General features: G+C 44.9%; 1 protein-coding gene and 1 long non-coding RNA gene across 9 annotated transcripts; both read right to left on the reverse strand.

Annotated features, from left to right (window-relative positions):
* Positions 1–9,638: 9,638 nt before the first annotated feature.
* RNF182 (ring finger protein 182) lies at positions 9,639–83,370 on the reverse strand. Of its 8 annotated transcripts, none has more exons than XM_089333374.1 (2): positions 82,753–83,089; positions 9,639–13,013 (listed from the first exon to the last, which is right to left on the reverse strand). In XM_089333374.1, the coding sequence occupies exon 2, from the start codon at positions 12,801–12,803 to the stop codon at positions 12,060–12,062; it is 744 nt and encodes a 247-aa protein (XP_089189500.1). In that variant the 5' UTR covers positions 12,804–13,013; positions 82,753–83,089; the 3' UTR covers positions 9,639–12,059. The 8 variants fall into 8 exon arrangements, 5 of the variants coding, with proteins under 5 accessions (XP_089189500.1, XP_089189503.1, XP_089189502.1 ...); XM_089333377.1 differs by lacking the exon at positions 82,753–83,089 and adding an exon at positions 82,427–82,744; XM_089333376.1 differs by lacking the exon at positions 82,753–83,089 and adding an exon at positions 82,333–82,744.
* Positions 83,371–107,525: 24,155 nt separating this feature from the next.
* Positions 107,526–109,615, reverse strand: LOC149126819 (uncharacterized). Its single transcript, XR_016234278.1, has 2 exons — positions 109,118–109,615; positions 107,526–107,802 (listed from the first exon to the last, which is right to left on the reverse strand). It is a non-coding gene; the product is annotated as an uncharacterized LOC149126819 (long non-coding RNA).
* Positions 109,616–144,179: the final 34,564 nt, after the last annotated feature.

A 144,179-nucleotide genomic window follows, 5' to 3' on the forward strand; every position in this document is an offset into this window, starting at 1 on the left:
ACGTCAAGGGCATTAGGGGAAAGGCACCCAACTTCGACAATGGCGTTGTACTGGGCAATGTCAGGACACAAAGGGTGAAGAGAAGACCTGAAAGGTTTTCAAAAGGGGAAAACAGGCTGGTGTTCAGCCCCTGCTTGCAAAGCCAGCATTCCATATTGCAGCATTGGTTTGAGTCCCAGCTATTCTGCTTCCAATCCAGCTCCTTGCTAACACACCTGGGAAAGCAGCAGGTGATGGTCCAAGTCCTTGGGCCCCTGACACCCATGTGGGAGACCAGGATGAAGTTCCTGGCTCCTGGCTTCAGCCTGGCCCAGCCTTGGCCATTTCAGCTATTTGGGGAGTGAACCAGCAGATGGAAGTGTTCTCTCTTTTTCTCTCCCTCTCTCATCACTGTGCCTTTCAAATAAATAAATCTTCCTTTGAAATGAGAAAAAAAAAAGATGGCATGCAAAGCAGCAGACATTAGAAGACTATGAGATTTCTCCATAGCCAGCTGGGGGTCTACAAGAAACAAAGCAATGCGAAGTCTGATTTCTCACCAAACCATCAACCAAGACTGAGCCAAGAAGAAACAGACAGGCTTTGACATGCCAGGTCTTGACATTTTCTCTTCCATGCAACATTTTCCCAGCATGCTGCTGGAGGATGTACTTCAACAAGACACGAATAAACCACGAGAAAGATGGCAAGGCATTCCGGAAAAAGGGATCTGAAGATTGCCAGGATGGTGGGGAGCCCTGGGTGGCCCCTGAGCATGAAGGAGCAAATGTGGGTTTGTGGAGGGGGTGAAGGGTACAGGAGAACTCTTCACCAGGGCAAACTGGCAGGTGCTCCACCACATTTGATGGGAGGGAAAAAAATCTTCAGTAGTCAGAGACTCTTGGAAATGCTTCAGTACAAAGAAATCTAAGCACATTTCAAAATGAGACAATTAATTCTAAAGAAAACAAGAAGTTGTATTAAAGAAAGTATTCATAGTACACTGTAACCTCGGCTATGAGCAATATGGCACAGTCATAACAACTGAAGCACTGAATGTTAATTTGACCAAAAATTGTGATTCAACTATACTGGGAAGGCGGAAGGAGTGAAATGCGTGGTGAAGGACGGTCACAAGAAAGTTCAGTCCCCACTTTCCACAACACAATGCTACTAGATGACTAAAATTGAAAAAATAAAAACTATCACAGAAGTACAATTTCCTGAAATACAAAAGAAAAAATTTTTAAGATTTAAGAGAAGAATGTGGTTGCCCTTACAATAGGAAGGGATGGGTCAGAAAATTTGGTTTTAATTAAATGCTCTTAGTATTACTTAGCTATCAATACCACAACCACATATAAATTTGATAAAAAATAGAAGTTACTTTCCTTTAAAGTATTTATTTATTTATATAAAAGACAGAGCTCTCATCCACTGGTTCACTTCACAAATGCCCACGGCAGCCAGAGCCAGGCTCCAGCCAGGGGCCTAGAACTCAGTCTAGGTGTTCCATGTGAGTGCAGTGACCCAAGTACTTGAGCCATCACCTGTTGCCTCTCAGAAGTCTGCATTAGCCAGAAGACTGCAGGTGGGAGCCAGGCTGGAATCAAACCCAGAAACTGATGCAGGCAGTCTCAACCATTAGGCTTAGTGCCCACTCCAGAAACTCATGTCTAAAAAATATTCATCAGTCTCCTCGAGAAAGCAGTTCAGTGGCTTTGGCAGTTAAGGGAAACTGGAACGAATGAACAGGTAGCGAGAATATGAGTGGGAAGGCAGGGGCTCCAAGCACCTGCCATTGAAGTGCAGTTCCAAGCACTGCGGGAAGGAGCCGGGTGTTAGAACAGCATCTGCCTCAATGTGATAATGATTCCAGATACTGGGGAGGTTGAAACAGCACACAGCAACCCTCTACGTGATGCAGGAAACTGCCTCCAAGACTACTGCCAATATTATCCAGGGAGGGGTCTAGATTGGGCTGTCACATAAGGTAAGACAGGCATCTAAGACTCCAGACCCTGATCGTCTGTCTCATGTATACTGATTTGTCACCTCAATATTATTTTTCTTTTTGTTACTTTCATTTTACTTGAAAAGCAGACACAGAGACAGAGAAAGATCTTCTGAGATGCCTACAACAGCCAGAGCAGGGCCAGGCTGCAAACAGGAGCCAGGGACTCAATCCAGGTCTCTCTCGTGAGTGGCAGGGGAGCAGGTGCTTGAACCATCATTTGCTACTTACAGGATGCATGTTAGTGGGAAGCCAGAATGGGAAGTGGAGCCGGGACCCAAACCTAGGCTCTCCAATCTGGGATGCGGGCATCGTAACCACTGTGCCAAAAGCTGGCTCCTGTTCCTTTTCCTAAGTACTAGCTCTTAGCGTCTGTTTTATGGATAAGTTTTCTGTATTCAGTGCTTTGATCTTACTTTTCCAGAACAAAATGCAATGTTGAAAAATTCACATAATTATTTCACGTCTTTATTACATATAACCAGACTATTTGGAATAAAATACTCTGTCCGGGTGCATATTTTGTTGTCCATAATTCAATAATCCACACTGAGAAAAATAATTGACAGATATTGACTAAGAGGCAGGACAGTGTAGGGTAAAAACAGCAGACTGAACTTCAGTAACCCTGGTCAGAACCCATCTGTAGGCTTTGTGAGGTGAACTCCTCCCCTCACTTCTGAACAGCAGCATTATCAGCTGTAAAATAAGGTAGCTGGATGGTGATCCACAAAATCTTCCTGCCCTAACTCCCAGCCCTAACACTGGATGATCAAACTTTGTATCTGGTATATGTCTTCCAAAAGTTGGAATATCGGGTTCCACTCTGAGAATTAAGTGTGGAAGTTGTATAGACTCAAAAAATAACTAGCACTTAATTATCCATTTGGGACCTCCTTCTGCCTATATTTAGATTTCTCCCTGTGTATAATGATGCATGGAAGACTGATGCTGACTTGGGGACTGGAGTCATTCTGTAAATCTCTAACAAGAACATTAATTGTTTAAGTTGTAAACAAATGAAATTATGATCAAGCTTTACTCTCTGTGTACAGGCAGTCTGTTCCCTTCCCGCTTTGTCTCACACGTGGACTCACTACTTCTGACATTCTTTTTTTTTTTTTTTTTTAAAGATTTCTTTATTTGAAAGTCAGAGTTACACAGAGAGAGAAGAGGCAGAGAGAGAGAGAGAGAGGTCTTCCGTCTGCTGGTTCACTCCCCAATTGGCTGCAACAGCCAGAGCTGCGCATATCCAAAGCCAGGAGCCAGGAGCTTCTTCTGGGTCTCCCACGTGGGTGCAGAGGCCCAAAGACTTGGGCCATCTTCCACTGCTTTCCCAGGCCATAGCAGAGAGCTGAATTGGAAGTGGAGCAGCCAGGTCTTGAACTGGCACCCACATGGGATGCCAGCGCTTCAGGCCAGGGTGTTAACCCAATGCGCCATAGCGCCAGCCTTTTGACATTCTTCTTGACTGCCTTTCAAATCCACACACTGGTTCAGTGATGCGCATCTGTGATCGGATTTCACACGACTTTCTTTTTTCTTTTTTTTATTTAATAAATGTGAATTTACAAAGTGCAACTTTTGTATTGTTGTGGCTCCGCCCCAACCTCCCTCCCTCCCGCGGCCCTCCCCTCTCCCACTCCCTCTCCCATCCCGCCCTTCATCAAGTTTCATTTTCAATCACCTTCATATACAGAAGATCAACTTGGTATACACTAAGCAAGGATTTCAACAGGCTGCACTCACACAACCACACAAGGTATAGGGCATTGTTTGACTAGTAGGGTTGTCTTTAAGTTTCACAGTAAAACACATTAAGGACAGAGATCCTACGTGGGGAGCCTGTACCCAGTGACTCCCGTTATTGATTTAACAATTGGCACTCTTATTTATGACGTCAGCAATCACCCGAGACTCTTGCTATGAGCTGTCTAGGCTATGGAAGCCCCTTGAGTTCACCGACTCTGAACTTGTTAAGGCCATATCACAGTGGGGGTTCCTTCCTCCCTTCAGAGAAAAGTGCCTCCCTCCTTGATGGCCTGTTCCTTCTGCTGGGGTCTTGTTCACCAGGATCTTTCATTCAGATGGTTTTTGCCACTGTGTCATGGCTTCCCATGCCTGTGAGACTCTCATGGGCCTTTTAGCCAGATCCGAATGTCCCAAGGGTTGATTCTGAGGCAGGAGTGCTGTTTGGGGCATTTGCCATTCTATGAGTCTGCTCACACGACGACTTTTATCAACTCTCCCACGCAGATTTCACAGCATGTGCTCCAGACAACACAAATTCCACAAAATGTTAATAGATGGTTTGAGAACATGGTTAGGTTAGTTGGGGCAAACACTGGATTATAGCACTAAACAGGTTTCTCTTTCTCATCCATGAATCTCTACTAGGAAGACCAAGTCTGTGCAGCTTCTTGACCATACATGGCCAGGAGGTCCTTGTCTTGGGGACCAGCTACGTGGATGTCATGCATTTTAGAACAACAGCTTTAATGAGACACTCCTTCTAAACAGTGTAATGGTCTTCACGCTTTCCCAATGAGGTATGACATGCATGGTTATCACGCCACATGGTTAAGGGCTATTGGAATATCATGCATAGTCAATAACACAAGTTAAAATAATGAATCTTGAGTTTTATATCAAAAAATCTGGCAAGGTTCCCATCTGGGCTACAAAGCTGTAAGGAGGGAGGGTGTTAAGTAATTAGCAGTTCAGTCTTCCTCCTCCCCAGCTCCAAGAATAGAATTCAGTATTATTTTGTCTTCCACGACCATGTATATCTTCACTTCTTCCTACACTCTGGCGGCAGAACAATCCCACAAAATTAGGATATGTTGTTTATCCTCTTTTAATTGGTGATTAGAGTTGGTCAAATGATAGGCTGGAAATAATTTTGTAATTTAAAGATTTATTTTATTTTATTTAAAAGGCACAGTTTACAGAGAGAGAAGGAGACAGAGAGAGAGCTTCCATCTCTTGGTTCACTCCCCAAATGGCAGCAACAGACAAGGCTGGGCTGGTCCAAAGCCAAGAGGCAGGAGCTTTCTCCAGGTCTCTTATGTGGGGCCCAAGGACTTGGGTCATCCTCTACTACTTTCCCAGGCACACTAGCAGGGAGCTGGAACACAAGTGGAGCAGCCAGGACTCGAACTGGCACCCATACTGAATGCCAGTGCCACAGGCAGAGGCTTTACCTGCTACACCTTGATGGCTCCTGTAATTTAAATAATTTAACAACAACAACAAAACTTATAGTAACAACAAATTTAACTACAGAAGTACAGGGTTCTGGGGTGAACACTGTAGCACAGATTAAGCCACCTCTTGCTTACAACCCATATCAGAGTTGGTTCAAGTCCTAGTTACTCTGCTTCAGATCCAGCTTCCTGTTAAGGTACCCGGGAGGCAGCGGATAATGACTACAGTATTTCAGTCCCTGTGACCCACACAGGAGACTCGGATAGAGTTCTGGGCTCCTGGCTTTGGCCTGCTCCAGCCTTGGCTGTTGCAAGCATTTGGGGAGTGAACCAGCAGATGGAAGTGCTCTCTTATACTGCCTTTCAAATAAGTAAATAATTTTTTTTTTTTTAAAAAAAGCAGCACACGGACTGGCACTGTAAGCGTAACGGGTTAAGCCACTACCTACAGTGCTGGCATCCCATGTGGGTGCTGGTTCAAGTCCCAGCTCCTCCACTTCTGATCCAGCTGTCTCCTAATGCACCTGGGAAAGCAGTGGAAAATGACCCAAGTGCTTGGGCCCCTGCACCCACATGGGAGACCTAGAGGAAGCTCCTGCCTCTTGGCTTTGGACTGGCCCAGCTCCAACCACTGTGGCCATTTGGGGAGTGAACCAGCAGATGGAAGCTTTCTCTCATTTCTCCTTCTTTCTCTCTAACTCTTTCAAATAAAATAAATAAATCTAAGAGGAAGAAGAAGAACACAGTTCTAATAGTTTTAGATGAAATATTTTGAAAAGAACTACATCAAACAGAAGCAATGTCAACATCAACCCACAGTTTAGCTAGGGGTGATCTCCATCACTCAGTAATGATAAACACTGGGAAAGGGGAAATAGATACCTGCAAAACAAGTGGCTGAGTCCATTATTCTATAAGAATTCACACATGCAGTTGTAGTGGTCACAAAAGCAGTTTAAAATCGTGTTAAATGGATGATGACCAAGTGGTGGAAGACTAACATGGCTCCCTCCCACATGGTGAGGATGTGGAGTGTTTGTGTGTAACCGGGAGGTGCGGGGGAGGGCGGCACTGAGTGCTCTGGGTTCTTCCATGCACGGCATCAAAGAAACCAGAGATGAGGAAGGGAGCAGGAGGTTTTGGCAGAGAACGATCAAAAACAGATGTTTGCTTATCGGCTAATGATGCTGTTTAGCATCCAAAATAACATTTCACAGCTAGTGTGCTTTTTAAATTCATTTAAAATTCCATGTTTGAATATGAGCTTTCTTCTCTGGAGATATGGGAGAGCAAACTGCTGAGCTGATCCTAGGCTTTGAGGAGAACACGACATTGAGTCAGCTCTCAGCGTTCCGATCAATCTGGAACACAGCTATTAACAAAGACAGCGTCCATGACCAGCTCCATAGAACTGGGATCACATTGGCAATTACACTTCCTTAAGAGAAAGGAAACAAGTGAGAAAAAGTTAACCATTGACTCTAAGTGGTGAATGGATCATTAATTACACTATTCTTTATATTTGAAAATCTTCACGGAAAGAACGCTTGAAGAACCTTCTTCCATGAACAGTCTGAGGTCTGCTTCCACCTGTGTTCACCTAATAATCCTAACGCCAAGCCCTTTCTTCAGGCTCCTGTGACCACACAGTCCCCAGCTTCCACCACTTCCCCTCCATGTCCTCTGCTATCTCCACGCCACACCAGGAGTACAGGGATGTGAACACAGGAAAACTAGAATCGGAAACAACCACTGGGGTGGGCACTGTGGGGCAGAGGGTGAAGCCACCCCCTGGGACACCTGCATCCCGTATCGAGCGCCGGGGACCAAGTCGTGCCTCCACTCCCATCCACCTTCCTGTGGATGCGCATTCTGTGCAGCAGCAAGTGGTAGCTTAAGAACCTGGGCGCTTGCCACCACGTGTGAGATCCCTATGGCATCCCTGGCTCCTGGCTTCAGCTTGGCCCAGTCCCCTGCTGCTGCAGGCATTTGGGGAATGAATCAGCAGACAGAAACTCACTCTCTCTTTCTGTCTCTTCCTCTTTCTATGTCACTCTGCCTTTCAAATAAATAAAAAACTTTAAGATGACCCACTGTCATCACATTCTTTTTATGAAATTCCAACTAGCTCAAAGTAAAAGGTTAATATGTTGCAAATTTAATAAACTTTTGATTAATTAAAATGCTTTTGAGTAACTGTTCCAGTTAACTGAATGTTTTAATTAAATCAAGTCCCAAACACATTTAAAAATGTATTAGCAGAGCAGATGTTATGGTGCAGCAGATTAAGCCACCACTTGGAAGCCTGCATCTCATATTTGAGTGCCTGTGATCAAGTCCCACCTCTACCTCTAATCAGCTTCCTTCTAATGAGCACCCTGGGAGGCAGCAGATGTTGGCTCAAGTACTCGAGCCCTTGTCACCCATGTGGGAGACTAGGGTGGAGTTCTGGGCTCTGGGCTTCAGCTTGGCCCAGTCTCTGGCTGTTGCATGCATTGGGGGAAGTGAACTAGTAGATGGAATACCTCTTTCTGTCACTGCCTTTCTAATAAATTAAAACAAATTATTTATCTATTTACTTGAAAAGCAGAGTGACAGAGAGAAAGGAGACACAGAGACAGAGAGATCTTCCATCTGCTGGTTCATTGCCCACATGGCCAGGACTGGGCCAGGCCAAAGCCAGGACCCAGAAGTTTCATTCTGGGTCTCCCATATGGGTCGCAGGGGTCCAAGTACTTGGACCATCTTCCCCTGCTTTCCCAGGTGCATTAGCATGAAACTGGATCAGAAGTGGAGGAATCTGGACTCACATCAGCACTCATACGGGATGCTGATATCACAGGCAGTAGATGAACCTGCTGTGCCACAATGCCAGCCTCTAAATTTTGACATTTTAAAATACATATTAGCACATATCCCTATTTCATATATACAGCATTCAGAAAATAATTTAGTTTTTATTTTTTTATTCCTACACTTCAACCACCTTCACGTCAGACAACTATGTATACACTGAGTATAGTCAGGTTTGGCTTATCCCACAGATTTAAATGATATAAGGAATGGGCTGAATTCGTTCTGCCTCCAGGACTCGCGGTTATCCACACAAATTTCCACATTAAGTTTATTTGCATTTTTTTTCTAACAATCTCTTTTACACAAAAGGAAGCTTGTGAGGGAAGACCAAGTACTAAGCCTGTGGTTTCTCACAGAAGGGTTCCATAAGGGTACTGAAGCAGAGAGAAGCAAAGAGGCAGCAGAGAGAAGACTCCAGCGCGAGGGCGAAGAATGGGCAAACTCTCCCAGGGCTCCGACCTCCAGACAAGACGCCCCTGGCTTCCAGGAAAGCTCTGGGACGACGGTGCAGCAGGATCAGAGCGAGCAGCTGCTGTGCCCCAAGTGAGAATGCAGAAAGAGCACGTCTCAGAACACGCAGGACCCGCGGAGCCGAGGCTTCCCTCCCCGGTACTCTCTCAGGGGAGCGCCCCTCCAGCTCATCTGTGCCCCAGACTCCTCCTAAAACCCGCTTCACGGGGTGTCTGTCCATAACAGATGAAAGCCAGAGAAGCTTCATTCTGGGTCTCCCACGTGGGTAGCAGGACCATCTTCCCCTGCTCTCCATCCACGTGGCTGGCACCCCGGAAATCTCCTTGAAGGGGCTTTGCAGCTGACCCTCTTTACACCCAGCAAATGCTCATCACTTCCAGGTCTCGCGGCAGACAAGCTTGACTTGGGTTCCAGTCAGCACAGGCAACGCTGTCTTTAACTTGATCCTTTGTGTGGGGAGCAACCAGGACTAGACTGAGTTACTGGAATTAAGACTTATTCTATGCATCTGCTCTCCCACAATATGGCGCTGGGAGAGGAGAAAACAGCTTCTACCCAGCTGCCTCTAATCAACTTGACAAGCTGTAGGACTTGCTCCTGATTGGAGGAGAGCAGCGTACTCGGCGTGTGGGCAGCCGAGTTAGGATTGGCGGAGGAGGACTATAAAGGAGGAGAGAGACGGCATGCACCAGGAACATCTAAGGGGAACATCTGAAGGAACACCTGTGCAGCCCCCCAGAGAGCCGGCCGGCGGTGTGCCGCTCCCCTGCGGAAGTGGGGAGTGTGGCCAGGGGGAACTGCCCTTCCACGGAGGTGGAAGGGATAGTAGCCAACCCGGGAAGAACCAGCAGCAAACCCGGGGAGGGCCGAGCAGACGAAAGAACAGCGCAGGGTCCTGTGTCGTTCCTCCACGAAGAGGGGGAGCGACACTTTGCTCATTTATGTACAGGTTTCGGGAGCGGATGAAACTGTTACTCTTCATCAACATGTGGGGGTCAATTCACTAATCATCATTAAGCATAAAACCTTATCTATTCCCAAATTATGTCTACTTACCTAAGAGTGTCCCTATTTAGGGGCCAGGTAATTTTTTTTTTTAATTTACCCAGAGATTCCTCTAATTAAAACAAACTTTATTTTGTTGAGCAATCAGGCAAAATCTGCAGATCAAATTAAACAAATTACAATAAAAATGTATTTATAAAGACAATGTTTTTATTTCATCTTACCTAGTTTTTCCTCCCCTGATTAAAAATAAATAAATGAAAAGTCTGAAGGCCTTTTACAAGGGCAATGGGTTAAGTCAGCCCTATTGAGAAGTTCTGGTCTTCACGTGCATAATGAAGGCACTGGCTCCACCAGCGTCTGAAAGTTCGCGTTTGTAGTTTTCTCAAGTTAACAGAGGTCCCAAGTAATATCTGAATGTCAACCATCAGTAAGAGAAATCAAACTTTTGGTTTGGAAATAGTAACAATTTAATAGACAAAACATTGCCACAGTGAATACAAGACTAAAGCACTGCCCTTTGTTCATTCAACAGCATCAAGAATTTTTTGTTGTCACACATTTAAAACTCCTTAAAACCAAACTAGCTTACAGGCAACTAAGGAAAACGACTGGCACGATACACAAAGACACAAACCTAGCACTGCGGACATTATACAAAGACGCAAAACACCAAGTACTCGTGTCCAGAGCTTTCTGGAAGTCTTGTTATATAACTCATCAATTTGTTTGATGCTATATTTCAGATAAAATGAATACTTTTTAAAAAACAATATAAATATATAAATCCAAACCACAAAACATTTCCTAAACATTATATTTACCCAAAGTACAAATGGATTTCTGGAAACTGTGTCCGTAATGCTATCTAAACTAGACTTTATGGAATCATAAATGTATTTAGCTGTATCGTGGGGCTTAAATTCCTTGGACTCCATCCCACATCCACTTGCTCATCACACTTACCTTGGGCTCACATTCTCAAAGTTAATTGCTGTACAATTAAAATCAAACTGCTACTCTAGATATGCATCAACTTCACCTCCATAAGATTGAAAGTGGCCCACTGCAACTACAGCACACAACAAATATTTCATCACAAACAAGGTACAGTAGTCTTAGTAATATCCCCTTCTAAGAGTTACAAATATTTTCATGTTAATAATGCAGACTGTAGGAGCCGTAAACCTTTTTTTTTTTTTTTGCGTAGTTTCTGTGAACATTCTAACTCCCCTGAACCTAAAACCTGCTAAACAATTTCTTCTCATAAATATATACATTCAACTTCTACATCGTGAAGAGACCTATTAACTCCAGCCACATAGGTTTATGTTCTGATGTCAGAACTTGAATCCGTTCCAGGACTGACCCAAAGACAGCAGGGACAGGAGCACACTGAGCTGCACTCTGCCCCTCTGGAAGGGTAATGCAGGCCAGGGGCCCATTGGTGTCCAGACTACAACCACAACACACGGTCTTGCACACAACCCTAACTCACTGTCTTCCAGCAACACGCAGGTGCCCAGCGCTTGGAACCGTGAACCTGAGCAGCTCATTCACTGTTTCTGGGCCCTCCCTGCCAGCATCCCCCCAAAACTGTGATGGGATTCAGTTAACCAAGTCCTCATTGACTTTAAAACGTGATGGGGGAAAAAAAAAGACAATACTCCCGAACTCACAGCCGCTAATGTAAATGGAACCTCATTTGGGGTGAGGAGCGGGCTTACTCAGCAATGTGGTTCCAAAAGAAAAAAACTAAACCAAACTGTTCAAGGAAATGCTCGAAGAAGAGTTCCATGAACTAAAACTGTTCTATGGGAACTTCGTTCTGCTCACTTCTTGTGAGAAGTCAGAGGAAGAGGAAAAACCAACATGGAAGCAGCCGTGTGTCTCCAAGACAAGCGGCCATCTGTGCAGTACAGCGGACGGTGAGGCCAGTTCCTTGGTGCTCTTTCCTCTCTTTAGCAATGTGGAAAAACAGGTACTCAGCTGAAACCACCCCAGGGAACAGGCTGAGTTTCCTGTTGGCACGGGAGGGAACAGGTGTCTCCACGAGAGACGCAGAGCCCACACACAGCAACAGGGGCCCAGAAAACACTTGAAGCTGCCTCAAGGGGGCTCTCCCAGCAGGAGCACGGAGCAGCTTTCCTCTCCTGTGCACCTGCCATAGGAGACCAGCCTCCCCACCCCGCCCCGGGTGAAATGAGGCATGGACCCATCCCTAACGTCTCCCACAGCACGGCTCCCCACCCCACGTCTGTCTGGAAACACTGCCCTTGCTCTAGGCTACTCTGCATTGTTTTGCCTCTCTGCTAACCCCTGCATACAAGTGAACATTTTTACCTCCAGCATACAGGAAAGGCAATCAAGCCAACATTCTGATGGGACACAGACCACCAACATGGGCTCCAGGGCTTTGTCAAAGGTCCTGGGGCACAAAACGTAAAGAACGGAAGAGAGACTAAATCATGAACTCCCTAGCTTCAAACTCAGCAGCATGTGTCAAGTTTCTGGGTTTTGCATATCAGTTAAGAAGGAGGTGCCATGCAGTCTAGAAATTCATGGCACACGCACTGGCAGAAGCCATACACCATGAGAATGACCAGGCTCGAAGGGACCAGGCTGACAAAGACCACTCCCAGAGTGACTTTCTTGGACACCAGTAGGTAGATCCCCAGAGGCAGGGAGCTGAAGTACAGTAAGCCCAGCAGCCACACCAGCACCCGGATGCATGTCTGGAACAGCAGTGACGTGCAGTTCCACACAGTCCAGTTGTGCGACACAGTGGTGACAGAGTCGAAACTCGCGGGCCTGTAGAACTCCACCACGGGCGTGGAGCTCAGGGACGGGGAGCTCTCTCTCTGCACCTCCATGATGGTTATGACCAGGCAGTTGGAGGACGTGTGCGAGGGGCTGACCAGAGAGGCCAGCCTCTTGGGCGTCAGCAGCAGCTCGGTGGGGTTCTCTGGCAGGCACTTCTTCCCTTTGCCTCCACAAGTCAAGTTCACAAGGATGTTATTGTCGTCTGGCAGGCTGCTCACTTCATCATCCGGCAGGCAGGTCTCAAACCTGCAGAAGGGGCAGACGATGACCCCTTGTGGGGAGTCCCCGAAGTCGATGATCTTGTAGAGGCATTTGGCACAGACCCTGTGACAGCAGCCCAGCACTTTGGGTTTCCTCTGTTTGAGATTGTAGCGGTTGTAACAGATCTTGCACTCCAGCTCGTCCGACACCTGAGACTCAGCAGTGTCCTCGGGCGGCTGGCTGGCCATCTCGGATCCCGGATGCAAACCCCCTAGATGCCTCTGCTTGAGGAACGCCTTCGGTTAAGGGGTCCCTCTGAACAGCCTATCATTTGAATCAGGCAGAGAGGCAGGAAGGCTCAGGAAATGGGGAGAGGAGCCAGAAATCACTGGGCATTTCAGCTTCTTGCGTAGAACTCTCTGTCTCAAATGCAGATTTTAACTGGGCGCATGGAGGGTCTGCAAAGAAAACAAAGAGATTCTAATAGAGTGAGCAGATCTCAGAAAAGGTGTTCCTGAAAAGACTTTCATGGGATTTCCCGAGCTTCACAGATTCAAAGCAATGACAGACAGCAAAGGCTAAATCCCCTCCATCTTTTCACACATTGCCGTCCCCTGGTCAGGAGGGTGTGCTCTGTGGGCTTGGCCGTTTCACTGCACAAGCATGCTGGTGACAAAAGAAGTGAGAGTCCTAATGGGTGCAAGTGCACGGCAGGGCACCTGCTTCAGAGCTGGGGACTTCAGTGCACTGTCTGGATGTGGGAGATGTTCACTCTGCAAGTTGTAATCGACCCTGGCCTCTCTGGAAGAGAACAGGACATGCATCAGAAATAACAGACTGAGTCACAGCACCGCTGGTGTACCAGTTATCCAAATGCCCTCAACACCGCTTAAGGGCACAAAAAAGAAAGACATCTTGGGACTGGCATGGTGGAGTCTGTGATGTCAGCATCCCATATGGGTGCTGGTTTAAGTTCGGGCTGCTCCACTTCCAATTCACCTGCCAATTAGTGTGTCTGGGAAAGCAGGGGAAGATGGCCCAAGTGCTTGGGGCCCTGCCACCCATGTGGGAGACCCAGAGGAGCTCCTGGCTCCTGGCTTTAGCCTGGCCCAGCCCTGGTCATTGCAGCCCTTTGGGAAGTGAAACAGCAGATGGAAGACCTCTCTCACTGTGTGTGTGTGTGTCTCTCTCTCTCTCTCTCTCTCTCTCTCATTGTCTTTGAAATAAATAAATACATCTTTTTTAAAAAAAGAAATCTCAAGGGAAAATGCTAACAATGTGTTTTCCGAGAGTGCTTGGATAGAGGTGAGAGGCTATTTAAGCAAAGCGGGCTGCTCTCACCTTCTCAGTGTAAACACATCAATTACACAAATGACTTTACTGTTTTGACTTCAACTTCAAATTCTTGGTTTCAATACCAGTCTTGTAAACATAGTTGTACATAGTCATTTACTCAAGGAAGAAAGAAGTATATAACACCCAAATAAGCATTATTAGGAAGTCAAGTCTAATTCCTACAAAAGAAAAATAAACACAGACAACATAAGCACAGTTCTATCCCCAGACAGGCATGGCTACCAAGAAATACACATCACCTCCTCACCTACTCTATGAGTATTTCTTTTTGCTTCAAGATTTATTTATTTACACTTACTTATTTGGAAGGCAGAGTGAGAGAGAGACAGAGACAGAGACTATCTGCTAGTTCATTCCCCCAAAAGGTTGGAAGAGTTAGGGCTGGAACAGGCTGAAGTCAGGAGCCTGGGACTCCATCCAGGGCTCTACATGGGCAGCAGGAACCTGAGTACTTGGGTCATCCTCCCCTGCTTTCCCAGGTGCATTAGCACGGAGCTGGACAGGCAGTGGAGCAACAATCAGGATTCCGAGCAGTGCTCCAGCATGGGATGCTGGCACTGCACGAGGCTAGTTTAACCTACTACACCACAATGCTGGCTCCTCTATGAGTATTTCATGTAAGCTCTCTTCCTATAGCAAACACAAAGCACAATACTTGACAGTCCTCTTACTATTAGCAGTATTATCTTACTGGCTTTGGACAAATGGTGGAAGGTTGGACTTCACATGCACACTCAGTTCTCAATTAACAGTACTAACGGAAGGGAGCAGCAATATGGGGACGCTCCAAATCACTCACTTAGCTTGAATAAACATGATATTTTTGGTAGCAGATTTGTCTTAAGTTATGCTTTGCTTAAAAAAAATACCAAAATGTATTTGAATTTCTGAGCACACCCTAAGCAGAAGGCTGTCACAACAGCTCTGAGAAACAGAAAGCAACTGTGCTGGAATTTAAATTTGCTATGGATCATGCTGCATTAGCAGACATGAGGCGGTGAGGAGCTAAACTTGGGCAGTTTTAAGCATCACGAGTAGCTGACTTGTCAATACAGAGTAGCTTCCTTTTTATTTATGACTTTAATTTTTAAATTAACTGCCTATTCTATACAAATGTACAATGGAAATCCGTGGCAAGACGTATAGTTGGTGGCAAAAGGAAGTCAATCAATGGAATCTCTGGAGATGAGCCAAAAAAAAAAAAAATAGGTAAGATTTTTAAAAACAGAGTTTATCAAGGCAGGCATTTGGCACAGGGGTTAAGAGGCCCACACCCCACATCAGAGTGTCTGACTGACATGCCAGCTCCAACCCTGATTCTACTTTCCTTACTAATGCCCACCTTGGGAGGCAGCAGGGATGGCTCAAGTGGGTGGACCCTGCCACTCACGTGAGAAACCTGGATTGAGTTTCCAGCTCCTGGCTTCAGCCTGGCCTGCTGTTATTTCAAAACTGCTATCATGAACCACCTCTATGTATCCAGTCTTACACACAGACAGGGGTATCCAGACACCACCACTAACTCTTCTGTTCTATTTCCACATATTTTTCTCATTCCTGATCCTGATCCTGTGCAGGCTACACATGCCCGTGTTATTGCAAAACGTGGATGTGCTGCCCCCAGCCCCACACAGCTGGTGTTTCTCCTGCTGTGGGATGGCCCTCTGCAGGATGACAGCCAAGGAAGAGCTGGTGGTGCATCCCAGCACCACTCCAGTCCTCGCTGCCTTCACTCGTGGGCCCTAACCCAGGGAAGCTCTTCCGTGACCTGTTTCACAGAGCTGTCACTCCTCCCTGCTGAACACAGTGCTCTTCCAACAGCCTCCCTGGTAGCCACACAGAGGCCAAAGGCACACCCAAATGACACGCGTTATGTTGGCTTTGCAGTGCCTTCCCACTCAGCCATAGGGCTTCCCAAATGCAGGCATGCTGAAGCTAACAGGAAAAGTAGGAATAACCGTAGTGATTACCCCTATCACCAACAAAGGATCAAGGTATGAGTGGGGTTGCGTGAAAAGCAAAAACAAAGCCTGCAAACACACACAGAGGAAGACAGCAAAAATACAGTGAGGACAACTAAGCAAACTGGCACCTATAGGCACAGAAAGCTAGCATAGACATAAACAAATACCAGTAAAAGGTTGCTGTACAAGTGAGAAAATGCCATGGCATCAGCATTTGACAGTCAGCTGTCACACCCATCCTGTCTGTATCATGCTTCCAACAGCTAGTGGAAGAGCAGCAGGAACGCTATGTTGGGCCTGCCACAGTCTCCAGCTGGTAATTCTGTAACCTAAATTATCTGCTTGACAATACGCAGCTATTATTTAAAACAATGCTTTCCTTTGGCACAGAAAATACTCTAGCCAACCTCTGAAAATGATACAGTATAATGTGATATAAAGCTTATGTTTATAAAAAAATCACTGGGGGGGGGGGGGCTTCTTGCTAACACACAGAGAAAATACTAAAACATTCAAATACCCAATCAAAAATTGCCTACTCTAATTCCAAGGCCAACTCTAGCAAACCCGCTTGAAAGACTTCATCAAGTCCCGCCTCTAAGAGAAGCAACTTCAGGGCAGGACCAGATGACAACCCGGAGCTCTGACAGCATCCACGGAAACGCAGCCAGCACAGGAGTTTCTTCCCAGAACAGCAGCAAACAGCAGGGCGATTGTTCTCTCGTGAAATAGGCCACTGACTTCTAGAGTTCTTTTCAAAACCATTCATCTGTCTCATCGTGACTCTAAGGTCCCTCAAAGAACTTGGATAATAACCTAAGGTCTGCAGACGCTCCTTCACTTACAATGGAGTCACCTCTCGATAAACCCATCATCAGCCCAGACTATCCTAAGTGGAAAATGGAAAGTGGAATGCACCTGACTCCCACACATCCTGGCTCAACAACACAGAGCACAGCAGAGTTAGGTGGGGGTTTCCCCTTGGGGCGGTGGGGCTGGATGCCTGGCAGCACTTGCTGCCCTGGCCCAGCATTGCCAGAAAGGATCAGAGCACCTAGAGCTGGCCTGGGAAAAGATCCAAGTGCAAAATTCCAAGTTCAGTTCCTACTGAACGTGCATCTCTTTCATACCTGTGTCAAGTCAGGACATCTTAAGTAAAACCATCATAACTCAGGGACCATCTGTACAGTTTTAAGGGTTACAACTAGTAGGGGTGGTTGGTCCTGTAAAAGACACCCATTCCAGCCCATTCTCCCATTGCCTTTACTCCTGTCAAAAGCTGTGGACCACAATCAAGATGCTGGATGAAAAAAGCCAGACCCAAAAGAGTGCATACTGCATGAGTTCATTAGATAAAGGTCAAGAAGCAAGCAAAACCAAGCTGTAGGGATAAGGGGTGCAAGCTCAGATGGTAGAACTATAGAGTGAAGACAGGAAAGCAACTAGCATAAAATGACAGCAGGTGTCTCGGAGGAGAAGGGGCGGTGTGACAGCGGGCTTGTCACAGGCAGCAGAGGGGCCTCCCACCCTCTCTTTCTTGAGAAGGGCGGTGCCCAGGAGGGCATCTCTCTGTGCTGCACCACAGCACAGGACAGTTTCTGCTCACCTGTTATCATTTTTTTTTTTTTTTTTTTTTGGACAGGCAGAGTGGACAGTGAGAGAGAGAGAGAGAGAGAAAGGTCTTCCTTTGCCGTTGGCTCACCCTCCAATGGCAGCTGCAGCCGGCGCACTGCACTGATCCGAAGCCAGGAGCCAGGTGCTTCTCCTGGTCTCCCATGAAGGTGCAGGGCCCAAGGACTTGGGCCATCCTCCACTGCACTCCCGGGCCACAGCAGAAAGCTGGCCTGAAGAGGGGCAACCAGGACAGAATCCGGCACCCCGACCGGGACTAGAACCCGGTGTGCCGGCACCGCAAGGCGGAGGATTAGCCTAGTGAGCCGCGGCGCCGGCCGGCCTCCTGTTATCTTTCACAGCACCAAAGTAGAAGGAGGCGGGGGAAGAGATGGGAAAGGGAGGCGGGGCAGGGAGGAAAGATGGAAGGGAGTGGAGGAGGAAGCCTGTAACTAAATATCTTGGCTATTTTTAGAAATACAAATTTTTCTAGACACAAAATCTACAGATTTTCAGCCTGTGGCTATTTCAGACAAATACCATTTTCCCCTATATGGCTAGAAGTCTATTAATTCTTCCACAAAGCTAAAATATCAGTTACTATTGTTCACCTTCAGGTCCAGAAACAACCATACATTAATGCGATGGGTGGAATCTCCGGGATGCGCACATCTGGGGAATCCCTTGATGACAAGTGCCAAAAGGATGTCCCGCCGCCATGCACAGGCCAAGAGTCTGGCTCTAAAGGTGCCTTAAAAATAAATACAAAAGGATTTCTTTCCCTAGAAAAACACTGTCAAATATTTGAAGCTGGCATCCTTACTAACCACTCAAGTCTTTATTCTTTGATAAGTCATCTGGGGGTATGAACACACAAATAGATAATTACCCATCATAGCTTTCACATATTAACTTGAGCCGTGAGACTCCCACAAATGACCATGTTTGCTGCCCTAAAGTACACTTATTATTTGACTCAAATCCACTTATCCCAGTAACACCCTTGAGAGTGAAGATGAAACCTGGCTTGTATTTGAAGCAACGTCTCCCGAGGTGCATCCGTCGCTTCTGTCTTCCTGGGGTCTTCTTGTCTCCCTCACAGCACACCGCTGCTTGCCTGTCAGCCCCTGTTGCTGTGCACAAGTGCTCCCCACTTCTCTGCACTGTAGGGCTGTGGCTGGGTGGGGCTAATCCCAGCACCTGCCCTCCTCCAGAGGTGTAGACCTGTACACCCAGCCTGGCTGATCTCAGACTTAACTCCATTCTTGCCCTGCTCACATGGATCAGTGTGACAGGCAGGGGACTGAAGCACCTCCTGCCTAGCACTTTTTTTTTTCTTTTTTGACAGGCAGAGTGGACAGTGAGAAAGAGAGACAGAGAGAAAGGTCTTCCTTTTGCCGTTGGTTCACCCTCCAATGGCCACCGCGCTGATCCGAAGGCAGGAGCCAGGTACTTCTCCTGGTCTCCCATGGGGTGCAGGGCCCAAGCACTTGGGCCATCCTCCACTGCACTCCCTGGCCACAGCAGAGAGCTGGCCTGGAAGCGGGGCAACCAGGACAGAATCCGGCGCCCCGACCGGGACTAGAACCCGGTGTGCCGGCGCCGCAAGGTGGAGGATTAGCCTAGTGAGCCGGGATGCTGGCCACTGCCTAGCACTTTTGATGTTTGGAGCTCAGGGACCAGGGGCCAGGGTACAGAGCCAGGAGAGGAAATATCAAGAAACTGTCACATCATCAAGAGTGAGACCAAAGCCCAAAACACAGAGAAGGAAGGGAAAGCAGGAGACAGGTAAAACACAGGCACACCTGAGAGGGACTGAAGGCTCCCAGGAGCCAGCAAATCCCCTTTTTGGTTTATGCTAATTGTTGGTTGGATTACAACCCATAAGGCCTAATTCAGTTACCAAGCTGTACTTCCCACTGAGAATCTGAGTTTTTTAGATCTTGGTTCCTCCTTAGTACTACAAAAATTATAAATAAATAACTGAACGAAACAACCAGAGCCAACAGGCATTCTTTTAAAATTTATTTGCACATGTGTGTGTACACATGTCCATGTGTGTATGCATATATATATACAAACACACATGTGAGCAAAAGTCATCCTACATATTGTTTTTTATTGATTAGCAGTCTGTGTGTGTGTTTCATTTGCTTTTTTCTGCTTCATCTCTATCAGCCTAAACACCCAACTCCCATTTCGTACTCTGTGCACCCTTATTAAAGTACCTGTACATTTTCCTCTGTGTATTTCTCCACGTCCATAAAACTATAAAGACACTCCAATCTCGGCCTGTTGCTTTCTTCAAGTACTTTTCTGCATCTTGCTTTTCCTGTTCAGTAATAGCTCACAAAAGTGTCTCCAATCAGCCCAAACTTCCTTTGTAATGGCTGCCTGATATTCAGGCACTTGGATAGACTGTATTTGCTTGTCTCTGTTTCTCCCTAACATACACAGCACTGCAGAGCACAAGTTTGTAATGCATGTCCTTACACATGGGTGTCTCCTTTCTCTTAAAGGAACAAGGAATGGAATTCCTGGACCAGACTACTACTACTACTACCAGTCTCTACTTCTAACACATGTTGTTGTATTGCTCCCCAAACGTCTGTAAGTTACTTCAATCAGTAATACCACTATACTTTTCCCCTAATACTAACAGATATTATGGTACTTTTAAGCTTTTGCCAGTCTGCAATGTTTCTTTCCATTCTTCCTGATCTTGAAGTTTTTATTATCAGTGTCTATACAGGGTACTTCAAAAGTTCATGGATGGGGTGGGCATTTGGTGTAGCGATTAAGGTCCACCTTGGGATGCCTGCATTCCATATCAGAATCCCTAGGTTGCAGTCCTGGTTCTGTTCCAATTCCAGTTTCCTGCTAACACACACTCTGGGAGGCATCAGGTGATGGTTCAGGTACTTGGATTCCTGCAACTGATTTGGGAGTCTTGGATGGAGCTCCAAGCTCCTGGCTTCAGTCTGACTCAGTTTAATCTTTTGCAGGCAAGAATTTGAGGAGTGAACTAGTAGATGAGAGGTCTTGGCATTTCAAATAAATATTGTTTTAAGTTCATGGAAAATGCATATTATGAGAAAAACTATATATGGATTTCAATGCTTCTTGCATCAAAAATAAACCTTTTTAAATTCTATATTCCATGAATTTTTTAAAGTACTCTATTATACTTCATTAAATAATTTTCAGCCCTGTATGATGGGATTACATGGCTTTCTCATTTAAGCCTTACATTCTTTGAATACAGAAGACTCTTTTCTGAACTAATTATAAAAACTGATCATAGGCTGGCACCGCGGCTCACTAGGCTAATCCTCTGCCTGCGGCGCCAGCACACCGGGTTCTAGTCCCAGTCGGGGTGCTGGATTCTGTCCCGGTTGCCCCTCTTCCAGGCCAGCTCTCTGCTGGGCCAGGGAGTGCAGTGGAGGATGGCCCAAGTGCTTGGGCCCTGCACCCCATGGGAAACCAGGAGAAGCACCTGGCTCCTGGCTTCAGATCAGCGTGATGCGCCGGCCGCAGCGTACCGGCAGCGGCAGCCATTGGAGGGTGAACCAACGGCAAAGGAAGACCTTTCTCTCTGTCTCTCTCCCTCATTGTCCACTCTGCCTGTCAAAAAAAAAAAAAAAAAAAAAAAAAAAAAAAAAAAAAAAAAAAAAACCTGATCATATATTTGACCACAAAGAACATAAATACCTACAAAATCAAACTATTTTATTTATTCAATTCCTCTGTCTTCAGGGTAAGTGCAAAATGATGACAGGTTGAACCAGTTTATTGGTTCACTATAGTAACAGTATTTGCATTTCTAACATTTTGCTCTTCAGAATCAGTGGTTACGGTGTTTCATACAGGCATTTTTTACTGATGACCTTCTTCATAAATTCTGCCTTTTTATCATATGTTTTTCCTTACCCTGTTTATGATTCTTATATAACACTACCTTGTCTAAATCTAATAGTGCAATTCTATTTTCTAGCCATATTTGTCTGGGATCTTAATCCATTATCTTACTTTCAACTTCAGTCACTTTGCTTCAAGTGTTTAAGCACAGCATTTGGTTTTGTGCATCAACTCAGTCTGACAGTGTCAGGTTTTTAATGGGGAAATTCAGTTCATTCACGTTTAATGGAGAGACTTTTATTTGAATTGCTTTCCTTCTCTCTTGAGTTGATTAAACTTGAAAAATTTTGTGCCTGCTATCTTCCCTCATCTGTGTTTCTGGCTATTTTTTTTTAAAGATTTATTTATTTATTTGAAAGAGTCAGAGAGGCAGAGAGAGAGAAAGAGACAGAGAGGTCTTCCACCCGCTGGTTCACTCCCCAAATGGCCACAATGGCCAGAGCTGGGCCAATCCAAAGCCAGGAGCCAGGAGCTTCTTCCAGTCTCCCACATAGGTGCAGGGGCCCAAGGACTTGGGCCATCTTCTACTGCTTTCCCAGGCCACAGCAGAGAGCTAAATCGGAAGTAGAGCAGCTGGAACTCAAATCAGCACCCATATGGGATCCCAGCACTGCAGGCAGCAGTTTTACCTGCTATACCACTGGCCCCTCTGGCTATTTTTTTTTTTTTAAAGAAAATGCAGTATTAAAATTTTTAGGTGAAAAATTTTAACACATATAAAATTGTAGGATATATGGGGTGGCATGTGATGTTTCATGGGTAAAGCACAATCATGATAAATATATCTAGCTTCTCAAGCATTTACATTTAAAATACTATAGTTTTTTTACATAATACATTGACATCATTTTAGTCGCCCTACTGTAGAATGAAAGCCCTGATCTTCTTCTTCCTCTCACCTATAACTCAGCTCCCATTAATCAACCTTTCCCCACCTCTCCTTCTCCTCTCCCTCTCCAACCTCCAGTAACCACCATTATGCTTTTCACTTTTATGAGATCATCTCTTTTTCTTTAGACTCCACATGCATGAGATCATGTGACATTTGTCTTTCTGTGCCTGGCTTATTTCAGTTAACACGAAGAACTCCAGTTCCATCCATGCTACAAATGACCATTTGTTGCTTACTTTTTTAATTAATTAATTAGTATGTTTGACAGAGATAGCGAGACACTCCCCAAATGCCTGCAACAACATCTAGGGCTAGGGCTGGGGCTGGGGCTGGGGCTGGGCCAGGCCAAAGCCAGGAGACAAGGACTCAGTTCAGGTCTCCCACATGGGCTGCAGGGACCCAAAGTATTTGAAGCATCATCTGCTGCCTCCTAGGGGCCACATCACCAAGAAGCTGGAGTCGAGAGTGGAGCCAGGTCTTGAACGCAGTCACCCTGGTATAGGATGCAGGTGTCCCAAATTATGTGTTAACCACTATGCCAAATGCCCACCCCTGCTTGGTTACTCTTTGTTTGGTACATTTTTCTCCAGCATTTTTCTTTTTAAATCAGAAAACAGGTGATGATACTCAGAATTCCTACAGAGCAACAAGGTTCCTTCACCCTGGCACAGAAGCAGCAGCTTGGCTATGCATGGTTTGTTTACAGCACTGGCTTCTTCTCAATGTCTACGCAAGCTCTAGCTTCCTTTGTCACAGATGAGAAATCTGTTGCTAGTCTGATACTTCTTCCTACAGGTACCTTGCTCTCTCTGCCTGTCTAGAAGCCTCTAAGCTCTGTCCCCCTGTTCTTAAGAGCTCAAGAAATTTTCCAATACACACGGGTGTCTTTTTTCATACATCTTGCCTGCAACTTGATGAGTCATTTAAATTTACAGACTCAAGTCCTGACTCTTACACTGAGAAAATGCGGTTCTTATATTTATTTAGTTATTGTCTTTCCTCCATCTGTTCCTTTCTCTCCTGACTCTCCTGTTACTCTCATCATAGTTCCTAAATATATTTTTCCCTGGTGCTTTCCCTCCCTTTGTATTTTTATTCTGCACTTTCAGATTTCACCACTTGACCAACGATGCTCTCAAGTCTCAGGAATGACCTTCATCTTCTTCAGTGCATTTACCAAGATCCCTGAGCGGAAAACCAGGCATTTCATCTCTGGAAGGCCTTGGGTGCTGCCTTTCTATTTTCTGGCAGGTTGTGTCATCTGTCCCCGCCGCTGCTCTAATGCGTTGAGCATGTGATCTCTCTGTGCTTACAGTCTTCCTTCTCTGTGGTGGCACACCGTCACTTCCTGTGTTCTGTCACTGGGGTTCAGGAGTGACTTTGGAGGACCCGTATGACTAGGGTTCTGTGAGTACTGAGCGCACCATGGTCTCCTCACCTGTGATCTGGCATTGCAACACACGCAGGCTGCCAGGAGCCTGCTAAGAAAACAGACGTTCTGCTCCAAAGCCTCAACCCAACTCTCTTCTTGGTCGCTTCAGGCGGGCACACACACACACACAATGGGGCGAGGGCAATCTCCCTCCCAGGAGTCCCCTAGCTTCTGTAGGTTAAGTTCATCCAGCACTCAATACATTCAGATCCTCCCAGGGCTCGGCAGCTGCCAGACTGCAGTGCCAGCCCAGCCCAGGCGGAAAGCTCCCAAGCTTCATCCTCGCCTCCCACAGAGTGTGTGGTTCACCTGCACCTATGGGTCTTCTGGGTCCAGGACTTCTCTGGATCCAGCGAGGCAAAGTCAAGTTGAGAGGGGCAGCAGAGAGAGCCACTTGGGTTTGCAATCTCCCCAGAATCCTTCTAACTCCAGTTCCTGGGAGATGTTGCTTTCCCAAATATTTATCCAGATGGGAAACATGGGAATTTGTGTTGGAAAGTTTAATTTGTGAATACTGGCAATACTAATCATGTTTAGTGACTATCACATAAAGATGTGTATCAAATTGATATTCATCTCTAAGTTCATAACTATTTTTGGAAATCACTTTTTTGAATTCTCCTTCTGCACATCCTTCTGTTTCCTTTTCTCTACAGCAAACTGTCTGACCTCAAAAATTCACAAACGCGACACTCAAGGGTATAAAAACCCTTCTGCTTTTCCCTTGGCTTTCTCTCCTAAATAATACCTTTCTAGTTTTTCATTTTGGAGAGTTGTATTACTATATATCAGCTACACCAAAAATATCGTTCAATAAGACCTCTCTATTTGAAAAATAGTTATATGTATTTTTTAAAATTGAGTGTCTTGAGTCTTTGCTGTTTGTACCTTGGACTATTTGGGTCTTAGTCCCCAGTTTTTTATGATGTAAGTCTTTTATTTCAAACTTTATATGTATCAGTATTTCATCTGACTTGCGTCCTAACACGTGTGGCAGAATGTTCACAAATGAGGATGGACTCAGGCTCCATGGCTCTGCTCAAGTACCCTTTGCAGTGTGACCTCCTGCCACCCCATTCACAGGTGGAAGAATGTGTCTTACCACCCCTGAAATCGAGGCTGACCTCCTCACGGATGAAGGTGAAGCGAGACTGGAGAGTTCTGAACGCTGACCTCGAGGTGCCTGGCAGCTGCTGCTCTTCCACTCCCAGAACTTAGACCACCATGGAAGGAAGCCCAGGACAGTCTCCCTGAAGGGGTGGAACCAGAGGAAGAAAAAGAAGCCCAGACAAAAGCTAGCACCGACACCAGTCAAGTGAGTGCAGCCGTCAGGGACCATCCGGCCTGCCCTGAATCCCCTGTGACATCACCCATCTAAATTAGGGATCCTGAGTCAGCCAGCAGAAGCGTCACCCCCGCTGAGCCTTGAAGGAAATGCTGATCCACAGACTTGTGATCAAAGCAAACGGTTGCTGTTTTAAGCCACCACATTTGAGGTAGTTTTGTAGTAACAACTGATAACTCAAATATCAAGCTAAACTCTTTCCAAACAAATCCAAAGCCAGTCTATCTACAAAAGTTACTTCCATCACTTATCAATGGGTCTCTTTGCTACCCAGATTTTTAAAAAAGATTTAATTTACTTGAAAGGCAGAGTTACAGAAAAAGAGAGACAGAGAGAGCAAGCTTGCATGCTAGCTTCCATCCACTGGTTCACTCCCCAGATGGCTGCAACAGCCAGGGAAGGGCCAGGCCAAAGCCAGGAGCCAGGAGCTTCATCCAGGTCTTCCACACGGATGCAGAGGTCCAAGCACTTGGGCCACCTCTCGCTGCTTTCCCAGGTCATTAGCAGAGAGCCAGATCAAAAGTGGAGCAGCTGGGACACAAACCAGTGCCCAGGAGCCAGGTTTACCCACCACATCCCAGCGCCAGCCACAAAGATTTTCTTACCCAACCCTGTAGTACCTGGCATTTTTTGTATTAGAAATTATTGGTGAAAATACAGTTTCTGTATGTTATTCCATAAATAAAAATGAAATAAAACTGTAATAGTTTGTATTATTATCATTTCTATTCATCTCTATTAAAAACTCAAGAAACACTGTATAACCCCCACGATATTAATTGGCATTTACCCACCTAATAGATGAACACTCCTGAAAGTTTCCCAAGATTACGTAAGAAGTCAGAACAAAAGAAATTGAGGGGCCAGCACTGTGGCATAGCAGAAAAGCTCCATCTGCAGTGCCAGCATCCCATATGAGCTCCAGTTCAAGGCCCAGCTGCTCCACTTCCAATCCAGCTCCCTGCTAATGCACCTGGGAAAGCAGCAGACGATGGCCCCAGTGGTTGGGCCCCTGCACTCATGTGGGAGATCCAAAAGAAGCTCTTGGCTTCTGGCATTGGTTCAGCCCAGATCTGGCTGTTGTGGCCATTTGAGGAGTGAACCAGAGGATGGAAGACCTCTCCCTCCCTCCCTCTCTCTCTCTCTCTCTCTCTGCCTCTGCTTCTCTGTAACTCTTCCTTTCAAATAAATAAATAAACCTTTCTAACAAAAAAAAAAAAAAGGAATTGACAAGTGATAGATTTAAGAGACAGAGACGGGGGAGAGAGAGAGACAGTTGTCACTACGATCCTGTTGCTTGCCCGTCTAGGGCTCTTTTTCTCCATCATCCCTAAAAATCAATTTTATAGGTCTTGGAGCAAGTTTAGTTTCTTCAAAATATTTCACATACAGATTTCATTTAGCCTGAGTCATGCTCACACAGTCCATCAACCACTTCAGTTTGGCATTAGCAGGGAAGGTTATATTTTTCCCCTTATGAAACAACTGCCAAGATTCAACCTTCATTTCCTGAATACTCCTCCCACCCTGGAAAATAAATATTTTAAACACTGCTCTCAAGACAGTGAGACAATCTATTTTAAAGGGCTTTTTACAAGGAAACAGACACAAATGAAGGTACTGTCTATGTTTCTGTTTCTTATGGTGCTAAGGACTTGCTCTATGTTCAATTTCCTTTTGTGAAAAATAGAGCACACCTCTCCAAACATTTCCTTTCTGGATCATCAGTTTTTACAACCTCCTAAATTCTTTTACTAATACTACTCCCTACAACATGTGAGAGATTCTGACGCTTGTGCATCCTTCTTTTCCAATATCAAGGCAGAACACTGGGTTTTTAATCTCTGCTATTGCTAAGTTAGGCACACTTGCCATCTCTCTGATGCCAAATCTCTCATTCACAAAACCTTATGCTTCTAATCTTATTTATGGCACTTGAGCCTCAAATTAACCTTAAAAAATCATGTACATGGCATCTATCCTCAAAAAAGTACAGCTTTTCTATCTAAAGCGTGAGAAGCTGACTTCCAGTTAGAGCTTGAAAGACTCATATCACTGTTAACCATCACTAACAATAATGTGATAGTCCCAATTATCACAGTTCTCCCTTAGGGAATATTAACACTATTTGAACTCTATATAGGAGACAGTCTCAGAATCAAGGTTTCTGCTTTGTCTTCTCATTAAAAAAAAAAAAAAAGAAGAAGAAGAAGAAGAAGAAAACAGGGGCTGGTACTGTGGTGTAGCAGGTAAAGCCACCTCCTGTGGTCCTGGCATCCCATATGGGTGCCGGTTCAAGACCTGGCCACTTCTGACCCAGCTCTCTGCTATTGCCTGGGAAAGCAGTGGAAGATGGTCCAAGTGCTTGGGCTCCTGGACTCACATGGGAGACCCAGAGGACACTCCTGGCTCCAGATGGACTCAGCTCTGGCTGTTGCGTCCATTTGAGGAGTCAACCAGCAGTCAACCCGCCCCCTGCCTCTCTGTAACTCTGCCTTTCAAATAAATAAATCTTAAAAAAAAAAAAAAGAAAGAAAGAAAAAAGAAAACAACCCTTCTTGCTATAATAGAAGGTTCCAACTTAGAAAACCTAAAAGAATAGACTCAACAGACGCAAGCTCCCATCCCTGAAGGGCCGGCAGCTGACTCTAAAGGAATCCACCTGCCACAACGGTAACCTCCAATGGTTGCTTAGCAGCACAAGGAGGAATTCCAGCCTCCCTCAAAGAGTCAAACCCTTACTCACCCCTCCTCTGAGACCAAGCAATTCAATTCGATGGTGAGTCATAATTTGGATACACACACACACGCACATACACACACACGCATATGGGGGAGTGATTTGTGAACCAGTGCATTCCAGCAACTTGAAACCAATAAACATCCAGCAATGAAGGAAACGGTACTCCCACCCTGCGGCTCGGCATCCAGTCTCCCTCTCCAGGCCCCTGGGTGTGCAGCCAGCCTTTGAAGGCCATGTTGAAATGGAAGCACATAGGACCTGGGGTCAGGAAACCTACGTTTGGGACCTGGCTCTGTCTTGGCTGGCTGTGTGATCCTGGACTAAGAGAACACCATCCTGTTAAGTATAAATATTTTTGCATAAGTATTTTATGTGTGCTATTTGAAATTTGGAAATGTATTTATTGATCTGTTTCAAGGACTTCAGCATTCTAAACTTGTAGTAGACAGAATCTGCATTGAAAACAGTACCGGAGGTTACATAGGTTTCCTGATCATAAAGAAGACAGTATGTGAAGAAAATACAGTATAATCTACCAATTTTGCAACTTTCTAATAATTACCACTGCTTTTTTCAATTACCATTGAAAAGGAAGAGCCATCATTTTTCTCTTACTTGTATTATCTATATGGCCACTAACAAATAATGTGTGTCTGATAAATTTAGATTGTTTGCTGGGTACTTTACTCTTCATTTGAAAGAAGCAATGATAGAATTTAAGATCACAGGTTAATATGTAATATGACCTGAAAATTACATTATTAAAAGTGAATGAGATCTCTCCCATTAGACTAATCTTCTTTCCTATTAATTCCTCCCTCCACCATTTCCCCTGGTCAAAGTTTTTCAAAGTTCTCTAATTTTATCAGGAAAAACTGAAGAAATTATAGGTTCTTTGCACCATTTCTATATTTGCAAACTTAGGGAGAAGTAGGTTAATTATTTTGATGCCCATTTCACTCAATGAAACAAATACAGCATACACACTCACACCTGTACACCAAGTGTTTTCTCTTCTTCCCAACCAATGTATTTTCTTTTGGAATTCAGACTTAAGATTTATTAGTCAAAAATGTACACGATGACACTCCTAAGGCCATGGCTGAAAATGAGACTGTTCTTCATCACTGTATTAGTGACTGATCAGAAAGTCATCTTTGACTGCTATGGAACTCACTTAAAGAGCAACAACTAGACTCTGGACATAGTCCTCTTGACACAATTGCTTTCCTTTAATTATTCAAAAAGTATTAATGCCTCTGTGCGCCAGGCAACGGGGATGCAAAGCCAAAAAAGATATTTCTGAACACACAGGCTGGCCACAAAGACAAGTGGATCCTTCTCTACCTCACCCCACCTCCTTCTCATTGATGATCCTGCCCTTCCTCCTGAACTGTCTATTCTCATGAGCTTCTAGTTTTCCTCCTACCTCACTAACCTTTATTTCTCTATCTTCCTTGCCAGCTCCTCTTCTACCAAATCTCTAAAGTTGGAACACGCCCACTCTTGAACAATGTTCCTGGACTGTCTCTTCTACTTCAATAGTTTTACATACCACCTAATGACAATACCCCGGGTGCTGTGTCCATAGTCCACACCATTCCTCTGAGTTTACAGTACCAAGTAGACACCTACACTTGCACTCCCACAAGAATTTCAAGTCTAGTGTGTCTAAGAGCTAAGTTTTGATCCTCAGCTCTCACCTTCATTTAGTATGTTCCTTATGGCTTTCCCCATTATAATAAATGGCATCACTATTCTCTCGGTTTTTCAGGCCAAAAACTAGATCTTTGGTTCTACACCACACCTCATTCCTCATGTCCAATCCACTGGCAAGTCCAATCAATTGTACCTTCAAAGTTTATCTCCAAAGTATGTCATTCTGTCTTTACTAATATCCTAATCCAAACTTTGACTTTGTTCATTATAAAATTGCCTAATTTATGTTCATGTTTCTAGTCTTGCCCTAACACAAAGTACTTTCTTTGCAATAGCCAACATTGAGCTTGTAAAATGATACATTGGGGGATGAGCACTTAGCCTTGCAGTTAAGACCATGGTTAAGATGCCTCTGCTCCACACTGGAGTGCCTGGATTCAATTCCAGCCTCCAGTTCTTAGGCACAACTTCCTGCTAATGCAGACCTGGAAGGCAGCAGTGAGGGTTCAAATAGTTAGGTTCCTGCACACAGGAGACAGATTGAGTTCCTGGCTCCAGCCCTGGCCTAGCCCCAGCCATTGCAGGCACTTGAGGGAGTATGCATGCTGGTTGTCTGTCTCTGTCTCTCTGCCTTTCAAATAAACAAATATATAAATAATTAAAAATATAAATTTGGTCATATCTGTCTGCTTATAACACTTTAATAGTTTTTCCATTATACACAGATTAAAGTCCAAACTCTACACAGCAAGGTACTGTATGACAGGCCTCTTCTTTCCCTTGAACCACGGTCCCCATTCCTGTTAGTTCTGTGAACAGTCCTAACTCTTTCCTGCTTCCGGCTATTTCCTCAATGGGAAATGTCATGTTCATTCCTTCTAACGTCCTCAAGGTGCTCCCCCCTAATGACTTCATTTTCAAAATCTCTTGCCCTTTATTTTCTACTATATCACTTGTTTACTCTCTTGAACAAATTTTCACAAGCTCAATTAATTGTTGGCTTGCTCTCAATTTTCATTACAAGAATATAAATTCTAAGAATGTGAGAACCAATGATATGCTGCTTAGTATCGTAGCACAAACACCTGTCATAAGCCAGCACGGAATGGATACTTACTAAATACTCGCCACACAAATGAAGACATGGAGTTGTCTCCAAGACTCCTTCTACCAAGCTATGATGGCACAGCACACACTTCTGAGCCTGGCAGAACCAGCACTGCGTTTTGATAAATAATCTCGGATGCTACACAGTTTAAAATGCATGAGTCAGCTGAACTTCCCAAGAAATCTTTAGTCAAAAAATATAATATGGAAAAATAGCCCTAAGACATCGCATCAAAGAAGCCCTCGAAAATGCTGAACAAGTGAGTGAATTTCATTCTCCACCTTTAGCACTTAAAATCTCCAATTTGATAAATGTTTGTCCACAATCAGCTTCAAGTCTAATTCATCACTGGTATCTATTAGTACAATTCAGAGAATAAAATTCCCACAGGATTGCTCATCTGTAAACTTCCTGACAGCAACCTGAAAAGGTGAGCTTTGTCGTTATGGCTTTTCAATACCTCTAAATGCTTCTTTATACACTAACCACTACACTATCTCAATAGTCATAGTTTCCCCATACAGTAAAAGCTAGAGAAAGTCACCAACCAAAACATTTTCCTAAAACTCTTGAAGTTATGTTTTTACTCACCTATAATTCTAGGGAACAGATCATCTCTCTCTCCCCCACCATCAATAAAAACGGCTACAGTACCCCATGCAGAGAATACACACACTTCAGGTCCAACCATACTCTGATTCAGCAAATGTGATCAACCCAGTTATTGTAATGTTTTAATTCATAAAGGGCAAAAGGTTCTTACAGGGAGAAAAAATCATTTTCTAGATTCTACCACAGTTAATATATGCCTTAATCCAAGCTTGACATGAAGAAACAGAGATAGGGATTAAACTGCTTTGGATTTATTTGCTCTTAGTGGCTTTTCTCAACAGGCCTTTTGGAGTCACTCCTAATGAATGTGTCACTTTGCCACACAGCTACACAATGTGGCATTATTGACTGACATATATTCGACTATGATGATTAGGATAAAATAAAAAGCAGCATTGTTTTTTAATGAGATTAAAATGATATTTGTAAAAAGGAAGATCCTTAGGAAATGCCGTTTCATGTCTATGACACGCTAAAGTTAAGCGATGCTGTTGGGTGATAGGCACACTACACACCCTGTTCCCAAAGGCTAACCCTAAAGAGCTGCGCTTGACTCAGCCCAGGAAATGACGGGTTTGGAGGAAGCTTTTAAGTTATGAAAAAAATCCTCACTGCTTTCACAGTGGAGAGAAAACGAACTCAGCTGTGGAGATCCTCAAAGATGGAACAAGTCTGGAAAGTCTCCAGGAAAGAAAAAAAAAATCAAAACTGAGGAAACCTTTGCAGTGACCAAAATACACTCAATAGAGGAAGAAAGTTGCCCCGTGTCCAGAGCAGGGGCCAGCCGGTGAACACCGGGCCAGAGCAGACACAGCCGGTGAACACCGGGCCAGAGCAGACACAGCCGGTGAACACCGGGCCAGAGCAGACACAGGCACTGTAGGGCAACTTTCAGGCTTGAAACCCTTCTAACACGTCATCACTGATAAACCAGCAGCAAGACTCCATGAGTGACATGAACACATTTTAAAGGAACCTCAGGAAACACAGTCTGTTCCCTGGATTTCATTTTCAGTTGATTAAAAAAACAGTCAAAGTTTACACATCATTCGCTTGCCAGTCAGTATGGAAATGGGCGCCACCGAGCTCAGAATCAGAGGTGCACTTCTACAGGTCATCTGCGTGTGGATCAGAATGGAAGCATGAACGCAAAACTCGGAGCTTCCCATGGGCGTCAGAGACGCTTAGAAAGAGAAAGGGAGGTCAGTGCCGCGGCTCACTAGGCTAATCCTCCGCCTCGGCGCTGGCACCCCGGGTTCTAGTCCCAGTTGGGGTGCTGCATTCTGTCCCGGTTGCTCCTCTTCCAGTCCAGCTCTCTGCTGTGGTCTCGGAAGGCAGTAGAGGATGGCCCAGAGGTCCTTGGGCCCCTGCACCCACACAGGAGACCAGGAGGAAGAACCTGGCTCCTGGCTTCGGATCGGCACAGCGTGCTAGCCGATTTGGGGGGGGGGGGTGAACCAACGGAAGGAAGACCTTTCTCTCTGTCTCTCTCTTGCTCTCACTGTCTAACTCTGCCTGTCAAAAAAAAAAAAAAAAAAAGAGAGAGAGAGAGAGAGAAAGGGAGGGAAGCTGAGGACAAGACCAGACTCGGGGAACACGGTTAAGGCACTGGGAAGAGAGGAAAGGAAAAAAGAAGAGGGTGAGAAAACAAGAGGACATCCCTTAATCCAAGGAAAGAGAGGGTAGCGAGGAGGTGTCAAAGAGGGCAAGGACATCCGTAACAACACTTGATGGAAGCTGCACACAGCACACACGTGTGGGGCAGGGCAGGCTACAGGGTTAGGGGGAGAGTTTGTCAGGGGCAGAGAAAACACAGATCATAACTTGGAATAGCTAAGACAACAGAGAGAACATGAGACAGGGGGTATTAGAAAGAAATTGGATTGGAAACGGGGATGATAAATCAGGAGGGAGCATTTTCATATGCACAGAAATGTGGATTTGGGTCCATTTTTTTACCCAGTTGGCACTAATGAAAACTCAAAGGGTATTAATCAAATTTCAGACTACAGGCCAACTAAATAACATTGTATTCTGGAATTTTAAAAACCAATTTTGCTTAACAGTGATCTAAGCATGATAAAAACTATGCTAATACCTTAAAAATTATGTAAAACTGCAGGAAAAGAGTAGAATTTTGGAATTTAAAAAGACATGTATTTTTCTTTCCTAATGAAAATAAAAGCCGTAATAGCACCATGGACTTTAAAGCTGCGGACAGAGACATGGACTTGCTGTATAACAGCCATGCAGCTGAGCAAGGAGACGGAGCCTCCCGGTGCCACGCGGCTGCAGTGAGACTGTCAACAGCCACAGGGCTCTTCCCAGGAACCACACAGCCTCTGGCTAAGAAGACTGAAGCATCAAATCTGTCCAAAAGCCACAATTTCATAGTGATACTTCAAAAAATGAACTCCTCATCTGTGGAAGAAGCTAGGAAACCAGCTCATGCTGAAAATGGATAAAGAAAGAGAAAGACTCAAACTTCACTTTTTCTTTTTTTTTTTTTATTGCCTTTCCTTTACAATTTGCTTTCTATTATACCTTCAGCCACAGTGAGAACCTTTTTTCTGCCAAAGGCCATTTGGATATTTATAGTATCATTCGCAGGCCATACAAAATTACCAACTTAGAAAAGCAGGCTGCAGTAGATGTATTGAATTTTTTTTTTTTTTTTTTTTTTTTTTTTTGACAGGCAGAGTGGACAGTGAGAGAGAGAGACAGAGAGAGAAAGGTCTTCCTTTGCCGTTGGATCACCCTCCAATGGCCGCCGCTGCAGCCGGCGCACCGCGCTGATCCGATGGCAGGAGCCAGGATCCAGGTGCTTTTCCTGGTCTCCCATGGGGTGCAGGGCCCAAGCACCTGGGCCATCCTCCACTGCACTCCCTGGCCACAGCAGAGAGCTGGCCTGGAAGAGGGGCAACCGGGACAGAATCCGGCACCCCGACTGGGACTAGAACCCGGTGTGCCGGCGCCGCAAGGTGGAGGAAGATGTATTGAATTTTGAGTCCTCTCTGTGATGGCCTTGGCAGGGCCAGACCAAAGGATTCTGAGAGCCCTGATGGTCCGCAGACTGATGTTCCCACCCCCGCTTTAGGGTACCCAAATAACCGATGAAGTAAAATTCTTCGTTACAGAAGCATTCCAACTAATAAACAAATGAATGACAGAATTATCGTACTTTGGAACCCTGAGTACTGATCAGGTACATCAAGTTTTATAGGCACACAGTCATCCCCATTCATTCTAATCTTATCCAAGGCTGCTTTCTCTGCTACAGTGACAAGACCACAAGTCCTCAAAGCCCGAAATACTTACTATCTGGCCCTTTACAGAAAAAGGCTGGGGTTGACGCTGTGGCATGCAAGGCTAAGCCTCCGCCTGTCCATATGGGCACTGGTTCAAGTCCTGGCTGTTCCCTTTCCATTAGCTCGCTGCTAATGTGCCTGGAAAAGCAACAGGAGATGGTCCAAGGGCTTGGGCCCCTGCAAGACCCGAAGAAGCTCTTGGCTCCCGGCTTTCCATCAGCCCAGCTCCAGCCACTGCAGCTGTTTAGGGAGTGAACCGGTGGATGGAAGATTTCTCTCTCTCTTTCTCTCTCTCTCTCTCTCCTTTTCTCTCCATATCTCTGCCTTTCAAATAAGTAAATCTTAAAAGAAGAAAGAAAAAAAAAAAAAGAAAAAGGTTTCCAACCTCTGCCCTACACAATAACCATCAAAGGTGGGTAAAACCACTAAGCACACAGGGAGGTGGGCAACACCGGTGCTCACTGATGGAGCCTCTTCATGACAAGAGACAGGTACCTGGGGCCTGCTGGGGCCACACAACAGGAAGCACACACCTACCAAGCCTCCTTGCCAAAAACCTGAGAATCTCATCAAATCTCCAGTTGTAACTACCAGCTTACAGGAAATATGGGGGACAGGAAAAAAAAATTAAACCACACCACGGGGAAACAATTAGTTAAAATTCAGACTGGGAAATTCCACAGGACAAAGGATCTGGTTTCTTTAATATGTAAGTCATAAGAGAATCAAAAAAGAGTAAACCTGTAGCTGTAAAGGGGCCTAAGAGATGTGCGAACTAAATGCCATGTGTAGCCTTGCTGAGGTTCTAACCCACCAACTGGGGGAAATTTACAAGAATGTCAGGAAAATTTGAATACCTATCAAACACTGGATGACAGTAAGAAATCACTGAGTTGTTTGATGTTGGGCTTGTATGTTTTTAAAAGGCAAATCTCTTCATTGTTCTAAGGATGAATACTGAGCTGTTCACAGATAAAAGAATATGACATCTGGGCTTTGTTTGAAAATAATCCACTGGGGAGGGGGCAGATAAATGAAGCAAGATTGGCCACATGTTGATCATTGTCAAGGCTGAGTGATTAGGAAAAAGGGATTCATTGTACCATTTTCTCTACTTCTGAATATATTTAAATTTTTCCTTAATAGTAAGATAAAAATAAAAACCACTGACAAAGCTTTTCTACCTCCCCTTTCTAACATTTTTGTTCACGGAGTCTTGGTTTCTTGGTTGTATATTCATTCATTAATCAAATATTTATTGAACACTTCCTATACCGTGGGTCCTGGGCTAGATGCTGGTGATACAGGAAATGCAGAGGGCAGAGTGGAGACCTGCAAGCGGCTGGGCCATTACAGCAGCTGACAGTCAGCACTGCAAGACAGGACCCCAAGGGGCTACGGGGGAACAGGGAAGGCACGGGCGCACCTTCCTGCGTTCCTCATTCCTGTGCCTAATGTCTCTGACCCGACGCCCATCTCCCCAGATATTAGGCTGCCCTTCCCTACATGGGCCTGACTTCCCCATCTTGCGCCCAGAGGCGTCCCACTGACTGCAGGGCTGGGAAATACCGGATTCTGCCTCCATGCCACCCCTCACATGCCCTTGGCTTTGGTCGTAACTACTCTGCAGTCCATCCAATGCCCCCCTCCTCACCTCCTGCTCACTAGTGATCAGAAACCCAAGACAGGCGTGCCCAGCGCAGCAGGAGCCCCTCTGCTCTGTGTCTCCACGAGAAACTGCCCATGTGAAACTGCAACCAAGAGGATGCCGAGAAAGCAGAGGAAAACCAACAAGGAAAAAAAGACCAGCTGACTGACTGCCATCCCACACCGCTTAGACTAAACAGTTTTGACATAAGGGAAGTGGCATACTACAGCCTTTAAGATTTTAAAAACACTGCAGTAGCCACCTATAGGTTAAAAAAATAAAGTTTACTTAAATCTTTAAAAATATGTATTGGTTACTTAAACCTTCAAAAACAGGGGGCCAGTGTTGTGACATAGGGGGTTAAGCCACAGACTATGATGCTAACATCCCATAAGGGCTTCAGTTCAAGTCCCAGCTGCTCCACTTCCAATCCAGCTCCAGCTAATGCATTTGGGAAAGCAGTGGAGGATGGCCCAGATGCTAGAGTTCCTGCCACCCACATGAGAGACCCGGACAGCTCCTGGCTTCAGCCTGACCCAGCCCTGTCCATTGTGTCTGTGGGGAGCAACCCGGACTAGACTAAGTTACTGGAATTAAGACTTATTCTATGCATCTGCTCTCCCACAATATGGCGCTGGGAGAGGAGAAAACAGCTTCTACGCAGCTGCCTCTTGCCAACTTGAGTGATGACCTCCAGGAGCTGATCCTGCTCCTGATTGGAGGAGAGCAGCGTACTCGGCGTGTGGGTAGCAGAGTTGGGATTGGTGGAGGAGGACTATAAAGGAGGAGAGAGACAACATGCACCAGGAACATCTAAGAGGAACATCTATCTGAAGGAACACCTGTGCAGCCCCCGAGAGAGCCAGCCGGCGGTGTGCCGCTCCCCCGCGGAAGTGGGGAAAAGTGGCAGGGGGAACCGCCCTTCCACGGAGGTGGAAGGGACGGTAGCCAACCCGGGAAGAACCAGCAGCAAACCCGGGGAGGGCCGAGCAGACGAAAGAACAGCGCAGGGTCCTGTGTCGTTCCTCCACGAAGACGGGGAGCGACATAATGGTGCCGTGACTAGGATATGAAGCCTAGGCAGGGTTTAGTGTCGCTCCTCCACGAAGACGGGGAGCGACAGTGTCCATCTTAATAGTGAACCAGCAGATGGAAGATCACTCTGTAACTCTTTCAAATAAAAATAAATCTTTTTTTCAAATAAATAAATCTTAAAAAAATGTGAACTGTTATTGACGTGAATTACTCCTAAGAAAGCCAACTGCTATATAACATATCAAAACCATGCTGAAATTGGAAAATGGCATTTTGCAAAATCTAGATTGAATACCAGCTCCACCAGTCACTGACAATATGCCTGAGCCTCTGTGTCTTGGTTGTACCATAGGGTTAGCATTGGCCACACGGGGCGGTGGGAAGGAGCAAGAAAAACAAGACGACCCATGCCTGGCATAATTGCCATCAGCTCAAACCCACATCGCCAGGATGAAAATCTCAGTTCCCTTAAAATGCCTGCCTGAGAAAGCTCAAGGCTGCCCAGGACCACACTGTTTGTTTGACATCTCGCCTGATGACAGGCCCCTGACCTGCCCTTCCTGGAGCACTCACTCTTGAAAGCTTGTAGTTAGCAACGCTTTCCCTGCCCCTCTGAGATGTCAATCTCCTACTACGTAGGCACGCCTTCTCAAGAACCTGGCAGCTGCCTCTCAATAGGCAAACATCCACAGAAACACTGCCCTGGCCCCCAGACCTCCTGGGAGGGCAAGATCCTAACTTGCACTCCTGTTCCAGTGTGCAAAACTACCTCCTGTCCTAAAGACAAGACAGGTTTGCTTCTCCTCCAAACACCAATTAACAACCGGACTGCCTGACCACAGAGACCAATGCCCCTTTAACGGCACTACAGCCTTTCCTTCAGAACATTCCAGCACTTAAAAGGCCTCTGCCTTTCATTTTGGTGGAGCTGAGCTCTGGTTACACTGAGGTCTCTCCTCTATTGCAATAATGAATAAAATCTGCCTTGCAAGTTTTTCCTTTAACATTCTTCACTTAGCAGACACTTACTCAACACCTCCCTTGTGCCAAGTGCGATTCACCTAACAAAGGAGCAAAACGCTGTCACCCTCGCAGAGCTGGCAACCAGTGAAGAGGACAACACAGGGCAGCAGTGAGGTATGCACCACAGCACAAAGTTCTCCTGGCATCTCAGTATTATTCACCCTGCAGCATAACTGATGTACTGAAAAGGATGCGTTCTACATCTCCATCCAAAAACTGCAGACCGGACACCAGGAACGAGCTCCATGTGCCCAGTGAGAATGACTTCCATTGTGTAGCATTTCATAATTTTACCAAGGGTTTTGATATGCACCATGGAAAAATGAAGATACTTCAAAAAGTTAATGGGAACATGAAATTAAATTTTAGTACAAAAATTTTTTAAAGCCAGGTATAATTTTTCATAATACATACTTTCATGAACTTTTTGAAGACCCTACATATGTATGGATATCAAAACATGCTGCACCAAAATAAACATATTTTAATTCCATTTTCTATGAATTTTTGAAGTTTCTCAAAGACATATTTTCTTATTTTAGTGAAAAATTTAGAAATAATATATTTATTTATATTAAATTTATAAATTTATGAATAATCTAGAAACTACTCTCATCAAACCTATTAAACATTATGTAACCACTAGTATTTTCTATGTGCAATAAAATAATTACAGCTCTATAAAAGTTACTTTGTATCTACCAAATAAAGATTCCAGAAAAATACAAAGAACAGAATAATGTTTTCTTCCTTATGTTCCTATAAACCAATTGATTTTTCCCTTTTTAACTCTTCAGCATACTATGTACACAAAGGTAGTACAAAAAGATTGTAGAAAATGGAATTTAGATTTTGGTGCATTAAAATGTTGAAATCCATGCATAGTTTTTTTCATAATATATATTTTCCATTAATTTTTTTTTAAGATCTACGTATTTATTTGAAGGTCAGAGTTGCAGAGATGGGGAAACATGAAGAGAGTGAGAAAGAGATCTTCCATCTGCTGGTTCACTCCCCAGATGGCCACAATAGCCAGGGCTGGGTCAGACAGAAGCCAAGAACCAAGAGGTTAATCTGAGTTTCCCACATGGGTGGCAGGGGAAGCACTTGGACCATCCTCTGTTGCCTTCCCAGGCCATTAGCAGGGAGCAGGAGTAGACACAGAGCAGCTGGGACATGAAGTGGTGCCCATATGGGATTTTGGCATTGAAGGTCACAGCTTTACCCACTATACCACAACACCGGGCTCCTCCGTGAAGTTTTTAAAGAGTATTCATATGTTCAAAAACTAAATACCTTGAACAAAAAACATTTATTTTAAAATGTTATAGGCTCATATTAAGAGTCAACATTAACTCAAAACAAATGTCTATCAAAAGCATGCATTCAAGGTCATTAAAATTCATAATATTGCTTACTATAACACATATATAAAAACTTATTTACATATTTAAGATAATAATTTAGAGTTAATAATTAAAGACCTTTCATTTATCCAGCAAAATTTTAGGGTAACACTGCTGTATCAGAAAGGGCCAGTGTAATTCCCATGTATGTGATCATCTTTAAGAACTATTTTCAGGGGCTGGCACAGTAGCACAGTGGATTAAAGCACTGACAGGCAGTGCCAGCATTCCATATGAGCACTGGTTCAAGTCCTGGCTGCTCCACTTCTGATTAAACTCTCTGCTATGGCCTGAGAAAGCAGTAGAAGATGGCCCAAGTCCTTGGACCCCTGTACCCATATGGGAGACTCAGAATTTCCTGGCTTCTGGCTTCATATCTGCTCATCTCTGGCCATTATGACCATTTGGAGAGTGAACCAGAGGATGGAAGACCTCTCTCTCTCTCTTTCTGTCTCTACCTCTCTGTAACTCTTTCAAATAAATAAAAAATAATTCTTTAAAAAAAATAACTATTTTCAAATGTGATTTTTACTTTCTATATTATAACAAAAAGTACTGAACTCAAAAAAACCATAAAAAATCACTTTTTTCAGCAGCAGAAACATAATACCTGAAGGAAACACCAAACTTATATGGAGAAATTGTAAATATAAATAAATATTACCTGAATAAAATAGCAATAATATTGTATTATGTGAGTTTATTCAGGTATGGCATTAAAATACTAGTCAGTAACAATACAAAAAAGAACATGAGATTTTACAGAGTTAGAGTATTCTAAGAATACCGCTTCATCAAGGAAGGGATTAAAGTACTAATTTAGAGTAAATCCATACAAACAGATGCAGTAATCTCTAGGGTAACAGTGAAAAGAATAACAAGAGGTATAACCAACAAGCCAACAGAAAGAAACTAAATAATAAATAATCAGTTTTTTTTAAAGCAGGGAAAGAAAAAAGGTAGAAAAGAACATATGGGATGATCATAAAACAAATAGTAAGATGGAAATTTAAACTCAAATATATTATCAATACTTTAAATGTAAATGGCCTATTAGATGCTCCAAAGTTTGTCAGGTAAGACAAATAAATAAAAACCAAGTCTACGATCTTATGAAAGAAACAAATTAAAAATAAGAATCGAAAATGTTAAAGTATAGGAAACAATATATGCCATGTAAGCATGAAATAAAGAAAGCTGATACATATAAACATCAGACTGCAGACTTTAAGTCAAGAACTATCAGAACTAAAGAGACATTTCACATTAATAAAGGCGTCCGTTAAATCGAGCAGTTACAATAACTACAAATCTGTATATATCTAATAACAGGTCAAACTGTATATGTGATAAAAATTAACAGAATAAAAAGGAAAAATAGAAAACTTCATCATCATGGTGACAGGTATAGTTTAACTTCCCCAGAACTGACAGAAAAATCAGACAAAAAAATCAGGGATAGGATATTTCAGCAACCAAGAAGCTCAACAGCACCATAACTATCAATCCAGCTAAGAAATGGGCAGAGGACCTCAATAGACAATTCTCAAGAGAAGAAATTCAAGTAGCCAATAAATATACGAAAAAGTGCTCACCACCACTAGCCACTAGGGAAACGCAAACCAAAACCACAGTGAGACATCACTCACCCCCTCAGAATGGCCAATATCCAAAAGAAAGAGTAACAAATGCTGAATGCAGGTGAGGATGTGGAGAAAGGGGACCATGTATATGCTGTTGGTGGAAATGCAAATGAGCGCAACCACTGTGGAAAACAGCGTGGAGATCTCTCCAAAAACCAGAAATACAGAGATTCCAAGATGGCGGAATAGGGAGGCAGCTTACTGCTCCAGTCTAGTGGAAGATAGTTTAAAAAAAAAAAAAAAAGTGGAGAGAATGCAATCTCAGGGAAGAGTTAGGCAGAAAACTGCAGTGGAAACTCCACGGAAGTTAGAGAGACACTGTGGATCTACATGGAGGGTGTGGGCCGCACAGTTCAGGACCCAGCAGCCGAGAGCCTCAGCACCAGCTTTGGAGAGTGAGGTGAGACCAGACTGCAGCAGCCCAAGCCACTGCCGATAAAGCTGCGGCGAGAGCCGGGCGTCAGTCTGGCCTGGAGCCCGGTGGGGGACAGCAGACCTGCCCACGAGAGGAAAATAAAGGGGCTCATCTCCCTCTCCCCGACCACCCAACAACAGTGTCCTGCACGTAGCTGAGAGAGGGTGGGAGCCATTTTAGACGTATGTAACAGCTGCCACAGCTTGTGTTCACACACACAGCAACCAGCAGAGGAGACGCATGAGGCTATGAGGATGGATGGGGGCGGGCACCCACATAGGACTGTGAGGTGCCACAGCCTCCCAGCACGTCACGGGCTCTGGGGCTTCAGCTGCCTGGGCGAAGTACCCCCAGGGAGCTGGCTCTGGGGGCATCCCCACTTCTCAGCGGACAGGATGGACTGGCAGGGCACAGTGGGTCCTCGGCGCCCCATGACTGTGGGAGCCATGTCGACTGGGCCTGTGGAGACATCGTGGCTGCGCGGGAGGAAGCAGGGTGTGACTGGGTACCTGGGCAGGTGCTGTGGGCAGGTGCTGTGGGCAGCTCCACAGGCGCGGGGCTCCCTGACTGGCAGGGCAGGGTTACTGCTGCAGGCTCGGTGCTCACACTGGGCACTGTACCAGTCCTCTGTTTGGTTCCTGTGGCAGCACAGATGAACACTGAGGCTAGCATCTGGGCACTGGCCACCTGGGAGAGAAAAGGTGAGGGTGAGACTCTGCCAACAGAGCTGATCAAACCCTCCTCTCTGATTAAAAAAAAAAAAAAAGGAGATCTACCATGCCCAACTTGAGTCACCTTCCATACTCCCCTCACCCTGCAGCACTGAACAGAGCTCCCGAACCACACCCAGCACACCTCTGGGTATCTGCTGAAGCAGCAGATATTCCCCTAAACCACACAGACACGGTCCACCGATAAAAGCCATCGGAAAGAAAAACAAACAAAAAAACCAAGCATCTCAACAAATGCCTAAAAATAAATGCAGAAATTCAAGAAACAAGATTAAGGAAGACAATATGATGTCCCCAAAGGAACACAACAACACTTCATTACTAGAATATGAAGATGAAGAGACTGATGAAATGCTGGAAATGGAATTCAAAAAATTAATCATAGGATTACTCAGAAATAATTAGAAACAAATCTATGAATTAAAGAAATCAATATACAACATGACTGAAATTTTTTCTCATCAAATTGAGATTTTAAAGATAAAATGAAATATTAGAAATGAAGAATTCAACAGAGCAAATAAAAAATGTGGTGGAAAGCCTTAACAACAGACTTGATGAGGAAGAAGAAAGAATATCTGAGTTAGAAGACAAATTTCTGGACATTTTAAATCAGACCAAAAAAATGACAAAATTAGAAAAATTAAAAACCATGTTGGAGAATTATAGGCTACTATCAAATCACTCAACATGCAGAGTCTAGGAGTTCCTGAAGGCGTGGAAAGACAGAATGGATTAGAAGGCCTTTTTAGTGAAATAATTACAGAAAACTTCCCCAATTTGGAGAAAGAAAGAAACGTTCAAGTATAGGAAACACATAGAATTCCTAATAGACATGACCAGAAAAGATCTTCACCACAACACATTGCAGTAAAACTCTCCACAATAAAACATGAAGAAAAGATTCTAAAATGTGGAAAATAGAAATGCCAGAGTATTTTCAGAGGATCTCCAATCAAACTCTCAGCTGACTTCTTATTAGAAACAGGCTAGAAGAGAATATTGAGATATTGTCTAAGTCCTAAGAGAAAAAAACTGTCAACTCAGAACACTGTACCCTGCAAAGCTCTCATCTAGGAATTAAGGCGAAATAAAGAACTTCCATAATAAACAAAAATTGAAAGAATTTGTCACCACTCATCCTGCCTTGCAAAAGGTGTTTAAGGATGTGCTACACACAGAAACACAGAAACATAGTCATCACTATGAAAGAATGTAAAGGCAGAAAATCTCCCAGTAAAAGTGCAAAGGAAATCCAAAGTAAAAAATAGGAATATTTATGGAAAAATGTCAGATCCAACTTGTTACTTATCAATAGTTAAGTTGAATGTAAACGCCCCCAACTCTCCAGTTAAAAGACACAAACTGGCTGAATGGATAAAAAACAAGATCCAACTATTTGCTGCTTAAAAGAAACACATCTCACCAACAACGATTCACACAAACTAAAAATGAAAGGATGGAGAAAGATATTCTATGCTAAAAAGAGCTAGTATAGCCATCCTAATACCAGACAAAATAGTCTTTAACGCAAAAAAAAAAAACTGTGAAAAGAGACAAGGAAGGGTACTATGTAATGACTAAGGGACTAATTCAACACGAAGACGTAACTATAATGAACGTATAGGCACCCATTTACAGGGCACCTGGCTATTTAAAAGAAATGTTAGTGGATCTAAAGGGAGACACAGACTCCAATACAACAGTAATGGGGGACTTCAATACTCCACTTTCAGCAATGGACAGATCAACCAGACAGAAAATCAACAAGGAAACAATATAGTTAACCAACAGTATAGACAAAATGGACCTAAAAGATACCTACAGAACTTTCATCCTTCAGTTGCAGCACACACATTACTCTCAGCAATGCATGGAACTTTCTCTAGGATTGACCACTTACTAGGCCATAAAACAAGTCTCAGCAAATTCAAAAAAATCAAAATCATACCTGTCTCTGACCATAATGGAATGAAGCTGGAAATCAACAACCCAAAAATCTCTAGAACATAAGCAAACACACGGAGACTGAACAACATGCTCCTGAATGAACAGTGGGTCATAGAAGAAATCAAAAGAGAAATCAAAAAATTTCTGGAAATAAAATGAAGATTATAACACAACATATCAAAACTTAAGGGATACAGCAAAAGCAGTGTTAAAAGGAAAGTGTGTAGCAATTGGTGCCTACATTAAGAAATTAGAAAAGCACCACATAGGCCGGCGCCGCGGCTCACTAGGCTAATCCTCCACCTCGTGGCGCCGGCACACCGGGTTCTAGGCCCAGTCAGGGCGCTGGATTCTGTCCCGGTTGTCCCTCTTCCAGGCCAGCTCTCTGCTGTGGCCAGGGAGTGCAGTGGAGGATGGCCCACGTGCTTGGGCCCTGCACCCCATGGGAGACCAGGAGAAGCACCTGGCTCCTGCCATTGGATCAGCGCGGTGTGCCGGCCACAGCACGCCGGCTGTGGCAGCCATTGGAGGGTAAACCAACGGCAAAAAGGAAGACCTTTCTCTCTGTCTCTCTCTCACTGTCCACTCTGCCTGTCAAAAAAAAAAAAAAAAAAAAAAGAAAAGAAAAAAGAAAAGCACCACATAAATGAGCCATCAATGAATCTCAAGGACCTAGAAAAACAGCAGCAAACCAAACTCAAAATTAGGAAAAAAGAAATAACTTGAATTAGAGAATAAACAAAATTGAAACAAAAAAAATACAAAAGATAAATGAAACAAAGAGCTGGCTTTTTAAAAAACTAAACAAAATTGATACACCATTGGCCCAAATAACCAAAAAAAAAAAAAAAAAATAGGGAGAAGACCCAAATCAATAAAATTAGAGATGAAAAAGGAAATGTAACAACAGACACTAAAGAAATAAAAAGAATCATCAGGCATTACTTTAAGAGCTATATGCCATCAAATCAGGAAACCTAGGAGAAATGGATAGATTACTGGACACATACCACCTATCAAGATTGAGCCATGAAACATAGAAAACCTAAACAGAGCAATAACAAAGACAAAGACTGAATCAGTAATAAACACCCTCCCAGCAAAGAAAAGCCCAGGACTGGATGGCTTCACTGCTGAATTCTACCAGACATCTAAAGAAGAAATAACTCTAATTCTTCTCAAGTTATTGAAAACAATTGCAAGGGAAGGAACCTTCCCAAACTCCTTCTATGAACCCAGAATCACCTTAATTTCTAAACCTGAAAAGGATACAACAGAGAGAGAAAAATAGGATCAATTTCCCTGATGAACATAGACACAAAAATCCTCAAAAAAATACTAGCCAATCGAATCCAACAACACATCAGAAAGATCATTCACCAAGACCAAGTGGGATTTATCCCACAGGGATGGTTCAACATTTGCAAATCAATGTGATACAACAACAAACTGAAGAACAAAAATCTCAACAGATGCAGAGGAAGCATTTGATAAAATACAATACCTTTTCATGATGAAAACCTTATGCAAATTGAGTATAGAAGGAACACTCCTCAACACAATCAAGGCAATTTAGGACAAACTCACAGTCAGCATCTTATTGAATAGGGAAAAGCTGGAAGCATTCCCAATGAGATCTCGAACCAGACAAGGGTGCCCACTCCTACTATTACTATTCAATATAGTCCTAGAAGTTTGAGTCAGAGCCATTAGGTAAGAAAAAGAAATCAAAAGGCTAGAAACTGGGAAGGGGGAAGTCAAACTATCTCTATTTGCAGCAGACATGATTCTATATATAGGGGATCCAAAAGACTGCACTGAGAGACTATTGGAACTCATAGAAGAATTTGGTAAAGAAGCAGGATATAAAATCAACACACAAAACAAATAGCCTTTTATACACAGATAACACCATGGCTGAGAAAGAACTTTAAGAGCAATCCCATTCCCAATAGCTACCAAAAAATTAAAAACCTTGGGATAAATTTGAACAAGGACATCAAAGGTCTCTCTGATAAAAATTATAAAACCTTAAAGAAAGAAATAGAAGACACCAAAAAAAATGGAAAAATCTTCCACGTTCATGGATTAGAAGAATCAATATCATCAAAATGTCTGTACTTCCAAAAGCAAATTTACATATTCGATGTGATAGCAGTCAAAATACAAAGGGTATTCTTCTCAGATACAGAAAAAATGATGCTGAAATTCATATGGAAACACAGGAGACCCCAAATGACTAAAGCAATCTTATACAACAAAAACAAAGCCAGAGACATTACAATACCAGGTTTCAAAACATACTACAGGGCACTTATAATCAAAACAGCCTAGTACTGACACAAAAACAGATGGATAGACCAATGGAAAAGAATACGGCTGGTGCCGCGGCTCAATAGGCTAATTCTCTGCCTGCGGCGCCGGCACACCAGGTTCTAGTCCCGGTTAGAGAGCCGGATTCTGTCCTGGTTGCCCCTCTTCCAGGCCAGCTCTCTGCTGTGGCCAGGGAGTGCAGTGGAGGATGGTCCAAGTCCTTGGGCCCTGCACCCCATGGGAGACCAGGAGAAGCACCTGGCTCCTTGCTTCGGATCAGTGCAATGCGCCAGCCATAGTGCACCAGCCACGGCGGCCATTGGAGGGTGAACCAATGGCAAAAGGAAGACCTTTCTCTCTCACTGTCCACTCTGCCTGTCAAAAAATAAAAAAATAAATAAAAAGAAAAAAGAAAAGAATAGAAGGAGCCGGTCCATGGCTCAGGTTAATCCTCTGTCTGCAGCGCCGACACCCCATATGGGCACCAGTTCTAGTCCTGGCTGCCCCTCTTCTAAGCAGCTCTCTTCTATGGCCTGAGAAAGCAGTGGAAGTTTTGGCCCAAGTGCTTGGGCCCCTGCATGGGAGACCGGGAAGAAGCACCTGGCTCCTGGCTTCAGATCAGTGCAGCTCCAGCCGTTGCAGTCATCTGGGGAGTGAATCAATGGAAGGAAGACCTTTCTCTCTGTTTCTCCCTCTCACTGCCTGTAACTCTACCTCTCAAATAAATAAATAAAAATCTTAAAAAAAAAAAAAGAATAGAAACTCCAGAAACTAATCCACACATCCACAACCTACTTATCTTTGACAAAGAAGCTAAAATCAATCTCTGAAGCAAGGACTGTCTCTTCAACAAATTATGCTGGGAAAACTGGATCTCTGCATGTAGAAGTATGAAGCAAGAACCCTACCTTACACCTTACTCAAAAATCCATTCAAAATGAATTAAAGACCTGGTGCCATCGAATTATTAGAAGACACTGGAGAAACCCTGCAAGACATTGGCATAGGCATATGCTTCTTGGAAAAGACTCCAGCAGCACAAGCAATCAAAGCCAGAACTGACAAATGGGATTACATGAAATTGAGAAGCTTCTGCACTGCAAAAGAAACACTCAGCAAAGTTAACAGTCAACTGACAGAATGAGAGAAAATATTTGCAAACTCTTCAACTGATAAAGTATTAATATCCAGAATCTACAAAGAGCTCAAGAAATTCAACAACAATAAAACAAACAATCCATTTAAGGAATGGGCAAAGGACTTGAACAGGCATTTTTCAAAAGAGGAAATCCTTTTTATAAAACTCTAGCTAGGGAGCCAGCACTGTGGCGTAGCAGGTAAAGCAGCCACCTGCAGTGCTGGCATCTTGAATGGGCGCCGGTTTGAGACCTAGCTGCTCCTCTTCTGATCCAGATCTCTGCTATGGCTGGGAAAGAAGTAGATGATGGCCGAAGTCCTTGGGCCCCTGCACCCACGTGGCAGACCTGGAGAAGGCTCCTGGCTCCTGGCTTCAGATCAGCATAGCTCTGGCTATGCAGCCAATTGGGAAGTGAACCAGCAGATGGAAGACCTCTCTCTCTCTCTCTCTCTCTCTCTCTGCTTCTCTTTCTCTGTGTAACTCTTTCAAATAAGTAAATAAATCTTTAAAAAACTCCAGCTAGAAATCAGCGATATAAACCAGGGATTGCAAAATCTACCTTAGGAGCTATAACAAGCACTGACTATCCATTGCCATTTCATCCAGATCTTAACCCAAACCATAGAACAAGTTTTGCAAGTTACAAGGGAATTTTTTAAGGTAATGATCTTCCTAGATTCAGTTGCAGCTAAACCAAAATTTCATGTATGAGATAGTTATTTACCAAAGATATCTCTTTAAATTTTAAGTGAATTTTAGTCTAGTTTTCTCCCCCACTCTCAACCTTCCTTACCCCAATGCTGCATATTCATCAGCTACTTGGGACTGACTCTAAAAGGAAAACATGTTCAGGCAGCTGCAAGACAAGTCCCAAGGGTAAATGTGGGTTAGGGGCTGATGTACCAGGGGTGAGAAGTCCACTGGAGACTGTTCACCATTATGTTAGGTTTAATAGGAGAGGGCATCCACCAGCGCAGATGGGCATCCCTTCAGAGAGTTTCCTAAGGAGGAGAATCTGATAGGTGATAGAATAAAGGGTGATGACCTACAGGGAGACTCCTGTAAGAGCCCACAACAAGGCAGGCTGGAGGGAGAAAATACCTTATATGCCAGACAAAAAGCCAATACTGGAAGTGTCTAATTGTGGGGTGTCAGTAGGTGGGGTGTCAGTAAGCCTCAGGAATGAGGAGTCAGCTCAGGCAGTGACTTTAATTCAGATAAAGGTATGACAGAATATCAGCATCTTACGTCATCTAGGTTTAACTGCTAAATGCAAATTGGGTAAAGGTAAATGAGATACACGTGTCTAAATGTAAACTTTGGTACATTTAACACCTTATATTCTAAGGAAAAACTACTTGGATTTGTTAACAAATATGTTTTCATAAACTGTGCATATGAAAAACAATTCAAAACTGCTTGAAAGTAACCATGGTTGAAATTTGATGTTATCTTACTTAGAAAATGCTGTCTTAATTTGGAGATTTTTAACAGGTTATTTCAAAATGTAAATCAAGGAAATCAGCAGATGGAAAAAAGGTCACAAATATAAAAAAAATGAGTTCTTGGTAAGAAAATTTAAGAAGGAAAGAGACTTTTCTGAATAAAGAAAGGACATGGTTTATAAGAATCACTTTATCCTAATGGCTAGTTTATTCTAAACTGGAATGGAGAAGAGAAATGTTTAAGTAAGTTACAGAAGATGTGAGGAAGTCCAAGGTGGTTATAAAAGACAGAAATTTTTGGATACAAAACAATCTATTTTTCTTTGACATAGGATTAGAATCTGATCTTCTGTTAAAGCAATGAGGTTTTTGCAATACATATATTTAGTAAACATTTTGAAAAAGTCTTAAAAATCTGTTTGACAACTGTAGCTTCTCCTTTTAATAGTTTTTGTTTAATTGGTGATCTCTCAGTTTTCTAGCCAGCTCCAGTAAGCTATTTTCTCTTCCCTAGTTCTGACTCTGCTAAAATTGTTTCAAGTTATGAGATGATTCCATGCACTAACTCTTATATTTAAGGTTTTATTTCTGATTTTTGCGATGACCAAAGACACAGAGATTTTGTGTTCTGTTGAAGTAATTTATTGTGTTCTCTATGTCTCTATTAAGTTCCAATTGTTTAAAAACAGTTAAGCTTTTTTATTAAAAGAGTTATGATTGTTTGAATATATACTCATTCTAAAGCATTTGAGTAGTCACTTTGTAACAATGATCAAATCTGGTCTATATTAAGTCATGATGTTAAGAGATCCTGTTTCTACTGGATATTTTAAATCTTCTAGACATCTCTGACAGGCATTCAAAAAATTAAAGTTCCAAATTTCTTGGACTTTGATGTTTGTAGTTGGGCCCTGGAAATATCAAAGGATATATGCCTCATCTTGCAGAGATACCAACTAATAAGGCTCTTTGGTTTATATTAAAGATATTTAAAAGACGTGAAGTGGTGCTAAATTTTAAAGTTATGATAATGTAAAGTGATAGTGATACAAATGTCCAAAAATTACAACAGTCTTATGATCTTGTTGTGTTGTTATTAGATATGATGGTTACCTTAATGAGAAAGGCCCAGAGGCCTAAAAGGGATAAATGTTTTATAAAATCTTACAGGTACTTTCTAAAATACTGTGTTAAGTAAGCAAGTGCCTCTTCTTATTGAGTTTATAATTTTAAACATGGCTATTTAAAGTCTTTTGTCATCCACACTTTTGTATTCTCCAAACACTAATAATCAGATTTACTGCTCACGGAAGTTAAAACATTGTTGGTTCTATGTTTAAATGTGTCCTCTTTTAGGTTCCAAAGGACTTCTCTTTCCCTGACGTCTATTGTATTCAGGACTTTGGGACATTTCTGTAATCAGATAAAGCCAATAATGCAGTACAGGTTCCAACTTTAAAAAAATATGGTTAATTCAGGTTACTGAGAGCTGAAAGTAATTCTAGTCAATGGATGGTAATTTTTTTAAAAAAAAAAAAGGTAAAGATTTTAAGAAGCTATTACTGGCCGGCACCATGGCTCAATAGGTTAATCCTCAGCCTGCGGCGCTGACACACCGGGTTCTAGTCCCGGTCGGGGCGCCGGATTCTGTCCTGGTTGCCCCTCTTCCAGGCCAGCTCTCTGCTGTGGCCAGGGAGTGCAGTGGAGGATGGCCCAAGTGCTTGGACCCTGCACCCGCATGGGAGACCAGGAGAAGCACCTGGCTCCTGCCTTCGGATCAGTGCAGTGCACCGGCCACAGCGCACTGGCTGCGGTGGCCATTGGAGGGTGAACCAACAGCAAAGGAAGACCTTTCTCTCTGTCTCTCTCTCTCACTGTCCACTCTGCCTGTCAGAAAAAAAAAAAAAAAAAAAAGCAGCTATAACTGAAACTTTTCTATCTTGTATATTATGTTATACAGGTGTAGATAGTGTATGTCTACATGGGAAAATTTATTAAGAGCTCTGTTTTAATGGGCTTGTAGATAAAAGATTGCTCATAAATTTAAACTGCTAAACTAACCAAAAATAACTTTTGGCTCATATGACCTAAATAAATCTCTGTATCAGATGTTTAAGTCATTAAAAAAACAAAAAGAGGAAATAAAATGGCCAAGAGACATATGAAAAAATGCTCAGGATCACTAGCTATCAAGGAAATGCAAATCAAAACCACAATGAGGTTTCACCTCACCCCAGTTAGACAGTTTTTATACAGAAATCAATAAACAACAAATGCTGGCAAAGGATATGGAGAGAAAGGTACACTAACCCACTGTTCGAGGGAATGTAAACTGGTACAGCCACTGTGGAAAACAGTATGGAGATAACTCAGAAATCTGAATGTAGAGGCTGGTGCCACAGCTCACTAGGCTAATCCTCTGCCGGCAGCGCCGGCATACCGGGTTCTAGTCCCGGTCGGGGAGCCGGATTCTGTCCCGGTTGCCCCTCTTCCAGGCCAGCTCTCTGCTGTGGCCAGGGAGTGCAGTGGAGGATGGCCCAAGTGCTTGTGCCCTGCACCCCATGGGAGACCAGGAGAAGCACCTGGCTCCTGGCTTCAGATCGGCACAGTGCACCAGCCGCAGTGCGCCGGCCACAGCGGCCATTGGAGGGTGAACCAATGGAAAAACAAAGACCTTTCTCTCCATCTCTCCCTCACTGTCCACTCTGCCTGTCAAAATAAAAAAAATAAAAAAAATTAAAAATTTCAAAAAATTAAAAAAAAAAAAAGAAAGAAATCTGAATGTAGAGCTACTATGTGACCCAGCCATTCCACTCCTGGGAATTTAGCCAAGAGAAATGAAATCAGCGTATCAAAGAGTTATCTGTATCCCCATGTTTAATGCTGCTCAATTCACAATAGCCAAGATATGGAATCAACCCAAATGTCTGTCAACTGAAGACTGGATAAAGAAATTACGGTATACATACATCATGGAATACTACACCGCGGTAAGAAATAAATAAATGAAATCCTGTCATTTTCAACAAAACGTATGCAACTGGAAAACATTATGCTTAGTGAAATAAGCCAGTCTCAAAAAGACAAATAACATACAGTCTCCCTGATCTGTGGCAACTAATAGAGTACCTAAAGGTAATCTACAGAAGTGAAATTGACACTTTGAGATGATTTGAACAGCCTTGAACAGCCCTTGTTTCAACTGCTGAGGAACAGTTTTTTTTCTACACTATTTGTTACACTTTACTTGGTGTAGGGTTAATCTTATGTTCATAAAGTTAACTGAAAATAGATCTTAGTTAAAAAATAGGAATGGGAATAGGAGAGAGAGGAGGAAGAAGGGTGGGAATGTAGGGGGGATGGAGGATAGGTGGGAAGAATCACTATGTTCCTAAATTTGTATTTATGAAATACATGAAGTTTGTATACCTTAAATAAAAGGTTTCTAAGTTAAAAAAATAAAAATAACTAGAAATAGACTTGCCATATGATCCAGCAAGCCCACTACTGGGTGTACACTTGAAATACTTGAACACAATGTGTCAGAGAGCTGCACCACCGTGTTTATAGCAACACTTTCACAGCAGCCAAACTATGCAATCAAGTGTCTGTCATCAGATGAATGGATAAAGAAAGTATGCACACACATGCACACACACACAAACATACATACGACGGGATATTAATCAGCATTAAAAAAGAATGAAATTTACCATTTGCAGCAAAATAGATGCCATTGGAGGTTTCATGTTGAGTGAAATCATCCAGACATAGAAAGACAAATACTGTATACCCCCCCTTGTACGTGTGAAATAAATTAAAAAAAAAAAGAAATTCCTATGTATATCAGTGTTGCTGTATGTGTACAATATATAATTCACAGTTTTGTCAAACTTTGTTTTATAACTTTGTTAAACCAATGGTGAAGAATGCTATACTACTATAGTTTTAATGATCTGTAATTTAAAATTTACTGTATGTGGTGGAATGGTCATCTTTCTATCTGATTATGGTTTATAGCCCTTGCCTATAGTCCTACAGACCTAGGGTGTTTTACGTATTGAATTATTTCTTTGGTGGAGCATGAAACCCTTGACTGTAACATAAACTAAAAATAAGTTATCTCTTTGGACTGGCATTGTGGCATAGCAGGTAAAGCCACAGCCTGTGACACCGGAATCCCATATGGGTGCTATTTTGAGACCTGGCTGCTCTACTTCCAATTGAGCTCCCTGCTAATGTGCCTGGGAAAGCAGCAGAAGATGGCCCAAATACTTGGACCTCTGCACCCATGTGGGAGACCCAAATGAAGCTCCTGGCTCCGGGCTTCAGCCTGGCTCTACCCTGGCAGTTGTGGCCATTTGGGGAGTGAACCAGCAGATGGAAGATCTCTCTCAGTCTCTCCTCTCTTTGTAACTCTTCCATTCAAATAAATAAATAAATCTTTTTAAAAATAAAATATTTTAGCTACATCTATAGGACACAGTGTACAGTCTATTTGAGCATACATGTATCAGCTACCAAAAATAATCATATTCAGACCACAAATCAAGTGTAAAAAATATCAAAAGACTTTAAAAAATAGTTGGATTAGGTCAGAAATCAAGAAGAAAAAATCCTTGGGATATCCCAATCACTGAAAATTAAGCAGCAAACACCTAAGTAAACTGTAAGTCAAAGGAAAGCATAATTGGGGCCGGCACTGTGGTGCAGTAGATCAATCCTCTGCCTGCAGTGCTGGCATCCCATATGGGCGCCAGTTCTAGTCCTGGCTGCTCCTCTTCCAATCCAGCTCTCTGCTATAGCCTGGGAAAGCAGTGGAGGATGGCCCAAGTGCTTGGGCCCCTGCACCCGGAAGAAGTACCTGGCTCCTGGCTTCGGATCGGTGCAGCTCTGGCCATTGCGGCCATTTGGGGAGTGAACCAACAGAAGGAATACCTTTCTCTCTGTCTCTCCCTCTCACTGTCTGTAAGTCTACCTCTCAAATAAATAAATAAATAAAATCTTTAAAAAGAAAAAAGCATAACTACCATGCTAAAATATTTTCAGCAGAAAATTTAAATATGACATCAAAACTTATAGGATGCCCTTATGACCACAGTTAAAGAAAAATGTAAGGCATTGAATGCACCTGTTAAAAAGCAAGAGGCTGAAAGCCAACAATGTATCATTCTTAGCATTCTCACAAATTTATAAAAAGAATAGCAAATTAAAGCCAAAAATTAAGAAGGAAATAATAAACGAGGAACAGAAATCAAAGAATTCAGAAAATAAGTAATCACAATAGCAAAAAAGCAACAAAGTCAAAATAGGTTCAGTGATCAAATAAGAAATTTGATAAACCTCAGCAAAGAGTGATTAAGAAAACAAAAAGCAACAAACTACCAACATCAGGAATGAAAAGGGGTACACTAAAATCATACAAACTTTTAATTAGGTTAAGAGAATCTTATTATCAACTCTATTTAGAAATTTGAAAATTTAGATTTCATAGCCAAATTCTTTAAAAATCCAATCAACCAAACTTGACACAAGAGGACACAAAATATATGAATAGATCTATCTTACTATAATTATATCCCTAATTAAAAAATTGCCAACAAAGAACACTCCAGGGTTCAATAATGAATAATTTCAAACATCTAAGGAAGAACTAATACCAATCTCTTCCAAAGAAGTAGACCAAAAAAGGGAACAGTTCCTAACTGATGTTTGAGGCCAGCATTTTCTTAATACCACAACAAAGACCATTACACACAAAGGGGAAACTACAGGTCAGTCTCTCCAGAGACACAAGTTCTTAAACACAATATTAGAACACTAAATTCAACCAAACAACAAAAAACAATGGTATATCAGTCAGATTGGTGGCAGAAATGTGAGATTGTTAACTTTTCTTTAAATATGATTGCCACACTAACAAAATAAAGCAGGAACACACCATTCTATCATTTCAATGAATACAGAAGAAGTATTTGATAACACTCAGGGCTGGCGCTATGGCATACTGGGTAAAGCCACTGCCTGCAGTGCCGGCATCCCATATGGGCACCGGTTCCAGTCCCAGCTGTTCCATTTCCAATCCAGCTCTCTGCTATGGCCTGGAAAAGCAGTAGAAGATGGCCCAGGTCCTTGGGCCCCTGCATTCACACGGTAAACCCAGAAGAAACTCCTGGCTCCTTGCTTTGGATCAGCATGGCTCTAACCGTTGAGGCCATTTGGGGAGTGAACCAACAGATGGAAGTTATCTCTCTCTGTAACTCTGCCTTTCAAATAAATAAATAAATCTTTAAAAAAAATTCTCAACTCATGTTCATGATTAAAAGACCTATAAAATTAGAAATAAGATCATTTTAATTGGATTAAAAAAAAGGTTTCAACAATACCTCTAAACTGCCACACTTAAATATTGAAATATTGCCACCTAAAATTAGGTATGAGACAAATGCATGCTATCACCATTTCTACTCAAAAATAATAATTCTAATGCAATGAAGCAGATTTTTTAAAACAAAAATTGTGAGAACTAGACAAGAAAATATAAAGCTCATTATGATCATAAGATCATTATATACGTAGAAAATCCAAATGATTCCATAAGTAAACTACTAAAATCAAGAAGTGAATGTAATAAAATCGTTATAATATACAAACGTGTATTATTTTTACATATATAAACAACAAAAAAGTAAAAATGTAATGACATCATTTGCAATAGCAACAAAATAATTACGCTAACAAAAAATGTATGAGAATGGTACAGGGAGAACTTCGAAACATCATATGGAGAAACTAAAGACAAGCTAATCAGCTTGAGTTTATCCATTAGAAGACAGTATTGATCTACAGAGTCAGTGCAATTGCGATCAAATCTCGGTTCATGTGCATGTGTGGAAATTGACTGTGACTCTAAAAGAGACAAGTAAATGTCAAACACGAGGAATAAGCTAAAAGAAAATCAAGAACACACAACTGAAGTGCATACACTACCTGGTATCCCCACTACAAAAACGTAGGACATTTTGTTTGTCAAATTTTCCCCAATAAGACCTAACATAGAGTGCAGCTGCAATCCAGTGGATAAAGGCTGATGTTCTCAATAAAAAATGCTAGAACAAGAGGGTCTTTACATGAACAAGTATAACCTTACCCCCCTATCTCATGCCATAGACAAAAACCAATTCCAAGGGGGTTACAGATGTGGAAGGTAGACCTTTTAATAACACAGGAAAATTTCTTTATGACCTTGAAGCATGCAAAAATTTCTTAAGACACAAAATGCACTAACTTTAATGGTAAGATTTATGAATTGGAATACACTCAAATTAAACATTTCTATATATCAAAAAAAGTTATGAGATGAAAACTCAAGCCAGCAAACATGTAGGAGAAAAGACTCACACACTGATCCACCAAAGGACTTCTATCTAGAAAAAACTACAAAACTGAATAAAAATGGATAAGAAAAAAGTTGATTTTTTTTTTGATTTTCATTTTATTTGTAGGGCAGAGAGACACAGAAAGAGACAGGGATCTTCCATGCACTGTTTCATTTTCAAAATGCCCACAACACCCAGAGTTGTACCAGGCCAAAGCTAGGAGCTGGGAACCCCATTCGGGTCTCCCCATGGGTGGCAGGGATCCAAGTACTTTAGCCATCATCTGCTGTCTCCCAGGGTATGCACTGTCTGGAAGCTGGATCTGAAGTGGATCCCAGAGTCAAACCAAGCATTCTGATAAGGGACACAGGCCTCCCAGGTGGCATTCCACCACCGCATCAAATGCCCACCCTCTCTTTTTTTAATGGACAAAAAAAATTAAACCAACATTTCACACAAGAGACAAAGTAGAGGGCTAATAGAACACGTGAAAAGGTGTTCTACATCATTTTATGGAAAATACAAATAAACACTACAATAAGTTATCACTTTTCTCCCACCACTAAGACTGACAATACAAAATATGAACAAGAATGACAAACGACTGGCGATTCCACACACTGATGCTGGGAATGTAGCTGGTGCAACTACTTGGGGCAGTTGGTGGTATCAAAGCTAAATCCTAGGTGTGATCCTTCCCCTGCTAGGTGGGATCCTCAATAGAAACGCCCACATACACACATAGATTTATTGCAGCTCTATCTGTAACGGAGAAAAACTGGAAACCAGCCAAATACCTATCAAACAGTAAATGTATTTTAAAAAGTTGTGATATATGCAACAATGAAATACTATACTAAAATGGGAGAGACAAAGGCAAATTATTACTACTTGCAACAACTATTTGGTGAAAGATGTCATATACACACAAACCAAAAGTACATACTGCATGACTCCATTTGTATAGTTTTAAAATAAAGCAAAACGAATCAACAGTGTTAGAATTCAGACCACTGATCACTTTTAGGCAGCAAAGGAAGGATTTGAGGGATAATGATGATTTTCTACTTTTGGATATGAGTGGTGATTTCACAGGAGTTTACTTTATAAAAAGTTAAAAGCATAACTTGTGCACTTCTCTATATGTAACTAACCTTTAATAACAAAGTTCACCTAAAAATAAAAGTAATGATTCCTTAGTTCTCTACTTGCTATATCTAACACAAAACAGGTGATTTGGAGAAGCCCACATGCAGCATCCAAAGAAATTTTCTGAAACTCAGATGTGGAGTGGGTATTCAGCCTCGTGATTAAGATGCTGCTAGGATGGCCACGACCCATACAGGCATCTCGGGGTTCCACACCGGGCTCCTGCTCATCCAGACCCTGAACAGTAGTAGATGACCGTTACAGTGGCTGGGACCCTGCCACCCTGTGCGAGTCCTGGGCAGAGTTCCCAGCTCCCAGCTCCAGCTCTGGCCCTGTCCAGTCCCAGCTGCTGTAGCTGTCAGGGGAGTGAACCAGGGGATAAGAGCACTCTCTGTACAATTTGGGACATGCTCAATTGGACTTGCCCCAAATGGTAGAGTTAGAAACGTGCAAGGGGATTCCAATACAATCCCATCAAGGTGGCATATACCAATGCCATCTCACTAGTCCAAGTGATCAATTTCTGTTCACAATTGATCATAATGATAGGACTAACAGTCAAAGGGATCACATAAACAAGACTAGTGTCTCATAATACTAACTGATAGAATAAAAAAGGGAGAGAACAATCCAACATGGGAAGCAGGATACACAGCAGACTCATAGAATAGCAGATGTCTTAAACAGCACTCTGGCCTCAGAATCAGCCCTTAAGGCATTCAGATCTGGCTAAAAAGTCCATGAGAGTATTTCAGGCACGGAAAACCAAGACACTCTGGCAAAAAAAAAAAAAAAAATGACCTAAATGAAAGATCTCTACGAGATCCCAGTGGGAAGAACGGGGCCATCAAAGAAGGAGGTACCTTTCTCTGAAGTGAGGAGAGAACCTCCACTTTGATAATGACCTTGTCTAAATATGATTAGAGTCAGCGAACTCAAAAGGCTTCCATAGCCTTGGCAACTCATGACAAGAGCCTAGGGTGATTACTGACACCATAAACAAGAGTGTCAATTTGTTTAGTCAACAACATGAGTCACTGTGCGTTTACTCCTCATGTAGGATCTTTGTCCTTAGTGTGCTGTACATTGTGATTTAATGCTATAACTAGAACTCAAACAGTATTTTACACTTTGTGTTTCTGTGTGGGTGCAAACTATTGAAAGCTTAATATATGCTAAATTGATCTTCTGTATATAAAGATAATTGAAAATGAATCTTGATGTGAATGGAAGGGGAGAGAGAACAGGAGTTGGGAGGGTTGCAGGTGGGAGGGAAGTTATGGGGGGGGGGGGAGCCATTGTAATCCATAAGCTGTACTTTGGAAATTTATATTCATTAAATAAAAATTATAAAAAAAGAGTGCTCTCTCACTCTTTCTCACTCTCTTCTCCCACCTCCCTCTTTCTCTCTTTCTGCCAAACTAAAAGCAATTAAAACTCAAGACTGACCATTCATTCCCCCTGCTTAAACAGGTTAACTTCTTCCTAGTCTGGCCCCTGCCTCCTCCACCAGCCACATCTCTTACCACTCCTTCTCCCTGACCTCACTCCAGCCAGCCCTCCCCAGCTGTTCCTACTCTCCAGGAAACGCCGTGTTCTCTAGAAAAGCTTCCAGGCTTTTAGTACGCACAGCTCCCTCTTCCTAGATCCCTTCCCTACTCTCACACCTGCCCTATCCTTTATTTATCAGAGACAGGAATTCGTCTCAAGCCTTATTAGGATCTAGAGACTTCCATAGGCATCATATGCTCCACCAGGTCTGTTACCTCCACCACCTGTTGGCTTCAGGGCAGTGGAGCTATAGCTCGCTTATTGGTGTTGGGGGCACTGGTACCCTCAGTAGTGCCTGGCACACAGACTGATACTCAGTAAGCACTAGCTCAATAAACAAGGGCATAACATCAGCAGCATCCCGAAACGCATTCACTTAAGGAATGCCGTCCTCTACAATGTGAGATTTTTACATGGGCTGTCTACATCTTCTAAATTGACTGTATCCGGCAGAAAAATCGGCCACGACCTTGAGGTTAATAATCAAGCCATTTATATTTACTGCAGACCAAAGAATAATTGAATCTCAGTCCAAATATAATTTGAGCTCTAAAATGCATTAAGCTCCTCCTAATTATGTGTCCCACTGTTGAAATAAAATTGTTCCAAGGTTTCAAACTTTTCCACCCTAGTCTACAAACATAGGGGAAAGCATTAACTTTGTTACATTGTTAGTTCCTTAACCTCTGCCAAATGACAGCATAGTCCATTTCTTTTTTTTAAAGATTGACTGACTTATTTATTTGAAAGGCAGAGAGTTACACAGAGAGAGGGAAAGACAGAAAGAGAGGGAGAGCTTTCACCAGCTCATTCACTTTCCAAATAGCTGCAAACAGGAACTCACATGGCTGCAAGGCCCCAAACCCTGGGGCCATCCTCCGCTGCTTTCCCAGGTGCATCAGCAGAGCTACCAGAGCAGAAATGGAGCAGCCAGGACTAACCAGCACCCATACAGGATTCCAATGTGGCAGGTGGCAGCTTTACCAGCTATGCCACACTGCCAGCCCCAGCACAGTCCATTTCTAATGCCCCATTATGGTGAGATATATCTCAAATGTATTACAGTAAGATGCCTTATTTTTACAATATATACATTTTTAAATATCTTTTGTATGTAGTTGATGTAGAACATGATGAGGACATTTGCTAACTGTATGTTTTCATGACCAAGAAAGAGATCACCACAATTCCCACAGTTTCTGCAGCAACATATGGTGATAACTCACAAGCTATTCTTTTTGACTATCAAATGCTCTGATAAGTTTCCCATGAAAATGTCTTCCACTTACTAATATGTGGCTTGTAGTGGTGCCACTGTCAGAATCAGAATGAAAGACTCCCAACTCTACCCTGAATATGCACAGAAAGACCTTGACATTCTGATTTTCAGAATTTCTTCCCATTGGGTGTAAGCGTTTGCTTGGCCTGAGACATCTGTCTTGCAGGTGTGAGACCAGGAAGATGCTGAATGAGCAGTCATGTCAGTGTGTAAGGACCACGCATCCAGTCACTCAAGCACCATGCATGGAGCCGCGCTCTGAACTGGACACTGGTAAAACACAACTCCAAGCAAAAGCAAAAACTCTTGTCTCTGCCCTCAGGGAGTAAAATTGACGTCAAATAATCACACGAGTGTGACATCACAGTGACAGTGACATCTCGTCTCTCCACATGGGCCACTCACTGCGGCTGGCTCATCAGAAAGCTTCCAGCTATCACCCTTGCCCCTTAGGATTCATTCTCTACACAGAATGGTATTTCTAAAATGTACACCAAATCATTCACGTCTCTGCAAAAAGCCCTTCAAGACAGTCTCACTGCTCACAAAATAAAACTCAGTTACAACGCCTTGGGCAGTCTGGCCCTTTCTAACCTCATCTCACACCACTTTCCTGCCTTCTCTCTGCCTCAGGGCCTTTGCACTTGTTCCTCCTGTCAGAAAGCCTGAGTTCCTGATCAAGACTCCCCTTATCACTCAGATCTCAGCTTAAATATTATCTCCCCTGCCGATCTAAGGTAGCCATCACTTGTCTTTGGTTACCTGAATTCATTTACTGCATTCTTGTTAGTTTATTCAAAGTTGGGTTTTGTGTTTAGGTTTTGTGTTTTAAGTTTCTCTCCTGAGACGGTAAGCACCCAGAAGGAACCTTGTCTGCTCACGTATTTAGAATTTAGAATCCTGCTGGGCATCCCATTGGTATGACTTGAGTGACTAGTGGTGAACAACCTCATCAAGAGCTGTCTAAGACCACAGCTTAGCCCCGACCTGAGAAAGGAGCAGGAGTTACTGAGTGACGTAGAGCAAGACAAGCACCCACACAGAAGGAACGCCAGCGCAGAGGCCTGGGCAGCAGAAAGCGCGGGGGCTCATGAGACGAGAGCTCAGAGTGCAGAAGGAAGCACACTGAGTAGGGGAGGGGCTGGGAGAGCTCTGCCCGCTGCTTGGACACGAAGGCAGCAATGGAATGAATCAGTGCCCAGGTCAAGTCTGTGCAAAAACAGGAGGTAGATGTGGGGAAGCTCACTAGAGAACCATTTCACAGTTAAAAAACAAATCAAGCACAGAAAGCAAGACAAAAACACATCCAACAAGTAATACTCTATTTATTTAACATAAATCCTATAATTTAATCATATCCTTATTTTTTTCAGTCCTAATTCTCAACAGATTGCTCCATCATAAAAAAACACTGCTCCATAAAAAAATATTTCATGAAATTTATCAATTGATAAAAGTTTTGATATAGATTTAATTTAATAAGAAACCCTGATTCTACTCATTGAGGTACTTTTGATGCTATAGTATGTCAAACAATATCACACTATTAAAAGTTTTTCAGAAAGCAGATTCATGGGAGCAGGTATTCTGCTGAGCAGTTAAGACGCCGGGGGCCAGGGTCCCACACTGGAGTTCAGTTCCCAGCCCCAGCTCCAGACTCCAGCTTCCTGTTGATGCAGAGCCTGGGGGCAGCAGCACTGGCTTGCGTGGCTGGGTTCCTGCCACACTGGTGGGCGAGCCATCCTGAGTTCCTGGCTCCAAGCCCTGACCCAGCCTGGCCCAGCCCTGGCCACTGCAGGCATTTGGCAGATCTCTCTCTCTCTCTCTCTCTCTCTCTCTGCCTTTGTGTCTCTCTGCCTTCTTAAATAAAGTTTTTAAAGCAGTCTCACAATGTAGTTTTCCATTGTATTACACAGGACTCTACATCTCTTGTGAGAGGCGTTAAGAACTTCTTGACTAAAAATTAGAGACCTTGAAACAAGTGAAGTGTCAAAATTAGGGATTTTTTAAAGGAATGATTAAAAATTATCTTCAAGTGTCCATCTCTTAGGAAGAAAAGGCTGAAAGAAAAGGTCATGTGACCAGACGGCAGAGGGCTACCTCTTATTCTGAGTTGTTCTTTGTCACTTATGTTGCAGCTCACACACATCCTCTACCCTAACAACACCTGCCAGGTATCGGCGTTGCATTCACTCTACGGTTTGTGCCCTTCAACTCCCAGTCTCTTGCTTGTCTATCTCTGTAATGTTCTGTATAAATTTACATATTTATTTTCTAAAACCAAAACTCCACAAGCTTAGTACAAGACTGATACCCTCAGAACGTTACATACAAAAGCTTTAACAGAAGGCGTTGCTAACCTGAATTTAAAATTTCCTACCCTCATCCTTTGTCAGGAAGAACTTCCGGCCTTATCCTAACAGATTTCTGTACCTGCAACATTGTCCAAAGTATTCAATATCAGCCCTGACTTCAGAGAAACAGCGAAGTCTCGCTGCCACCCACCTACACACTGGCATCAGTTGCAGGAACATGCACCCCAATCCTCCCCACACACCCAAACACCGATGAAAACGCCATCATTTATGAGGGAAGAAACACGATTCAATCAACAACAAAGCAACTCCAACTACTAGAAAAGTTGACGTCCAAGAAAGTCCTGTCATCTTGCCCTATAAAAACATAAGCACTTCTGATGTGGGATAAATAGGCAACCAGCTAGTTAAGTCTGCAGAGTCAAATGTCCTAAGCAGCAGCCACTGCCCCACTCCCAACCCCTCCCCTGTCAGTCAAAATGTCGGCCTTCCCACAAGGCACCTGGTACATCCGGGACCTGGTGCAGAGGCTATAAAGGGAGTGGAAGATGGGCGAGCGGCCTGCTTCCGCTGCAGGCCTCGCTCGCGTACACTGTGCTTGTTGCGCACTTCACAGCGCGCCGGCTGTCTTCACTCTCCCACCTTTCTATTCTTGGACGTATCTTCTCCCGGCAGGTGCCACTTCCGGTTCCCCCTTCCTCCCGAGCCCGCGGGAAGCTCGTTGGCCCACTCGTGTTGTCTGGTTCTCCGTGTCGGGTGGCCGTCGCTCACGCACGTGAATGCACGCTGTTCCCTCACTCGGATAAACCGCTCTTGCGGGCAATGTCTCCACTTGGTAGCTCTGTCCTCGCGGTAGACGAGCCTGGTCAACAGCAGGTTCACTGCCCGCATCGCACCGCCAGCTGCCGACTGTCATCTTCCCAAGCCGGTGTTACACGCACAGCCAACAAACGGAGGAGCTGCCAGTCATCTGGCTTTCATCCCACGGACAGCTCGCTGGGCCGGGCGCCTTCGGCATTCCGCTTTGTGGAGCTCGTTAGCCGGGTGAAGTAGCTTGTTCAAGGTCCTGCAGTTTATTACCCCGCAAAGTTCCCAGTTCTCGAGTCTGTGACTATTTCAGCATCGTTACTTCAAAGGGGTGCAGGTCTTCACAGGCGTCCTGTGCACAGGACGATGGGACATACGGATTCCCAGGGTACAACCCCAGGACTCGAACCCAGACCTGACTACTAACAAGCCCTGCTCTTCACAGCCATGCCAGGGAGGCAGGAGAACTGGCATGTCTCGGCTCACCAACAAGTAACTCGGTGTCATCTCTTTCCTTTAATGCCTACTACCTGCAGTAAAGCTTCCCTTTCTTGGAAGTGTGGCCACAGTGCTGAAAAGAAAAATGTCATAAATTATACACGCCCATAGGACGCAATAACCAGCAGAATGGTTCTCAGCTCCTGTACTAGGAGCAGCGGTGTGTTTTGTGTTTCCTGAGTCCTGTTCATATTGCAGTGATTAAGAGACGATTAAAGTCAAAACCCAACTCTCTAAACTCTTCCCCCAAAAATATACTCCAGATCAATCACAGAACTATTATACTTAACTGATTTTATAGCCTCTGACTCTTGGAAAATCGTATTTTTAAAAGTATTTGTTTCTAGCAGTACTATAGTAATATATGCAAGCAAATTGCTAATTCAAGCAGATAGAGAAGTAGGTTTTCAGTGTTTTCCTTTTATTTCTTAGCCTCTGAAATTGCATATAAAGAGATTCTGATCTGAGGCCAGTGATGTGGCTCAAAACGTGTTAAGCTGATGCCAGCATTCCATATCACAGCACCAGCTGGAGTCCTGGCTGCTCCACTTCCGATGCAGCTCCCTGCCTATGTGCCTGGGAAAGCAGTAGAGAATGGCCCATGTGGGAGACACAGATGGAGTTCCTGGTTCCTGGCTTCAGCCTGCCCCAGCCTTAAACCAACAGATGAAAGATTATCTCTCTCGCTCGCTCTTTCCCATTCTCCCTCCCTGCTTTTTTCTCAATGTCAAATAAGTAAATAAAAATCTTTTTAAAAATCTGATCCATGTTAACATTAGCAAGGGCTCAATAATTATTTTTTATGAAGTCTTAAGAAAGAGCCCTAGAGAGGGTTTCCATGAAAAATGATTATTTTAAAAAACTATGCACAGATTTCAAAAATTTTTTGTGCCAAAATAAATTTGTCTTCAATTCCACTTTCCTACAACCCTTTTGAAGTAACCTCATGTAGTATACTTTATATTAAAAGTCATCACCCATCTGTAAAAACATCTGCCACAGAAATGCTTACAAATGTCTCAAGTTTTATACAATAACTAGGTTTTACTTACTTTCCAGTATAAAGAATGGAATTGTCTGGGCTTTTCTCTGGATCATTTAATAAGACACAGAGGCAACCACTTGATAATACTAAGTAGACAAGGCCTCAACTACAAGAATCTCAAGCTCCCCTATAACATTCTGGAGTTTTCATAAAACCAATCCCCCGTGCTAGAAACCTATAAAATTCTTTCATTTACTCAAGAAACATTTATTGAACACTTACTATGTTCCAACCAATGCTCTAGAAGCTCAGAATACAGCAGTGAAAAATAGAGCCACTGTCTTCATAGGTTTTTATACAGCAGAGGAAGACAAACAAATATATATTCTGTTGTTGCTACTTGTTTGCATGATGTGCTAGGTAGCAACCATGCTGTACATGAAAAGAAATAAGGGTGGCAGAATAGGAAAGAAAACCACCAGCATTTCCCCCAGGCACTTAGGGAAACTACTCCACTAACATCTGTGCCGGGCCTGAGAGAAGTGAGGGAGGGAGTCAAACACCTGGAGAAGGAGCAGTCCCAGCCGAGGGAACAGCAGCACTAGCATACAGAGGCAGAGCAGGCTGGCCATGTACAAAGCATCGCAGGCCTGGGGTGCACTGAGCAAGGGGAGGCTGGTGGATGAGGCCAGGAAACTAGCAGGGGCCATGGCTCGTAGGGTCCTAGAGGCCCTGAACTGGCTTTACCTTGTATTCTTCTTCTTCTTTTTTTTTTTTTTTTTGACAGGCAGAGTGGACAGTGAGAGAGAGAGATGGAGAGAAAGGTCTTCCTTTGCCGTTGGTTCACCCTCCAATGGCCGCCGCGGCCAGCGCGCTGCGGCCGGTGCACCGCGCTGATCTGAAGCCAGGAGCCAGGTGCTTCTCCTGGTCTCCCATGGGGTGCAGGGCCCAAGCACTTGGGCCATCCTCCACTGCACTCCCTGACCACAGCAGAGAGCTGGCCTGGAAGAGGGGCAACTGGGACAGAATCCGGCGCCCCGACCGGGACTAGAACCCGGTGTGCCAGCGCCACAAGGCGGAGGATTAGCCTAGTGAGCCGCGGCGCCGGCCCTTTACCTTGTATTCTGAAGGATGAGGGAGCCCAGGAGGGTGGTAATGGTGATGGTGAGAAACCATCAGACCAGGAGGCAGAGCCAACGAATTTGTCTTCAATTTAAAGGTCGGGGGGAGGAAGGCAAAGATGACTCCAAAGTGACAACATAAGCCACAGGCAGAATGGAGCTGCCATTAACTGAGGTGGGAAAACGCGAGAGGAGGAGGTTGGGAAGGCAGCAGGACAGCGAGTGGGGAGCTCCTTCTTGGATGTGTTGAGCAGCAGATGCCTAGTGAGACATCTGAGGGAACACAAGCGTGGAAGGAAGGGCAGTCTTTGGTGGGAGATACAAATCTGGGATTCGTGAGCAAGTAAGTTGGTATTAGAGGCATGACACAGGATGAGATTATCTAGGAAACAGAGCGGATCAAGGGACAGATCCCAAGACTGGACTCGAAGATGCGGCTGTATTTGGAGAAACCAGCGCAGCACGCTGAGCAAGGAAGCTGGTAAGGGGAGAGGGGGCGAGGAATCAAGACAGGTGTCCCTGGGCCAAGTGTGACGCGTGCAGTCACTGTTGCATTTCCTTTCCCAGTTGTGGCGAGGGTACGCTTCCCTGCCCCAGGGACGGTGGGCCTGCCTAGAACTGCCGTGGCCAATTGGAAAAGTTGGGCAAGAAGAGAGAAGAGGCCTTCAGAGTGCTGATCTGACGTCACTCTCTCACTCCAACAATCTGCCAAGACAAGAGCACTTCCCAGGCAGCTGGGTGCCTTCAGCCTGAGCCCCAGAACAAATACACAAAGGGCAGGTCTGAACCCAGCCCACAGCCTGGTGCACGGGCCCCCCACTAAGCTCATCCGAGCATCAGCTGAAAGGCAGCTGGCCTTATGATATCCATGAGCCAAAGATTAAGTGTGAGCTACTGAGATTTAAGGGGACCTGTCATACAGCATTGTTAAAATAATAGCTAGAATATATGAGCCAAGAGGATGTCACAGCTGACACATGTCACTGGCAGGCTTCGTAAAATGCAGATGGGAACTGATCCTGGATACGGAAGGAAGACGTCGGCCTGAAGCATGGTGAGGGCAGAGGAGAGCATATGAATGCCTAACTGCTAGGGGTTAAGTCTGGCAGGAGAGGAGGAGGAAAGAGCGGCATAAACAACTCTTACAGGAAACTCTGCTATAAGGAGAGCAGAGGAATGATGCAGAAGCTGAAGAAAAATGTAGTGGTCAAGGGAAAACTTGTGGATTTCTTTTTTAAGATGAGTAATGTTACAGCTTATGTTAGTTTAGCAACTGATGGAAATGATCCAATAGTTGGGACAACTTTATATCGGAAGAACCATTATTCATGAATGGCAAGAGCAAAGGTACATACTGTGCAGTGGCAAGGGTGGTGTCAGCTGTCACTCGAGTCCCATGAGAGAAAATGAAGTGTCCAGGCTCGGAAGCAGGGAGCTTGGCAGGTGTGGCCAGCAGAGGCTATGGTAGTTCTCTCGAGACAAGGTCACGTGCATAGGGTGAGGAGGGAGGAGGGAGTGAGAAGACAGAGACTACATCTAAGCCTTCACAGACCTCTCTAACTGGCAACTGCTTACAACTAGACAGAGACGGCGTGTGCTCACTCCAGTGCACCTCCTCTGGAACTCCTACAGCAGCTGAAAACAAACCAAAACCCTCCAGAAACGGGGGCAAAAGTATTAAGTATTTGGATCCAATGAAATGCCTGTCAGACCAATAGATGTCATTAAACTGCTACAGAGCTGTGAGCTGGAGGAATACAGCATCTGAGGGAGTGAGAGACGGCATCCCAAACAGCGTGGGCACGGCTGAGGCTGCCGGGAGCGCAGGCTGAGGGTTCATCAAGTCGGGAGTCCAGGGCTGGGCCATTCAATCTGGTGGCCACTAGCCTCGCCTGGCCACTTGAAATAGGGCTGGTGCAACTAAGAAGTTAAACTTTTAATTCAATTTAATTGTGTTTTACTTAAATTTAGAAACTAAAGCAATATAAAATATTTTTCCTTCAAATTTGCTGTCTTGGTAGGACTGGTTTTAACTGCTAAAAGCTTTGCATCCAAATTGAGATGTTCCATAAGCAAAAAATACATACTAATGTTTGAAGACTTTGTGGAAAATAAGCAATAAAGAATGTCAAATATATCGTTAGTAATTTTATATGAATGTTGAAATCATGATATTTTGGATATGTTGCCTTAAACAAAGTTTGTTATAAAATTAAGTACTTTTTACTATTATCAATATGGCTACCGAAAACTTAAAATTACATATATTGAACAGCACTGGTCTAAGGATTAAAAAACAAAGACTAAAGAGACAGCTCTGTGGCACAGTGGGTTAAACCGCTGACGGCAGCGCTGGCATCCCATATGGGCACTGGTTCAAGTCCCGGCTGCTCCACTTCCCACCTAGCGCCCTGCTAATGGGTGCGGCAGGGCAGCAGAGGATGCCCCGAGTCCTTGGGCCCCTGTGCTCATGAGGGAGACCCAGATGGAGTGCCTGGCTCCTGGCTTCAGCCTGGCCCAGTCCCAGATGGTGCAGCCATTTGGGGAGTGACCCAGTGGATGGAAGTGTCTCTCCCTCTCTTTCTATAACTCTTTTAAAATTAATACATAATTCTTTAAAAAATACTATATGCAAGCACAGTTTGGAGTTACTTGTTGTATCACTGGCCAAAAAAGAGGGCTAATTCGGTCCACTGATGTCACGGGAAGAATCACATCACCCAGGATGTATGCAAATTGGGTATACCTTCAAGCCTTAAATATATGGCAATAAGCAACCATATTTTAATTTAAAAAATGCTCAAACAACAACATCAAATCAATATGGAATGGTGTGACAACTACAGGTCACCTGGACTGGTATCTTCAGTGTACCTGAGATGATAAACATCCTTCTAGTGAGCAGGTTACTTTCCAACCTAGGGAATGTTTGCAATTAAATACAGAAATGGCAGAAAAAGCCAGACTGGTATTAATGCTTTTGAGAAAAGTTTAGAAATATATTTTATATTCATGAAACAGTCTGTACGTGAATGTCATGTTTTTAATGTTTAAAGGAATCTGACAGATAAGTCTTGTGATTCCAGCTTAAAATGTGTGATAGATTTCAGACTTCTGAAATGTGTGAGGGTTTGACTGTGTCTACACAATATGACTCTCAAGAGTGACAGTCAAGTCAAAGGAACTTCAGCTCAATATTTGGGAAAGTTGCACCACGTGAGGCATAAATTAGCACAATGAGCATCTGACTCGCTGAAATGGAAATCCTACACATTAAACATATATACAGTAAGACATTGAGGATCTAAATTATGTAAGCTTATAAATGAGTGATAATTTGATGAATCCAATATGTTTAACTTCAACTAAAGTTTGGTCAAAGAAAAAGTGAACATGATTGCTCATACTTACCACACAGATATTCAGAATGAGATGTATAAACTAACTTTAAGGGCCTAATTCACACAGATTTTTATTTTTACCTGTAATAAGTATTAATTTTCCTTTCTACACCAAAACTTAATCTTTACTAGATACCTTACAATATTAATTTATTTAATCCTCACAACAACCAAGTGAAAATTATTCTCCCCACTTTACAGGTAATTGTCTCAGTTTGCTCAGAACACTGTAACCAAATGCCATAAACTGGGCAGCTTACAAACACCACAAATTTCTCTTCACAGTGCTGGAGGCTGGACATTCCAAGATCAAGGCGCAAGACAGTGTCTGGGGAGAACCTGCACTTCCTGCTGTGTCCCCACATGGCAGGAGGGGCAAAGCAGCTCTCTAGGGGTCTCCTACACAACAGCACTGCCCCCAATCCTGGGAGCTCTGCCTCCATGACCCAGTCACATTTCAAAGTCCCCAACTCCTACTGCCTTTGCCCTGCGGGGTGGGGTGCCGACACACAAACTTGGGGCAGACGCGAGCTCACCATGATGAAAGGAAGGGGCAGAGAGCTTAAGTAACTGCTCTGAGTCACAAAGACAAAAGGGGGCAGAGCCAGGCTTCAAATCCAGGCTATCTGGCTTCTCACATTACCCTTGATCCTGAAAAAGCACACACTGACCAAGATAATTAGTTCATACAGTGAGTCTTTACCAGCTGCAAAGGTTTTAATTAAAACTCTCTCATTTCTCTTTTCCCAGAAGTTATCAAGAAAGGTTTGCAACAGGAAACCCCATGTTGTACAGGGGAATGACCTTTCAAGATGTCTCACGTCACTGCAGAGCCCACGCCACAGATGTCCAGGACCCTCAGACAAGGAGCATGACGTGCTGACCCCCAGACGGGCCCAGCCCGCGGCATGGGACACGTACTGAGCTCCTCTTCTTTCCATTCCTTCTCATTCCGCACTACCCCTTCCGTGTTAAATCCCAATTCAGGGCACAGCATAAAATAAAGCAAAACAAATTCAGGAGACAGAAGCTATTTCCACTTAACTTTGGCTTTAATTCTAAAAGTAGGCTTTGGGGGCCAGCGCTGTGGCTTAGCGGGTAAAAGCCACCACCTGCAGTGCCAGCATCCCATACGGCTACCAGTTCGAGTCCCAGCTGCTCCATTTCCAATCCAGCTCTCTGCTATGGCCTGGAAAAGCAGTACAAGATGGCTCAAGTCCTTGGGCCCCTGCACCCACATGGGAGACCTGGAAGAAGCTCCTGGCTCCAGATCAGGTTGTGGCCAACTGCGGAATGAACCAGCAGATGGAAGACCTCTTTCTCTCTCTGCCTCTCCTTCCCTCTCTGTGTAACTCTTTCAAATAAATGAATTATTTTTAAAAAATAAAAGGTAGGCTTGAGGATAAGGGTTCTCTCCTTTCTTCTCCAAAACCCTACCTAAAGTCTCCAGCAATAGGTGTCCACAGGATGTCTTCTTGATTATCTCCTGGGAACAGCCTCTCCCTCAAAGTCAACCATGCCTGCCACTTTTTTTTAAACTTTATTTCTATTTTTTTTTTCCATTTTACTTGAAAGGCAGAGAGACAGAGATCTTCCAGCTGCCAGCAACAGCCAGGGCTGGGCAAGGCCAAAGCCAGGAGCTGGAACTCCATCCAGGTCTTCCACGTGGGTGCCAGGGGCCCAAGTACTTGAGCCATCACATCACCTGCTGCCTGCATTAGCAGGAAATTAGATGGGAAGCTGGGGAGCAGGGACTCAAACAAGGCACTACAATATGGGATGTGGTGACTTAAGCCAGCACACCAAACTCCTGCCCCTAGACCTGCCAATCTGAACCTGCCCCACCAGGTGGCCCTCTACCATCAGTCTTCCCACAGCATACACGACCTCAAAGTCATCTCCCCCGCAGCAGGAAAGCATGCTCTGTGCCTCTGCTAAATCACAGTCAAGTTCTGCCCATCTTGGCTAATCCACAGTGTGGGGAGCAATCCGGACTAGACTAAGTTACTCGAATTAAGACTTATTCTATGCATCTGCTCTCCCACAATATGGCGCTGGGAGAGAAGTAAACAGCTTCCGCACAGCTGCCTCCAGTTCAGTTAATAAACTGTAGGACTTGCTCCTGATTGGAGAGCGGCGTACTCGGCGTGTGGGCAGCCGAGTTGGGATTGGCGGAGGAGGACTATAAAGGAGGAGAGAGACGGCATTCACCGGGAACATCTATGGGGAACATCTAGCTGAAGGAACACCTGTGCAGCCCCCGAGAAGAGCCGGCCGGCGGTGTGCCGCTCCCCTGCGGAAGTGGGGAATGCGGCCAGGGGGAACTGCCCTTCCACGGAGGTGGAAGGGACAGTAGCCAACCCGGGAAGAACCAGCAGCAAACCCGGGGAGGGCCGAGCAGACGAAAGAACAGCGCAGGGTCCTGTGTCGTTCCTCCACGAAGAGGGGGAGCGACATAATGGTGCCGTGACTCGGATATGAAGCCTAGGCAGGGTTTAGTGTCGTTCCTCCATGAAGAGGGGGAGCGACATAATGGTGCCGTGACTCGGATATGAAGCCTAGGCAGGGCTTAGTGTCGTTCCTCCACGAAGACGGGGAGCGACATAATGGTGCCGTGACTCGGATAGGAAACCTAACTCGGATAGGAAACCTAGGACGGATAGCAAACTTAGGAGGGAAGAAACGGGAAGAAGTGGGAAAATACCGGAGAGAGAGACTAGCAAAGAGCCTAGGTGCCGGAAGAAGCTATTGAAAGCCTAGGCATTGACTCGGATATGGACTGTGGGAAAGAAGTTAGGATTGAAAGCGAAAGTGAAAGCTTTCATAGACTCGGATGCGGACTATGGCGGGGAAGCTAGGAGATTGAAAGCGAAAGTGAAACCTGGAGGAGGCTTGGACTCGGATATGGACTGTGGGAAAGAAGTTAGGATTTAAAGTGAAAGCAAGAAGAAACTTAGACTCAGATACGGACTGCAGGTTGAAAGTGAAAGTGAAACCTATAAGAAACTTAGACTTGGATACGGACTGTGGGGAGAGGCCAGGAGAAATGAGGGAGGAATATTGTTGGAAGAAAACTTAGGGAAACACACCGGGTAGAGAAAAATGTTAGGGAGGATGAAGCCGCGAGTGCAGGCCAAGCCATCTTGGAATTCTTCAAGTCACCCTGGGGAGCAAGAGGCGAAGATCTGGAACCAGAGGCAGAGACGTGGGCCGCCAGGATTCGCCAGGTTAGTCCGGGGAACTTGGACTGAATGCCGGTGGTGGCGGAAACATTCGCGGAAGCCGCCGCGTGCAGAGAGAGCACGGGGCATTGGCGCGAGGCCGTGGTGCGGGCGCGAAGTGCGTGGAGACCGCGGAGCGTGCGCGCAGAGCCGGGAACCCGCCGGCGGGGCGAGGCGCCAGGAAGCTGCGCGGAGCCGTGAAGCTGCCGGCAGGGCGAGGCAGCGGGAAGCTGCGGGGATAAGAGAAAAGTGGAGTGAGAGAAATGGGAATGTTGGCAGACAGAAGTAAAATGGGAGAAATAGGAATGCCCGGAGATAGAGAAATAGAGAAATAAAAAGGCCTCCCTACAACACTGCAATGTGAGAGCTTGGATTCGGTCTGCCTAATCAAGTGAGGCGATGAGCACCTGCGGGCAGCTAGCAGCTTATGCGCCGCAGGTCACCGAAGACAGGCACGAATTAACATCAGTAAGGCTTCCCCACAATACAACAATATTAAGCTTGGATTCGGTCTGCCTGATTTAAGGCGGTAAGCGCCAGCAAGCAGCTCGACCAGAGTATGAGCTGCAGGTCACCGAAGATAGGCACGAACCAACACTAATAAGTCTCCCCCACAATAAGGCAATGAGAAGGCTTGGATTCGGTTTGCCTGATAGGTCTTGTAAGTCCCCTGCAGGCAGAGCAGAGCATGCGCTGCAGGGCACCGAACACAGGCACGCATCAGCGCCTAAAAACCTCCTCACAACATGGCGAAGAGAGGACCCGGATTCGGTTTTCCTGATTGATAGGACTTGTAAGAGCCTGTGGCAACTCTAGCAAGTAGAGCAGAGTGTGTGCCGCGGGACACCGAAGACAGGCGCGTATCAACGCCAAAAATAAAAAGAAAGGGGGATCTGTGGGGAGCAATCCGGACTAGACTAAGTTACTCGAATTAAGACTTATTCTATGCATCTGTTCTCCCACAATATGGCGCTGGGAGAGAAGTAAACAGCTTCCGCACAGCTGCCTCCAGTTCAGTTAATAAACTGTAGGACTTGCTCCTGATTGGAGAGCGGCGTACTCGGCGTGTGGGCAGCCGAGTTGGGATTGGCGGAGGAGGACTATAAAGGAGGAGAGAGACGGCATTCACCGGGAACATCTATGGGGAACATCTAGCTGAAGGAACACCTGTGCAGCCCCCGAGAAGAGCCGGCCGGCGGTGTGCCGCTCCCCTGCGGAAGTGGGGAATGCGGCCAGGGGGAACTGCCCTTCCACGGAGGTGGAAGGGACAGTAGCCAACCCGGGAAGAACCAGCAGCAAACCCGGGGAGGGCCGAGCAGACGAAAGAACAGCGCAGGGTCCTGTGTCGTTCCTCCACGAAGAGGGGGAGCGACATAATGGTGCCGTGACTCGGATATGAAGCCTAGGCAGGGTTTAGTGTCGTTCCTCCATGAAGAGGGGGAGCGACACACAGAAATCATGACTTCACATTTACCAACTCTGTGATCTTGGATACACTGTTTATTAGCCTTCTGTAGACAAGGAAACGAGAATTATCATGAAGATCAAAAGAGATAGCCTGTGTATACTTCATAGAGGACCTGGCACCAAGTAAGTTTTCAAAAAATGGTAGCTACTATAAAATGTATTATTCAAAGAACCTACAGAATGCGCTTAATTACTTGGTTATATAGACTTCTGTCTCAATGAGTCCTCCTTTTCATATAGTTTAAATTAAAAAAAAAAGGCCCCTGAAATTAAAATGCTTAATCATTCTCCTATGCAGACCTCAAGAACATGTGTTCACTGGGGGAGGAAGGGAGCAGATGGGACAGTATAGCTGAAACACCAAGAACATTAAAAAGACAAATGTAAATTATTTTGGAAGATCCATTCTCTGCTCTCTTTCACTGGAATAATCAAAAGCTTAATCATAACTGTCAGGATAACATTAAGTTAACTAGTGCTTTATGGTTTTTTTAACTTCTAATCTTTTAAGACATGAGCAATCAACCGAAATGAACTGAAAACAGAATTGTGATGCCTGAATTCTAAAGCTATATTTCAGATGACAAAAACTTTGAAATAATTTTATGGTGCCCTCATGACCCATTTTGGAACTTAGGTAGCTGAAGTGACTCTACCATACAAGGAACTTGAGCCAGTTTCCTAAGGTCCTAAAACAATACTGAATGAGGAATTAGACTGAAACATCGTAATTTTATGTGACATTTTAGAAAATCTTTTAAGTATTTAATGAACAACACACTTGTGCCTACCTTATCTCTAGTACTAGAAATTTTAAGACATGGCTTTTGTTCTTCAGAAGCTTAGAGTCTGAGCACATGAAGTAGGTAAATATATTTTTAACAAAATATAGTATATACTTAAAAAGGCACGCACAGAGTTCCAGCAGAAGAGACAGGGTGAGAAAGGACTATCACTTACTCCTTGGGGCAGGGAAGAGGCAGCCATGGAAAGCCCAGATGAGCCGGGGCAGATACTCAGCACAGCTGTGAAGACGCCACTTCAGACACCCACATCTCACGTAGGAATGTCCAGATTCCAAGTGCTGGTTCCACTTCCAAGTCCAGCTCCTGCTAAGCGCATACCCTGGGAGGCAGCAGGTTCTAAGAATGTGGAAGACCAGGATGAGTTCCTGGCTCCAGGCTTAAGCCTGGCCCAGTCCTGCCTGTTGCAAACATTTGAGGAGTGAACCAGCAAATGGAAGATTGATATATTTCTCTCTCTCTCTCTCCCTCCCTCCCTCCCTCCCTCCTTTCTTCCCCCCATAAATAAAAATAAATTCAGGAAAAAAAGAGCAGGTAAGCCCCAACTGTCTTAGCCAAAGGACAAAGCAATGGACAGACATTTCCAAGACATATTTACAGGTCATAGCAGGATCCACATCATAGAAAACATGTATTCTTTTAGTATGTGAACACATAAAATACACGAGAGAACTAATGTCAGAAGCATATTTATGCAAATTAATCTATAATAGTTTCCATGTACAGGAAAGAACACACATACAAGTGTGCTATAAGAAATGCTTCTTGTTTTATGATTTTAGATTTTCTTTTTATTAAAGGGAAAATAAGAGGAGCAAAAGCCCACAGACCATGAAAAGCGTCTCTGTTTCCACACTAAGGACACAGCAGTGCGTAGACACAAAGCTTGCTGGACTGATGCTCCGGTGCAGCAGGTGAAGTCGCTACTGGAGACACCCGTATCCCAGACTGGGGTTCCTGCTTCAGCCCAGCGACTCCAAGCTTCCAAACCAGCTTCCTGGTAATGTGCAGCCTGGAGGCAGCAGACAATGGCTCACGTTCTTGGTTTCCTAACACCTACACGGGAGACCGCATGGAGATCAGGCCCAGAACCGGCTGTTACGGGCACTAAGGAAGTGAACCAGTAGGTAGACGATCTCTCTCTCTCTGTTGCTGTGTCAAATAAATAAATCAATCTTCTAAAAAGAAAAAAAATCTTGCTACATTACTTGACATAAAGCCATAACTTGGGTATATTTTGCAAACCTTTAGGTTGATAGAGATCATATCAGTTTCCTCATTCATGAAATAGGGATAATAATAGTACCTATCTCATTAGGCCCTTTGGGTATTAAATGAGCCAACATTTGTAAAGTACTTGGAACGGCTGGCCCATGGGAAGCACTAGTAAGGGCCTGATTAATTGATCAACAGAAACAAAGATGGAGGGGTGGGCCCTGTAGTGCAATGGGTTAAACCACTGCTTGGGATACCCACATCCCATACTGGAGTGCCTGGGATAGAGTACCATCTCCACTGCTGATCCAGCTTCCTGCTACTATGCAACCTGAGAGACAGCTGATATGGCTCAAGTGCATTAGCCCTACCATCCACATGGGAGACCTGGATGGAGTTCTGGGCTCCTGGCTTTGTCCTGACCCTGCTCCAACTATGGCAGGCCTTTGGGGAGTAAACCAGAAAATGGAAGATCGATCTCTCTCTCTCTCTCTCTCTCTCTCCCCCCCCCATAAATAAATAAATAAGTAAAAATTAAAAGAAAAAAAGATGGAACTCAATATGGCTGCAATCATACTAAACAGTGTCTCCAGAAACCAATATATAACCAGAGAAAATGCCAGATAAGACCACGCAGAAACTTACGGCTACAGACTTGTAATTCAAGAGTTTGAATAAACACCTGTTCTTCAATAGACTAAGCCTGACACATCACCGTGATGAAGCTGTGTAAAAATGCATGTCCGCCTTGAATGGGTACAGTTAGAGGAGAGGGAAGACGGTTCACAGTGGAGGCTGCAACTCAGAAACACAGCGTCTCATTCAAACACACCATGTATGTTAGACAGTTTTATTGGATAGCTCCCTTACTGCCTTGATTACCTAAGCTGTGTACCTGACAATTAGACTATGTTAACCACGTGCAAAAACCTTTATTCTCGGGCTTTAGTTTGTGCTATACAATGTTCAAAGTGCACTCAGGCTTCAGTTCCTGGGAGTCACTGTTTAGTGGCCAAGAGGAAAATCAGGGTGAGTGAGGAGCAGCAGCCCTGTGGTGGGCTACCAGCCTCTGGAAACGCTACTACAGGAGCAAATCTTGACTAATCGCTCCCGGAGTCTGGACCACAAGGTGTTAAAGTGATGACTGGAGCCATGGGTCGCTTCCTCCCTCCCCTTGACCAGCAAGTCCCCAGGGCTCCTCAGTCTGTAATGATCTCCCTCTTTAGCACCTGCTACTCACCAAAATCTCTACCTCCCAGTCCTCTGGTTTTCACTTCCCAATTCATTTTTAAGACTTATTTTAAGATTTATTTTATTTATTTAAAAGGCAGAGTTACAGAGACAGAGAAGGAGAGAGAGAGATCTTCATCCGCTGGCTCATCCCCCAAATGGCAGCAACAGCCAGAGCTGAACCAAGTGAAAGCCAGGAGCTTCTTCCAGGTCTCCCACATGGGTGCAGGGGCCCAAGGACTTGGGCCATCTTCTGCTTTCCCAGGCGCATTAGCAGGGAGCTGGATCGGAAGTGGAGCAGCCAGGACTCCAACTGACACCCATATGAGATGCAGGTGCTGCAGGTGGCAGCTTAACCCCCTACAGTGCCAGCCCCACGTCCCCTGATTCTAGGTAAAGAATCAGGGATTCTACTAGGGATCTAGTTCTACTAGGGATCTAGTTTGAGACACTTGGGGAAATGACAAGTCAACCCAGCACCTAACAGGATCCCAATTTCCCTATCTGCCATATCACATTCAGAAGGTCCAAATGGTGAGCTACAAGCTTTATAACATGTGTCATGTTTTCTTTTAAATGCACACAGTTGTAAACTATCTAAGTTTTAATATTCTTCTGGTTGACAGAAATTAACCAAACCATACTCCTAGTTAAAAAAAAATTCCAAGGGATATAAAATACTGTTAAAACATTACATAAATAACTAGTAACTTTTCCCCTAAAAAAGATAGGCTACAAACTTGACCAAAGGAAATAATCTGGGCACTGCACAATAATGAGTTATATATGAAAGAACTGACTACAGCAGTGAAAACAAGAGTAATTCCTTAACCGTGAGAACTGGATTTCACAACATTCTTGCACCAAATCAAACTTCCTCTTAATTCCACTTTTTCACGAACATTTTGCAGTAGCCTCATCAAGGAGGAAACACTTGACAAACATTTGTTGACTGAGGGCCAACACTGGACTACACACCTGCTACAAGTAATTGGTACCCAAGGAAATCAATCAATTCCCTTGAACTCTGTTTCTATCGCTTCAATTACCTACCAGACAGCACACATGTATACATTTTCCCCATGCGCTTGCGGTTTACACAACAGCTTAACACATCTTCGTTGTAACTGAAGCACAACAAAACAAAACACATGCCCACAAGTTCCTCAGCCTTTGTCAGTCACCGTTTAGAAGCCATGTCTCTAGACACCAATCCCTGTCCCCATGGCTATGCATCTCCCGCCCCCTGATCAATACCTACCATGCACAGCGGGTCAGCTAACAATCTTATATTTATAGCGTTTTCGTACAGCTCTCAGGGCACATTACTCTTGCCAGCCACAAATCTAAACCTAAGTGTCTGGGTAATGAAGAAATCATTTTAAAACTATCATGGTTTGCAAACGGGCTTTTATAACTGCTACAACACGTTGTACTAGATGCTAAATTACCAACCAGTAATCATGTTATCACAGTGCAGCTAGAAACTGCAAGAGGATGTTGACCCAGAAACAGCCAATAAAAGCTTCAGTGGCTTTAGGCTGCCCAGGCAGGCTTACGTGGTTCCATGGAATGGACTTGCAATGGCACAAATATAATATTAATCCTAACTTCAACGAGAACATCTCCTGGCTCATTTCATATGTTTGGATATGCTTGATAAATTAAATCCCAGAATTCTTTGGGCAGAACAAGGACTGCTGGGGACGGTCATTAGACCATATTTTGCATCCTATGTCAAAACTGCAACCAGTTTAACTTCATAAAATTGAAAACTCCAGCCTGGAAATGCAGGAAAAGCCTCCTACTGGAGTGCATCAGTGAGAGTAATGGCTAGTATTTTACACCTGAGCGTGTGCTGTACTGGCGTCTACTTCCACCAGGTGGCTAATCTAAGTCAGACATAAGGAGCATTTTCCACCTGCATTTCCTAGGGAGACATTCTGAATATCACAGTATTTGTTCTGTCATTTTCTGCTTATGCACACACCTCAGAACACTGATCTCACACAGAAACACGCCAGATGATTATTTTTCACTGCACTGACACACAAGCTTTATTTCATGCTTCACAGCTTTTATAATCAAACCACCACAACAAAGCAGTGCCTGCAATACACGACTGTTTATTTCTGTTTACTGACTTTATTTTTTGGCAGAAAATGACACCGCTCTGAAGATGCCAGACTATACAAGGATTGCATCGTGTGCCCGTGTGCACAAGCAGCAAAGGCAAAATATGTGTCCTGATTGTGCTACCTGAACGTTGTATGTGTCTCTGTTCTTGGACACACAAACCAAGGGTGACACCATAAACGTTTAGGCTGGAACTCAGGGTGTGGGTTTCATCCGGGGGAAAAGCAGGCGCAGAGTCCTTGGACCTGAATGTTAGATTTGCTAACAAAGATCTGAATAAAGCTGTACGTTTAGTTGCTTAGAAAGAACACAGAAGTAATTTATTTTTAGTACAAAACACAAAACTTCATTCTATGTGCCTACAATGTGCCCAGCTAGCTTCAATATTCTGACTGCCTTTCATGCTTAAATGAGAAAATACTTATTTTCCCTCTTGGTTATCTTCTCAGAGCAGTGCTACTTCATTTTAATCAATGCACCATTTCATTACCATCATCAAAGAGCGTTTAGCAGAACATCTGCGAATCACTCTGCAGGTAACATTCAGTCCAAAAACAAGCCCAATTGTGAAATAATCTGCAAAATGTTGCAACTTCAACCCTTTAGTTCCTAACACAGTCTCCTAATGAAGTGGCATTGCTTAAAATTGCTAGCAAATGTGAACAGACTTGGAAATGTAGTAATCAGCAAGCTAACAGGTGTTGGAATCCCAAAAGAGGGAAAAGGAATATTGGATAATCGTTCTACGCCCGACACCTCAAGCAGCTGTAATATCCAGAATTCTAATCAACTTAACTGCAATTCAAAATGATCAGTGCCACTGGTTTCTTTTTATTAACTACCTTTTAGCAAAAATATAATTTCTTGCATTCCATGGAAAATTAACTGACCTATTCCAACTTTTAAATAATTTTGTTGGCTATATCATTCAGTTAGATCACTTCTCAGGTATCAATGTGACATCTCTCACCAATTAAGAGAAATCATATTAATAGACATATTTCATTTTCTTCTGATCAGCCGTATGTCTGAGAATGAATGTTTTCTGTCTTCGACACTATTCATTTTAAGTACCCAAAAAAACATTTACAACCCCATTTTTTCATTTATTCTTCGTGTCTGCAACAACCTAAATACTGCAAAACGATGGCAAGGCTGGGGGCCACTGAGAGAGGAGGGGCACCCACAACTTGGGCACTTCCTCGCCGGCAGCCCAGTGCCCTTGGCAACTGCATCCTCACCACACTCAGCAACACAGAAGCGAACACCGCCCAGCTACCTGCCCGCGGGACCGCTCCGGATGGCAAACACCGGCCTTGTCCGCTTCCTTCAAGCGGGGGAGGAGACCTTCTAAAAACAATAGCAATGGCACAGGTGCCGAGCATCTCAGGCAAAGTCCTGGCGCGGCTCTGGTGGTCCCGGATGGGGACACCGGAGCTGCCGGTCCCCTCCTGGCTGCAGGTGCAACTACACCTTCCTCAGATAAAGGTCATTTAGGGTCAACATCCAAACGAACTTCAGAAGCGGGATCTAAATGCTACAGCCACAGGCGTTACGAATGGGCTTACTTTTCAGGGATTTGCAAGAAAAAAAATCACTCATTGGTTCCGCTTACCACCCTCGCGTCCCATCCTCAGAGAGAATAACCCAGGAAACATAAAGTGCAAATACAGTATTCTCATACCTCTTTTTTTTTTTCTAAAAGCCTCGATGACAAGCCAAAAACAAAACAAACAAAAAGCCCCAAAGGGGCTTCCGACTCCGTAGGCAGGTTCCGCCCAGCGCACGCCGAGGAGACCCCCAAGTTGGCGCCAGCCCGGGGGACCCCCGGAACGCCGCGAGCTCTCGGCCCCGAAGTTTGCCGGCCCTGGGCTCGGCGCGCGCGGGCGGCCCGACGCAGTCCGGGGCTGAGGCGCGGGTGGCCCCGGGCGCCGGCGAGGCCTCGGCGGCGGCGGCGGCGGCTACGTCGAGGGCGCTCGCCGGCCGCGTCCCGGCGCAGGCGAGCCCGCCAGGGGCTCCGGCAGACCCCGACTCTCCGGGCCGCGGGCGGGCAGGCGGGCGCGCGCCTTACCTGGCCCGCAGCGGCAGCAGCAGCGGCGGCGGCGGCGGCGGCCGAGGGCTCGGGAGCCGCTCCGGCGGCGGCGGCGGCGGCGGCGGCGTCCGGGAGGGGCGGGAGGCGCCCGCGGAGGAGGAGCTCGGGCGCGGGGCGGGCGGCTTTGTCTCCGCGGCGCCGAGCCGCCGACCCTGCGTCACCATGGCAACCGCCGGGGGAGCCCCCGAGCCGGGACCCCGGGGCCGGGAGGGTCCCGATGCCGGCCGCGCCGCCGCCGCCGCCGCCGCCCGGGTGACCCGAGGGGACCAGGACCCCACCCCCACCCGCCGCCGACACCCGTCTCGGCGCTCCCCACCGGAGCGGACGACCCGGGAGAAAGCAGTCCAGGGCCGGCGCGGTGGGCACTGCCCTGCTGTCCCTCACTGGAGGTTCCCGAGCCCCATCGCCGCCGCCGCCGCCGCCGCCACCACACCTTCCTCCGGTGGAGCTGTCCCCCTCACAATGGAAATTCACTTCAGGGAGCGGAAAGAGCGAGGCAAAGTGACAAAGTGAGGAGCAACTGGTACCGGGCGCTCGCGTGGCCGCTGCCGCAGCGCGCGCGGCGCTGCCAAGGGACGCGGTGCCTCCTCCTCTCCTCCTGCTGCACGCTTTGCCTCTGCTGGAGCAGGTCTCACACCTCCCACACCGTGCGTCCGTCCTCTGAGGGCTCCCGTGGCACAGGAGGCTTTCATCTCCGAGGCTAACCCCGAGGTGCACCTGTAACCTCCAGGGCTGGGGCACAACTTTGCGGCCGTGACTGCGGAGCGGGTACCGGGAGCACGGGGCACCCTGTGCGAGCGCGGGCCGTGGACCGCAGGCCACCGCGCTCCGGGAGGAGAGACAGGAGGCTCACCTTGGCGCTGCCGGGCGTTCTCTCCGAAGGAAATTTTTGGAGCGGGAGGGAAAAGTACAGGCGCACCCTGAGGCCACGCTTCCTCCAAAGGACGGAGCCGGAGGGCAGCTACCATAGGGTGAGTGAGTCATCGCTCCGCACGGTGTTTTCTCAGAAGATCGCTTGCCGAATCCAAAAACTCACCGTGCCTTCCTTTAACCCCTCCTCGCACTGCTCCCCTTCCCAGGAGCAAGGAATTTTTTTTATGGCATTTGTGAATCACCAAAGGAATGTCCTTCCCTGATAATAAAACCCTAGGTAGCTGATGTTTTCTGGGTTTGCTGTCTATCCGAGGTGCCACAAAACAGACTAACATTACTGATTGAAACCACGCGTACCACCTAATGAAAATATAAGGCTCATTTTATAGAGAAAAGCGAACGCAGCTTGCTCCTCAGACAGACTGGCCACTTTGCTTTAATGGGAATATTGGTACTTCCAGATGAAGTCAACAAACATGCTGTTTCTGCCAGGCCGTTAAGCAATTTGGCTATACCTATCAAAATTCAAAATGCACCTACCTTTCCCCCAGCTATGGCATTGCTATAGCTCTGTCATGCAAAAATGCACGTAAGTGCAATGATACAGACACAAGGATGTGCCCTGGGACAGTTTTTTAATGTGATTTGTGCCCCAAAGGTTGATGGGCTAGAATCTTGGTCCCCCAGGTAATGGCATTGAAAAGCGGTGCCCCCCTGCCTTAGGGGGGCCTTAATGGAAAGTGACTGCTATCTTGAAGGGATTAATGCCGGCCCCAGGGAGCTGAGTAGGACTTGCAGGAGTGGATTAGGTCCTGCTAAATCAGGTTGTTATTAAAAAAAAAAAAATGAACTGGCCCCTTTCTGCTCTTTTAATTCCTTGACCATGTGATCTGTCCAACACACACTCCTGACATGTGCTGTCATCCACCATGAGGCCCTTCCAATGCCAGCACCATGCTCTTGGGCATCCAACACAGTGAGCCAAAATACAACACTTCCCTGATAGAGTTCTCATCTCAGGTCTTCTGCTATAGCAATACAAAATCAACTAAGACAGGTAAAGAAACAGAAACACAGACACAGAAATGAACAGAATAATGCAAAAGTTCTTCAAAAGCTCTTGGAAAATGGAATTTAAAAATGAGTTCATTTTGGTGCAAAAAATTTTGAAACTCATGTATGCACATGGTCTCCAGAAAGTTCATGGAATACATACATTATGAAAATACTAGGCATGGATTTCAAAATTTTTGCACCAAAATAAACTTCTTTTTAATTTCACTTTCTACAAACTCTGTGAAGAGTCCTTATAGAAACAGTGGTTACCTGTTAAGTACAGTAAGAATTAAAGGGACAGGGCAGGCATTTGGCATGAAGTTAAGACACGACTTGAGACACCTGCATCGCATATTGGAGTGCCTGGTTCGTGACCCAGTTTCTCTGCTTCCAGTCCTGCTTCCTGCAAATGCACACAGTGGGAATCAGCAGATGATAGCTCAAGTATTGGGTGCCTGTCACCCATGTGGGAGACCCCAGTTCCTGGCTTTGGCCTGGCCCAACTCTGCAGGCACTTGGGGAGTAAACCCAGAGTTAAAAAATATATTTCTTTCAAATAAAATGAAAATAAATAAATAAAAATTGTTTAGAAAAGCATTAAAGGGACTATTATCTGTGGCTACCTACAATTCAGTATGGGTTGGTTGGTTTAATAAACATGAATTAGTGATCTATCAATGAACAATAAAAAACAAAGATCTTTATTAAGTGTTAACCTATGCATGCCTGATTGGAAACTGAATACCCAAGAGAAATTCGTTACTGAATTGATCATCCTTGCCCTCGGAGGTTGAAGGTTTGGATAGTCTGCATTGGACCCCACTTAGTGAATTTTTTAGTGACCTTGAACTGCCCCATGCGGTGAGGGGTTCTCCTGGACATTCATTTTTCCAAAGGAGGTGTGGCTCTGTCTTAAGATCTGCTCCCACTTTATGTCTTAGGAAAATTAAAAGGTTGTGAGGAAATCTTCATTCTACAACGTGTCACCTTCAGTTGAGCAAGCTAAGTGGCAGCGTGTAGTCCAGCTGGATACATTGAAAACAAAAGTGCTGAATCTGGGGAGGAATTTGCTAAGTTTCACCCAACAAACCCTTCTGCTAGGACTCCCCTGTGAGGAAATTAGGCACAGGAGGCAATTCAAAGATGGCGCCTGCAGGGAAATTAGGCACACGTGGCAATTCAAAGATGGCGCCCAAAGGACGTAAGGTGGGCGGTACCCAAAGTCATTAACCACCAAAGCTGATTGGCCGAGCAGCATCAAGGAAGGTGACAACTGATGATGAGTGTACAGACATATGGCTGGTCCTATAATAAGTCACCCTGTAAAATGACCTTTTAAGTAATTGGTTGGTCCTTATGCCCTGCCCCAGTAATCCTGCGGTCCTGTGCTTTAAAAGGCTTTGCTACACGCGCAGTAAATGGAGTTCTTGCTTGCTTGACTTGACTCCCCGCTGCGTCTGACTGTCTCCGGGATCCGGAGGCTGGGGAACGGGCGAACGGCGCACTTACCTTTCTTCGGACCCAGTCCATCCTCGTTCTGGTGGACTAAGACCCTGCACTCCCCATCCTTTGTCCTGGAGGAAAGGGAGAGGTGGGTAAACAGACTCACTTAAAAACCTAGGGAGTCCAAATTGTGCGCTAATCCTCTGCCTCTTGGCTGAGCCACCCACCTGGCTTGCCCAGGTGTATTCTCTCCATTCAGCCATGTAGCCTCACGCTCCCCCAGTCCACGTGACAGGGCACTCTCCCTCTACCCCTTCTATTCTGCCAGATTCCCTATCCCCAATAAAACTTTGTCATTTCACACACACACACACACACACACAGAGGTACTGAAGCTTAGAAATCATTGTATGGATAGGTGACTGGTCTTTGTTATTCTCCCTATTTCTGAAACCAGATTAAAATAATGAATTTGCTTGTGGCCGGCACGTGGGTTAAGCCACTGCCTGAAGCGCTGGCATATACCATATGGCCACCTGTTTGAGTCCTGGTTGCTCCATTTCCAATCCAGCTTCCTGCTAATGCACATAGGAGTGCAGTGGAAGATGGCTTGGGCTCCTGCCAACCACATAGGAGACCCTGAGGAGGTTCCTGGCTCCTGGCTTCAGTCTGGCCCAATTCCAGGCATCTCAACCATTTGGGGAGTGAACCAACAGATAGAAGATTGATCTCTCCTCTCTCTCTCTCTCTCTCTCTCTCTCTCTCTGTAATTCTGCCTTTCAAAGAAAGAAATCTGAAAAAAGAAAGAGAAACAAAAAACATAGTATTTTTAAAAACATGAATTGCTTTCCTAAAAAGACCATCTAGGAATACATTGTCCAATTCGTAGCTACATGCTAAACATTGACATGTTTAGTAAATGGGAAATACAAATATTAAAGAATTGGAACAATAACTGGCAAGGGTATCTCATTAGTAATGTTTATATTGATTATATGTTTAAATAATACATTTGATATATTGTGTTAAATTATGACTAAAATTTACAACGTCTTGTCACTTTTTAACACAGTTATTGGAATTTTTTATTTTTATTTATTTATTTTGTTAGAAAGAAGAGGAGAGAGAGAGAGAAAAACCTCCCATCGGTTGACTCACTCCCCGGATGCTCACAACAGCTGGAGCTGGGAGCCGGGAATTCAATCCAGGTCTCCTGCGTGGGTGGCAGGGACGCAACTACTTGAATCCTTGCCTGCTCCTCCAGGAATGCACATTAATAGGAAACTGGACTCAAGAGAGAGATCTGAAACTCAGACTCAGGCGCTCATGTGGGATACAAGCACCACAAGCGGCATCTTCACTGCTCCACCAAATACCTGCCCTGATTATCAGGGAATTTTAAATTACAGGGGATGGAGTTGTGGTGAGTGGGTTAAGCCTCCGCCTGTGAAGCTGTTATCCCACATGGGCGCCGGTTTGATTCCCGATTGCTCTACCTCCACTTCAGCTCCCTGATAGTGATCAGGGAAAGCAGCAGAACGTGGCCCAAGGGCTGGGGCCCCTGCACCATGCATGTGGGAGACCGGGAGTAAGCTCCTGGCTCCTGGCTCCTGGCTTCTGCCTGGCCCAGCCCTGGTCATTGCAGTCATCTGGGGAGTGATTCTGTGTAGGTAAAGTCTCCCTCTCTGTCCCTCTGTCTGTGTAACTCTGCCTTTCAAATAAATAAAATAAAAATCTTTTTAAAAATGAAGTAGATCAATGCACATAAAAACCCAAGTGGGGTGCCTAACCATATACAGTGCTGAATAAATCTTAGCTATTCTTATCTTTGTGGTTATGCTTTGTTGGATCTCCCACTGTTGACCTGCAATTCGGGTCAGTCTATAGATAACCAATCTTTCTTCTTCCTTAAAATGATCCCGCCTTTAACTGAGCCATCAAAACTTAACCCTTCTCACCCTTGAACCTGGTGATGAAGTTGTCAGCATCAAAGAGATATGTTTGATGCATTTTATGTTAGCAAAAAAAAAGCAAAAATTTCAATTATCAGATCTGCATTCATAATTCTGTCTTGATAAACGTTGAATTTTCTAGGTTTAACGAAAAGAAGCAACTATCCTCAAATGATTTACAATGAGTTTATTGCTATCAAATCCCTCTCTTACATCAGGCAGAGGGTGCATACCTCCGGAAACATTAGTGCAAAAATGGGCTTTTTGTGCAATTTGCAATTTTGCCTGCCCACATCCTTATTTTTCTCAGTTCTAAATCGTGATGGTACCTGTTATCCATTGTGCACTGTGTCCAGGGTCACAGTGTCAGTAGCAGAATTACCGGAGTCTTAATTCCCCATTCACTACAGCTTCCTTAAAAAGAGAGACTATTTACTTTTACTTCTTGGTGCAATCAACAACTAGATAGAAAAGCAACTACCATGAGAAATATAGTAAAATTAGTTGAAACTTGGGTTCAGATACAGTTTATGCCATTAAGCCCTGAATTTTGGAATAAGTAGAGAAAAAAAGCAAGCCTCAATGTTCTCTCATTACAACCTCATTAAACATCAGCTCCTTCGACCCCTGCCTTCTAGCCATGTTCTGACGTTGTTAAATGAGGTGATATCAGTGCATGCAAAACACATTAAAAAATTCTTGTTTATGTCTTTAAAATGCATCATAAAGTACTTGTTTATGTCTTAAAATTCATTTTCCTCATGGAAAATAATGTTTTTAATTTGACTGGAAAAACCCAGCCCCAGTCTCGTAGAAAAGTGGAAAAGGAAAAACACACTCTCAGCTCAGTGTGGAGAAGCTGAAAATTGAGAACTCACAACTTCCTCTCCTCCCAGTTGCCCTCCAGGGCCCTGGGCAAATCTGCTCTAAAAGGCAAATATTGACTACCATATCCCAGCGAGGAGAGCAAAGCCCAGCGCTCTAGCCACAGCTCCTGTGCCCTGTGAACATCCTTGCCAGAGAGAGGGGTGCCGGCCCCTTGGACACAAGAACCTATGGCCACAAAGGCAGGTTTAGATCAGATTTGTTTCAAAGGCTCCGAGAGGAGCCAAATGAACATTCTCGATGCTTTCATCAGAATGACTGTCTTAGGGAAATAACAGATTGAGCCGGAAGACTAGAAATCCTATAACTTGAAATGCTCTGTGGTGGTGTGCTGTTTCGCCATGGACCACGGCCTACCCTTGCGGCTTCAGCAATAAAAAAAAGAGGATATCCAGCTTTCCCATCAATGCCTACCAGGCCGTGATGGCTTATCACAGGATGAAGAGACAACTCCCTCTCTGCAATCCATTCCACCGAGATAAAGATGAATTTTGAGGGGCTGGCATTGTGGCACAGTGGCACCCGCCATGTTGGCATCCCATATGAGTGTCAGTTCAAGCTCCAGTTGCTCCACTTCCATTCTAGCTCCTTGCTCATGCACCTGAGACAGCAGCAGCAGATGGCCCAAGTGCTTGGGTCCCTGCCACCTGTCTGGGAGACCCAGAAGAAGCTCCTGGCTCCTGGCTCTGGCTTGGCCCAGCTCCAGCCAATATGGCCATTTGGGGAGTAACCAACAGATGGAAAATCAATCTCTTTGTCTCTCTCTCTCTCTCTCCCTCTTTCTCTGTAATTCTGCCTTTTAAATAAATAGGTCTTTTTTTAAAAAAATTAATTTTGAAATATCCTGGCTGCTAAGCCAAGCATTATGAAAAATAATGTCAGTAATTCATAGTGGCGATTAATTTGACGACCAAGCTCTCTGGCACATTAGTGGATATCAATGTGAGAAACATGGCCACTAATTAGAGAAAGGTTTCCTCTAAGAATTCTGGAAAAAGTAGATGGGATTGAGATGCACTGTTTTATTCGTTGATTAACGCCTTGTGATTAAAGTGCAGCCCAGTGGGAAAATGGCAAGGAGACAGAGTTGAAGAAACAAACACATCGCAGTTCTCTGCCAAGAGCACCTATGCAGACATCCAACATATATCTCAGCCAAAAGTATAATTTGATATTGTCAAATCACATGAAACTTCTGATGTTCCTTAATGAGATTCAAGTCAATTTTGTTTTCAACAAATTAACTTTCGGCCGTCTTAGAAAATGTTGTGTTCCAAGAGTTAGCTTGGTGAAGTTACCGTTTCCTTCTCATGGAACATCAAGTGGAAGTTCACGTCTCTTTTCAGGGTCTCTTCACATCTAACTCTCTGCACTTCTCAAAACTGCACTTCCAGCAAAACTGGATCCAAAAAGGAATATTATTTGCTTTAAATTCAAAGTTCACTTACTTATTGATCACCAACACAGCTACAAATGGCAATGATTTGTTTCTAGTCTCCTCATCTATGAAATGAGAATATCGAAGCCTGTCCTTATCTCCAGTAAAGGATTAATACATGTGAATGAGATCATTCAGTGATGCTCTTTGATCAAAGATTCTGTGGGACTCAAATGCCGTAATGCTATCAGACTAAGAGCTATCAAAGGGAAGTTGTGTGTTGGATGCAGTGTTATAATAGGGAAATTATTTTAAAGGCCCCCTTTGTGACTAGACCATTTGATCACACCATCAAAGGCAAGTCAAGGGTGCTGTGTCCAGACAGGCTGTGTGTGTAGAAGGCGTGTGCTGTGTCAGAGGAGAGCAGCTCTTCCCACTGACTCTGCCATCCAGTAGACAGTGTACCCTGCTTGCTAGAAAGGCATAGATACCAGAAAATGCCCAGACCTGGGCTTCTTCACTGATGGGTTAGGCCAGAGTGCAGACCTGGAGCAAACTCCGCCCACTGGAGTGGGGGCAGGGCAGTGTTGCCAGATAAAACGTGGCATGTGCAATATTTACTGCATACAGACACTAAAACAGGGATTCTGCGTATTTAACTGGGAATCCTGTGATTTTATTTACTAACCCAAAGCTACGTCAACGGAGGGAGATGCAGCTCTTCAGAGGAACCTGCTCTAGTGAGCAGAAAAAGGTCTGTGGTCCACACAATCCCAGTCGATGCCCGATGCCCGGGGCACTGCAGTGCAGATAAGTGGTCAGCAAAGAAAAGGGGGGGGAGAGGGAGGGAGAGCAAGGACACACCAACAAGAGTAAGGTGATACTAGACTGGAGAGGTGATCCCTGACTCAAGACCACTCACATAACCAAACCCGAAGGCACTCAAGTCTCATTTTATATTTCCCCCGAAGAGGATCGAATTTCCCAACAAGGAGTGGGCTTCTCAAAAATCCACCTGAAATAGGTTCTGCCACCGTAGAGAGGGCTGTCTTAGTCTGTTTTGTGCTGATATAACAGAATACCTGAGACGAGGTAATTTCCAAAGAGCATGAATTTATTTCTTAACAGTTCTGGAGGCTGGGAAGTTCAAGGTCAAGGGGCTCCCTTCTGGTGCAGGTCTTCTTGCTGCCTCATCCGCGGCAGAAGGCAGAAAGGCGCGTGGGGATTCCCGTATTAACTTCTGTTTACTTGAAAATGCCCGAGAGGAGCGTCTTGGAAAGAACAGGTCTGTTTGGACTAAAGGCTCACAATTCAGGACCAGCAACCCCGTTCGTCTCATTTTCTGTAGAGGATGGAGTGGGCGTGGAAGAACAATCCCAGGGTGGGTCAGGAATTAGAGAGAGAAGCTGAGCTGAGCTCAGCCCAAGTCCCCAACCCTGGGGACTGGCATTCGGGTGCCCTGGTTGATGCAGCATGGGCCCATGTTGGAGAGCCAGTTTGAGTTCCAGCTGCTCAACCTCCAGTCCAGTTTTCTGCTGGTGCACTTAGGAGGGCAGCAGAGGACGGCCCAAGTACTTGGGCCCCTGCCACCCATCAGAGAGGCCAAGATGGAGTTCCTGGCTCCTGGTTTCAACTTGACCCAGCCTTGTTGCAGCCATTTGAAAAGTGGGCCAGAGAATGGAATGGAATCCCCCCCCACTTTCATGAGAACTACATTTTGAGGGCAAGTCCTCAATAACCTAAGGATCTTGCACCTGTTTCACCTTTCTGATTTTGATCAAATCTCTGCCCTTAAGGCATCAACCCTCAACATAAGACATCAAAGCTTAAACGTCTGTCTGAATTTTGGTACCCAATTCCTGCTTGATGCTTAGTAGGCACCGAAATCATCCATCCATCTGAAACTCACTCCCAAGAGCACTAACCTACTCCCCCGTAACAGCACGACTCCATTCACCATGGCAGAGCCCTCATCAGCTAATCACTCCCTACAGGTCCCACCTCTCAGTACTTGCATTGGGGGTAAAGTTTCCAATACATGAATCTTAGGGATATGTTCAAGCTGGAACAGAGGCTGTCCCCTCCCTGGACATTTTTCAAAGACGACTGTGGTCTTTATAGAGAGTGGATTTGTGGAAAGCAAGATGAAACCAAGGAGAGCCCTGAGTAGGTTAGATCAGTAGATGAGTCAGGAGACAGCAGTGGGGCTGGACCAGGGAGGGGCGAGCGGAGGTGGAGACGAAGAGAGTGAGAAGATGAAAGAAGCCCTTTCAGGAAGGATGAGAGGTCCTGATGACCACACCTGATGCTTTGGTGACCATAACGAAAGAGGAGACTCAGGTCAGCTGGCAGCAGTGGACAGAGCAGGGGCGGCAGGATGCACAGCTAAGGCTGACCACCCTGCCAATCCCTGGGCGTGAGGAGCGCAAGGAACTGCCAAGAGCGAACAGAGCTCTGTGTGGCCTGCAGGGCAGCAGCCTCAGGCTTCCCTCTGTTCTTGGAGCACTCAATAGGCATTCCATTGTGAGCCCCCGCCCTCCCTCCCCTAGCCTGGTACGCTCCTTGCTGCCTCTCACCTTCTCCAGCAGAAGTTTACTAAGCACCCAGCCTGAAGCAGCACCTGGATTGTCTTCAGAACACTCACCACCTTCTAACATCCTCACTCACTCACATGTGTATTCTCCTGGGCGCCATCACCACAGGGAATGTGAGCTCCCAGACCACTGGAGTCGCCTGTCCTTTTCACAGTGACTGCTCAGCTTCTAGAACAACACCTGGCACAGTGTGCACTTGGTAAGCACCTGGTGGTGAAGGGATGGACGGGCAGCTTCCGAGTCCCCAGTTCTAGCTCACAGGGAGCCAGCTAGTGTTTGCTTCCTGCCCTTGGCTGCTGTGAACAGCCATGGCCTCGTAACGACTTCTCCTTTTCCTTGATCTCTATTGAGCGATTCTGTTTCTTTCCAAGAAAAGGACTGACCCAGAACACATGCAGAAATCTCAATCTACTGAATGAAGGCCCGGGAATGTGCCAACCAGCTCAGCCGCTAACAAGAAGAACCCAAGGTTTGTCCATGTGATGACAGATAAATCAGAAGGAAAATCCACTAGGCAAGATACTCGCCTACCACCTGTTGATGAACATTAACCAACTCAAGGACTTATTTTTTCTGACAGTAAGTGTCATGTTCATGTTCCATGTGCAATTTGTGGGCTAAGCACGTCATGCAGAGATGAGCAGGGGGTGGCCCCAGCCCTGAGGGAGGTGGGACAGCAGGGGAGGAGATCAGGGTGGCAGTCAGCGACATCCCGGTGTGAGTGCTCTGCAGCAGTGGGCGGGTGCTGCCTGGGGGCCCTGCAGAGCATCGAGGAGGTGGTGTTGGCACTGGCCTTGAGCAACAAAGGGAGGGAGGTCATTCCAGGTAGAAGCAGCAACAGCTGCAAGGCGCTGAGACACTTAGACAGCATATCAAGTTCTGAGGGCCAGAATTCAGGCTGCTTGTGAGCTGATGGCAGGAAATTATACCCAGACAGTAGCAAGAACTGGATTTATGGACCTGTGGGAGGAAGAGTCATTTTCTTTAGTAACATCAAAACCTAGGACAGTAAAACTCAGCCTTGGAAAATTACTTTTCCTGGTGACCGAGATCTCATGGAATTTGACTGTTTCTCCCTGGAGGCTTTCTCATTACTTGCACTGGCTAGGAGTTAATCTTGGTGATCAGGCACACACACACACACACACACACACACACGATTTCTCACATGCTCTTTGACATTCATTATGGGGCTGCCTCAGAAGGAGCTTAGCAAATATTAAAGCTGAACATGATTAATAATGAAGTGTTTTGGAAGTTAAGAGGCCTGCTGGTCCCAGGCCAAGTTCCCAGGCACGGATATCCAGCGTCCCCAAGCCTCATGCCATTGTCAGCTTCATCAGTGACAGCTTGCCAGGCAAAGGCAGTGGGCCAGGAATCCCCCAAGCTGCCTGCTGTGTCAGCCAATGGAGCTCTTAGAATCACAGGAGCTTCAGTTAATTCATTTAACAGAAAAGACATTCACTGGTGCAGTTTGACTTTAATGGCAACAAAACCCTTCCTAGGTGGGAGGGGGGACTCTGCCCTCTTAGGAACCCACAGTACAGATGCTCCCGTCCTGCCCACTTCCTGCATCCTATCAACTCGATCTTGACATTTGGGTTTTAACTCTATCCCCCCAGGCCCGTTCACATCTGTAACCACAGGACGCACATATTGCATCTGAAATATCATAGTAGCATCTCTAATGGGCGTGCGCTCTTCAGTCTCCCGTTCATTGCACCCATTGTTCAAAGTTCGGCTTTGAATGTGTTGTGCCCTCCTCTTCAACACTCCATGGCCCCCACTGCCTGTAATACAACAACCTTACCCCACGGCCTTATTCTCCATGCTCTGGTACTAACTCATTTCTCCCTTCATGATATCCACTACACTGTCTTCATGCCCTGGCTAAACTGAATTTTTCTTCAGTGGTGTTTTTTCTGCTTGGAGTATCTTTTTATTTTTTTTTTTTCTGAGTCTCACCAGCTTGGTGGGATGGGATCTCTTCCCTCTGGTGCTTCCCATAGCACATGACCCCATAGCTCTCTTGTGAAGTTCACAGCCTTACATTGTATATGAATGTGGTGCTCATATTTGCACATATCAAAGGTAAAAACTCCTACACCACAAAGTTGTATATCTTCTCTTTGAATCCCATCTACGCTTTAGCGTGGCATCTTACCCCCTCCAAGATGGCAGTTAGCATGCTGAATTAATGAAGGATGAAGGCCCCCTAGAAGTCTCACCCATGGTGTGACCTTCATCAAGGTCATTGCTGTGGTGTTATGTGTAAGTGTCCAATGAGAATGCACACCAAAGGTTTGTTTTGTCTTTTTGTTTTGTGTGTAGGAGGTGGTGGTGGGTTGTTTGGGATCAAGGAGGAAAGCAAACTGAAGAGGTGCCAACTTGTAAAATGTGACCTGGAAATTAACTTGCCTCAGAGCTCTACAGGCTCTCTCATTGACACAAAAGCCCACTTTGGAGTCACAATCCGAGCCCCCTCCCTGAGTCCCTAATTGCTTCCAGGTGCTTCTTCTGTTGCAGGTGTCTTGGTCGTACACCTGGCTTAACGGCCCTGAACACCCTAGCCCTGGAGATGTGTTTGTTTCATCAGCTTTTACTCCAAAAGGTTTATAGGATCAAGTTGTTTAAGCAAACTTTTCATTTGGTTTTGTTTTCTCTTCTCTTCGGGGACTTTATTTGTAAAACTGTAATGCAAGTGCACAAAATCAGATGATTAAAATGCTTGTAATGCCAGGGAACAGAAAGCCAGCTGAGCCGCAGGGGACTCCGGGACTAACGCATTGCATACACTACAGATGGATATATTGGCTGTCTTCATGTTTGTGGTGGCAAATGTTAAATTATTAAAGCACTCACATCAGGCAGGACACTTTTAACTACAAGGAAGAAAAAAATGCACTAAAAGCCATCCCAATAATAGGTTTATTACGAGCTATACACAGATAGGCAGTTTTCGTAGCTCACAGCATCAGCAAAGGCTGGGCTCCCAACTCTGCTCTCTGTTCCAATCAGTTGGCAGTAGTGCCTTTTATAGGCACAAAATGGAAGTATTGCTACAAGTCTTCTGTCTTCACATAACTACAAGCAAACAAGATGAAACTGAATGTGACAAAATGCATATCCCATTGTGCTACTCCCTTTAATTGGCATGGATCATTTTGTTCATAATCCCATAGCAGTGTTGGGGGCTCAACTGGACCCTAAGCTCATCCATGGGCCAATCATTGTCAAAGGGAAATTCTAAAGTCATGATGAAGATAAGCCAACTCACATCATTCCCTGGGCCTGGACACATTGTTAGGTAGTAAAATGGGTTCTGAGAGTAAGAAAGGAGGAAATGATTGTTGGGTAGACAGCCTACCTACACCTGCTATACATACTGTTCTCCATCTGATTCAACACCAAGAAGAAACTGACAGGCAATAAGTCAGCATTGATAGGAGTCAACAAAAGGCTTTCTATACAATTAATCCAAACTCAATCACATAATGATAACCCACTATTGTCATTATAATTATTTCCAAAAGGGATGACAATAAAAGGCCAGACATAAAAGACCAAGATTACCCATCTGACTTAGGCTGCAGCTTGTTTTATTGTCCTGTATATTTTTAGGCACAGTTCTTGCAAACATTTATCTTGCACTTACTTAAATTAAGCTGAGAGGCTATCACCATTCATTCTTCTCATGTTGATTGCCAAATTAAATAGTGGCTTATGTATAATTAGTGGAGTTGGAGGCTTTTGTGACTTGCGGGAAAATTCCTCTCAATCTGTCCGTCACCATGAGTTTCCACACAAACTGAGTCACCCAAGCTTTATGGCTTCACACTGGCCCAACTGTCACGGTCATTGGTCTCTCATCACTGCCTCACAGTATGCCTCTGCAGCGCCTTGGTTTTTGTTGTCGCTCTTTGTCACCTCAAAGTCATTTTAGTAACTGTTGCATGGATTTGTCCCTGCCCTCGTCCCGCACCCATGCTTTGCATTCACGCGTTGGCAGCAGTGTTCTTTTGAACATATTGCAATCTAACATTGCCAACAGAGATATAAATTCCCCTGAGGTTATGAGCCACATGTATGTCCACAAATATCAGAGTGCTATTTGAAGGGGTTCTCCATTTTGAGCCATTCAAGGGTTGTTGGAATGAGTGGAGCAACTGAGCCATGAATGAGTAAAACGCTGGGAACAGGAAGGTAGCTCAGGCTCATAGAAAACTCAGAAGTCCTTGATGCAAACCAACCACCAATGCTGTAAAGAGGTAAGAGGGAGCACCTACCGGGAGAGGGCTGAATTAGGGGAATAAGGTGGGGCACAAAAGAAAGACAGCAACCAGGAGGAACAATGGTGGAGAATTTGATCATATGCTAATTCCGAAGGCTGTGTTTTTTTTTTTTTTTACCATTTTTTTTTATTTATTTTAGCTAGAAACCTTTTATTTAAAGTATACAAACTTCATGCATTTCATATATGCAAATTTAGGAACACAGGATTCTTCCTACCCTACCTGCCCTCACACCCACACTCCCACCCTTTTTCTTCCTCCCTCTCCTAATCCCATCTTATTTTTAAGCTAACATCTATTTTCAATTAACTTTATAAACATAAGATTAATCCTACACTAACTAAAGAGTTCAATAAAGAGTGTGAAAACAAAAACAAAAATCTGTTCCTCAACAGTCGAGACAAGGACTGTTCATTTTACTTTTCAGGATTACCTGTTAGGTGCTCTATTAGTTACCACAGATCAGAAAGAACATACGGTATTTGTCTTTTGGGGACTGGCTTATTTCACTAAGTATAATGTTTTCCCATTGCATCCATTTTGTTGCAAATGGCAATATTTCATTTTTTTAACCTCTGTGTAGTATTCCACGGTGTCCACATACCATAATTTCTTTATCCAGTCTTCAGTTGATGGACATCTGGGTTGATTCCATGCCTTAGCTATTGTGAATTGAGCTGCAATAAACATGAGGGTACATACCACTCTTTCATATGCTGATTTCATTTTCCAAAGGCTTTTCTTAACACTCAATCACTTTCTGTTGCTTTAAAAAAAAATGTCAAGATTTGGGACTGGCGTTGTGTCACAGTATTTTAAGCGTCCTATATCAGAGTGTCAGACTCTGCTTCGGATCCAGCTCCCTGCTGGTGCTCCTGGGAAAGCAGCAGAACATGGCCCAAGTATCTGGTCCCCTGTCACCAACATGGGAGACCCGGATGGAGTTCCAGGCTCCTTGTTTCAGACTGGCCCAACCTGGCTATTGTGGCCATTTGGGGATTGAGTCGGGGGATCTCTCTCTCTCTCTCTCTCTCTTCCTCCCTCTCTTTCTTTTTTTCAAATAAATAAAATAGGTCTTTTTTAAAAAGAAAAAAGGAATGTCAGATTTTGTTTCTGCTTCCCCCTCTTTCTCCATAGCCTACTAATCACTTACTTCTCACTAGATTCAATAGTAAAACCAAAGTAGAATACAGAATATCCTAATAGTTTCTTGGTGGGGGGGAGGAGAGGGAGAGAGAGAGGGAGAGAGAGAACACTACTCTAACCATGCAAGATAGAGTTCCCTTGAAACCTTCTAATATCAAATAAGGAAGAATGAAACAGGCACTATTTCACGGCCATGCCTGCATATTACTTCACTTCGCTTTTACAAACTCCCAAATCCCCAACCAATTTTATTGCCTGCTCCTACATTTTCTCCTTTGTAACACCTCCCACCTCCACCAGCTATGCAACTTGATCTGACTCGTCTCCCAGATTCAAAAATACTCATAATCAATTCTAAGAATAAACCCCTCCTGTGTCTGTGGAGGGCTCTGAGCTCGTCCTTGCTAACACCTTGGCACTTGAGAAATGTGATGCAATGGTGAGAGTTCCCAACCAAAGCAGCTGACTTGGCTCTGTGCCGGCTGCACCCTGAGCACCTATTTTCCCACAAGCAAAATGAGGGAGGGTTTAACTAGATGATGGCACACAAAGGTCTTCTCTCATAAATAGAAGAAGCTGTGATTAAGAGCAGAAATTATTACGGAGCCCTCCTGGTTCTTTCCGAAGGTGAGTAGCCCTGGCTTCATCCCCCTGTGTCTTGATTTCTTAAGCTGTAAAATAAACAAGATTAAATTATCTACCTGGTGAGAAGCTGGAAAGATCAAAAGAGTTAACATATGCAAGGTGCTTAGACAAAGATTTGGAAAATAAAGTCTACTAAGTAGCTGTACAAACTGTGGTTTGTTTTGTTTGCTCTCTGTGTGTGTGTGTGTGTGTGTGTGTTTATTTGAAAGTCAGAGTTACAGGGAGAAACAGAGAGAGATCTTGCATCTGTTGGTTCACTCTCCAGATGGCCGTGACCTCCAGGGCTGAGCCAGGCTGAAGCCAGGAGCCAGGAGCTTCTTCCAGGACGATCACCTGGGTCCAGGGACCCACAGACTTGTTTTTTTCCACTACTTTTCCCAGGCCATTAGCAGGGAGCTGCATAGGAAGTGCAGAAGCTGAGACACAAATTGCCACCCTTAGGGAATGCCAGCATTGCAGGCAGAGGCTTTACCCATTACGCCACAATAACCTTATTAACCTATAATTCATAGATCTTGCAATCCACACATTTTAAGTGTATAATTCAGTGGTTTATTTTTATATGTTATAAAAATCCCCATTTCCTGTAGCTATCACTCTCTTACTCCCCTACATTCCATACCAAGCCCTAAGCAGCCACTGAGCTACTTTCTGTTTCTACAGATTGGCCTGTTCTGCACAGTTCCTGTAAATAGAATCATGCACTAAGTGGTCTTTGTGACTGGTTTCTTTTACTTAGCATAACACTATCAGATTTTCTTTATGGTGTAGCATGTATCAGTACTTGGTGTTGCTGAGTAATATTCCATGGTGGGGGATACACCCAATAACCAACTGGTGGACATTTGGGCGATTTCCACATGTTGGCCATTATGACTAATGCTGCTTTAAACACCCCTGTACCAATTCTTATCCAGTGATACATTTTCATTTCACTTGGGCATTTTATTTCCCTAGATATAGAATTGTAGGGTCCTATAGTAACTGTTTAGTCGTTTGAGGACCCATCAGACCATTTTCCAAAATGGCTGCATCACTGTTCACTCCCAGCAGCAATGTATGAAGGTCCCAATTTTTTTTAACAGCTTTACCAACATTTGTTGTTATCTGACCTTGTGATTCTAGCCATTCCAGTAGATACAACGTGACATTTCATTGGGGTTTTGCGTTTCATTTCCTAATGACTAATGCTGTTGACCATCTGTGCATGTATGAGTGGCTTTTTATTATAAGAGATGTATTCCTGATGTTTCGGGAAATCTTCTAGCTCCAGAAACACCCTAAGAATATATCAAGATCCTGGGTCGCTGTGAGAGTTTGAGGATCTCGTTCACTTCAGCTTGACCCTTGCAGTGTGAAGACAATAGCCGAGTTAGTAATGTTATACTAATCAGCTGAAACTAGGCAAGTAGGATATTACATCTTGAATTCAGCCAGGCCCTGCGTTAGCTCCCATGTCTTCCCAGGACTCAAAGATCACAATTTGGATTTTCTCAAATTCTGCTTCCTTTTCATGTATGCAGGCTCCCATCGTAATGTCTTCTATGATTCACACAGCAGTAACTGTACATGAAGGTCAAAGTCTTAACACATCCTGCAAAGGAGCTCCTTAAACCAGCCAAAGCAGTTTAAGCTGCTTTGAACAAATTAATAATTTCTTTCCATTACCTCAATCGTTAAATGAGATTCCTAATATCTAATGTATAGGGCTCTTGCCAGGAACAAATGAGATTATATATATATATAAAATATACATACTATGTATATGTATAAAAAAATCAGGCTGTGGTAAATGTAGATATATCTATGGGTTGCTTTTCTGTAGACATTATTCTATTTAAAGTCACCTGTGGGGAGTGAGTGGGCATTTAGCCCAAGAGTTTAGGCACCTGTGTTCCACCTGGGCTCAATTCTTGGCTCTGGCTCCCGACTCCAGCTTCCTGAAAATGCAGACCTTGGTAGGCAGTGGGTCTGGCTCGAGTACTTGGGTTCCTGTCATCCATGGAGAGAAAAAGCTCCTGGTCATTAGGGCATTTGGGGAATGAACCAGCAGATGGGAATTAGCTCATTCTCTCTCTCTCTCCCTCCCTCTCTCTCTCTCTCTCTCTCTCTTTCTCTTTCTCCCTCCTTCCTTCTCTCTCTCCCTTTCTCAAGTAAATACATTTTTAAATTTGCAGATTAACTCTCTAACCTCAGGGGGCCAATGTTGCACAGGAGGCCAACCAAGAACACAATTTGCTGGGATGTGAAAAAATACAAGGGTACTTCCAAAAGTTCATAGAAAATGGAATTAAAAGATAAATTTACTTAGGCATAAAAACAATGTTGAAATCATATATATAAGTGGTCTTCAAAAAGTTCATGGAAATGCGTATTATGAAAAAACTATGGGTGGATTTCAACTTATTTTTGCACCAACATCAGCGTATCTCTTAATTGCCTCTCTATGAACATTTTGAAGTACTTTTGTAAGGGAGAGGGACTCCAGACCCACAGGCACCAAATGGACCTGGCTGAGTTTCCAAGAGCTCTTCCATTTGATCACACTCGGAGAGGGCACCAAAGAGAAGCGCTGGGCAACCCTCCCACCCTCCCTGGCCGGCCTTGACCCTTCCCTGGCCTTGCTGAGACTGTCTGAGCCGCTAAAGGAGACTCCGACTGCACAAAGTTATCCAGCTCTGCAGAGAAGAGCCGCATCCACACAACTGAATGCGTTCTGCAGCCACGTTTCCACCTGATGGACTGGCTGGAAGGCCAGGTGATTTCGCAGCCTGGTCACTTACTGCCATCTATGGGTAGAACATTAAAAGTGACCTAAGGGGAAATGAAAGTGTCCCACTTCATTAATGTACACATAACTGTAATTCCACGGAAAGTCCCAAAGAGACTTTCTGTCGATTCATTGTTCTTTCTTGTACACAGAAATCCAAGGAGGAAGAACTGGGATGTTTAATGACCTTACAATAAACATCATCGAATCCATCGGAGAGCTTAGAGAGCAAACTATTCTATCAGTTTGAAAAATGAGATGATTCTGAATTGTCTAGCCCACTACTGCCTCTAGCTGGGAATGAACTCAAAAGGAGAGATCAAATTAGGTTAACAGATTTTCAAAAATAAAAAATTACATTGCTTTAACTAAAAAAATAAGCGCATCAAGACCTATCAGAGCAGAAAAACTGCATTTGTCATGGTTACCATGGAATTAAGCTCTTCACAATTATTGGAAATAGTGCTTTCTTCACACACCTAGGTATTTCTGCATTCGCAGGCACGAGAATGAGCTTTGATGAGAAAACCTCCACTGAGGCCTGAAGTATTTATACTAACGTCGCAAACACGTATAAAACTTTTCCAGTGCTGCCTCCAAACCTTTGAAAAAGATAGAAAATATAATCTCTGATTCACCAAAACGCACACACATTCACAGATCTTTTGAGCTTATGTGGTCTGCCAATTTTAGATGAATTTATTATGTCTGAGATAGGCTGAATAAAACAGGAAAATGGAGACTGGCAACTTTGGTTGTAGAGATGGAAGTAGACACTCTACACACATATGTCTTTAAGTGGTCATCACAGGTCTAACTGTCATCCTTTCTCTTAATTGATAAGAGATCCTAGAAAGTAGAAATAATTTCATTTATCCTTTTATATTCCTAGGCTATCCCAGTCAATGAAATTTAGACAATACATTTTTGTAGAAATAGAGTCAATAAAAATGCATTTTGTACCTGCTATGCCAGTTCTGGGCATTGTTGCAGATAAAAGAAATGGAGGGAGGAGGGGAGGGACTCAGCATGTGAGCAATTGATGGATGCTCACTCCAGCGATGCAGCCATACTGTCCAGCTGCAGAATTAGCATCTTATTGGGAGAATAAGCTCAGTCAAGGACCTTTCATTTGGGCTAATGTATTTGTCATCGTAAAGCCCACATTATCTCGAAGGTCTGATGCATGGGGACTGCAGTGCAGTGGGGTGAGACTCAAGTGGACAACTGACTACTTTCAGCTGGAGAAGATAGTATCACCTTCGAGAAGAATTAAAACATTCCCATCTACTTTACTTATAGCTGTATTTCTATGCTTGGGACAGTTCTTGGCACACGATTCTCTCTAAGTGTGTATCGACTAGAATATTAACATCATGTCCTTGAACTGGAGGCATTCCATGGCACACTTGTGAACATGAAAGAGGGAATGATTCCCCCAAGGTCATTTCACAGAAATTACTTGAATTCCAACTGACATCCGAATGTTTGATTGCCAAGATCTCACGGTTAGTCATTAGACCAGACCCATTATACTGCTTGGATCTCAGATTCCAGTCTTACGGATGCTAGCAAATAAATGCAAAGAGACAGAGTGAGCCCATCGTGTTGTCACCTGCCTTTGCCACAGCCAACCTCCGTCCACCTTCTGTCTGGTGCTATCCGGAGGGTTCTGTGATCATCGCTGAATTACATAACCATCCAAATGAGATGGTTCTTCCATCTGTTAGGGCCATCAGAGCCCCTGTGTAGTGAATTTCAATTTAAGGAGCTTTACGTCCCATCTGGAGCAAGGAGGATTCATTCGTATATAAGAGGAAAAGATCATTGTGATTTTAACCTGGTTTTAATGGAAATGACTCAATTCAAATGTAAATTTTTAAATGGTGTTTAAATATTGTATGTTTCAGCACACTGAGATAGAATCATCTCGCCAACAATTAGTTTCAAAGGCACATTTTCACAGCAGTAAGTGCTCATTAAACATCAACCATACATACGAGAATTCTCATCACAGTATTTTTTGTAACAGGAACAAACTTGGAACTAAACCAAATGTCCATCAAAGGAGAAGGATAAAGAAACCGCGTTATGTTCATACCATGCCGCCATGAAAAAGAATGATGTAGATAACGTGTGTCAGTGTGACAAGATGTCAAAGATAGAGCAGTAAATAAAAAAAGCAAGATGCAGCTTTCTTTTTTTTTTTTTTTTTTTTTTTTTTTTTTTTTTTTTTTTTTTTTTTTTTTTTTTTACAGGCTGAGTGGATAGTGAGAGAGAGAGAGACAGAGAGAAAGGTCTTCCTTTGCCGTTGGTTCACCCTCCAATGGCCGCCGCGGCCAGCGCGCTGCGGCCGGCGCACTGCGCTGATCCGATGGCAGGAGCCAGGAGCCAGGTGCTTTTCCTGGTCTCCCATGGGGTGCAGGGCCCAAGCACCTGGGCCATCCTCCACTGCACTCCCTGGCCACAGCAGAGAGCTGGCCTGGAAGAGGGGCAACCGGGACAGAATCCGGTGCCCCGACCGGGACTAGAACCCGGTGTGCCGGCGCCGCAAGGTGGAGGATTAGCCTAGTGAGCCACGGCGCCGGCCTAAGATGCAGCTTTCAATACTGACAATTATGTCGCTGTGCACACATCAATGTCAGTATATGCAATAAATGTCAGTAGATGTGAATCGAAAAATCTGGAGGAATAGGAAATAAACTATAATCAGTAATTCTCTGGGAAATAGCAGGGGCCAATGTCACTTTTAGCTTTAGATATGATCTCTGTGTGGGTAAACTTTACAATGATCACAGACTACTTCTGTAGCTTAAGAAATGCTCGTTTTATTTCATCTGAAATACAAAAAGAATAATAAGTCAATTTAAATGAATAAATGAACTGAAAGTTGAAAATGATAGCTTGTATGTAAACTGAACATGGCCCTTTTAGAAAACTATTGTACATCACAAGCATTGCAAAAGTGTATATACTTTAGCCCAGTAAATCTTCAATATAAAAAATTGTTCACTCATAAAGATGCTTGTTAAATGGCATACAACAGTAAAAAATTGGAAGCAACCCAAGCAATTTACAGAAGAATAGTTAAACTGCCACTTCCCATAAAACAGTATGCAGTCACTAATACTGTGTTAGTAAGATTATGCAATAACGCGAATGGCTGTTGTGTCACACCAGTAAGGAGAAATGGTGTCTTCATTTTGTGTTGCTGTAACAACATACCTGAGGCTGGGTGATGTATGAAGCTCACGGTGTTGCAGGTTCAAGAGCACTATACTAACACCTGCCTGGTCCTAGAGGGCTTCCCAGAAATGATTTAATAGCAGCAGGTGTGTATTCAAAACCTGGAGTGGTGCACGTGAAGAGAGGTGCCACAGGGCTGCCAGCTTCCTCCTAACACCCCACGTCATAAAACAGATCTATTCCCCGCATAATCCTTCCCACGGAGGTGCCCCAAGGCCTAGCCATCTTCCACAAGGCCCTGCTCAAACCATATGCAAGCCACAGCCAGAAGCAAATGTGGAATTAAATATTCAGATATAAGCAGTAATATTTCACTATGGAAAAGAAAACTTACCAGAGCTGGGAGCAATGTTTACATTGTATCATTCTTGGTTATTTTTGCTCTTTCTACATTTTCACATTTTCTAATTAAGCATTGACTACATTTGTAACAGAAAATAAGGCAGTCATGGGCTGGTATTTGGGTGGTGGTTAAGATGTCAACTGGGGGCCAGCGCCGTGGATCAATAGGATAATCCTCCGCCTGCAGCGCCGGCACCCCGGGTACAAGTCCCGGTTGGGGCGCTGGATTCTGTCCCGGTTGCTCCTCTTCCAGTTCAGCTCTCTGCTGTGGCCCGGGAGTGCAGTGGAGGATGGCCCAAGTGCTTGGGCCTTGCACCTGCATGGGAGACCAGGAGAAGCACCTGGCTCCTGGCTGCAGCAGCCACTGGGGGGTGAACCAATGGAAAAAAAAGACCTTTCTCTCTGTCTCTCTCTCTCACTGTCCACTCTGCCTGTCCAAAAAAAAAAGAAAAGAAAGAAAGAAAGATGTCAACTGGGACCCAAAAAGAACTGCTCGGGTCCAAGCCTTGGCTCTGCTTCTGATTCCAGCCTCCTGCTTATGCACACCCTGGTGATGGCTCAGAGACATGGGTGCCTGCCACCCACGTTGAAGACCAGCATTGCATGCTAAGCTCCCAGCCTCAGCTGTTGCTAGCATTTGGGGAGTGAATCAGCAAACAGAAAACCTCTCTTCTCTGCCCTGACTCTCTCAACCCTTGCCTTTCAAATAAATTGAAAACTCTTTAAAAAATGTTACTGGTGCACTCACAGCTATTGACGAAATATTAAATACAGTGACACTCTTGACCACTAACCTGGCTTATAAATTTATTCACATTACTTTTCTTTGATTGGACCTTGCCTTCATTTTAAGGAGAAGCAGGTTCTAATCCACCGACATGAGGTTTTCTGGAGCAAATCACTCAGTTTCTGTCAAATTCAAGTGAATTCAGCTGAAGGAGAAATAATTTATGAAAAAGCACTTTCCCACAAACGGAGGCACACTCTCGTCAAGAGGAAGCTTAGCTTTAGAAGTGAGCGTCAAGTGCTCGTGGAAGCGGTCAACAACCTCGACATCGAGAGAATTGAGGGGGCTGGTGCTGTGGCTCAGCGGGTGAAGCTGCCACTGCAGTGCCGGCATCCCACTGGGGCACCAGTTCGAGTCCCGGCCACTTCACTTCCAATCCAGCTCTCTGCTGTGACCTGGGAAAGCAGTAGGAGATGGCCCAGATCCTTGGGCCCCTGCACCCACATGGGAGACCCGGAAGAAGCTCCCGGCTCCTGGCTTCAGATTGGCACAGCTCTGGCCATTGCAGCCATTTGGAGAGTAAACCAGTGGATGCAAGACCTCTCTCCCTCTCTCTCTGCCTCTCCTCCTCTCTCTATGTAACTCTGACCTTCAAATTACTTAATTAAAAAAAAGAGAGAGAGAATTGAGGTCCACTCATGTTTCAGACACTCAACACGCATTTCTCTCTGCCAGTTATTCAATTTCTGCCCTTGGAAAAAAACTACGTTGAACTAAAATCTGAATTTTACATTTAGCATTCTCCTAAAGCAAAGAAAGTGTGAGTAGAATGAAGTAGCTACTGTGTGTTAGGAATGTTCAGGGGTATTCAAAAAGTTCACGTGAAATGTGGATTATTAAAAAAATGCACATGGATTTCAAACTTTTTGCATCAAAATAAACTAATCTTTTTATTTTAGATTTATTTATTTATTCAAAAGGCAGAGTTACAGAGAGAAAGAGAGGGAGACACACAGAGAGATCTTCCATCCACTAATTCACTCCCTAAATGGCCACAACAGGCAGGGCTGGGCCAGGCCGAAGCCAAGAGACAGAAGCTTCACCTGAGTCTCCCATGTGGGTGCAGGGGTCCAAACACTTGGGCCATCTTCCACAGCTTTCCCAGGTTAGCAGGGAGCTGGATTGGAAGTGGAGCAACTGGGGGGCCGCCACTGTGGCGTAGCTGGTAAAGCCACCTGCAGTGCTGGCATCCCATATGGCCCATCCCGCTCTCTGCTGTGGCCTGGGAAAGCAGTGGAAGATGCAAGTGCTTGGGCCCCTGCACCCATGTGGGAGACCCAGAAGAAGCTCCAGGCTCCTGGCTTAGGATCAGCCCATCTCTGACTGCCACAGCCATTCAGGGAGTGAACAAGTGGATGGAAGACCTCTCTCTCTTTCTCTCTCTCTCTCTCTCTGGCACTCTGCCTTTCAAATGAATAAATCTTTTTTAAAAGAAAAGACAGCATGGCACACTCCCCCCTCTCACATCCCATTGGCTAGAGCTAGCCACGAGGCCCCAACAGCACAGCAAGGAGCTGGATCACAGTGAATGAGTGTCCAGTCCCGCGGGACAGCAACTGGGGCCGAGCACCTAGAAGGAGAAATGAAAGGGACAGGAGACACAAGGATGGCAGCAAGACAGGTGCCGATCAAGCTGCGACTTTATTTTTCAACCACACACTTATATATCATCGAGGCAGGGTATCGGGAGGGGGAAGGAGGAGGGGCTTATCTTGTAGCTGCAATGCTAATGCAAGTAGGGGAAAGGTTACAAGGCCTTAAGGCACAAGGTCACACAAGATTGCGTTATCAGTACTATCAGGTCTGGCCTGTCCAGCCCTGTCTCTCAACTAAGAGGTCACATGCTGCGTGGTCCCCGACATATCCCCCTTTCTTATCAATTAAACAGAAATGGCTACCGGTTAGGCCAAGCATGATGAGCGAGCAGTGCCTGTCTTAGGAATCGACCCGGGGCTCCATCACCTCTTACCCGTCATTGGATATCCTTGCCAGTCCCCAAGGACTCCTGTCTTAGGTGGGTGAGGTTCCGGGAAGGTGCCCGTCATTGGCTTACTGCTCGTTTTATTGATAGGCCTGGGGCCCTTCCTGGGCTCCCGACTGGGGCAGCAGCAGACCGAAGGGGAGAGTCAGTTGTTGGAGGGACTGTGACCTCACTGGCCAGACTTCACCGGCCAGAGAGAGAGATAACGTTTTCCATGGGATCTTCCATGGCCAGACTTTGGTAATGTATTTGAATTGGTCTGGCTGCTAAATTATCTACTTGTTGTCTGATAAAGGTCATCAGCCTATTGAGGAGACAAGGACCTATAGATAGCACAACAAGCAACCCAACAATGGGGCCTAAAAGCGGTAGCAAATAGGGAAGCAGTCCATTCCATCCAGTCCAAAAGGGATTTTCAGCCATGGCACGTCGACGACGCTCCAGATCTTCTTGAAGTGTCTTGATTTTATCACGAACAATGCCGGACTTGTTAGCATAAAAACAGCATTTTTCCTGTAAAGCCAAGCAAATACCTCCCCGTTCAGCAGTAAGCAAGTCTAAGCCTCTACGATTTTGTAGAACCACTTCCGCTAGGGAATCAATTTGATCTTGAAGGTCCTGAATGGTGGTGGATAGGGTCTGCACATCATTAATAAGTTGTTGGGACAATTCTCTATATTTGTGGACCGCGATTCCTAGTCCTGTGGATCTATTATGCCCCCTGAGCAGGTACAAGGGTGGTGCTGTTGAAGGTATTTTTGAATGCCCTGAGGGTTGTCAAGCCCTGTAAAGACTGGTGGAGCCCAATGGATGGTGTAGATTGCCATCATCAGGAGAGCAAGGCTGAGGGCCATTGTATTAGGGCCCTTTGGAGGGGTTAATCAGTGAGCCCTCAGGAAATGTAGCAGGGGAGGAGAGAATAGAGAGAAGATAAGATACTCAAATAGCAACAATGGCCAAGGTCAGGAAGTTTAGCACAAAGAGCGCATGATTCAATCGGTCGCGGGGAGAGGCAAAAGACAAGGAAGTGGCTTCAAGCCGAGTGAGCCAAGTTTTTAGTGTTTGATGGGCTCTTTCAACGATTCCCTGTCCCTGTGGATTGTAGGGAATTCCTGTAATGTGGTTAATATGGAGCGCCTCACAAAATTGTTTAAACTTAGTGCTGACATAAGCAGGACCATTGTCTGTCTTAATCTTAACAGGTTTTCCCAGTACAGAAAGAGCTGTGATAAGGTGCGAATAACATCCTTAGCAGCTTCTCCTGTGTGGGGGGAGGCAAAGACAAAGCCACTATAGGTGTCTATAGAGACATGGAGATACTTTAGTTTGCCAAATTTTGGGAAGTGTGTGACATCCATTTGCCACAGTTGATTAGGGAGAAGACCACGCGGATTGACTCCCAAATGCGGTACAGGTTGGCTTGTAACACATGAGGGGCATTTTTTGACTATTTCACGAGCCTGTTCTCGTGAAATTTTACAAAACAAACGGAGAGATTGAGCATTTAAGTGATGCAACCTATGCAAGTTTTGAGCTTCCTGTACTGATCCCACAATTATGGGGAAGGTAAGCCTTGTAGCAGCATCTGTCTGGGCATTACCTTCTGAGTTCTGAGCTTTCTGCACTGATCCCACAGTTGTGGGGAAGGTAAGCCTTGTAGCAGCATCTGCCTGGGCATTACCTTCTGAGTTCTGAGCTTTCTGCACACTCAAAAAATGCCTTTAGATCCTTATTTTTAACCCGAACTCCTCGTGTCTTGAGGGCCTCCCTGAGACCCGAAATGAACATTTCCCGTGACGATAATGCCTGTCCCATGGCTGTCACTTACCTTGCGCCGTCTTCACTCCGCAGCGTCGACCGATGCTAATGATCTCGGGTGGGCAGTTCCGAGCCGGTCGCACAATCACTTGGATCCAAGTTTTCCTCCTGGAAGGCGGCGTTCCTCCAATCTTACAGGCACTCGAACCCCAAGGGCCGCACTCGAGCCCCTCGTTGGGCGCCAGTTGTCCCGTCCCGCGGGACAGCAACTGGGGCCGAGCACCTAGAAGGAGAAATGAAAGGGACAGGAGACACAAGGATGGCAGCAAGACAGGTGCCGATCAAGCTGCGACTTTATTTTTCAACCACACACTTATATATCATCGAGGCAGGGTATCGGGAGGGGGAAGGAGGAGGGGCTTATCTTGTAGCTGCAATGCTAATGCAAGTAGGGGAAAGGTTACAAGGCCTTAAGGCACAAGGTCACACAAGATTGCGTTATCAGTACTATCAGGTCTGGCCTGTCCAGCCCTGTCTCTCAACTAAGAGGTCACATGCTGCGTGGTCCCCGACAAATGAGCACGCAGGCAATTGGCCAGCACGAAGCAGCTATGACGGCAGGGGACTTCGCTTCCTCTCTCACTGTCAGTGCCTCCGACTGAGCTCATTCTCCCTGGGAATGTACTGTCTATCCCTGTGTTGGCCGGCAGTGGCATCTTGTAGAGGGCTGAAATCCAGGTCCTGGAGTGTGTCAATCTTCTTAGATTAAAGGAAGGATGTGGCCCAAGACAAGGTGGGAAGTTTCTTGAATCGTAACCTGAGCTTGCCCACTAGCACCCCCTCAACAATATGCCCACCTGCATGCACATATGTGTATACATACATATGTGTACACGTGCATATGATCATGTGCACATACGTGGGTGCACATGCCTACAGGTGTGCATGCACACGACCTGTGTGCCAATGCATACATGCACCCATGCACACACATGTACACCTCATGATGCTGACCCTCAAGTAAACTTTCATTCTCTGTCCCAGACTCTGGTCCCTCAAGGTCAACTTCCCCCTGCTCACAATCACCTCCTGCTCACGGTGTGGAGGGGAGGGGAAGCAGCACGGGCAGGAACGCTCAGGAGGGGATGGGTCAGCCAGCTCCATGGCCTCCCGGTGTGATCCCTGCACAGGGCAGATGCAGCTGTGAGCTGGGCACGAGGGCAGGCCGTGCGGCGCCAAGGCGATGCAGCAGGAGAAAGTGGAGTTTGCGCTCCCCTCTCCCAGTCTGTGGGGCGCAGAGACCCCTGTCTCACTCCCACCTCTTCCCCCACCAGCCCTCCTCCTCCCCCCCCTCCCGAGGGACCACCCTGCTCTCTCTTGTTGCTTCCTTCACTTCTGTGCCACGCGCTGGGCTATGGGGCTGAGAGGAGGCAGGGCCTTTCCTAGGTCCTTGGCTGCCATCAGGCAAGTCCAGGGCCTTTCTCCTGCAGGTTCTGAATACCTCATGGGAAACAGGTAAGGGCCCCAAGACAGGGAGCTTCCCTGGCAACGCTGGACCTCTTCTTTCTCCTGGTTTTTCCTTTTTTTTTTCTTTAAGATTTTTTTTAAAGATGGCGACTCCATCCGGATTTTCTACATGGGTAACAGGAACCCAAGAACTTGGGCCATCTTCTGCTGCCTTCCCGGGTGCATGAGCAGGGAGCTGGATTGGAAGTGAAGCAGTCGGGACTCCAACAGGCACTCATGGGATACCAGCATTGTAGACAGCAGCTTAACCTGCAGCGCCACAATGCTGGCCCCTTTCTCTGTTTCTTTATGGGTACCAAGGACTGGCACATAGCAACAGCTCACAAAGTCACTTGGCCTTCTTGTCCTCCTTCACAAGAGGGACACTTCTCCCAAAATACAAAGTCCCACCCCTAGGCATACTTCGTCATTCCCGGAAGAGCCTGACCCCATCTTCTACTAAGGGGCTTTCAGATCTGCACTGTGCCTAGGGAGGGAGGAGGGCAGGCAGGAAGGTCATGAGCCTGCTGCATTTTCTACCTTTCCCCCGTCTGAAAGTCAGCTTTATGTGCATAAATAAGCAGCAGGAAGAAAACCAGCCAGACCTGTGGTCAGTATTTTTTGGTATCAGGGAAAAGTGTCTATGATTTGCTTATGGCATATGCCTGAAATATCATAAATATACATATTCCAGTACCAAAATTATAACCCTAGCCACAGTGAGAAAGAAATTTTTATTTCTCCAGCCATTTCATTGAATCAAAACATATAATCAGGAGAGCGGAAGGTGAAATTATTTTTCTCCTCTGCCCGACATCTGTCTGTGACAGATGCCGTTGGTTGCCCCACTGGAAGCTTTCTCTGCCTGTCTGGCCCTCACCAGCCCCCGACAGCGAGGTGGAAAGCCTCAGGGACTTGCCTTGCAAACCATCTTGCTGCCACGGCAGTTACATAGGGGGGTTTCAAAAAGTTCTTGGAACTAGAATTAGAAGATGTTTATTTTAGTAAAAAAAATTTAAAACCCAAGCATTTTTTTTCATAATATGAATTTTCCATGATCTTTTTGAAGATCTCTTGTGTGCATGGATTTCAATTTATTTTGCGCCAATGTGAACCTATTTTTTAATTCCATTTTCTACAAATTTTTTTTGAAATACTCTTGTATAAGCCAACTCAGGCCACAGGTTTGTAAGAGAAATCTCCTTGGGAGAGCAGGGCTTATAGGAGATAAATTTTCTCCCCCAGACAATGGACTACCGATAAGAAGAAAGGCCTTTGCCCTTCCCACATTTTGCTTGTTTTCTGTCTTCAAATGCAGTCGACACCTGGAAACACTCCAGTGGGTTTTTTTTAAAGATTTTATTTATTTTACTTGAAAGTCCGAGTTACAGAGAGAGAGAAGGAGAGGCAGAGAGAGAGAGAGAGAAAGAGAGAGGTCTTCCATTTGCTGGTTCACTCCCCAAATGGCCGCAGGGTTGGAGTTGTGCCGATCCAAAACCAGGAGCCAGGAGCTTCTTCCAGGTCTCCCACACAGGTGCAGGGGCCCAATGACCTGGGCCATCTTCTACTGCTTTCCCAGGCCATAGCAGAGAGCTAGATCAGAAGTAGAGCAGCCAGGACTCGAATCGGCGCCCATATGGGCCACAGCGCCGGCCCCATCTCTTCAGTACCATGAAGCAGCACAGCTTAGCATGCAGGGGCAACATCCCTACAGTGGAGAGCAGAATAATACTAGACTGTGGACTCATCAATCGCATGTGGACTGAGCTGCTGTTTGCTGGTATTCCTAACAATATGTGCACCAAAGTGGGCGCCGTTTTCAGAAGGAGCGATGCTGAATCTGTAAATTGACAAAAAGCATTCAACAGGCAGGAGCTGCACTTAAATCCTTTTGATTTGAAAATATAAAAAGGAATCAACGATTAACATTTCTTTTAAAGATTTTTTATTTATTTATTTGACAGGTAGAGAGACAGAGAGAAAGGTCTTCCATCCGATGGTTCACCCCCCAAATGGCCACAACAGCCGGAGCCACACCAATCCGAAGCCAGGAGCCAGGTGCTTCCTCCCAGTCTCCCATGGGGTGCAGGGCCCAAGCACTTGGGCCATCCTCCACTGCCTTCCCGGGCCACAGCAGAGAGCTAGACTGGAAGAGGAGCAACCGAGACTGGAAGCCAGCGCCCATATGGGATGCCGGCGCAACATTTGGAGGATTAACCTAGTGCACCACAGCGCCAGCCCCCAATGATTAACATTTTTACATTGTGTTGTGCTAAAGCCTCCTCTCTTATTCTTTACTTACCCATACTGCTACACTGCCAGACTTCTGACTCAAAAAGCCACAAAAGCTCCATGAAGGGAAATTTGCTATGGGAAGCAATGTATTTTCCTTTCTTTAAAAACTATTTGCTTATTTATTTATCTGAAAGGCAGAGAGAGGGAGAGCGAGAGAGCGAATCTTCCGTCTGCTGGTTCATGTTCTGTACCTCAGCAGGTGATCTTATCAGGAAATAGGGTGATTGCAGACATCATCAGCTAAGTGAAGATGAAGTCATCCTGGAGTGCAATGGGCCTTGCATCCCACATGGCTGGTGCCCTTCACAGAAGAGGAGAGAGACCCGGAGGAGAACGTCCCGCGCAGACAGATGCACAGGGAGAACACAAGCCGGTGAAGAGGGAGGCCGAGGTTGGGGTCGCACTTCCACAAGACAGCGACTACCTGAGGCTGCAGGAAATGGAGAGATGAGGAAGGATCTTCCCTAAGAGCCTTCGAAGGGAGGTCGGCCCTGCGGACACTTTGGTTTTGGACTTCTGGCCTGCTGAGTTACAGGAGAAGGAATTTCTGTGTTTCGTACTTCGTTATAGCAGGACATGAGTGCATGCTTCCCCCACGCGTATCTCACTGGGACTCCATCATAGCACAGCCACACAGCTGGGGGTGCTGAGCTGATCCCATCCGCCATGAGCAGCCCAGGTCCTCACTGACATTCTAACCCAAAGGAGAGGGAGCCAGAAAAACACACATCTCCTGCCAAAACACTTCTCCAGACTCCATGTGAAAAGTCTTCTCAGCTTCCTGCTGGACAGCTCTGTCTCCCACATACGGCCAGTATCAAGCCTAGATTTTCAGGAATCATGCCTATTTTCATCAATAAAATTAAACTGCAGCTACTATCTAATGGCACTGTCTCCAAGTTACTTCCCAAGTGTCATTCAATCTGTCTTCTTAAAAAATAAATCTGGGGCTGGCACCGCGGCTCACTAGGCTAATCCTCCGCCTGGCGGCGCCGACACACTGGGTTCTAGTCCCGGTTGGGGCGCCGGATTCTGTCCCGGTTGCCCCTCTTCCAGGCCAGCTCTCTGCTGTGGCCAGGGAGTGCAGTGGAGGATGGCCCAGGTGCTTGGGCCCTGCACCCCATGGGAGACCAGGAAAAGCACCTGGCTCCTGGCTCCTGCCATCGGATCAGTGCGGTGCGCCGGCCGTGGCGGCCATTGGAGGGTGAACCAACGGCAAAGGAAGACCTTTCTCTCTGTCTCTCTCTCTCACTGTCCACTCTGCCTGTCAAAAAATAAAAAATAAAAAATAAATAAATAAATAAATCTGAAAACCAACAAAAAAAATAAGGTACCAAGAAATAAATATATTTGAGATGCCAGCATCCGGTGTGGGCAATGGTTCAAGTCTCGGCTGCTCCATTTCTGATCCAGCACCCTGCTGTTGTGCCTGGGAAAGCAGTGGAGGATGGCCCAAGTCCTAAGGCCCCTGCACACATGTGGGAGACCCACATGAAGCTCCCGGCTCCTGGCTTCTGCCTGACTCCAGCCATTGAAGCCATCAGGGGAGTAAACGAATTCCAACCTTTCTGTCTCTCCCTCTTTCTCTCTGTCTGTGACTCTGCCTTTAAGATAAATAAGTGTTTAAAACAAACAAAACAATATATACATGTGTGTGTATGTACATCCATATATAGATAGATTGATAGATATAAAATCTTTGTGTAGAAAATTCCTCAACCTTATTCATGGCAACAGAATATCTAAACAAATGAAGAGCTGTACCGATTTCATGGATAGGATTTTACTGTCAATATTCTTCAGATTAATTTCTAAATATATATCATTCCAATAAAAATTCTTAACTCTACCTCTCAAATAAGTAAATACAATCTTTTTTTAAAAGAGCATGTTTTATCTGCATGTATATACACATATAAAATTTGTATGCAGACATTTAGCGATGAGTGTGAATATATATGAGGATAAATTGAAAAGCTTTTAGAAATTGAATTAAATGATAAGTTTGAGTGTGTGAAGTTCTGAAATCCATGCATACACACACACACACACACACATACATAGTAAGCACTTTAAAGAACTTACAAACGATAAATCCTAAATTCAGAACAGCAGCCACCCTTGGGAAATGTGGTGTGCAAATAGGATCAGAGAGAGGTAACAGAGGTTTTCAGCTGTATTTGCGATGTTATTTCTTAAGTTGTTTGATAGATATACCACATCACTATTAAATCCTTTTATGCATACAAATTTTACTGTGGAATTTTTTGTTTTAGAGATTTACTTATTTATTTGAAAGGCAGAGTTATGGAGAGGCAGAGGTAGAGAAAAAGAGAAAGGTCTTCCATTCGCTGGTTCACTCCCCAGATGGCCACAATGGCCAGAGCTGTGCCAATCCGAAGCCAGGAGCCAGGAGCTTCTTCCAGGTCTCCCACATGGGTGCAGGGGCCCAAAGACTTGGGCCATCTTCTACTGCTTTCCCAGGTCATAGCAGAGAGCTGGATTGGAAGTGGAGCAGCTGGGACTCAAACTGGCACCCATATGGGATGCCAGCACTGCAGGCGGCGACTACACCCACTACATCATAGCGCAGGCCCTAACTGTGGAATTTTTTTAACCTGATACTTTCCCTGTTGAAATTTCAGTTGCTCACAATGGGTGTAAAGTCAGACTCGGGCTCATGACATAAGATCCCACCCACGGGCTTCCCAGCCTCATTTCTCGCCAAACTCCAACTCCTCTCCAAGCCCTGCTGTCTCCTTTCGCTCTGTGCTGTGATTGGTGCTCCTGACTGCTCAGCACGCCTCACACAGGGCCCTTCGTGCCAGTCTGTACCAGGACCATCAGAAAGGCCATGCCTGCTTCTTCTGGCCAGCCAGCTCTCCTTCAGAACCCTGCCACTGTGCGTCGCTCCTCAGAGCCCGGAGTGAATGAAGGGCTCCCTCCTAGGTGGTTTCCTGGCAGTCTTCATCTATCGGTGCATTTAAGGGTCCTAAGGCAGTTACCCGTTCCCACGTCCACCACCACAGAAGCATCAGTAGGGAATGCTGACTTCCCGCGAGGCACACCCAGCCCACCTGAACAGTCCATGAGCTAAAAATTGCTTTCATATTTCCAAATCATTTTTAAAAATACAATAAAATAAAAATGTCTCGTGAAATGAAAAGTGTATGAAAATCAAACACCAGCATTCAATAATGCCTCCTTGGAACCCAGCCGTGCTTGTTCATTTGTGTGCAGTTGTTCCTGGATGTCGGAGGAGCTGGGTTCCATGACCTCCTCCTCCCTCCCGCCAGTGCCACAAGCCACAGATACACAACTTCCTTATGTAAAATGGCATCATATTTTCATATAACCCGTGTACATCCTCCTATGTACTTTAAATCATACTTAGATTACTCATGATATCTAATACTATATAAATAGTTGTTTGTATTGTTCAGGGAATGATGATGTGACCAAAAAAAACCCAAACAAACAAAAAAAAAAAACTGTACGCTCCCAGTGCAGGGGCCACCATCACAGGCCTCACTATGTAGTGCGTGACAGCAATAATGTGACTTTTTTTACCAGTCTCCATATGCAGTTGATTGAATCCACAGACCCCGTGGGAACACAAGTCCAGTTGCGTTTCCTCTGGCCGCCTCAGCACAGCCGTAGGGGAACGGAGCCATGTGAAGAGCAACCTCACGGCCCACAGGGCCTCCAACCTGTCTCCTGAGGCCCCTCACAGGACAAGTTTGCCGCCCTGTCCAAGACAACAGGAGCCCCGTCTTAGTGATGGTTGGTCCCAGCATTTGGTTCAGTGCCTGACACAGATTCACTGATGAATAATCAATCAATCAACCAATGAAGAAATTTCTCTGTGCTTCCGATTCTGTTTCCAGGACGATGGAATTCCGATTCCTTTAGCATTGGTAATCTGATTTTTCACATGTTTTTGCTTCAGTGAGTATCCTTCAGCTAGCATCATACCGGGCGTAGTCTGTCAACGCAACACTGAATTCATAATTTCAATGACTGTAGGCTGCACAAATGCCTGGCACAAGGACCAGCTATTATTAGCTAAGGCCCCATCACAGAAGAGCTGACAGCCTTCAAAGAACCAGAGAATCGCCTGGAAGGAAAGCAGGAGTGGCAGGCGCTGGAGGAGACAGAACTTTTTTATGAGTTAAACCAAATTCCTGGCTACCCAACCAGCACTGGATCCACAGCCCACCTGGATTCATTGTGGGAATTTTTTATTTTTCTTTTAAAGACTTATTTGCTTATTTGAAAGTCAGAATTATAGAGAGAGAAAGGGGGCGAGACAGAGAGAGAGATCTTTCATTTGTTGGTTCACTCCCCAAGTGGCCACAACAGCTTTGGCCAGGCCAAAGCCAGGAGTTTGTCCCAGGTCTCCTCTGTGGGTACAGGAAGCCCAAGCACTTGGGCCATCCTCTGCTACTTCTTGGGCACGTGAGCGGGGAGCCCATGTGAGATGCCAGCATTGCAGCACTGGCCCCTCATTTCTACAAACTTACTGATAAGTACATTCTTCCCAGATTTTTCAGGAAGAGGGAGCAATGCGGCTTTTGAATGAAGCAAACCACTTCCTAGATAACCTGAGCTGTCTGCCACCTATAATGCACATCCAATTCAGACTTAATCCTTCTTGTCTCAAAAGAGCTGCCAAATAACAGGAGATTTCAAAATCCGACCTTAAAACTCCCCCACAACAGAAATGCAGTGGTAAGCAGACGCGGGTCCTTAACTGGACTTGGGTGGCTGGGTTGGGGAGTGGGGACAACTTCCAGGACGAGTAACCTAGGAATAGGAAACAGCACAGGCCAAGGTCAGGAAGCGAGAATGGTCGGTGAACTGAGCAGCAGACTGGGAAGTAGAGTGTGGAGAGAAGGGGCCCCCGGAGGAGCTGGAATCCTGTCTTCAGAGCAGCTGTGGGGAGCCCTTGGGGAGTCGGCGGCAAGGGACTGAAATAAAATGTGTTCCACAGAGCCCCTTCTGCTGAGGGGTGAACTGGGCAGAAGATGGGTCGCAGATACACAGTGGATCAGAGGCAGGTGCTGGAGCAGCAAGGCTTTGTGGGAAACTGGCCGGGGAAGGAGGGCAGCCCCTGAAGGAACGTCTGGGTGGATGTGTTCCCGTATCCCTTGCAAGGTGAGCCATCACTCAGGGAAAGAAATGAACGGGAATGCACGATTGCGCACCCAGCCAGAGTGAGGCAGAGGGAGGAGTCATTTGGAAAAGTGACTGCAAGGGGATCGCATGCCCAGACAAAGGGAGCTCGCAGCAAAGCCGTTACCCCATGAGCTGTCACTAGCACCTTCAACCTTGCCTGTTGCTCTGCAGGAGTGTTTGCACACCTGTCACCCCATGGATTCAGGCCCCTGGAGCCCTGGGAAATTATTTGCACCTTGGATTGCTGGGCCCATCACCGCCTACTGCTAGACAGCAGCTTTCTGAAGGCTCTGGGGTCAGACCGAACCGAGGTCCAATTCCAATTCCACAACCCACTAACCCAGGGAGAGTGGTTCCCAGACTTGCCTGGACCCTGTCTCCTGAAGAGTCTAGTTAAGCATGCATGGGTCTAGCTCAGTACCATTTAAATAAGCTTTGCAGCTGATGTTAATGCTTGCAAACTGGACCGGGCATTTGGTACAGTCACTATCGAAGTGCCTGGATTCAAGTCCCCCAGCTCTGCTCTCGACTCCAGCTTCTTGCTAATGCCCATCCTGGGAGGCAGCAGATGATGGCGCAGATACCCGGGCCCCTGTCACCCACGTGGGAGACTAAGGTTGAATTCTGAGTTCCTGACTTGGCCTGGCCCAGCCCTGGCTGGGTGTTTGAGGGAGGGGAAATAGTGGATGGAAGGTCTCTCTGTCTCTGTGTCTGTCTGTCTGTCTCTCTCTCTGGTAAATATTTAAATGAGTGATTTTTTAAAATGAAGTTTGAGAATCCTTGTGTTACATACGGGGCTGTGAGTCCCAGTTTTGGAATGTGCTATACTCCTTATGAAACGCTCTTCCTGAAGTTTAAAGTCTGGTTCTTGGTCTCCTTCGCAGCTCAACTGGCTGTACTCAGAGATGGATAACGACTCGCCCAATCATGAAGCAAATTAGCTTCACTCTAAGCTAGGGGAAGAAACATGGCCATGTTTTTGGCACCTTTTAATTGGAGATAAATGCTAACATTTTGGAGAAAATCCAAAGAGCAATTAAGAGGAGAAAAGAACTAGCAAGATTATAAAAACCAGTTAAGTATTGTTTCCAAAAGCTGCACTCACTCTGTCCCATAAGGATGGGAGAAAAATGAAGCGTCCAAAGGGGGAGTTAGAAATGCCAAAAAGAAATCTATGCAGGAGAAATGTGCTTGCGTTTCCTAAGCACAAGCTTCCCGTTTGAAGCAGCTAGATTCTGACGTCACAATAGGGGGAGAGGTGTGTATGTGCTATTATAAGGTAATTTATGAAACAGAAACACAATGTGTTAAAGGGATGGCTCATAAGCTTCTGCTTGGAACAGTGTGTTTTTGGAAGGCAAAGATTAGATCAAACATGGATCTCCAAACGCAGAGACAGGGACTGAGAATGAGGGACTGGAGAGCTTTCCAGAAAGCCCAGAGTGTGGGGCTAGGGCAGAGGGAGGGGAAGAGGATGGGCACACACTGGAGAGAGGCAGGGCCACCCTCCTACAGACCGGACTGGCAGGCTGTGGGCTGGACTAGAGGGACTCCTGCCAGCTCCCGAGAGACCCAGTGGGTGTGGGAGTGAAAGTGGTAGCAGAAGGAAGGAGCAGTTCAGAGCCAAGTTCAAGGTCATGGGTATTGATGGGAGGAGGACGCTCCAGAGCCAAGTGGCCTCCACAGTGACCCAGCACTGAGCGCCCAGCCAGTACCCAGAGGAGGAGCAGTCAGGAGGGTCCCAACACACACACACACACACACACACACTTAAACACCAAGCTCACACACATACACACACACACTCACATACACACTTGTTCAGAAGGAAAAGCCTCAAGGGGTAGCTAGAAACTCCACTAGCTGGATGGCTGGGGCTTCAAATCACTGCTTGTCACTGTTTTCCATAACTACTTTGAATATTTGAGCATGAGATCAAGGAAATACTGTTACTGTGCAAACCACCCTCTGAGGGGAAAAACCAGTGCCCACATCAGACATGCGTCATCTCAGTTAATTAACCATTTATTCTCAACAGGAAACAGTGGGTGGACGATCTCTGTCTCTGTCTCTGCTCATCCCCACTGGGAATAAACAGCGGCGCTGTTAATGCTGGGCACCTGAGCTGTGATGGAAGGAAGTGTGGCCCAGCCTGAGCTGTCCTGACAGTCACACACACACGCCGGGTCTGGCCCCAGCCTTGCAGTGGCTTCAGATCAAAGGAAGAGTTTGAAAGCAACTTACTGTTATTCTGTTGCTGTACATCCCACTGAGAAGTTAAGATGCTTTTTATGATATGAATAACACTCTCTCCCCAGAAATACTTCCTGTGGGACCCTGCATATTCTTCTCTGGGAATCTCTGCCCTCCTGCAGCTTGGATCCCACTGGAGCAGGGAGGGGACGAGGAAGATGATAGTCCAGGGGCCTGCGCTGTGGCACAGCCGGTTAGCCGCCACCCCTGAGCGAAGCACAGAGCCTCAGCCGGACTCCAGGGTCCTGGCTGTAACCATGAAGAAGTTACCTGGAACATACGTGTTCTTCCTTTGACCCACAGGGATTTATTGCCAACCTGTCTCTGTGCTTAGGTTCTAGGCATGTCTCTAAAATCACTATGCAGCCGCATTTCTTAAGGTTTATTTTATTTATTTAACAGAAAGAGTGACAGAGAGATTTCCCATCCACTGGCTCACTCTCCAAATGGCCACAATGGCCAGGGCCAGGCCAGGCTGAAGCCAGGAGCCCAGAACTCTACCTGGATCTCCCACGTGGATGGTAGGGACCCAAACACTTGGACCATCTTCTGCTGATTTCCCGGGTGTGTTAGCAGGGAGCTGGACCAGAAACAGAGCAGATGGGACTCAAAGTGGCAGTCCAACATGGGATGCCAGCAGCTCAAGCTACAACTTAACCCACTGTGCCACAACACAGTCCAAGTCATATTTGTTGTTGTTGTTCTGGTTGGAACTCTTTTAAATGGAGAAATTAGGGGCTGGTGCTATAGTGTAGTAGGCTAAGCCTCTGCCTGCAGTGCTGGCATCCCATATAGATGCTGGTTCATGTTCTAGCTGCTCCTCTTCCCATCCAGTTCTCTGCTACGGCCTGGGGAAGCAGGGGAAGATGATCTGAGTGCTTGGGACCCTGCACTCCTGTGGGAGACCTGGAAGAAGCTCCTGGCTCCTGGTTTTGGACTGGCCCAGCCCTGGCCATTGCAGCCATTTGGGGAGTGAACCAGTGACAGAAGACCTCTCTCTCTGTCTCTCCCTCTCTCTGTCTGTAACTCTACCTCTCAAATAAATAAGTAAAAATCTTTTTTAAAAATGGAGAAATTAGTCCATTTGCATTTATTGTGCTTCTGATTTATTTAAATTGTTTCCACCATTTTATTTGGTGCTGTCAGTTTACCCTACGTGTGTGTGTGTGTGTGTGCGCGTGATCTTTGTTTGCCTTTTGGGTATTAATGCAGGGTTTTTTTAAGGACTTATTTATTGCCTTTGACTGGTTCAAAAAGCAGAAACATTCTATTTCTGTCCTCTGGTGGTTACTCTTGGGGCAGGAAAATGCACGCTAAAGTCGAAGTCAGGATTTCGGGTTTCCTGTGTACACAGGCCTCACTGTGCTCATAGTCTGTGCACCTTACGCCTGAATCACATGTGACATCCCTGCCTTGTTGTTTCTAACCACAGAAGTCACTTCTTCTTCTTCTTCTTCTTCTTCTTCTTCTTCTTCTTCTTCTTCTTCTTCTTTTTTTTTAACAGGCAGAGTTAGACAGAGAGACAGAGAGAAAGGTCTTCCTTCCATTGGTTCACCCTCCAAATTGGCTGCTACCACAGGCACGCTGCACTGATCTGAAGCCAGGAGCCAGGTGCTTCCTCCTGGTCTCCCATTCGGGTGCAGGGCCCAAGCACTTGGGCCATCCTCCACTACACTCTCGGGCCACAGCAGAGAGCTGGACTGGAAGAGGGGCAATTGGGCCAGAACTGGCGCCCCAACCAGAACTAGAACCCAGAGTGCCGGCGCCGCAGGCGGAGGATTACCTAGTGAGCCATGGCACCAGCCAGAAGTCACTTCTGTTGGCTTGGTTTTCATTCTTCAGTTTTCCTTACCCACTGACTCTTCTGACGTTGTTTTCCATCTTGCTGAGGAATCTTCCAGAAATCCTGTTAGTGAGAATCTGCTGGTGATAAACCCTCAGCTTACTTACCAGAATTGTCTCTATTTCAGCCTTTTTGTGAAAAAGCAATGCTGCTGGGCTTACAATTCTAAGTGGACAATTATTTTACTTCAGCAACTTCAATGTATTTTTTTCCTTCGATTCTGGCTCCTATGAGAGGTTTTCAACAGTTTTTGGAAGATTTATATTATGAAAATGCTATGAACAAATTTCAAAATTTTTGCACCAAAGTAAGTTTATCTTAAAGGGGGGGGGGTTTGTTTGTGTGAATGTCAGGAGAGACAGAGAAAGAGAGAAACATTCCATCTGCTGGTTCACTCCCCCAGATGGCTGCAAAGGTCAGGACTGGCCAGGCTGAAGCCAGGAGCCAAGAGCTTCTTCCAGATCTTCCACATGGGTACAGGGGCCCAAGCACCTGGGCCATCTTCCACTGCATTTCCCAGGCCATTAGCAGGAAGCTGGATCCGAAGTGCAGCAGCCGGGACATGAGCCGGCGCCTGTATGAGATGCCAGCATTGCAGGTGGTGGCGTTACCCACTATGCCACAGCCTCAGCTCCAAGTTCATCTTTTAATTCTATTTTTCCAAGAATGTGCTGACATCCCCTTGTGCTTTTTGCTCTTGCTACCTTTGCTGACAGGATCACCGTGTGTTTTACTGGGTCATACAGTTTGTACAATTGTACTCAATGTTTGATGCTCTACAATTTTATTACCAGATGTCTAATTGCAGATTTCCTTTTTATTCCACATTGCCAGAAATGTGCCTTTCCAATGAACCAGTTTTACCTTTGTTGATATTGTCTATTGTGTCTTCATTTTCTGTTTCAATGCATTTCTGGTCTTTCTTATTGCCTGAAATGTTAGCTTTTCCTTTTAAGACTAAAAATTTCTCATATTTCTTTAGTTGTATCCCTTAATTTTTTTGTGTAGTATTATTTTATTCCATTTTTAATAGTTTTGAATTTCCATTATTCTTTCTCCTTTTAATCCAATGGATATTTAAAAATGTGCTGTAACTTCCAGTCATGGGCTTTCTAGCTTCTTCTTGTTGAGTTTTGCCTTAATTGCCTGTGGTCTGAATATATGAGCTTGGATACGAGTTTTATGGTTAATTTTTGTACATGTTCCACTTGCACCTGTTTTATTTCTGGATTCAAGTCTTGGAGTACATTGTCTATGGTATTGTTAGTATGAGGGTACTTCAAAAAGCTCAGGGAAAATCGAATTAAAAGATGTTTATTTGGTTGCAAAAAGCACTGAAACCCACTCGCCATTTTTTTCATACCACACATTTTTCTACGACATTTCTGAAGCACCCTCGCGCTAGCAACATCCTTGAAGTCTTCCATGCCTTTATGGTGTTGCTGCCTCTTCATAATTGAGAAGCGGGTGCTTAAATCTTTCCCTGTGAGGGTGGGTGAGTCTAAGGGCTCTGTCCGTGTTCCTGCAGGTACCACGAGGCTCTGTGACTGAGGGCTCCCAAGTCACTGTTCGGACTGGCACTGCTTTCCCCCTAATGTCCGGTTTTTGCAGTGCATCCCGTGTTAGTCCTGGCGTCCGCCCTCACGGTGGATGGACAGGCCCAGAGGAAGACAGAGGGTGGCACTAAAGTTGCCAGGTCCTGGCGCCAGCAGAACACGCGTGGAGCGCTTTTCCTCCTCTCGCCGACCCGGGCGGCCTGCCCTGCCCAGCTCAGCGCGCTCTGCTCGCCAGGCCCCGGCGCTGCAGCCTCAGGTCCGCCGCCGGTCCCGTTGGGCCCCGATGGCTTCCATCACGGTCCAGACGGAGTCCTCTCGCGTATCGCTCCAAGTCCTGGGGAGGACCGGACACCGTGCGCTGGGCAGCGAGCGTGGCGCCCGCCCTCGCTCTGCGCCCTAGGGCGCTGCCCTGCCCGGCTCGCAGAGCTGGCGCGCACTCTCTGACCCACGCCAAACGTGGGCTTCTCTGCCGAAACAGCCCTGCTCTCCTCTGTCCCTTGCCTTCTCTGACTCCCTGACTCCCTCCGTGGAGCCACAGGCCTGGAGAGCCCCAGGGGACCCCGAAGCTGGGGTGCGCCATCGTTAACCCCTTCAGCACAGTGGTTAGGACCCGTGTGGGACACCCGCATCCACATCAGAGTGCCTGGTTGGAGTCTCAGCTCCACTTCTGATCCAGCTTCCTGCGAATGCTCACCCTGGGAGGCAGCAGAGGATGGCTTAAGGAGTTCCAAGCTCCCAGCTTTACCCTGGCCCAGCTCTGGGCACTGCAGGCATTTGGGAGGTGAACCAGTGGATGGGAGATCTCTATCTGTCTGTCTCTAAGAAATTAAGAAATATTTTTTTCTAAGGTTCCTCACAAGAAGTAAACGAAAAAATTGAAAATCAAAGCCAGTGGTGCTGGAGCTGGCTGCAACACGGGGGACCTCGCCTTAGGTAATGCGGCCACCACCACACTGACATTTCTTTTCTCACTATTTGAGTCCCTCGGTGAGCATTAAGGAGACTTGCAGATGCGTTTATTCCCAGGAAGCTTTGCGGCCAAGTGTAACTCACAGCAACTTCAACTGCTCCCTCCACCCCAACCATTCCCCCGAGGATCTATATTAGTTTGTCTCTCTTGCCGGACTTCAGGAACACAACAGGAAAAGGCAGCTTTCCTTCGTAAGGGGCTTTGTTCCCCCTTATCCTGCCCGAGTCTGTTAAAGCACAGGGAATGACAGTGATGAGCCCGTTTTCTGTGATCCCAATTAGCTCCTGCACGGTGATGCGTTGTCTGCCTCCAGATTATCTGTGCCCTGTTTCCGCAACCGCTACCCAGAGTTGCTGGCTTCCTCTACCCAGAGCTTCTCCCATGCAACTGGTCCTGGGTCGTCGGAATCCTCACCTCCTTGTGCCAATTAAAATAGAAGGAGGGCTGCACGCCCACCAGCACGGCCACAGTCAAAAACAATCCAGAGAATAATGAGAGTAGGGCAGGTGTGGTGAAATTGCACACCTGGTGCGCCGGGAATAGGAGTGTAAAATGGAGTCCCTGCCGTGAGAAACTGTAGTAATTCCTCAAAATACTGAAAGTAGCTGATTTAGAAACCCCACTTCTGCATATATGCCCCGAAGAACTGAAAGCAGATATGTGCACACTCATGTTTACAACAGCATTATTCACAATAGCCAGACACCCACTGAAGAAACTTGTGACACATGCCATAATACGGACAGACCCTGGGACATGATAATATTACGTGAGATGAGTCTTTGTGACAATGAGACAAAGGACTCCATGCCTCCTCTTATAAAAGGTACTATAGTACCCAAAACTCAAAAGGAACAGGAAGTGGAGCAGTGGCCGCCAGGCTGCGGGGTGGGAGATGAGGATTTATTGTTTAACGGACACATAGTTTCAGTTTTTCAAGATGAAACTAGTTCTGTAGATGGATGGTGGTGATTGCATGACCGAATATGTGCACATATTTAACTGCACTGAAGGGTGCACTTGGCAGGGGCTAAGTGCTAACTTTCACGTCAGGTATATTTTACCACTGCTTTATAAACAGAGGAAAAATCAAGCAATGAAGATACAAATTCTTAATATTTTTTAAAAAGAGAAAGCATAAAGAAACGGATGGGTCAAGGGTGGGATGGGAAGGGGGATAGTATTTGTTAAGAGAGTTACTGGATAATTTTTATTTTTAAAAAATATTTATTTACTTATTTGAAAGTCAAAGTTACAGATAGAGAGGGAGAGACACAGAGAGATTTTCCATCCTCTGGTTCACTCCCCAAATGGCCACAGTGGCTTTACCTGCTATACCACAGCACCAGCCCCTTGAACATTTTTAAAGTTTAAAATCAGGGGCCAGCCCTGTGGCACAACAGGTTAAGCAGCCACCTGTGACATCAGCATCCCATATGAACACTGGTTCCAGTACCAGCTGCTCCACTTCCACTTTGTCACTCTGCCTTTTGAATAAATAAATCATTTTTAAAAGATTTATTTATTTATTTGAAAGGCAGAGAGAGAGAGAGAGAGAGAGAGAGAATGATCTTCCATCCGTTGGTTCACTCCCCAACTGGCTAAAATATCCAAGGCTGGGCCAGGCTGAAGCCAGGAGTCAGGAACTCCATCCGTGTCTCCCACATAGGTGGCAGGGACACAAGAGCTTGGGCCATCCTCCACTGCCTTCCCAGGCACATTAGCAAGGAGCTGCATTGGAAGTGAAGCAGCTGGGACTTGAACTGGCACCTATCTGGGATGCCAGCATTGCAGGTGGAGGCTTTTTTATTTTTGGTTTTATTATGAAATTTGGTTTTATTATGAAAATGTTTCACAACATACAAATCAAACCCTCATCCATCATCCAGCACTGGGAACATATCAAGAAAATATCACATCTAGCATTTCTAGTTTGAAGTAGAAAAGTTTCTTATGTTAGGTCAATCCACCATTCTAGTGCATTTTGCTTTTATACCTGCAGTTTGCTCCCCTGCCAGACATGTTACATTCTTCTGCCAGTGTAAACATTGCTTTAAATCTCCTAAACAAGCATATTTATAAAACACATTCCTAGAACTGCTGTTTCAGAGGTATATGTATTTACCACTGATACATTACTATGTTTCTTAGAAGCCATTTTACCAATTTTTACCTCTACCAACTTGTGCTATAATGACCTTTCTGTACAACTTAATACTTTCAACTTTGAAATTAGTACTTCTAATTCTGAGTATACATTAGATTTTAGGCAACTTGTTAACACCTAATAATTAAAGACTTAGATAATACTGATTATAATAAACAAAAAGCTTAGTTTATATAGGCAGGCATTTGAAAGCCTAGTGGTAAAATTTCACCTGTTCAGCTAGTGCCACCTTTCAATAAGACATCATTAATAAAACGTTTTAGGTTTGGCTTGAGGTCGTACCATTTTTTTTCCATTTCTCTTTTCAACTTGCTTGCATTGTATCTTTCAGGAGGCTTAACCTTCTATGCCACAGCACTGGTCGCATAAATAAATCTGTTTAAAAAATTTTTAAGTTGAAAGTCAAAGGGCTGGCGCTGTGGCGCAATGGGTTAATGCCCTGGCCTGAAGTGCTGGCATCCCAAATGGGCCTTGGGTTGAGACCCAGCTGCTCCATTTCCCATCCAGCTCTCTGCTGTTGCCTGGGAAAGCAGTAGGAGATGGCCCAAGTCCTTGAGCCCCTGAACCCACATGGAAGACCTGGAAGAAGCTCCTGGCTTCAGATCAGCACAGCTCCTGCCATTGAGGCCAATTAAGGAGTGAACCATTGGATGGAAGACCTCTCTCTCTCTCTCTGCCTCTGCCTCTCTTTGTGTAGCTCTGAGTTTCAAATAAATAAAAAAAAATTCTTTAAAAAAAAGTCAAATAGTTTTTTCAATATGCAATGAATTGTCATTGTCAAAATAGTAATCATTCCTTTCATAGTTAGGGCAAGAATTATTTACCTCACAAATATACCCCTGCTAGTGTCTTTGTCTCTTTAGTATAAACATCTGCAGAAAGCAGTTACATAGGATGAATAATAGGGATGTAATGTCCAACGTGAGGGCAGGAGTTACTAATATTGTATCGTTTATGAGTTATTTGTCAAGAGAAAGATTTTAGGTCCTACTACCCCCACCCACCCACACACAAAAGAAAAATGACTGCAGGAGATGATGGACGTGTTAATTTGTCTAAGTGTTATAATCACTTTATCAAGTACCTTTGGTCCCCATATCCATGGGTTCTGTGCCCTCAGGTTCAATCAGCCATGGATTGAAAATATTAAACATACGGTACAACTATTGTTTACATAGAATGTGCACTGCATAAGGTTTGACTAGAAATCTAGGAATGATTTCAGATACACAGGAGGATGTGTAAGGGTTGTATGCAAATATTACGCCATTTTATAGAAGGGACTGGAGCACCTTCAGAGTTTGGTACCCTCAGGGGAGATACGGGGTACTGGACCAATCCTATGAGGATTCTGTGTGATGGCTAGACTCTGTGGGATGGTAGATATAGATATAGAATTAGACACAGATATGCACACACATATATACACTCATATATTAAAATCAGCATGCATATTACCTAATCCTAAACCCAGTGGCATCCGATCCTTGTAGATCCAGCTAAATGGAATGCGCCTTCACTGCTGGTCAGGACAGGCCACTCTGACACGGAGGGTGAGAGACGGACGCTCTGATCAGCCCTCTGTCAATTCTGCAAGGACACCACATTAAAGGAACCACTGGTCTTATCACCTTGGAACATTTCAGACTGTCTGACACTCACCCCTCACGACTCTTACACCGGCTCTGAGTCTCTCCCAACCCCGCAGCCCCGAATCAGAATAACCACGCTCGGATTGTAGAAGGCTGTCTGTCAGTTTCCAGCACGGACATTCAGACGTCCCTACCCCTCACCCCCTGCCAGCCCGCCCCATTCCTCTCCCCCAGTCCCACCATCACGTGGCTCGGAGAAACGCCAGGCGTCCCCGCGGGGCGAGGCGTGCTGGGAGTCGCGGCGGCGTCTGCGGCGCCCCAGCCCCTGGACTCCCCTCTGGTTCCGGCCCTGGCCGCAGCGGACGGTCTCTGCTAGTTCAGGATGATCCGGTGTGGGCCGGCAGTTAAAACCTAGGGCCCAGCGGGCAAGCCACCGCCAGCAACGCCGGACCCGTGTTGGAGCAGGGCACTGAGTGCCGGCTGCTCTGCTTCTGACCCAGCTCCCTGCGAACGCACCTGGGAAGGCCGAAGATGGCCAAGTCCTGGGCCCCTGCCACGTGCCCGCTGTCTCTGACGGCTGGACACGCCCACCTTCTCAGGATGCACCTGTCGCAGCCAGGACCAGGGCGCATGCTCAAACGCCACCCGGGCTGTTCGCCGGGTCGGGACGCCAACCGCTTCCTTATAAAATGAGGTGACCCGCTGGAGAGAGCCCCGCTGGCTGTCACAGACGCTGTTGCGGGCCGTGCTCCCGTTTCTCCTCATTCCGCCATTGGCCGAGTCTTGGGCGGTCTGGCTTGGAGGTACCGGTTTCAGTTTTTTCTAATTTACAGGGTATTTGTGTGGGGTAGCCTCCACGTGCCTGTGAATGTGAGTTTATTCCCGCACTGTTTCCGTTTGCACGCTGTCCTACCCTCTGCAGAACATTTCTGTCTCTGCGGGAGACAAAAAACCTGCATTGGAAATTCATATGTTCATTGCCCACATCAAGGCCGCGCATGGAGCCCGCCCCAAGCCCTCGCCGCCAGCCCCAAGCCCTCGCCGCCAGCCCCTGCGTCTGCTCGGATTCTTCCCTTAACTCTCAGGAGACCACTGGGGAACTCACAAAACCGAAACTGTGCAGTCATGTTAATTGCTTAATGGCAGTAGTTTTGAAGGCTGTATCAGGACTAGAACCCGGGGTGTCGGTGCTGCAGGCAGAGGATTAGTCTAGTGAGCCACGGCGCTGGCCATGTTACAGACTCTCAAGGAAGAGTCTCACTGGGGCCAGGGTCGTGGCACAGCAGGTTGGGCCGCTGCCGGCTGTGCCAGCACCGTGTGCGGATGCTCAACTCCCGGCTGCTCCACTTCTGATCCAGCTCCCCGCTAATGCTCCTGGGACAGCAGCAGAAGAGAGCTCAAGTGTTTGGGCCTCTGCCACCCACGTGGGAGACCTGGATGAAATTGTGGGCTTCTGGCTTCAGCCGGGTCCAACCCTGGCTGCTGTAGCCATCAGGGCAGTGAACAAGCAGCTCTCTCCTGCTTTTCAAATAAATTAACTATTTTTAAAAGGGGGGGGGGAGTCACTAGTGTGTACAGTAGGCTAAGCCTCTGGTCGTGGCACCCACATCCCATATGAACTCTGGTTCCTATTCGGCTACTCCACTTCCGATCCAGCTCTCTGGTAAGGCCTGAGAAAGCAGTGGAGGATGCCCAAGTCCTTGGGCCTCTGCGCCTGCATGGGAGACCCAGAGAAAGCTCCTGGCTTCAGATCTGCCCAGCTCTGGCCGTTGCAGCCATTTAGGTAGTGACCCAGTGGATAGAAGACCTTTCTGTCTGTCTCTCCCTCTGTCTGTAACTCTGCCACTCAGATAAATAAATAAAATCTTTTTTTTTTTTAATTAAAGGAAGGATCTGATTTGTATAAGATGGTGGGGTGTGTGGGCTTGTGTGTGTATTTTAAGCTAGCACTCTGCAGTGCAGTCTCATTGTAGGCTGGAAAAGAATCCAAACCATTTCTGTTTTGGTCAGTGGTTCTGCATCAGCCTAGAGAAGTTTAAAGAAGTCTCACAATGAGGAACAATGGTGTGTGAAGGTGTATGGTAGTACTAGCATTGGCTCGGTACTGGAATGGGTATTTTTTAAGCAATTGCAAGGAGCAGAAGTCACTAATAGGCAAATATTGTTTATGTTGGAAGGGTATTCCCACATCATGGCACCGCACTCTATAGGTGCCATGGCTTGGATATGGTTTTAAGTTTGTCCCCCGTGGTGCATGGGCTGGAAGCCTGGACCCCAGTGTAGTAAGGCTCAGAGATGGTGGAGCCTTTAAGAGGCGGAGCTCCACAGGATGGAATTAGGTCAGGGAGGTGCTGCCCATGGAAGGGATCAGTATAGTCCTGGGAGAGGGGTTGCTACGAAAAAGCAAGGCTGGGGCTCCCTGCTCTCTGGCTTCCTGTCTCAGCTGGGCTCTCTCCCACTCACACACCTGCCACAGTGCCATCCATGTGATGTGACGCAGCCAAGAGGGCCTCATGGGAGGCCAAATTGGTGAGGCTGCCCAAAAATCTTGAACGTAGCTAAATAAGTCTCCTTTCTTTATAAAGTCTGAGCCTCGGGCATTTTGCTACAGCAACAGAAAACTGATTAAAACAATAGGGAGGAAGCTTAGGCTTAGGGAGTTAGTAAGCCATCAAGGTACCACAGGAGAATCATGGGGAAATTGGGACTAAACTCATTGATTCTGCCTCCAGGTTCAGTGAACTTTCCATTAAACCTCATAATAAGATGTTTCACACCTAAGAAAGAAGCCCATTACTTGAATGACTAATGGTACAGTTGATGATAACAATAGCATGTACTGAATACTTACTGTGTGCTCTAAGACCTTTGCACACACAGTTTTGTATAGTTCTTCATAAATTATTTTATTTTGTAATTTTATCAGGTATACAAATTGCATGTATTTCATATATACAGATTTAAAAACATAGTTAATCTTCCCACCGTATCGTCTCTCCAGCCCATCCTCCCACTCTCCCTCCTCCTTCTTCTCTTATTCCTTCTCTTAGTTTTTTAGATTTTATTATTTTATTTAAGTTAGAGTTACAGACAGTGAGAGGGAGAGGCAGAGAGAAAGATCTTCCTTCCGTTGGTTCACTCCCCAAATGGCCACAACAGCTGGAGCTGTGCCCATCCGAAGCCAGGAGCCAGGCGTTTCTTCCTGGTCTGTGTACTTGGGCCATTTTCTACTGCTTTCTCAGGCCATAGCAGAGAGCTGGACTGGAAGTAGAACAGCCAGGACTAGAGCCACGCCCATATGGGATGCTGGCACCACAGGCGGAGGATTAACTTACTGCACGACTGTGCCAGCCCCCTTCTCTTAATTTTTACAGTGATCTATTTTCAGTTTACTTTATACTCATAAGATTAACCCTGTACTATGTAAAGCATTCAACAAATAATAAGAAGAAAAAATATTATTCCTCAACAGTTGAGACAGGGCTACAAACAATCATCAAATTTCAAAAAGTCTATTTCATTCCTATACATTATATTATTTAGTACTCTATTATTTACCACAGATCAGGATAAACATATGGTATTTGTCTTTTTGGGACTAGATTATTTCACTTAGTATAATGCTTTCCAGTTAGATAAATTTTGTTGCAAAAGACAGGATTTCATTCCTTTTTCCAGCTGAGTAGTACTCTGTAGTATATATATATATATATATATATACACACCAGAATTCCTTATCCAGTCGTCAGTTGATGAACATCTGTGTTGATTCCATATCTTAGCAATTGTAAACTGAACTGCAATAAATATGGAGGTACAGGTAACTTTTCTTTTGCTGATTTCATTTCCAGTAAATTCCCAGGAGTGGAATGGCTGGATCATATGGTATATCTATTTTCAACTTTCTGGGGTATCTCCAGACTGTCTTCTACAGTGGATGCAACAGTTTACATTCCCACCAACAGTGGATTAGGGTATCTTTACCCACATCCTCAGCAGCATTTATTATTTGTTGATTTCTGTATGAGAGCCATTCTAACTGGGATGAGGTGAAATCTCATTGTGGTTTTGATTTGCATTTTCCTGATGGCTAGTGATCCTGAGCATTTTTTCATGTGTCTGTTGGATTTTGAATTTTCTTTTGAAAAAAAGTCTGTTGAAGTCCTTTGTTGTTGTTGTTTTTTTTTTTTTTTTTTTTTGGACAGGCAGAGTTAGACAGTGAGAGAGAGAGAGAGAGAGAAAGGTCTTCCTTCTGTTGGTTCACCCCCCAAATCACTGCTACGGCTGGCGCACTGTGCTAATCCGAAGACTGGAGCCAGGTGCTTCCTCCTGGTCTCCCAAGCAGGTGCAGGGCCCAAGCAACTGGGCCATCCTCCACTGCCTTCCCGGGCCACAGCAGAGAGCTGGACTGGAAGAGGAGCAACCAGCGCTGATTCTTAACTGGATTCTTTGTTTTGTTGTTGTGGAGCTCTTTATAGATTCTGGATATTAATCTTTTATCAGTTGCATTGTTTGCAAACATTCTCTCCCATTCTGACAGTTGTCTCCTTACTCTTCTGAGTGTCTCCTTTGCAGTGCAGAAGCTTCTTAGCTTCATGTAATCCCATTTGTCAATTTGGCTTTGATTGCCTGTGGTTCCAGGGTCTTTCCAAAAAATCCTTCCCTATGCCAGTGTCTTGCAGGGTTTCCCCAGTGTCCTCTAAAAACTTGATGATATCAGGTTGTAGATTTACATCTTTGATCCATTTTGGGTTTTTCGTAGAAGGTGTAAGGTAGGCGTCGTGTTTCACACTTCTGCCTATAGAGATCCAATTTTCCCAGCACCATTTGTTGAAGAGACTGTCCTTGATCCTTGATCCTTGATTCCCTTGTCAAAAATTAGTTGGTTGTAGGTGCGTGGATTGATTTCTGGAGTTTTTATTCTGTATTATTGGTCTACGTATCTATTTTTGTGCCAGTACCAGACTTTTTGTTATTATTGCCATGTAGTATGCCTTTTTTTTTATTTGACAGGTAGAGTTATAGATAGTGAGAGAGAGAGACAGAGAGAAATGTATTCCTTTCGTTGGTTCACTCCCCAAATGGCCGCTACAGCCAGCCCTGTGCTGATCTGAAGCCAGGAGCCAGGTGCTTCTTCCTGGTTTCCCATGCGGGTGCAGGGCCCAAGCACTTGGGCCATCTTCCCCTGCCCTCCAGAGCCACAGCAGAGAGCTGGACTGGAAGAGGAGCAACCAGGACTAGACCCTGGTGCCCATATGGGATGCTGGCGCCCCAGGTGGAGGATTAACCAAGTGAGCCACCGTGTAGTGTCTTGAAATCTGGTACTATGGTGACTCAGGCTTTGTTTTTGTTGTATAAGATTGCTTTAGCTATTCAGGCTCTCTTGTGTTTCCATTTGGATTTTAGCATAGTTTTTTTCTATGTCTGAGAAAAATGTCATTGGTATTTTGATTGGGATAAAATTGAATCTGTAGATTGATTTCGTAGTATGGACATTTTGATTATATTAATTTTTCCAATTATGAACATGGAAGATTTTTCCAATTTTGTGTCTTCTTCTATTTCTTTCTTTAATGTTTTATAATTTTCATCATAGAGATCTTTCACTTTCTTAGTTAAATTTATTCCAAGTTCTTTAATTTCTTTCTTAACTATTGTGAATGGGATTGATCTTAGTTCTTTCTCAGCCATGGCACTGTGTGTATACAAAAGCTATTGATTTTTTTGTGTTCATTTTATATCCTGCCACTTTACCAAACTATTTTATGAGTTCCTATAGTCTCTTAGTGGATTCCTTTGGATCCTCTGTATATAGAATCATGTCATCTGCAAATAGGAAAAATTTGACTTCCTTCTTTCCAATTTGTATCCCTTTGATTTCTTTTTCTTACCTAACAGCTCTGGCTAAAACTTCCAGTTCTATATTGAATAGCAGTGGTGAAAGTGGGCATCATTGTCAGCTCCAGATCTTAGTGGAAATATGACCAACTTTTCCCTGTTTTATAAGATGCTGGCTATGGGTTTGTCATAAATTGCCTTGATTGTGTTGAGAAATGTTCCTTCTATACCCAATTTGCTTAAGTTTTAATCATGAAATAATGTTGTATTTTATCAAATACTTTATTGGGATCTATTGGGATAATCATAATGGTTTTTATTATTCATTTTATTAATGTGATGTGTCACATTTATTGATTTATGAATAGTGAACCATCCCTGCATACCAGGGATAAATCCCACTTGGTCCAGGTGAATGATCTTTCTGATGTGTTATTGGATTTGATTAGCTAGTATTTTGTTGAGCATTTTTGCATCTATGTTCATCTGGGATATTGGTCTGTAGTTCTCTTTCTCTGCTGCATTTTTTCTGGTTTATGAATTAAAGCGATGCTGGCTTCATAGAAGGAGTTTGGGAGGATTCCCTCCCTTTCAATTGTTTTGAATAACTTGAGAATAATTGGAGTTAGTTCTTCTTGGAAAGTCTGGTAGAATTCGAAAATGAAGCCACTGGTACTGGGCTTTTCTTTGTTGGGAGGTTCTTTATTACTGATTCAATTTCCATATTGGTTATTGGTCTGTTTAGGTTTTCTGTATCTTCATGACTTAATTTGGGTAGATTGTATGTGTCCAGGAAGTTATCCATTTCTTCTGGATTTTCCAATTTGTTATCATATAGCTCTTTGCAGTAATTCCTGATGATTTTTTTTTGTTTCTGTGCTATCTATTGTTACATTTCCTTTTTTGTCTCTGATTTTATTAATTTGGGTCTTCTCCTTCTTGTTTTTGGTTAGTTGGACCCATTGGTGTGTCAGTTTTCTTTATTTTTGAGAACTAGCTCTTCATTTCACTATCTTTTGTATTTATTTCAGTTTTATATTTCTTTTCTAATTTTAATTATTTATTTTCTCCTGATAATTTTGGGCTTGGTTTATTGCTGTTTTTCTAGGTCCTTGAGATGCATTGATAGCTCATTCATTTGCTGCCTTTCCAATTTCTTGATGTAGGCACCAATTGCTATAATTCCCTCTTTCTTTTTTTTTTTTTTTTTTTTTTTTGACAGGCTGAGTGGACAGTGAGAGAGAGAGGCAGAGAGAAAGGTCTTCCTTTTGCTGTTGGTTCACCCTCCAATGGCCGTCGCAGCCGGCGCACTGCGCTGATCCGAAGGCAGGAATCAGGTGCTTTCCCTGGTCTCCCATGGGGTGCAGGGCCCAAGCACCTGGGCCATCCTCCACTGCACTCCCTGGCCACAGCAGAGAGCTGGCCTGGAAGAGGGGCAACCGGACAGAATTGGGCGCCCCAACCGGGACTAGAACCCGGTGTGCTGGCGTCGTAAGGTGGAGGATTAGTCTATTGAGCCGCAGTGCCGGCCTATAATTCCCTCTTAATACCACTTTTGCTGTATCCCATAAATTTTGATATGCTGTAGTGTCATCTTCATTTGTTTCTAGAAATTTTTTTATCACATCTAAACTTGGTTCTTAGAAGGCATATAAGATAATGCCTTCAATAAATGAAAATATGTATCACAGCAATTTAAAGACTAAACAGTAATTTAAAACTACACAGAAAGTTCAAAAAACAGACTCTTCGTTTCACTCACACTGAATTCAAGTTACCTGACCATAAACTTCAATGGATCAGACACTATTATTTGGAAGTCCTACTTTGCAATGTGCTATATTGGAAAACTGGATTAGGTTCTGCATTAAAATGTAGGTTAGATGTATTGTAGCAAAGAATAAGCAAGTTTGAAATACATTTTTATCACAAAAATGCAAACTAATCTTGACTACAAGTTCCTGTTTAACTGCTAACAAGGAAAAAAGAAAATATGGATGTGTTGTCCACTTAGTTCCTACTTTGTTTAGGGAAGAAAATTGGCTATTTTATGCTGTTTGTGGGTTAGGTGTTTTAGTCAATAATGTATGTGCTGTGATACAAATCTATCTAATTGAAACGTACCTTAGATGTCTCATACTTCTAGCAATGACAAGAATTATAATCTATTCCTTTAAAACTCTAAAAATGTAATCTATAAAGGATGATAAATTGATGACACAATAGGTAGGTAGCACAGGATATACTAGCTATAATCTGATATATTTCTTACATGATGCTATATTTTTATTTTCCTGTCTGGTATCCCTTTAAAAATAGTTATTTTTATTTTTATCATTAACATACAATGCAAATTTGTATTCATAAAGGCAAGTTCAGTAATTTCAAACTCTGTTAGCCTTGACATTACCATCATGAAAAAGTTGGGGCACAAACTGTCTTTTAACAGTAATTCAAAACAGAGTAGTTAAGAAAAATTCAGGTGTGGATTTAGAATTTTTTAATCATGTTTGTTTCTTGTTGACTGATTTGCAATTTTTGTTTAGAAATATTTGTCTTGGCTTTTATTCTTTTTTTTTTTTTTTTTTTGACAGGCAGGGTGGACAGTGAGAGAGAGAGACAGAGAGAGAAAGGTCTTCCTTTGCCGTTGGTTCACCCTCCAATGGCCGCCGCGGCCAGCGCGCTGCGGCCGGCGCACCGCGCTGATCCGATGGCAGGAGCCAGGATCCAGGTGCTTTTCCTGGTCTCCCATGGGGTGCAGGGCCCAAGCACCTGGGCCATCCTCCACTGCACTCCCTGGCCATAGCAGAGAGCTGGCCTGGAAGAGGGGCAACCGGGACAGAATCCGGTGCCCCGACTGGGACTAGAACCCGGTGTGCCAGCGCCACAAGGTGGAGGATTAGCCTATTGAGCCACGGCGCCGGCTTGGCTTTTATTCTTAATTATCTTTGGAAAGAAAGATTTTACCTGTCACCCCTCTCCCTAGCTCCAATCACAAAAATACTAGCATTTAAAATATCTAGGAGTAGTTGTAATTAGTAATTGCCATTATTTCCTTCAGCAACTACATGCATGTGTTCATTTCTGGTAATCAATGTATTCAGAAATTTTTTTTATTTCCCTTTTGATTTCTTCTATGACTGTTCATTCAAGGAGCATGTTGTTCAGTCTCCATGTGTTTCCATTTGTTCTTGAGATTCTTGAGTTGTTGATTTCCAGCTTCATTCCATGTGGTCAGAGAAAATGCATGGTATCATTTTGATTTTTTTGAATTTGCTGAGACTTGCTTTATGGTCAGCATGTGGTCTGTCCTAGAGAAAGTTCCATGTAGTGCTGAGAAGAATGTATATTCTGCAACTGTAGGATGGAAAGTTCTGTAGATATCTGTTAGGTCCATTTGGTTTACAATGTCAATTAACTCTGTTGTTACCTTGTTTATTTTCTGTCTGGTTGATCTGTTCATTGCTGAAAGTGGGGTATTGAAATCCCCTATTACTATTGTATTAGCGTCCATGTCTCCCTTTAGATCCTTTAACATTTATTTTAAGTAGCCAGAGTTCCTATTAATGAATGCCTTTAAGTTTATTATAGTCACATCTTCATGTTGAATTGGTCCCTTAATCATTTAATAGAACCTTTCTTTGTCTCTTTTAACAGGTTTTTGTGCTAAAGGCTATTTGTCTGGCATTACGATGACTACACTTGCTTGTTTTTGCTTTCTGTTAGCATGGAATATTTTTTTTCCACCCACCCTTTCACTTTCAGTCTGCATGTTTCTTCGTTGGTGAGGTGTGTTTCTTGTAGGCATCAAATAGATGGATCTTGATTTTTAATCAACTCAGTCTGTATCTCTTAATTGGAGAATTTAGGCCATTTACATTCAAAATTACTATGGATAAGTGACAAACTGACTCTGCCATTTTTCCATAATTATTTCTATTGTTTGTTTTGGGTTTCCATTGTACTTTTACTGGGAGATTCTCTGCCCACACATTCTTTCATAATGATGCCTGTCTTTCTGTGTGTAGTGCATCCTTAAGAATCTTTTGTAAGGCTGGATGGGTGGTGACAAATTCTTTCAATTTCTGTTTGTTATAGAAGGATGAGAAGTCAGCTGTGAGTCTAATTGGAGAGCCTCTGAAAGTAATCTGGTGTTTCTCTTGTGCACATTTTAGAATCTTTATTTTTACTGTTAAAAGTTTGACTACGTGTCATGGTGAAGATCTTTTCTGGTCCTGTCTATTAGGAGTTCTATGTGCCTCATGTACTTGGACTTCCTTTTCTTTCCCCAAATTGGGGAGGTTTTCTATAAGTATTTCACTGAATAGGCTTTTTTTTTTTGACAGGCAGAGTTAGACAGTGTGAGAGAGAGACAGAGAGAAAGGTCTTCCTTCCATTGGTTCACCCCCCAAATGGCCACTACGGCCGGCACTTCACCTATCTGAAGCCAGGAGCCAGGTGCTTCCTCCTGGTCTCCCATGTGGATGTAGGATCCAAGCACTTGGGCCATCCTCCACTGCCTTCCCGGGCCACAGCAGAGAGCTGGACAGGAAGAGGAGCAACCGGGACTAGAACCCGGCACCCATATGGGATGCTGGCGCCACAGGTGGAGGATTAGCCAAGTGAGCCACGGCGCCAGCCACTGAATAGGCTTTTAGTCCATTCTCTCTTTCCACTCCTTCAGGAACTCCTAAGACTCATTTGATAGTCTCCCATAAATCTCCAGCACTGTTGTTAGTTTTTCTAGGCTCTTCTGGTCTGATGGAGGAATTTCCAAAGATTTGCCTTCTAGCTCAGTTATGCTTTATTCTGCCTCACCAAGTCTGTTTTTAAGGCTTTCCACTGTATTTTTATTTGACATATTGAATTCTTCATTTCTGATATTTCAGTTTGATTTCCCTTCAAAATCTCAATCTCATGGGAAAATTTTTCTTCCACGTTATGTATGGATTTCTTTAACTCCTGGATTTGCTTCTCATTGCTTCTGAGGAGCTTCTTCTATTTCTCTTTTGAATTCTTTTTAAGGCATTTCATCAAAATCTTCATCTTCACGTTCTAATATTAAAGTGTTCTTGTGTCTTTTGGGGGAGTCATGTTGTCTTCCTCATTCTTGCTTCTTGAATTTCTGCATTTTTTTAGGCATTTGTGAACATACTTGTTTGTTTGGCTTTTATCTTTGAACTATGCCTCTGTGGCTTAGTGGAGTGTCTGCTCTCTGAGTGAATGCCCTGAGGTGTGTGCTGAGTGTGGCCAGGGAGCTCTGGTCAGTGCTCCAGGATGGTGACACCCAAGTTGGGTGTGGTAGATCTCCTCTATTGTCAGCAGAGGGCAGAGTATAGTCACCTCTCTTGGTGTACTCACACCCTCACCTCCTCTATTTCAAGCTCATCAATGCCCGGGGTTAGCCCACAATAGGCGCAACACTCACGCTGCCACATGAGCCATACAGAGGATCTGGGCAGTCCTCATGGGAGCATGGATCCCACTACATAACCCTCCCTAGGCAGTCAGGGAGCTGGGAGCCTCTGGTGCCCACTCAGTGATTGCCCAGACACCCAGCTACACCCTGCACCCTTTCATGCAGTTACAGAGTTCACACATTCTCCGTACACAAGGCTTCCATAGTCACAGGGTGCAGAAGATCCACTCTTGGCGGCTCGCCTGTCCTGTCCTCTGAGAAGAGGAGATGTTCCCAGAGCCAGCTGCCTATGGGTGCTCTGCCTTGGGAGCTGGGGCCCCTGAGCCTATGATATGTTGAGAGACTGGGGGTACCTCACGGTCATACATGGGTGCCCAGCCCACTATCAATCCTCCCAGCCAGACTCAAAGTGGGGAATGCGGGTTTCCCTCTGGTAAAATCCCTGGATAACATGAGTGCCCGGGAGCCCTCTCCTGTCATGATGGCACCTTCTCCCCACCGGCTGCTGAACGCGTGCACAGGGGCCACCGCAGCCGCTACTTGTGTCGAGATGGCAGCCTCTCCCAGCTGGCTGCGAGGATGGGGAAAGAGAAATGTGCATCTTTTTCACTGGGTTAGCTGGGTACTCTGTCCCTCTTAGGGCTCCAGATTGGACTAAAAGACAGTGTAGCCAGGCCCTCCAGCAATAACACCAGTGGCACAGGCTGCTCGCTCTCCAAAGCTGGCACTTCCTCCGGCTCTCAGCTGCGGGGGTCATGTATTGTATCCACGTCATTGCTGCACACCCGCACCTTCCATGCCGACCCATAGCGTCTCTTCCTTCTGTAGAATTTCCACTGCTGATTTCTCTCCTGCTCTCCACTTTTTTCTAGAATTTTCTCCTAGCCTAAAGCAATATGTCCTTTCCCTATTCTGCCATCTTGGAATCCCTTCATGTAGTTCTCACAGCTTTGCAGTTAGTGCCATTATCACTCCCATTTGCAGACAGAACCATATTAGTAGACAGAACCATGCCTTCAAACTCAGCCAGTCTGTATCTAGAACTTACTATTTATGTATTTGTCTTTAATTTTTGTTTACTAACTTCCATTTTAATTGAAAGGCAGAGAGACATTGAGAAAGAGAAGGAGAGAGAATACAAATAAAGCAATATCTTCCATCCACTAGTTCACTTTCCAAATGCCTGCAACAGTCAGGGTGGGGCAAACCAAAGCCAGGAGTCAGGAACTCCACTGGGATCTCCCATGTAAGCGGCAGGGACCCAAGTGCTTAAGCATCATCTGCTGCCTCCCAAATGGGCATTAGCAGGAAGCTGAATCAGAAGTAGAGGAGGGGACAGCCCTATGGTGTAGCAGGTAAAGCTGCCGCCTGTGGCACTGGCATCCCACATGAGTGCTGAGTTGAGTCTAGGGTCCTCCACTTCTGATCTAGCTCCTTGCAAATGTGCCTGGGAAAGCAGTGGAGGATGACCCAAGTCCTTGGGCCCTTGCACCCACACGGGGACCCCACAGAAGCTCTTGGCTGCAGATTGGCCCAGCTCTGGCCATTTTGGCCACTTGGGGAGTGAACCAGTGGATGGAGGATTTTCTCTTTCTCCGTCTTTCCCTCTGTCTGTAATTCTGCCTTCAAAATAAAAAGTCTTTCCAAAAAAAAAAAATCCAAGAAAACGGAACTCAAAATAGGTGCTCCAATATGGGATGTGGGCATCCCAAGCAGCAACTTTAACTGGTGCACTAAACACCCACCTTAAAACTTACAGTTTTAGCTCTAGTGTTCAAGTGAAAATCCATCTCATCCTTCCACAGCTTTATGAATGCACACTTTAACATGTAAAAACCAAAGTAATTTCAAAAGAACAGAAAAGATATTTGAGGTATAATTATCTTCTCCAGTTTCACAGGGAATTATGGTTCTGGTGTTGTTTTTCTGGGGAAAGGCCAGAGCCGCACTGCCAGTGCAGATGGCACCTGTCCCTCCGCCAACTCTGCCGGAGCAGCCTGGCCGCAGTCACACCCTCCATCTGGGGGAAGGGCTGGTGCTCCTTCTTCCTTCTTCTCACAGACTCTAAGCATTCCTAACGTGCATTAGAAGAGCTGCCTGTTTCAATGCACACTTAGTGGCCGATGCTGACTACTTCACAGAACTCTCCTTCAATGTGTATCTGCCCACGATGATATTTATCAAAACAAAACAGAGCCAAATCCAAAAAGGACTGTAGTTCCCAGGCTCACCAGTACTAAATAATTAGTCCCGGGACTGCTTTATATCTACATGGATTATATTCTCAAAGTATAATATTTCAAATTCCATGTACTCCTTTAAATTATACATCTATAATAGAAAAGAAATTGGTTAAGGAGAAAGAAGCACAAGCAAAGTATAATCTATTCATTTCCTTTTTTTAAAAAAAGATTTATTTATTTATTTATTTGAAAGGCAGATTTACAGAGAGGCAGAGACAGAGAGAGAAGTCTTCCATCCACGGGTTCACTCCCCCCAGATAGCCACAACAGCTGGAGCTGGGCAGATGTGAAGCCAGGAGCCAGGAGCTTCTTCCAGGTCTCCCATGCTGGGTGCAGGGGCCCAAGGAATTGGGTTATCTTCTAGTGCTTTCCCAGGCCATAGCAGGGAGCTGGATTGGGAGTGGAGCAGCAGACTTGAACCAGCACCCATAAGGCATACCAGCAGTGCAGACGATGGCTTTACTCGCTATGCCACCACGCTGGCCCTCTACTCTCTTCTCAACCATACATATTATAAGCCACTAAATGAATGCAGTTATGCTACTGCTAATGGAAATGCCAGTAATAAAAAGAAAAAAGCAAGCTTTGAACATTTCTGACACAAAATAGCAGATTTCTCACCTCCATATACAGTAACATGAGAGTAAGGACATCTTTTTAAAACTGTTGAGTCAGGACTATAATTACTTAGAAGTGTTAATGTTTAATTATCATAATATTAATTATAAGTGAAAAAGCTAATAACTTTGGTTATAACACAATCAGGTCATTAAGAACCAAAATCACAATAAGCAGATCACTGGTGGGTGTAGGTGTTCAGCCTAGTGATGAAGAGGTCTATATCCCACGTCATAGTACCCAGCTCCAACTTCCGACTCCAGTTTCCTGTAAATGCAGAATCTGAGAGACTATGGTGATGCTTAAAGGAGTTGGGTCCCTGCCATTCACGTGAGAGACCTGGATTGAGTTCTCTGTTCCCAGGTTTGCCCACAGCCCACCCCTCCTCCCCAGCCACTGCAAGCACTTAGGGGATGAACCAATGGTTGGGAGCTCTCTAATGTCTCTCCATCTGTCTGTCTCTCTTCCTTCGTTATACAAGAATGCTGTCTCTTAAAATATTGGGTATTGGTGTAGTTAGGTTTTGGCTTCTCAGACTCACGCAAATGTTAAGCCTCATCGTGATTCTGTCTTGGGCTCCACCTCTTGCTCACGACCCATTCCTGTCTGCCTCATAATTGAACTCTAGTGCTTCTCTGGCCCTTCATGATGTGGCCCACCTTGTGGGAACTATGAGAAACCAACCATTATTACCAGTGGCAGCCATCTCTGAATTTGTTGGCTCTAGTGTACCTCAAATGTCTGTTAGTACCTGAATTAGTCTGCTTTCTGTTACATTAACTAAAATACCCACGGAGAGCTACCTGTGAAGGAAGATGGTTCATTTCGGTCCCAGTTTTGGGGGCTCACAATCCAGGACCAGGCAGTGCCATTGGTCTGCTGTCTGACGAGGATGGAAGAACGTGTGTGGAGGGAGGGTCACAGAGGGACAGGAAACAGAGGGACAGGTGCAGGGTCTTAGTCCACCCGAACGAGGATGGACTGGGTCCGAAGAAAGGTAAGTGCACCGCTCACCCATTCCCCAGCCCCCAGATCCTGGGGACAGTCAGACACAGCGGAGAGTCAAGTCAATTAAGCAAGAACTCGTTTGTTACGCATGTAGCAAAACCTTTTAAAGCACAAAACTGCAGCGTCATTGGGGCAGGGCATAAGGACCAACCAATTACTTGAAAGGTCATTTTACGGGGCAATTTTTTACAGGACCAGCCATATGTCTGTACACTTGTCATCAGTTGTCGTCACCTCCCCTGGTGCTGCGTGGCCAATCAGCTTTGGTGGTAAACAACTTTGGATACTGTCCTTACTTCCTTTGGGTGCCATCTTTGAATTGCCTCGTGTGCCTAACTTCCCCACAGGCAGGAGCACCCTGTCTTCTACCCACCGTGTGGTCCGTTCTCGTGAAGCCATCCTGATTCCATCCTGGGATCCTCCCTAGCAAACTAACCCAATCCAGCCACTTCCCAAAGGCCCCACTCCAGACACCACCCTTGGACGAAGCCTCCACTCTAATCCATCAACCATTAACATAAGACTTTGGGGTTTAAACATCAACATGAGTCTGGGTAGCCAAATCCTGTTCAAACCATACCAATACCCTGTATTTTAAAACAGAGCATTCTTGTATAATGTATTAACTATAAATTTTTACATTCAT

This window comes from Oryctolagus cuniculus, chromosome 5 (assembly GCF_051225735.1).
Source record: "Oryctolagus cuniculus isolate XC-2025 breed Fujian yellow rabbit chromosome 5, ASM5122573v1, whole genome shotgun sequence".
Taxonomy (NCBI): Eukaryota; Metazoa; Chordata; class Mammalia; order Lagomorpha; family Leporidae; genus Oryctolagus; species Oryctolagus cuniculus.

Bases quoted from the DNA above. Each gene is read 5' to 3' on its own strand.
- RNF182 (XM_089333374.1), bottom strand. From the start codon at position 12,803: ATGGCCAGCCAGCCGCCCGAGGACACTGCTGAGTCTCAGGTGTCGGAC.